General features: G+C 39.5%; 1 pseudogene; it reads left to right on the forward strand.

Annotated features, from left to right (window-relative positions):
* Positions 1-36,788: 36,788 nt before the first annotated feature.
* On the forward strand, positions 36,789-100,024 carry LOC128665667 (uncharacterized; annotated as a pseudogene).
* The last annotated feature ends 44,155 nt before the right edge of the window (positions 100,025-144,179 follow it).

A 144,179-nucleotide genomic window follows, 5' to 3' on the forward strand; every position in this document is an offset into this window, starting at 1 on the left:
AATATTTACCATATTATCTGCAGTAAATCAATTGTTATAAAATTATTATATGAATTGAGGTTTTATTAAACAATGTCAGCATTACAGTACAAAATGGTAGAAGCGTCAAAACTACTTTTATCTAGTTTGCTTATTTTAGTGGCAAAAAAGTTACATTTATCAGTTCTTGAGATGCAGTGACCTTTATTCTTTAGTCTCAAAATTAGACATTTTATAGTGTGGACTCTTTATAATTTAGGAATATATTGCCAGAATATTGTACATAAAAGAAAAAAATTACTGTAAATAGAAACACCATAATATAAGCAAACACACATCGGAGTTGATTTATCATATGTCGAGCAGACATGATTCGTTCTAGTGTATGTCTATTTTTGTGTCTTCTGCACACAACAACTATATAAAAAAAAAGATATAACATTATATCATATAATTATCTAGTATTAGAGTATTTAAGGGCTGTGGGACTTTGCTGAAAATCATGTAATTTGTTCAGGTACTAATAAGATATTTAGGAATAAAGCACTGACAGGAAGCTCAACCAAAAAAAGTTGTTTATACAAATATAGATAATAAAAAAAAACTGCAAAAATGTATCCCACAATATTGCAAGAGAGTAAGGGATCAGTAGCATTAATCCATAAAACAGGTAAGTAGGCTACTAAAAATATTATGTAGTAAAGGTATAAAATAATGTTTAGCATTAATTTCAATTAATGGTATGTAGCTTGATTATAAATAGTGATGTCGTGAATAGTTCGCCGGCGAATAGTTCCCGGCGAACATAGCATGTTCGCGTTCGCCACAGACGGCGAACATATGCAATGTTCGATCCGCCCCCTATTCGTCATCATTGAGCAAACTTTGACCCTATACCTCACAGTCAGAAGACACATTACAGCCAATCAGCAGCAGACCCTCCCTCCCAGACCCTCCCACCTCCTGGACAGCATCCATTTTAGATTCATTTGGAAGCTGCATTCTTAGTGAGAGGAGGGACAGTGTAGCTGCTGCTGATTTAATAAGGAAATTGATAGCTAGGCTAGTGTATTCAGTGTCCACTACAGTCCTGAAGGACTCATCTGATCTCTGCTGTAAGGACAGCACCCCAAAAAGCCCTTTTTAGGGCTAGAACATCAGTCTGCTTTTTTTTTTTTTCCTGTGTAATCTAATTGCAGTTACCTGCCTGCCAGCGTGTGTGTCAGGCTCACAGCGTATACTGTGCCCACTTGCCCAGTGCCACCACTCATATCTGGTGTAACAGTAGTGTACATTTAAAAAAACCAACACTTTTTTGACTGTGAAATAATAGCTGCCAGTACCCAAGATGACTGCCAATAAGGCAGATGGGGAGGGTTAGAGAGCTGTTTTGGGGGGGATCGGGGAGGTTGGGGGCTAAGGGGGGATGCTACACCACAGCATATGTAAATATGCTAAAAAAAAATTAAAAAAATGTCAAAACCTTTTATTTTAGTACTGGCAGACTTTCTGCCAGTACTTAAGATGGCGGGGACAATTGTGGGGTGGGGGAGGGAAGGGAGCTGTTTGGGAGGGATCAGGGGGTCTGATGTGTCAGGTGGGAGGCTGATCTCTACGCTAAAGCTAAAATTAACCCTGCAAGCTCCATACAAACTACCTAATTAACCCCTTCACTGCTAGCCATAATACACGTGTGATGCGCAGCAGCATTTAGCTGTCTTCTAATTACCAGAAAGCAACGCCAAAGTCATATATGTCTGCTATTTCTGAACAAAGGGGATCCCAGAGAAGCATTTACAACCATTTGTGCCATAATTGCACAAGCTGTTTGTAAATAATTTCAGTGAGAAACCTAAAGTTGCGAAAAAATTTAAGTTTTTTTTAAATTTGATAGCATTTGGCGGTGAAATGGTGGCATGAAATATACCAAAATGGGCCTAGATCAATACTTTGGGTTGTCTACTACACTACACTTAAGCTAAAATTAACTCTACAAGCTGCCTACATGCTCCCTAATTAACCCCTTCACTGCTGGGCATAAAACATGTGTGATGCGCAGTGGCATTTAGCAGCCTTCTAATTACCAAAAAGCAACGCCAAAGCCATATAAGTCTGCTATTTCTGAACAAAGGTGATCCCAGAGAAGCATTTACAACCATTTATGCCATAATTGTATAAGTTGTTTGTAAATAATTTCTGTGAGAAACCTAAAGTTTGTGAAAAAGTGAACAATTTTTTTAAATTTGATCGTATTTGGCGGTGAAATGGTGGCATGAAATATACCAAAATGGGCCTAGATCAATACTTTGGGTTGTCTACTACACTACACTTAACCTAAAATTAACTCTACAAGCTGCCTACATGCTCCCTAATTAACCCCTTCACTGCTGGGCATAAAACACGTGTGGTGCGCAGTAGCATTTAGCAGCCTTCTAATTACCAAAAAGCAACGCCAAAGCCATATAAGTCTGCTATTTCTGAACAAAGGGGATCCCAGAGAAGCATTTACAACCATTTATGCCATAATTGAATAAGTTGTTTGTAAATAATTTCTATGAGAAACCTAAAGTTTGTGAAAAAGTGAACAATTTTTTTTTATTTGATCGCATTTGGCGGTGCAATGATGGCATGAAATATACCAAAATGGGCCTAGATCAATACTTTGGGTTGTCTACTACACTACACTTAAGCTAAAATTAACTCTACAAGCTGCCTACATGCTCCCTAATTAACCCCTTCACTGCTGGGCATAAAACACGTGTGGTGCGCAGTGGCATTTAGCAGCCTTCTAATTACCAAAAAGCAACGCCAAAGCCATATAAGTCTGCTATAACGGCATGTCTGGCACACAGTGTTGGGGCAAGGGTCCATCTGACCACTGATACCTGGTCTGCAAAGCATGGTCAGGGCAGGTATATCACCTACACTGCGCACTGTGAAGCGGGTGTAACCCTTACACTACCTGATCGATACAACATCATACCTGATGTTTTAAAGCACGTTATTCCAAACAATTTAGGAATGTTAGGTGATTTATGCCCTTTATGGATTAAAACCAGACTCTGCATCAACTATGTAATTTTCCATGGGAGTTTTGCCATGGATCCCCCTCCGGCATGCCACAGTCCAGGTGTTAGTCCCCTTGAAACAACTTTTCCATCACTATTGTGGCCAGAAAGAGTCCCTGTGGGTTTTAAAATTCGCCTGCCTATTGAAGTCTATGGCGGTTCGCCCGGTTCGCGAACTTTTGCGCAAGTTCGCGAACCCAAATTTTTAGGTTCGCGACATCACTAATTATAAATCAAAGTATTTTTTAGAGTGTAAAGCCCTAATCTAAAGTATTACTATCTTTCGGCTAGATTACGAGTTTTGCGTTATGAGTGAAAAAGCAGCATTATGGGTTATAACGCTGCTTTTTCACTACCGCTGCTATTACGAGTCTTGTCAAAAAAGCTGTACCGCACAATTTTTTTGCCGTAACGCAAATTAACTTACGCAATTTTCGTAAAGTCTTTTTTCAATGGGACTTCCATAGCGCCGGTATTACAAGCTTTTTCTGGAAGGCCAAAAAGTGAGCGGTACAGCCTATACCGCAAGATTCGTAACACAATCTAAAGTCAGTAGTTATGAGTTTTACGCTACAAAGCTGTAGCATAAAACTCATAACTAAAGTGTTAAAAAGTACACTAACACCCATAAACTACCTATTAACCCCTAAACCGAGGGCCTCCCGCATCGCAAACACTAAAATAAATTATTAACCCCTAATCTGTTGCTCCCGACATCGCCGCCACTATAATAAACATATTAACCCCTAAACTGCCGCACTCCCTCCTCGCAAACACTAGTTAAATATTATTAACCCCTAATCTGCTGTCCCTAACATCGCCGCAACCTACATTACAGTTATTAACCCCTAATCTGCCGCCCCCAACGTCGTCAACCATTATACTAAAGTTATTAACCCCTAAACCTAAGTCTAACCCTAACACCCCCTAACAAATATAATTAAAATAAATATAAATAAAAATTGCTATCATTACCTAAATAATTCCTATTTAAAACTAAATACTTACCTGTAAAATAAACCCTAAGCTAGCTACAATATAACTAATAGTTACATTTATCTAGCTTAGGTTTTATTTTTATTTCACAGGCAAGTTTGTATTCATTTTAACTAGGTAGAATAGTTACTAAATAGTTTTTAACTATTTACTAACTACCTAGCTAAAATAAATACAAATTTACCTGTAAAATAAAACCTAACCTGAGTTACACTAACACCTAACCTTACACTACAATTACATAAATTACCTAAATTAAAAACAATTACCTAAATTACAAAAAAACACTAAATTACACAAAATAAAAAAGAAATTATCAGATATTTAAACTAATTACACCTAATCTAATAGCCCTATCAAAATAAAAAAGCCCCCCCAAAATAAAAAAACCCTAGCCTAAACTAAAATACCAATAGCCCTTAAAATGGCCTTTTGTGGGGCATTGCCCCAAAGAAATCAGCTCTTTTACCTGTAAAAAAAATACAAACACCCCCCCAACAGTAAAACCCACCACCCACACAACCAACCCCCCAAATAAAATCCTAACTAAAAAAACGTAAGCTCCCCATTGCCCTGAAAAGGGCATTTGGATGGGCATTGCCCTTAAAAGGGCATTTAGCTTTTTTCAATTGCCCAAACCCTAATCTAAAGATAAAACCCACCCAATAAACTCTTAAAAAAACCTAACAATAACCCCCGAAGATCCACTTACAGTTTTGAAGACCGGACATCCATCATCAACGAAGCCGGGAGAAGTCTTCATCAAAGCGGCAAGAAGTCCTCAACAAAGCCGGGAGAAGTCTTCATCCAAGCCGGCAGAAGTGGTCCTCCAGACGGGCAGAAGTCTTCATCCAGACGGCATCTTCTATCTTCATCCAGTGCAGAGCGGGTCCATTTTCAAGACATCCGGCGCAGAGCATCCTCTTCAATCGAAGTCTTCTTCCAGAATGAAGGTTCCTTTAAGTGACGTCATCCAAGATGGCATCCCCTGAATTCCGATTGGCTGATAGAATTCTATCAGCCAATCGTAAATAAAGGTGAAAAAATCCTATTGGCTGATGCAATCAGCCAATAGGATTGAGCTTTAATCCTATTGGCTGTTCCAATCAGCCAATTGAATGTGAGCTCAATCCTATTGGCTGATTGCATCAGCCAATAGGATTTTTTCACCTTTAATTCTGATTGGCTGATAGAATTCTATCAGCCAATCGGAATTCAAGGGATGCCGTCTGGATGAAGACTTCTGCCCGTCTGGAGGACCACTTCTGCCAGCTTGGATGAAGACTTCTCACGGCTTGGTTGAGGACTTCTTGCTGCTTGGTTGAAGACTTCTCCCGGCTTCATTGAGGATGGATGTCCGTCTTCAAAACTGTAAGTGGAAATTCGGGGGTTAGTGTTAGGTTTTTTTAAGGGTTTATTGGGTGGGTTTTATTTTTAGATTAGGGTTTGGGCAATTGAAAAAGAGCTAAATGCCCTTTTAAGGGCAATGCCCATCCAAATGCCCTTTTTAGGGCAATGGGGAGCTTACATTTTTTTAGTTAGGATTTTATTTGGGAGGTTGGTTGTGTGGGTGGTGGGTTTTACTGTTGGGGGGGTGTTTGTATTTTTTTTCACAGGTAAAAGAGCTGATTTCTTTGGGGCAATGCCCTGCAAAAGGCCCTTTTAAGGGCTATTGGTAGTTTACTTTAAGCTAGGGTTTTTTTATTTTGGGGGGGGGGGGGGGCTTTTTTATTTTGATAGGGCTATTAGATTAGGTGTAATTAGTTTAAATATCTGATAATTTCTTTTTTTATTTTGTGTAATTTAGTGTTTGTTTTTTTTGTAATTTAGGTAATTGTATTTAATTTAGGTAATTTATTTAATTGTAGTGTAAGGTTAGGTGTTAGTGTAACTCAGGTTAGGTTTTATTTTACAGGTACATTTGTATTTATTTTAGCTAGGTAGTTAGTAAATAGTTAATAACTATTTAGTAACTATTCTACCTAGTTAAAATAAATACAAACTTGCCTGTGAAATAAAAATAAAACCTAAGCTAGATACAATGGGGGGTAGTTATCAAGCCGTCTACTTTTCTGGCTTCGCCGGCCCAATACGCCCGCCTAAGCTCGCCTACCTTCGCTGCCACGGACCTGAAAAAATACGCCTAAGTTATCAAATAAAGCTGTCAAAAAGCCGCGGGGCGATGAGCAGCGAACTGTGACAGTTATCACTCATCCGATTTCGCTGCTCTTCGGCTTTTTCCCAGCTTTATTGCTAGCCTGTCACTAAGCACTCACACTAAACTGCACTGTTCTACCCCCTATACCGGCGCCCCCGGAGCCTCCCGCAACTCAATAAAGTTACTAACCCCTAAACTGACGCTACTAGACCCTGCCGCAACTCTTATAAATGTATTAACCCCTAAACCGCCGCTCCCGGAGCCCACCGCCACCTACATTATACCTAGTAACCCCTATCCTGCCCCCCCTATACCGTCGCCCTCTATAATAAAATTATTAACCCCTATCCTGCTGATCCCGCACCTCGCCGCAACTAAATAAATAGTTTAACCCCTAAACCGCCGTTCCCTGAACCCGCCGCAACCTATAATAAATTTATTAACCCCTATCCTGCCCCCCCTACACCGTCGCCACCTATAATAAATTTATTAACCCCTATCCTGCCCCCCACTACGACGCCGCCACTGTAATAAATTTATTAACCCCTAAACCTAAGTCTAACACTAACCCTAACGCCCCCCTAACTTAAATATTAATTAAATAAATCTAAATAATATTTATATTATGAATTAAATTAATCCTATTTAAAACTAAATGCTTAACTGTAAAATAAACCCTAATATAGCTACAATATAAATAATAATTATATTGTAGCTATCTTAGGATTTATTTTTATTTTACAGGCAACTTTCAATTTATTTTAACTAGGTACAATAGCTATTAAATAGTTATTAACTATTTAATAGCTTACCTAGCTAAAATAAAGAGAAATTTACCTGTAAAATAAATCCTAACCTAAGTTACAATTACACCTAACACTACACTATACTTTAATAAATTATTTCTATTTAAAACTAAATACTTACCTGTAAAATAAACCCTAAGATAGATACAATATAAATAATAATTATATTGTAGCTATCTTAGGATTTATATTTATTTTACAGGTAACTTTGTATTTATTTTAGCTAGTTAGAATAGTTATTAAATAGTTATTAACTATTTAATAACTACCTAGCTAAAAGAAATACAAAATTACCTGTAAAATAAATGCTAACCTAAGTTACAATTAAACCTAATACTACACTATCATTAAATTAATTAAATAAACTACCTACAAATAACTACAATTAAATACAATTACATAAACTAACTAAAGTACAAAAAATAAAAAAAGCTAAGTTATAGAAAATAAAAAAATAAGTTACAAACATTTTACAAATATTACAACAATTTTAAGCTACTTACACCTAATCTAAGCCCCCTAATAAAATAACAAACCCCCCCAAAATAAAAAAATGCCCTACCCTATTCTAAATTAAATAAAGTTCAACGCTCTTTTACCTTACCAGCCCTTAAAAGGGCCATTTGTGGGGGCATGCCCCAAAAAGTTCAGCTCTTTTGCCTGTAAATGAAAAATACAAACCCCCCCCAACATTAAAACCCACCACCCACATACCCCTAATCTAACCCAAACCCCCCTTACAAAAACCTAACACTAATCCCCTGAAGATCATCCTACCTTGAGTCGTCTTCACTCAGCCGAGCAGCGATGGAACCCAAGTGGACATCCGGACTGGCAGAAGTGATCATCCAAGGGGCGCTGAAGAAATCTTCCATCCGATGAAGTCATCATCCAGGCGGCGCTGAAGAAGTCTTCGATCCGGGCGATGTCGGATCGGAACAGCCAATAGAATGCGAGCTCAATCTGATCGGATTGAACTTGAATCTGATTGGCTGATTCCATCAGCCAATCAGATTTTTCCTACCTTAATTCCGATTGGCTGATAGAATCCTATCAGCCAATCGGAATTGAGGGGACGCCATCTTGGATGACGTCCCTTAAAGGAGCCTTCATTCGTCGTAGTCCGTCGGTGAAGAAGGAGGTTCCGCGGCGGCGGAAGGAAGATTCAAGACCCGGCTTGGAAGATGACATCGCCCGGATCAAAGACTTCTTCAGCGCCGCCTGGATGATGACTTCATCGGATGGAAGATTTCTTCAGCGCCCCTTGGATGATCACTTCTGCCGGTCCGGATGTCCACTTGGGTTCCATCGCTGCTCGGCTGAGTGAAGACGACTCAAGGTAGGATGATCTTCAGGGGATTAGTGTTAGGTTTTTGTAAGGGGGGTTTGGGTTAGATTAGGGGTATGTGGGTGGTGGGTTTTAATGTTGGGGGGGGGTTGTATTTTTTCATTTACAGGCAAAAGAGCTGAACTTTTGGGGGCATGCCCCCACAAATGGCCCTTTTAAGGGCTGGTAAGGTAAAAGAGCGTTGAACTTTATTTAATTTAGAATAGGGTAGGGCATTTTTTTATTTTGGGGGGTTTGTTATTTTATTAGGGGGCTTAGATTAGGTGTAAGTAGCTTAAAATTGTTGTAATATTTGTAAAATGTTTGTAACTTATTTTTTTATTTTCTGTAACTTAGCTTTTTTTATTTTTTGTACTTTAGTTAGTTTATGTAATTGTATTTAATTGTAGTTATTTGTAGGTAGTTTATTTAATTAATTTAATGATAGTGTAGTATTAGGTTTAATTGTAACTTAGGTTAGCATTTATTTTACAGGTAATTTTGTATTTCTTTTAGCTAGGTAGTTATTAAATAGTTAATAACTATTTAATAACTATTCTAACTAGCTAAAATAAATACAAAGTTACCTGTAAAATAAATATAAATCCTAAGATAGCTACAATATAATTATTATTTATATTGTATCTATCTTAGGGTTTATTTTACAGGTAAGTATTTAGTTTTAAATAGAAATAATTTATTAAAGTATAGTGTAGTGTTAGGTGTAATTGTAACTTAGGTTAGGATTTATTTTACAGGTAAATTTCTCTTTATTTTAGCTAGGTAAGCTATTAAATAGTTAATAACTATTTAATAGCTATTGTACCTAGTTAAAATAAATTGAAAGTTGCCTGTAAAATAAAAATAAATCCTAAGATAGCTACAATATAATTATTATTTATATTCTAGCTATATTAGGGTTTATTTTACAGTTAAGCATTTAGTTTTAAATAGGATTAATTTAGTTCATAATATAAATATTATTTAGATTTATTTAATTAATATTTAAGTTAGGGGGCGTTAGGGTTAGTGTTAGACTTAGGTTTAGGGGTTAATAACGTTATTATAGAGGGCGGCGGTATAGGGGGGCAGGATAGGGGTTAATAGGTATAATGTAGGTGGCGGTGGGCTCCGGGAGCGGCGGTTTAGGGGTTAATACATTTATTATAGTTGCGGTGGGCTCCGGGAGGCGGCGGTTTAGGGGTTAAACTATTTATTTAGTTGTGGCGAGGTGTGGGATCTGCAGGATAGGGGTTAATACATTTATTATAGAGGGCGGCGGTATAGGGGGGGCAGGATAGGGGTTAATAGGTATAATGTAGTTGGCGGTGGGCTCCGGGAGCGGCGGTTTAGGGGTTAATATGTATAGAGTAGCTTGCGGTGGGCTCCGGGAGCGGCGGTTTAGGGGGTATTAACTTTATTTAGTTGCGGCGGTGTAGGGGGGACAGATTAGTGGTGTTTAGACTCGGGGTACATGTTAGGGTGTTAGGTGCAGACGGATCCCATAGGAATCAATGGGATGTCTGGCAGCAGCGAACTTGTACTTTCGCTATGGTCAGACTCCCATTGATTCCTATGGGATCCGCCGCCTCCAGGCTGGCGCTTTGAAAACCAGGTACGCTGGGCCGTAAAAGTGCCGAGCGTACCTGCTAGTTTTTTGATAACTAGCAAAAGTAGTGAGATTGTGCCGAACATCTGGAGTGACGTAAGAATCGATCTGTGTCGGACTGAGTCCGGCGGATCGAAGTTTACGTCACAAAATTCTACTTTTGCCGGTCTCGAGCCTTTGAAAACTAAGGCGAATCAGCCTCGCCACAAATACGCTGCGGAATTCCAGCGTATTTGAGGTTGACGGCTTGATAACTAGGCCCCAATGTAACTATTAGTTATATTGTAGCTAGCTTAAGGTTTATTTTACAGGTAAGTATTTCGTTTTAAATAGGAATTATTTAGGTAATGATAGTAATTTTTATTTAGATTTATTTTAATTATATTTAAGTTAGGGGGTGTTAGGGTTAGTGTTAGACTTAGGTTTAGGGGTTAATAAATTTAGTATAGTGGCGGCAACGTTGGGGGAGGCAGATTAGGGGTTAATAAATGTAGGTAGGTGGCGGCGATGTTAGGGTTGGCAGATTAGGGGTTAATAATATTTAACTAGTGTTTGCAATGCGGGAGTGCGGCGGTTTAGGGGTTAATAAGATTATTATAGTGGCGGCGATGTTCGGAGCGGCAGATTAGGGGTTAATAAGTATAATGTAGGTGTTGGCGATGTCGGGGGTGGCAGATTAGGGGTTAATAAGTGTAAGATTAGGGGTGTTTAGACTCTGGGTTCATGTTAGGTATAAACATAAATTTTGTTTCCCCATAGGAATCAATTGGGCTGCGTTACGGAGCTTTATGCTGCTTTTTTGCAGGTGTTAGACTTTTTTTCAGCCGGCTCTCCCCATTGATGTCTATGGGGAAATCGTGCATGAGCACATAAAAGCAGCTCACCGCAATCCACTGAAGGGATTGAGACTAAGAAAGGTGCACTTTTATAGCACTTTTAATGCCCCTAATTAGTGAAGTTGCAGACTTGTAGATTAGACCAAAAGGATCAAATTAAAACATAACTTCTTTACTTCAAAAGTTTAATAAAATCACTGTGTGTGTGCAATTTTTTACTTTTTATTCAAGCTTTTATGTGTACAGGCAGTCCCCGGGTTACGTACAAGATAGGGACTTTAGGTTTGTTCTTAAGTTGAATTTGTATGTAAGTTGGAACAGGCACTTTTTTTAGGTGAAACTCTAGACAAACATTTTTTTTTTGTTTTGGATAGCATAGGATAAAGTTTGTTTTGCTATCTGTGCCCCTGTTCAGAAAATTTCACATCACTTTCTGTCCTTGTGACAATTGGATTTTCAGTATTTTGGATTATCCTGGAAAGAAGGATTGTCGATAAAGCTCTATTTTCTCTGTATGTAAGTACGAGTTGTACTTAAGTCGGATGTCTGTAACCTGAGGACTGCCTGTATATATGTCTGTAAGTACATATATACACATATAAATACATAAATACATATGTACACACATATGAACACACACACACACATATATATATATATAAGTGGGAGGTGGCACTCTCTGGATTTATTTTTCAAACAATGTTTTAATTAAAGTTTATGAAGTGGCCACAAAAAAAATAGCAAAAGCATTGAAAATGCCCATTTCCACCATCAGGGCAATAATTAAGAAGTTCTAGTCAACTGGAAATGTTATGCATTAACCTGGAAGAGGACGCGTGACTTTATTGTCTCAATGCACTGTGAAGAGGATGGTTTGAGTGGCCAAAATATCTCAAAGGATCACAGCTGGGGAATTGCAAAAGTTATTTGCATCTTGGGGTCAGAAAGTCTCCAAAACTACAATCCAATCACCACAAGTTGTTTGGGAGGGTTTTAATAATAAGTGCCAGACACTACTGGAACTTCAAATGGGTCGGGTTCTATGGTCAGATGAAACTAAATGGAGCCTTTTGGCGTTAAACACCACAGGTATGTTTGGCACACACCGAGAGGAAGCCATATGGAAAAGTACCCCATGCCAATGGTTAAATATGGTGGTGGCTCTTTAATGTTTTGGGGCTGTTTTTCTGCCAGAGGACCTGGACATTTTGTTAGGATACATGGCATCATGGACTCTATCAAATATCAACAGATATTAAATAAACACCTGACTGCTTCTGCCTGAAAGCCATGAGACCAGAGTATTTTTGTGTATTTTTTAACAAAATATCAAAAGGTTAAACAATAAAGAGAATTTACACAACCTTCTTTGCTCATATTTACCAAGGGTGCCAATATTAGTGGAGTGCAATATATACATGCAAAAGTTTAGGCACCCCTGACAATTTCCATGATTTTCTTTTATAACTAATTGGGTGTTTGGATCAGCAATTTCATTTTGATCTATCAAATAACTGAAGGACACAGTAATATTTCAGTAGTGAAATGAGGTTTATTGGATTAACAGAAAATGTGCAATATGCATCAAAACGAAATTAGACAGGTGCTTAAATTTGGGCACCATCGTCATTTTATTAATTTGAATACATGTAACTACCTAACACTGATTAATTGGAACACACAATTGGTTTGGTGAGCCCATTAAGCCTTGAACTTCATAGACAGCTGCATCCAATCATGAGAAAAGGTATTTAGGTTGCCATTTGCAAGTTGTTGTTCTCTTTGACTCTCCTCTGAAGAGTGGCAACATGGGGGCCTCAAAACAACTCTCAAATGACCTGAAAACAATGATTGTTCAACATTATGGTTTAGGGGAAGGCTACAAAAAGCTATAGCAGATATGTAAGTTGTCAGTGTCCACTGTGAGGAACATAGTGAGGAAATGGAAGACCACATGCACAGTTCTTGTTAAGGCCAGAAGTAAAGTAGAGAGGCAAAGGATGGTGATAACAGTCAAAAACTGCCCACAGACCACCTCCAAAGACCTACAACATCTTGCTTCAGATGGTGTCACTGTGCATCGTTCAACAATTCAGCTGTCAGGACATGGACATCTGTAGATGTCTGTGGACAATATATATATAAATATATATATATGTATATATATATATATATATATATATATATATATATATATATATATATATATATATATATATGTATATATAATAAGATGGAATAAGTATGAAATCTCTCAAATAGTAAATTTGAGCATGCTCATCTTATCACTGAATACATTGGCCTATATTTATCAAGGTCTGTCGGACCTGATCCGACAGTGCGGATCAGGTCCGTCAGACCTCGCTGAATACGGCGAGCAATACGCTCGCCGTATTCAGCATTGCACCAGCAGCTCACAAGAGCTGCTGGTGCAACACCGCCCCCTGCAGACTCGCGGCCAATAGGCCGCCAGCAGGGGGGTGTCAATCAACCCGATCGTACTCGATCGGGTTGATTTCCGGCGATGTCTGTCCGCCTGCTCAGAGCAGGTGGACAGGTTATGGAGCAGCGGTCTTTGTGACCGCTGCTTAATAACTGCTGTTTCTGGCGAGCATGCAGGCTCGCCAGAAACACGGGGCATCAAGCAACCTCTGTTATAGACGAAATTCTGAACTATTTTCAGATAAGCTAACAGAATTTCAAAGAGAAAGAAGTTGGATATTCCGACAGTGCTAACTTGAGATATGACCTAAAGCTCCCTTACGATTGGGTCCCTAGTTACCCAGTGAAAATCTAACAGAAACAATATATATGTAAGGAGTGCCTAATTGAAAGGCAAGGTCAACATGAGTGGGCCAGGATCAAATGCAAAATGGGTCGTAAATAAATGTTGAAAGAGGGATAAATAGCATATAAAATGTCAATTTAATCTCTGAGTTAAAATTGGTTTACATAAGCATATGGTACAAATACATTTAATAACATGGATCCATGGTACAATTAATAAAAACAAAAACAAATGACAAATATGAATAAAAACAGATGACAGATATGAATAAAAACAGATGTCGACAATATAATCAAAATTAAAAAATAATGGTGACCGCTCCGGGGTCTAAAATGATATGGGATAATAAGTACTCCTGTGTTAAATGCTCGTCTTAGGTGACTAAAAAAACTTGAATAATACCAAATCCAATAGTCCAAAAGTCCAAAAAGAATCCAATGATCCAACTGATCCAATTTGTGTATGTTATTCCAAATGTGATAAAAATAAAAAATATCTAAAAAACGTGTTCAATTGTGATGATAAAGTTGTGAAAAAATTGTGAAAAAATGCTCAAAATATATAAAAAAATATCAAAAAATATACGATGTTAAAAAAATTGTGTTCAAAATAATTCCTCAAATGTGATGTGGATTTCAAACCAAAATGTAAATGCAAAACAAAAAACACATCAGTGTTAGTGAGATTCTTGATAGTGCTCAGCTATAAGCAAAAAGAACCAAAAACTCCAAACCTGTGAAAAAAGAAATAGTACAACATAGAGCAGTAACATTTTAAATTAACTGTAATTGATTGAAATATAACTCACCATATAGGTCAACGCGTTTTGGCCCACCAATAGGGCCTTTTTCAATAGGGCCATATGTCCTGGATTCTCCTTCCATTTACTTCCTGATCCTGTGCAGCTGCTGCTGGGTATTGAAGATTTCCCAGAATTATTTTTATTTCTATTTTTGGCTATTTTTATTTTTCTTTTTATTTCTATTTTATTTTTCATATATATATGTTTTTCAGTTTTTCATCTTTTCACTTGGGACTACAACTTTTATATACAACTGTGTATACCCCTTTTTTTCACATCCAGAATCGTTTCAGATGCTAACCAATGACTTTTCTGTGATCACTCTCACTAGTTTGTGTACACACTAGTTGATTTAACTTTTGGATTTAACTTGTGGATTTTTTTGACTTATGTGTATCACCACTTTGGTTTGAACTTTCGAACACTTGGACTAATTAATTTTTAAATTTTTGAATTTCTTGAACCTTTTGGTTTTGTTTGTATCACCACATTGGATCACAACAAATTGGATTGTTTAACATATATTTTTATCATTTTTTTGGACTTATTAAGAGAATTGTCAATCACAATTTTTTATTTCTCACTTTTTGCAAGTGATACTTGGATATCACCTTATGTTAATTGTTATTATTATTTTTCTGTCTATGTATTTTAATTGTTCATGAGACAGTATATATATGTGCCACAACTCTCTATATATAATACTGCCGGCGTTTTAGCACTACCAACATCTAGTGCTCATCTTAGTATGAGGTTCACACTTTGACAACCCATTTTATGATATACCATTATCAACCTTTAGTGAATAAGCTACACATGTGTGTTTCTGTTTTATATGGTTTTATATAATATTTCCTGCCGTTCAGGTTAATAATACATTTGTTTTAATGATGCTCATGTTTTAATGTTCAATATTAAATATTTTTATGTACCCTTAGAATCTTGTGCCACACATATGTTTCAATCTATGTATATATATTGATACAGCACAATTACCATAATTGTAGCTGAATCTCAGTACTATAACGTTAGTTACATTATCCACACTCAACCTTATCGGACCTCGCCTTTATTGGCGCTCTTTTCTGACTAACATTCTGTATATCTTTCCAATTGTGGGTATTTGGGGACCCACTCCAGACAGGAGCTATAGGTCCACATTTTTTAGCGCTGTAAGACCAACACTATACCTGTTAAGATACTGGGTATGAACAGCTCCTGAAAGGTTACTTGAGAAGGTAGAAGCCCCAAGCAAGTGTTACATGTCTTCTTGCTGGATACTAGCCGGACAATTGATGCGCTTAAAAACTCGCAATTGAACATGCCACTTAACAGAAACTTTCTGGTATTATATTACTATGTAATGTGTTTTATATCAGGGTTCTCTGGGACATGTTTTCTGGGTGTTAATGTCTATGCAGTCTATGTGTTCCCAAGTTACGCTATTATATCTGTCTGCGACAGACTTAGATATTTGCCTATGTATGTATTAGAATAAGCAGACTAAGCGATCTCTTTCACCTTACAAATGGACATATATATGTGTGTGTTTATTTGTACATGAAGGAGTGATCATATATGTTGTTCTAATTGGCCTCCCCTAATGTTCACCCAAATGGTGTCTAGCTCTACCACAGAACTCAGCACTACTAGTGGGCAAGTCAATTATCATCTCACTTCCGGTGCACTGGTTGTTCAAATATGGGTCTAATGACAAAATTATATGTGCTTATGGTATAGGCTTGATATATGCTGTCTAGTATTGTCGGACATGAAGTGGTGTTTGACTCCCTGGAATCAGTCAGGACTATTCTTTAGTTATATATGTTCTCATATGCTATATTATTTATTTCTACTTCTTAGCCAATTACCTAGCTTGAAACCTGATCCTAAACGACTTCTATGTATATGACCACAAAGTTTAGATGAAGTACCCCTAATATATAATTGGTGTCCCTGACTCTAGGACATGTTGGTATTTATATTAATTTTCTTACTATATACACATATAGACCTTTACCTACAGACAGCATTTACTAGGTCCTCTTGGAGGACACGTATTGATGATCACTCTTAAGTTTCATGATATAATGTGTACATACACTGGTAGTTAATTACTCTGCAGACCTGCTATAATATACTCACTTATCTATACTATGTTAGTTCTCTGTTCCTGGCACGCCTGTCTCTGCTTAATGTCGCACATAGATAATATAAGTTGAAAAAGTCCCTCTGCACTTATATATACTGGAATTGCACCCAGTTTAGTGTTGTCGAATTGAGATATGTTAACAGCTTATATCGGTATAGAGAGACACTATTATACCTGACGTTAGACTTATCTCCCAGCTCAACATGTCAGTTGGGTAAACTGGAGATCCTTGTATATAACCTTCTGACTTAAAATGTTGCATGGTCCTTGTTTTCCTTTTGAGGGGGCCGCAGCTCTTTGTGAGCAATACCTAAGGTACTGATATGTAAGAGACAGTCTGATACATTTTCTCCCAACAGTTTTATATGTTCACTAGCTGTTTGGTATTAACATAATTTGCACCTTACACTGATGCTGCTACCTTATACAGCTTATCAGGCACACAGTTGACTTCGAAGTACTGCCACACTTCACCTACAGTGCTTACATGTAGGAGACGAATTACTTCCCTTCCTCCCAATAGTATTACATGATACCTACCTGTTTAAGTGTAATATAAGATATATCTTACAATGTTATAGGCTTCTACTTAGTTCTTCATGTCTACTGAGACTCCAGATATGCTGCCCCATCCTATTTATTTCAACCTACTATTAATTCAGTGGATAATATGATACTGACTGCAACATAATATAGGTATCCACACCTATCACATATTGTTATAATCCTATGGCCTACCCGCCACTTTGCCCCTCTCCAATCTTAAACATCAGGTCTTGGCATCGCTCTCTCTCTTGTCTATGTTGAGAAACTAATCCATTACAAATTATTTGATTCCCAATGGATCGTTTAACTTACATACATAATATTATAATATCCATATTTATACCCCTAATATGTTTATATATGGTTCATAACAAATAGGTAGGTAGCTCAGCCCCTTAGCTCATCTATATTACTTCACTGGCAAGACTAATAGTCTCCACCAAGCTTCCTATAATACTTACACATTTATAAGGCTACGCCCTCCACCATTTCCCTTATGCATATAGCGGTGCTTATCCCCTGAATATCCCCTTCCCCTCTTTTTCTATACACGGATTTACGCTCCTTTTGAAGCTCATAAAGAGCTGGACATCTGGCCAGCAGATATTTTTCATTTCCTATACGTTTGGCCCATGGGGCCTAATATTATGTTCTCAGCTGGTCAGCCATTCATAATATCTTATTGAAAAATAGAGGTTTCATTAGCTATTCACCAATGTATTATATGACTACCGAAATGTTCCGGTCAAGTTTGTTTGTATCTTTTTCTTTTTTTCTGTGTGACAAAAAGGTGTATTGTGTTTAATATTTGTTATGCAAAAACCTCAATAAAAAAATTATTTAAAAAAAAATTGCAGGCGACGGGTGAAATATACGCGCGTAACTTGTATGTTACGCTGTATATGTGATACCAAAACAGCGCAAAAACCGTCATTGCTGGCTTTTGCGGGTGATGCTGCATATTGGATTGAGCCCAATATGTTTTACGCAATCAGAAAGAGATATACATACAATAATTTGCTTAATTTATAGGAATTACTTTGTGATATGACTATAATACTCATGAGTAGTATCTAATACATGTTAAATGGGGTATATATGTTGACCAGATAAGTTTATTAATATCAAGAAATTATAGTAAACTATATAGTATGTGTTAAAAAAATGAAACTGTTTGTCTTGTCTGCTGCCCCCGATGGCCTAAATCCAGAATTACAACCAAAAGACATTTGACTGTTAAAATGGCAAATCCAGTGAAATGTTTCGACTCGAAGGGCCAATCCATGTTAAGCTTCCATTGTGCGTATCCAATTTCACGATGATTAGAATAAAAAGGGGTAGGACTATATTGCAAAATATAATCCCAAGCAAGAGAGAAAAAGAGGGGTCTGCTGCTGAATTTTTGACTGACCAAACTGCTGCCGTGCAATCCAGTCTATTATAAAGCAACCTGGGCTTATCTTTTTATCCATCTTGCAAAAATTACCTCTTTTATTTTATGAAGTGAAATTGGATTTATTGGAGAAACTCTAGAAGCTAAAACATTGATTTGTTTATTTGGTGATGTATGAGCGTTTTATGTTTAATTATTTAACTCAAAGGCATTCTAAGACTATATTCAAATTGCAGTTAGTAATTTTAAAAAGGACAATTTGTATTTTAGACTCATATTCACAGTCCTGTGTAGTCTTAACTAGTCATTATTACTCCAGATTTATATGTCAGTTATTATAGTGAACTATTTCAGAACTGTACATAAACTGGTTATTGTGATTATATCCCTGGTAGTTATTAATTAAGCATAGTAAGTGGGTAATCCATATTGAGCATTGAACTAGAGTTATTGGTTAATAACAGAAGATTCTGGTATTTCATTGTGGTATTTTAATGCAATTCAATTGTGAATAAGGTTAATTCTAAAGATAACTTTATGATCTTTGCATAGCATATTATAAAAGTTTAAACTTGTATAGTTTTGATTCATATCTGGTTCTCTATAAATATAATTCAGTGTGTCTATAAATTTTAACTAATATAAAGAATTTAGGAATTTACATTCATTTTATTGTTTGGTATATGCATTTTTATTAGGGGTTTATTTTAAAGAATAATTATTAAATATATTGTATTATAACCCGGCCAAATACTGACACAGCGTATGGGAGAGTGATGCGGAAGAAGCCTTTTCTGCACACACGCCACAAACAGAGTCACTTGAGGTATGCAAACGCACATTTGGACAAGCCAGCTTCATTTTGGAAGAAGGTGCAGTGGACTGATGAAACGAAGATTGAGTTATTTGGTCATAACAAGGGGCGTTATGCATGGCGGCAAAAGACACTTGCTACCCACAGTAAAATTTGGTGGATGTTCCATTATGTTGTGTGGCCAGTGCCGGTACTGGGAATCTTGTTAAAGTTGAGGGTCACATGGATTCCACTCAATATCAGCAGATACTCGAGAATAATATTGAGGAATCAGTAATAACGTTGAAGTTATGCCGAGGCTGGATATTTTAACAAGACAACAACTCAAAACACTGCTCAAAATCTATCTGGCATTTATGCAGAGGAATAGTACAATGTTCTGGAATGGCCATCCCAGTCCCCAGACCTGAATATCATTGAAAATCTGTGGGGTGATTTGAAGCGGGCTGTCCATGCTCGGCAACCATCAAACCTAACTGAACTGGAGACATTTTGCAAGAAGGAATGGTCCAAAATACCTTCATCCAGAATCCAGACACTCATTACAGGCTATAGGATGCGTCTAGAGGCTGTTATTTCTGCTAAAGGAGGCTCTACTAAATATTGATGCAATATTTCGGTTGGGGTGCCCAAATTTATACACCTGTCTAATCTCGTTTTGATGCATATTGCACATTTTCTGTTAATCCAATAAACCTCATTTCCCTACTGAAATATTACTGTGTCCTTCAGTTATTTGATAGATCAAAATGAAATTGCTGATCCAGAAACCCAATTATTTATAAATAAAAATCATGGAAATTGTCAGGGGTCCTAAACTTTTGCATATGACTGTATATATATATATATATATATATATATATATATATATATATATATATATATATATATATAATATAAATATATATATTTAGACATATATACAGTATGTATGTATTGTAAAAAGTTTACTTCTAGCCCATTTGGCACTCTAGTGGAAGCGCTAAATAGCACTCCACTTGTAATCTGGCCCTGTGTGTGTACATTTTACTGCATCTGAATAATAAAAGCTAAGCTCTATTCGTCCAAGCCCGGTGATCCTCATATTCATTAATACAATGTGGTTTGGGGCATGGAGTGGAGCACGGGCGAAAATTGTATTATATGAGCCTATGTACAGACCTACTTCAGTTCTACCTTTGGTAGCTGTGTGAGATCAAGGTGGTGATGTCATCCAGGAGGGCGGAGGACTGAAGAGAGGGGAGTCGAGCTGTGTCGACAATATGCTGGAAGCGGCACACTGGAAGCCAGTAACTGTGGATTTCTGGCTTCCCAAGGACAGGACTTCGACACACCTTCATTCTAGGATGAGCAACTTTCTTGGAGTTTTTGGTGTCTTTTTTTATCAACCATGAAACTCTCACTGTTTCTCATGTATTATACAGTATAAGGGGTTGAGGTCTAAATTGCATCTGTTTAATTACATTTATAATTTAAATTAAGGACTCTGGCAAGTGCCCAAGCATTTCATTTTATGTTGTATGGTATATAAATGCCGCAGTGTATTAAAGGGACAGTCAACGCTAAAATAGTTTTTGTTTAGAGTTAGATAACGCCTTTACTACCCATTCCCCAGCTTTGCACAACCATCATTGTTATATTAATATACTTTATAATATTCAAACCTCTAAATTTCTGCCTGTTTCTAAGCCACTATAGACAGCCTCTTAATCACATGCTTTTTTTTTGCTTTTCACAACAGGAGACTGCTAGTTCATGTGGGCCATATAGATAACATTGCGTTCATGCCCATGGGTTCTGCACAACACAGCTAAAATGCAAGTCAATAGATAATAAATAAAAAGTCATGTGGTCAGGGGGCTGTCAAATGAGGCTTAGATACAAGGTAATCACAGAGTTTAAAAGAATATTAATATAACCATGTTGGCTGTGCAAAACTAGGGAATGGGTAATAAAGGGATTATCTATCTTTTTAAACAATAAAAATGTTTGAGTTGACTGTCCCTTTAAATGATGGCTTGAGGCAAGAGTGCTGATATAGAGTCTCTTTTTCTTCTTTTGTATTCATTGTTTTTAGCACCGGTACCTACAGGCACCCTTTGCCTCCTTTATATCTTGAGCAAAAGTAAATTTTAGTAACTAATGATATACAGGTAGCCCTCAGTTTACGATGGGGTTAGGTTCGAGAAGGAATGGTTGTAAATCGAAACTGTTGTAAATTGAAACCTAGTTTATAATGTAAGTCGATGGAAAGTGAGGGAGTTAGATTCCAGGCCCCTCTCAAAATTGTCATAAGTAACACCTAATACATTATTTTTAAAGCTTTGAAATGAAGACTTTAAATGCTAAACAGCATTATAAACCTAATTAAATAATCACACAACAGACTGTATCATCAAACTAAGTTTAATGAACAAAAACGTTTTTTTTACTTGCATTTTTCTGCAAACAGTTTTCTGCATTGTTAGCATGTTAGATAATATTGGGTCTGCACCTATTCTTTGCATTTCAATATGGAGTGATTAATAGGCAATTAGGCACCCTCACCTCAAGCAGCTGGACAGGAAGATAATAGGGAAGTGGCTGCTAGATCTTGTTGCTTGAAAGCTGCTCGATAGGTAAGGTCTGTTCTGTGTACACAGATTAATTTCAGTCTGCTAAATTGCATAACTTTGCTGCAACACAAGCGGACAGCTCCACCTACTGGCTATTTTAATTAGTTCACTGCTTTTCAATGCTTTTCAATAGCAGTCACATGACTGAAAAAAAAAGGTTTTTATTCTGAAACGGCGCAAATTGAACCGGCGTAAACCGAAGATCACCTGTAGTCTTATTTCTGTTGAAGGGAGCTAAATAACCCCAGAGCAAGCCACACAGAAATGTAAGCACCATGTGTTACACACAATGCAGGGTGATCACACAGCAGGCTCGCTGACAAGCTTGCATTTAGTGTATTGTAGGAAGTGTTACTGTCCATTACTAGAGGATCTCACTATCCCTCTATCCAGACTGTGCTCCAGCTCCTCCCACCAGCAGCAGAAGTATTTACTGAAGTGTTTCTGTTCTCTGTCCAGAGGGAACTTAAGTGAAGGTTAAGTTACAGCCTTCAAATTTCGTTTATACACTTCTATGCATATGAAATTAGTAACCGCTATATTATTTTTTTATAATTATATTTTATTTTTATTATTTTATACTCTGTTATATCCTTACCGTTCCCTTCTATTCTCCTCCCATCAGTTACTTCCTGCTTTTTTACCCAGTGACGTATAGAGCGGTCCCTCACGCTCTATACTTGTATAGTAGGCTCGTGCACAGAGACTATCCAAAACTACGCATGCGCATCTATCTCTTACGCATGCGTTAATCGAGTCCATTACCCATTTCATCGCATGCGTCATTCTTCTGCAACATAGTATTGAATGAATAACAATATCCATTCAATACTATGTTTGAACAGACAGAGACTAGCTGTGTTTTTTAGCAATCCTACTGTTGCAGATTGTCGCGGAACTGCTGTTAGCTGCCTGAATAAATAATATTGGCAGAGCGCATGCGCGAAACGGGGCCGCGCTCGCTTTGCTGATTTAACCAGAAGACACTGACGCATGCGCATATTGTGACACTACCTGCTGACGTCAATTGACGGCCGCCTAACGGCCTAAAAGTCAATTGGCTTCTGACACAACGTGATCATCCTTTCAGCAGAAGAAAAAAAACAGGGTCGATTTTGTGATAGCGATATTGGAAAGAAATAATTAAGATATTAAATGAACGATGTAAAATTAAAAATAATGATGAATGAAACTGCCATTTATTTTGGGTGATAAATAAAATATTGCATTAGCAACTAACAAAGTTAACCTTCACTTTAGTTCCTCCTGCAAAAATAGTGCAGGAACTTTGTTCCCATGCATTCCCGCTCGTCTTGACCCCTGAACAGGACCCATATTTATTATTGATCCTAACCTTAAAAATACAGGCACTAGCAGTAAAATACCTGTTAGTATCCTTAAAGGGACAGGAAACGAAAGAGAGAAAAAAAAATCATGTTTCAGATAGAGCATACAATTTAAACAAATTTTCAATTTTCTTCTATTATCAAATTTGCCTTATGCTCTTGTTACCCTAAGTTGAAGGAGAAGCAATGCACTACTGGTAGCAAGCTGAACACATCAAGTGGCCAATGACAACAGTCATATACATGCAGCTGCTAATCAGCATCTAGCTCCCAGTAATGCATTGCTGCTCCTGAGCCTACCTAGGTATGATTTTTAACAAAGGATAAAAAAGAAGGAAGCTAATTAGATAATAAAAGTAAACTGGAAAGTTGTTTAAAACTGTATGCTCTATCTGAATCATAAAAGAATAAAATTGGGTTTCATATCCCTTTAATTAAAAAACAAAATACTAAAATAAAGTTATAAGGATTGTCAACCAGTTAAATACTAGAGAATTATTAAATGAGATTTTGTGGCAATAATATATAATAATATATAGCCATGGATCAATATCTTATCTTAAAAATGAAGACAAATATTTAAATCCGGGATGGCCAACTGGTGGCCCAAGGGCCTAATGCCGCCCTCTGCACTAGTTTTTGCAGCCCCAGGGGAAAAGCAGAACTAAAAATGTGTGCCATAGCTTTTCTTACCCCAGGAAAAGGCAGAAAAGAAAACAGGAGGGCCACCATTATATATAGAGCGTCGCCCGCAAAAGCCGGCAACGCCAGATTTTACGCGATTTTGGTATTACATATACGGTGTAGCATAAAAGTTACGCGTGTATATTTCACCCTTCGGCCGTATTTTTTTTAACCATAGACTAACATAGAACCGACGCACAATTTGGTATCCAATATACAACGTAATGACTTACGCGCGCAGAATTCAGAAAATCTACTCCATTCTCATCTCGCCACAAATTGCAGGCGCAGCAACCCTTGCACTGACTAAAAAAGCAACGTAACTCCCTGGAAGCCTTAACAAATACATACATTTAAGCAGCATCTCAAGTTTAAATGACAGTATACTATGATATATGTTTTTTAAGGTTTAGTTGTGTATGTGAAATAGTTTGAAGCCACAACATAATCAAATGGATTGAGCTTGTAGGTACTTTATCACATTGTGGACATATACTTGCTTATTTACTTTAAATTTGTTCTCAAAACAATCAACAATACTTGGAGGAGAGAACAATGGGAAATCACAATTGTATTACCTTCATCTCTTTATGTATGGGTTTATATATGAATTTTGAATAGCAGAATTACGTTTCGCATTTATTTGAAATTGCGGATCATTTTTACGAGTGTTAGCCTAATTTGCATAAAACTACTCTATATTGACACTTTCCATGGACAAAATACTGGCGTAAGTTACTTGCGACGACTAAAATGTGTATTTGCGCACATTTCAGAAGATTGCCAGTTTGTCCTACTTACGCCAGTTTAGCATCTGACGGCGCAGTATATGTAATACCCCGATGTGCGTGGTGAAATTACGGGCGGCGCGGGTTCCCTCACTTGCGCCGAAACCTGCGTCGTATATTTGATTGTGCCCTAGATGAGGGGACCCTGTAACCTTATCCTCTCCTCTCCCCTGTGCCACTGAACATTTTTAGGAAGCATATTATTATTTGTGTGTTTAATAATCATACATTTATATGCGGCCCTTATCCTTCTAAAATATTGACCTGCGCCTACTGGTGAGCTGACCTCAGGCTTAGTAGAGGGAAATTAGTGGCAGCAGCTCCAGGTGCTTCTCTATAGAGGGAGGTGTATTAAAGGAAGATGACTGTTATGTGTAAAAGTGTGAGTGTGTCCCACCTGCATTTTTGTGTCTGTGTATCTCATTCCCTGCGTTTGTGTGTGTGTGTGTGTGTGTTTGTCCTTGCATTTGTGTGTCCATTCTTACATTTGTGTTGCTGTCTATCTCTGCATTTGTGTGTCTGTGTATCTCTGCATTTTGTTTGTGTGTATTTGTCTGTCTATGTCTATCATTGCTTGTGAGGATTTATCCCTACCTGTATGTCTATTCCTGCAAGTGTGTATGCATCTTTTGTGTGTCTGTATCTGTGCTATCCCTGGCAATATGCATATGTGTCTGTTTATCCCTGCATGTGTGTGTCTGTCTATCTCTTCCTGCGTATTTCTGTCTAACCTCACCATTTTGTATGTGTGTCTATCTCTGCCTCTGTGTGTTGTGTGTCAATCGCTCCTTCTCTGTGTATCTTTTTCTGTGTGTGTTTTTCTGTATCTGTCTGTCAGTCTATCCCTGCCTATATATATATATGTATCTGTTTATCCCTGTCTGTGTGTATCTATTTATTATCACTTCCTGCGTATTTCTGTCTAACCTCACCATTTTGTATGTCTGTATCTATCCTTGCCTCGATGTGTGTGGCAATCCCTCCCTCTCTGTGTTTTTTTCTGTGTATGTCTGTATCTGTCTGTCAGTCTATCCCTGCCTATAAGTGTCTGTTTATCCCTGCCTGTGTATCTATCTATCTATCTATCTATCTATCTATCTATCTATCCCTTCCTGTGTTTTTCTGTCTAAACGCACCATTTTGTGTGTCTGTGTGTGGCAGGGCCTCTTTGTGTGGGTTGTGTGTCAATCCCTCCCTCTTTGTGTGTCTTTTTGTCTGTGTGTGTGTGTGTGTCAGTCTTTCCCTGCCTATATATATATATATATATATATATATATATATGTGTGTGTGTGTGTGTGTCTGTTTATCCCTGCATGTGTATCTATCTATCTATCCCTTCCTGTGTATTTCTGTCTAACCTCACCATTTTGTGTGTCTGTGTGTCTATCCTTGGCTCGGTGTGTGTGTCTTCGGCTGCCACTCTATGTGTGTGTGTGTTGATCCCTCTCTCTATGTGTATATCTCTGCCTATGTGAATGTCTGCAACTTTGCCTGTGTGTGTCTGTTTATCCTTACATATGTTTGAGTGTCTGTATATCCCAGCATTTGTGTGTTTGTGTTTGTGTGTGTGTGCGAGTGTATGTGTGTATGTGTTTGTATGTGTATGTGTGTGTATACGTGTGTGCTTGTGTATTAAAACAGGTCCAAAGTAGTGGCGGCCGTGTACAAAGCACCACATTAAGGGCTATATTACAAGCAGATCCTCTGCTAGGATTTTCATTTTTGCGCTAATCGGATTGTGCTGGTATTACAAGTTGAAAGTAAACAGTTTTTTCTCTAGCAGGAACCCAAATCGCGCACAAAGTCGAAATTCAAAAATCGTGTTTACTCATTCCCCCATAGAAGTCAATGGAGAAAAAAAGTTGAATTAAACCTAACACCCCACTCTCCAGCAAACACCAGGACATATTCTCATTAGCGCAAACCCGATATAAAAAATATGAACATATTCTGCTATATACAGATTAGTGGAATATGAAATATTTACAGGAAATACATAGTTAAAACTTTTATTAGATATGAATATTGCATATATATGTTTTACATGGTTTCATCTACTTAATGGCAAAAGGCTCTAAAGCACAGATATATGTCTATATGTGTGTACATATATATTTATGTGTTTAGATGTGTATATATATCTGTAAATACATATATACACATATAAATACATTAATATATATGAACACACACACATATACACATATTCATTTGTAGACATGTATATGTATGTATCTCAATGTTAAAGCCCTTCAGCAGCTTTTTTTTACCCGAGATCGCATATCTTTGAGCCCTTATAACTTTTGTGTGCAAAATTAGTTGTGAATCATTTTTCTTAGACAGTGTTATTATGAGTGTAAGTGGACTTTGTAATGTATTTTTGAAGTGTTTTGTGCAAACTTTTTAATTTTACAAAACAGTTAACGACAACGCTGAAATCGCGGTAAGGATTTTCCCGTTAATCAAGATTGCGTTAGCAAAATCGCGATTGAGCTCCACTTGTAATATCAGCGCAATTAAAAAGGGGCGCAAATTATTGTGAAAATGCTAGCGCAACCATTTGCGCACCACTTGTAATCTAGCCCTGAATGTATAATAACAACAGAATAAATAACTTGCCAAGCCTGATAGGTGCCATTTGATTAAAGGTACTCTGGGCAGCAACCTAAATAGACTAAGCACAAATACAAGTAGCACCGTTTCGCAATAGTACTTGTTCCTAGCAATCACGTGATTATTATTATTATCATTATTATCGGTTATTTGTAGAGAGCCAAAAGACTCTACTATTGAGGAGTCGTTCCACAGGCTCCTTAGCGGAAAACAATATATTTGCAGGAGAGGTTTTGCCACCTGCATTTATAGTACAGCACTGTAATACTGTGTGCAGCACTTGACAGTAGTTTGCCATATTTTTGCTTTCTTAGCAATACAGTGAACTGTAAAAAAAATGATCATGCATATAAATGGGCAGTAACATATTAAAACATTTTTTTAATGCTGTTCTTCTTTATATTGAAGCTAACAGGAAGTGTATGTCTCTGTGCTTGTTAAAACATGTACTTTTTATATACAGCAAAGAAAAAAAATGATTGCACAGAATCCCCCCTGCCTTATTAATAGATATTTCATGCCTCACAAGCATAAGAACAATTTTTATATTGCTATTTTTACATTTACAGCATTAATTTCAGGGCTTAAAATATAATATTATATAATAACACATTAATTGTGCGCTGGTATCTGAAATGGCCCGCATAGCTTTCTCATTTTACGGAATCAATAGAGCGCTCTTACATAGGCTCCAACGGGAGCCTCATTCTCATGGCTCGAGACATGGGCCTCTATTTATCAAGCCGTCAACCGCAAATACGCTGGAATTCCGCAGCGTATTTGTGGCGAGGCTGATTCGCCATAGCTAGCAAGCCCTACAGACTGGCAAAAGTAGAATCTAGTGACGTAACATACGATCCGCCGGACTCAGTCCGACACAGATCGATGGTTACGTCACTCCAGATGTTCCGAACGCAAGTTCGGCACAATCTGACTACTTTTGTTAGTTATCAAAGAACAACCAGGTACGCTCGCCACTATTCCGGCCCAGCGTACCTGGTTATCAATCCGCCGCCCTAGAGGCAGCGGATCCCTTAGGAATCAATGGGAGTCTGACATCAGCGAGAGCTCATGTTCGCTGCTGCCCGATATCCCATTGATTCCTATGGGAAGTGTCTGCACCTAACACCCTAACATGTACCCCGAGTCTATACACCCCTAATCTGCCCCCCCCTACACCGCCGCCACCTACATTATACGTATTAACCCCTAAACCGCCGCTCCCGGACTCTGCTGCAACGAAATAAAATGTTTAACCCCTAAACCGCCGCTCCCGGACCCCGCCGCAACTATAAATTTATTAACCCCTAAAACGCCGCTCCCGGACCCCGCCGCCACCTATATTATACCTATTAACCCCTAATCTGCTGCCCCCTATACCGCCGCAACCTACATAAAGTTATTAACCCCTATCCTGCCGATCCTGGACCCCGCCGCAAATAAATTAATTGTTTAACCCCTAAACCGCCGCTCCCGGAGCCCACCGCCACCTACATTACATTTATTAACCCCTAATCTGCCCCCCCTACAGCGCCGCCACCTACATTATATCTATTAACCCCTAAACCTAAGTCTAACCCTAACCCTAACACCCCCCTAACTTAAATATTATTTAAATTAATCTAAATAAATATTCCTATAATTAAATAAATTATTCCTATTTAAAACTAAATACTTAACTATAAAATAAACCCTAAGATAGCTACAATATAACTAATAATTACATTGTAGCTATTTTAGGGTTTATATTTATTTTACAGGCAACTTTGTATTTATTTTAACTAGGTACAATAGCTATTAAATAGTTATTAACTATTTAATAGCTACCTAGTTAAAATAACTACAAATTTACCTGTAAAATAAATCCTAACCTAAGTTACAATTACACCTAACACTATACTACAATTAAATAAATGAAATTAATTAAATACAATTACCTACAATTAAATAAAAATAACTAAAATTAACTAAAGTACAAAAAAACCTCTAAATTACAGGAAAAAAAAATTACAAGAAGTTTAAACTAATTACACCTAATCTAAGCCCCCTAATAAAATAAAAAATCCCCCCAAAATAATAAAATTCCGTACCCTATACTAAATTACAAATAGCCCTTAAAAGGGCCTTTTGCGGGGGAATTGCCCCAAAGTAATCAGCTCTTTTACCTGTAAAAAAAGAAATACACCCCCCAACATTAAAACCCACCACCCACACACCCAACCCTACTCTAAAACCCACCCAAACCCCCCTTAAAAAACCTAACACTAACCCCCTGAAGATCACCCTAACTTGAGCCGTCTTCACCCAGCCGGGCCTAAGTCCTCAACGAATCCGGGCGAAGTGGTCCTCCAGATGGGCAGAAGTCTTCATCCAATCCGGCCAGAAGAGGTCCTCCAGATGGGCAGAAGTCTTCATCCAAGCAGCATCTTCTATCTTCTTCCATACGACAAGGAGCGGCTCCATCTTGAAGACATCCGACGCGGAGCATCCATCGATCCCAACGACTAAACGACGAATGACGGTTCCTTTAAATGACGTCATCCAAGATGGCATCCCTTGAATTCCGATTGGCTGATAGAATTCTATCAGCCAATCGGAATTAAGGTAGGAAAAATCCGATTGGCTGATCCAATCAGCCAATAGGATTGACCTTGCATTCTATTGGCTGTTCCGATCAGCCAATAGAATGCGAGGTCAATCCTATTGGCTGATTGGATCAGCCAATCGGATTGAACTTCAATCCGATTGACTGATTGCATCAGCCAATAGGATTTTTCCTACCTTAATTGTGATTGGCTGATAGAATTCTATCAGCCAATCGGAATTAAAAGGACGCCATCTTGATGACATCATTTAAAGGAACCGTCATTCGTCGTTTAGTCGTCGGGATCGATGGATGCTCCATGTTGGATGTCTTCAAGATGGTGACGCTCCTCGTCGGATGGAAGAAGATAGAAGATGCCACTTGGATGAAGACTTCTGCCCATCTGGAGGACCTCTTCTGGCCGGATTGGATGAAGACTTCTGCCCATCTGGAGGACCAATTCGCCCGGATTCGCTGAGGACTTAGGCCCGGCTGGGTTTTTTAAGGGGGGTTTGGGTGGGTTTTAGAGTAGGGTTGGGTGTGTGGGTGGTGGGTTTTAATGTTGGGGGGGTGTATTTCTTTTTTTACAGGTAAAAGAGCTGATTACTTTGGGGCAATGCCCTGCATAAAGCCCTTTTAAGGGCTATTTGTAATTTAATATAGGGTACGGAATTTTATTATTTTGGGGGTATTTTTTATTTTATTAGGGGGATTAGATTAGGTGTAATTAGTTTAAAATTCTTGTAATTTTTTTTTTATTTTCTGTAATTTAGTGGGGGGGGGGTTTTGTACTTTAGTTAATTTTAGTTAATTCTATTTAATTGTAGGTAATTGTATTTAATTAATTTAATTGTAGTATAGTGTTAGGTGTAATTGTAATATAGGTTAGGATTTATTTTACAGGTAAATTTGTAGTTATTGTAACTATGTAGCTATTAAATAGTTAATAACTATTTAATAGCTATTGTACCTAGTTAAAATAAATAAAAAGTTGCCTGTAAAATAAAAATAACCCCTAAAATAGCTACAATGTAACTATTAGTTATATTGTAGCTATCTTAGGGTTTATTTTATAGGTAAGTATTTAGTTTTAAATAGGAATAATTTATTTAATTATAGGAATATTTATTTAGATTAATTTAAATAATATTTAAGTTAGGGGGTTGTTAGGGTTAGACTTAGGTTTAGGGGTTAATAGATATAATGTAGGTGGCGGCGGTGTAGGGGGGCAGATTAGGGGTTAATAAATGTAATGTAGGTGGCGGTGGGCTCCGGGAGCGGCGGTTTAGGGGTTAAACATTTTATTTATTTGCGGCGGGGTCCGGGATCGGCAGGATAGGGGTTAATAACTTTATGTAGGTGGCGGCAGTATAGGGGGTGGCAGATTAGGGGTTAATAGATATAATGTAGGTTGCGGCGTGGTCCGGGAGCGGCGGTTTAGGGGTTTATATATTTATTATAGTTGCGGCCGGGTCCGGGAGTGGCGGTTTAGGGGTTAATATATTTATTGTAGTTGTGGCGGGTCTGGGAGCGGCAGTTTAGGGGTTAATAAGTTTATTTAGTTGCAGGGGGCTCCGGGAGCGGCAATTTAGGGGGTATAACAGTATAGTATAGTGTGGGTGCTTAGTGACAGGCTAGCAAGAAAGCTGTGAATAAGCCGATGAGCAGCGAGATCGATGACTGTTAGTTAACAACAGTCCGCTGCTCATCGCACCAGCTTTTTGACAAATTTGGCGAACGTATTCAGGTCTGCAGCGGCGATGTTAGGCAAGCTTAGGCGAACGTATTGGGGTCGGCGAATGCTAGAAAGTAGACAGCTTGATGAATAGAGGCCATGGTATGAGAACTAGCACAGCGAACGGGGTAAGTTGCGCAGTGATGGGCAGCAATTTTAAATATATATGTATATGGATATACTGTATACATATATATTTATGTGTTAATATGCGAATATACACATATTAACACATAATTATATATGTATATAAGCATATACATATATATTTACAGGGAACACATAGTTCCCATAGACCGCCATGTAAAGGCACTTTTCAGTGCTGTTTTTTTTTTTCTAACACCCCACACCCATCACTTTCTAACCCCTAAAAACTGTCTAGTGCAGTAGTTTTTAGGGGGGTTCTACTTTTTTTCATAAAAAAACTAAAATACCCTTTATTTTGGCGGCATTTGGGGCAATTTTAGAAAATTAACCGGAGATCTGATCTCTGGGTTTTTTTCATAGTGCTAATTGCTACTGCAAGCTCGCTGTAGCAATAACCAGCCACTTATGATGGCTGGTTATTTATCGCACGCCCGTAAACGGGAAAATGTGAACATATGCGGGCTAACAACATGTCAGTCATGTGACCAAGTGTATATGAAACCCATTTACAGTACTCATTTTTATCAGCCATTAAATAGAAGAGTACTCTGATAGTAAAAGGTCACCGCTTACAATGCAAATCAATTATGCTTAATTCTACAACCTAAAATTTTCTATGAAACAACGGAATGTGACCATATCTTATCCAATGGCACCATCAAGTGGAGAATTAAAAATATTACACCTTCTAATAAGGTATAAAACATATACAAAACAAAGTGTAACCACATCTTATCTTATAGCACCATCTAGTGGAAAAAAATAATGTATTTATATTAAATCTCTAATGCAACATACAAACTATATATATATACTCTATCACCAATTATGTTACTAAATTACAATTATTCGTTCACAGAACTTATCCTACCTCAATAAGAACCCTGTTTTCTTAAACTACCCTCAAAGTGAAAGGAAGAAAAAATATATATGTATTAATCAATGCGGCCAAATCTATATTTTTATTAAGACCCTCTAGATTTAATTTTATATATACCTTTCTTTCCATTATGTTTACAGAAACTATGTTGTGAAACACTATGTTTCAGATTTTTTTTTAATATATATTTTGTAAATGTTTACCCCACCTAGTTCTGACAACTATACTCGTGCGGCCACAATATTGTTACCCACATACACAATTTATTGAATAAATGATATAACAGCTATTACAGCTCATCCTAGACGTAATAATAATAAAAACCCTAAAATAATGTGTACATACCTGAACACACTCTAATATCATGTCTGATGTACTTGGTCCATTCTTCTGCAGCAGGCTTCAAGTTGCTTAAAACGTTATTTTTTTTTTCTTATTCAGCAATCTAAAATGTCTGCCAGGCTCCGCCCACCACTTGGTATTTATTTGGTTATCTTATGCTTAGTCCAATCGGCATCGATTCGTAAATAACTTTTCTAAAGCCCACACAATATTTTACGCATGCGCAATGTAGACACCATGGGGTAGATTTATCATACCCCGGGCGGACATGATTCACCATGCATCACTTTCGCAACCAATCGGCCACTAGCAGGGGGTGTCAATCATCCCGATCGTATCTGATCGGGGTGATTGCAGTCCGCCACCTCAGAGGTGGCGTATGAGTTAAGGAGCAGCAGTCTTAAGACTGTTGTTTTTTAACTCCTGTTTCCGGTGAGCCAGAAGGCTCCCGTGGAATAAGCAGCATCCGCTGCTTAATAAAATTTGCCCCCATGAGTGTATCATTCCATTTATTTACCAGTAATTTTAGCTGTAAACTCACTTTACTTTTTATACTTTAAACTTGTCACTTACCCTCCTATTATAGGTGGTGAATTCTAATTTTTATTAGGATTTCACAAAAATATACATATTATATTGCAAAAAGAAAACATTTCTCTATATAAAGGATGAATACAAATAATCAATATGCATTTATCAGTAACAACAAATAATCAAAAGCTCCAAAAACAAATACTGAACATTTAAACGAGCACAGAAAAGGAAAAAAAACAAAAAAACACAACACCCCTCTCTACTCCCTCCACCCTCACCTAGATTTTACCATAAACCTAGAATTACTAGGTCACTAATTCTAAAAAGGATATATTAATTGGTCTTGTTCTCTCTCTGGCTTTGCCACAATTAGATTTGTTGTTTTAGCAATGGTATAATGACCATATATAATTATTTCTCAGTCTCTTTATTAGAATACAACCAGAAAATACAGGGTATTTGTATGCAGTATAAAAAAACAGAAAAACAATCAGAAAAAAACAGCTTCTATAGGCTAAAGTGGCAAGTATATACTATGGACCGCCCCCCCCTTACACATGAGCAATAGCAGGAACCTGGCTCTCTTAAACATAAATGGAATGGAACCCTTATTAATGTCATTGCTAACACCTGTACATGTCCTACTATTTCATGTCAAAATGACTGCTGTGAAAAAGGTCTATTACACCAGGTTTGTGCATTATATACTGTCAGGGTACCAGAAACATGACATGAAATGCCAAATTTATCACACCTTTATTAAACAAATATAAAAAATAATAAAAACAAGTCCAAAAGCCAAATGACAAGCCAGGAGTCTAAGCCAGAGCATGTAGTCAGACAAGCCAGGTCAGGAGCCAAAGCGGGTAATCAGATGAGCCGGGATCATTAAAGTCAGGTACAAGCCAGAGATCAGGAACCAGATGGGACATTAAACAAGCCAAATAATACAAGGATTCAGGAACTCACAGAGAAGTCAGAGACCACGCAAAGGCAAAGGCAAACTGGACAGAGGCAGTTAAATAGGAAGTGATGATATCATCATTCTGGAATTGCAACCTGTCGCTCTCTGTTGTAGTGAGCAGCATTACACACTCTGCTTCCGGCAAGGAGAACACACAGGTGAGACAAAAATGGCAGCCATGGCAGAAAGCTGCAAGTGAAGAGAGACAGGTGAGTCAAAATGGCAGCCAAGATAAAAAGCAAAAAAATAACAAACGGAGCCCTCCACCACAGGAGGACAAAAGGCTTATCGGGGTAATGGCATGGAAGGCACAGAGGAGGGTGGGAGCATGAACATCAGAGGAGGGAACCCAAGAACGCTCCTCTGGACTGTAACCCTTCCAGTGAACCAAATACTGTACGCGACATCTGGAGATACGAGAGTCAATAATGCTGCTGAACTCATATTCTTCATGGTTGCCAATAGGATGGGGATGAGGCAACACAGTGGTAAACCGATAGCAAACCAATGGTTTCAAATGGAAGACATGAAATAGACTGTAGATGCGCATGGTTGGAGGAAGGTCAAGGGCGTATGCAACCAAATTGACCTGTCTGAGTATTCGAAAGGCCCAAAATAATGGGGAGCCAGTTTATTGGAAGGCACATGAAGGTTAAAGTTGTGGGAGGACAGCCAAATCCTCTTTCCGATCTGGTAAGTAGGTGCGGGTAGACGCCTACGGTCAGCCTAAAACTTTTGGTGCTGCATCGACCAATGAAGGCAATACTGAACCTGCACCCAAGTGGAACGCAGTTGCCAGAGATGCTCATCCAAAGCTGGAATACCCTGTGGCAAGAACATATTGAGCAACATGGATAGCTGAAATCCATAGTTAACCATGAACGGGGACATCTGGTTGGAAGCATTGATAGCACTATTACAAGCGATCTCCACCCAAGGTAACAGGTCAGACCAGTTATTGTGGTGATCTTAAACATAGTAACTGAGAAACTGTTCCAGAGCTTGTTTAGACCGTTCTACAGCCCCATCAGATTGAGGGTGATAGGTCGAGGACAGGGAAAGCTGGATACCCATCTGGAAACAAAAGAACTGCCAGGATCTGGAGATGAACTGGCTACCCTGGTCCTAGACTATCCCCTTGGGGAACCCATATAAATGGAAGACCTCCTGAGCGGTAGGCAGCTTCTTCAATGGAATGCAATGTGAAATTTTGGAAAAATGGTCTATAAATATCAGGATAACAGAATTGCCATTGGAAACAGGAAGGTCGACAATGAAGTCAATGAATAGATGTGTCCATGGACGCTCACCATTGGCTAAAGTTTGGAGAAGGCCCACTGGAAGGTGTCGAAGGAGTCTTATGCTGCGCACAAACTGAGCAGGACACAACATACGTAGCAACATCAGAACGAAGACTTGGCCACCAAATAATTTGGTTCTTGCCTGGGTGACCTGTGGCTTTATGGTAATAGTAAGAGTGCAATAGTTTGGTGCAAAGATACTCAGGTACATTGCACTTGCCACTATGTTTCTCTGGAGGGACATTGGTTTGTGTGGCCAAGATCTCCTCCCCCAAGGGAAAAGTCAAATTGGTATGTATGGTGGCCAAAATATGGTCAGGAGGTATAACAGAAGTGGGAACAGACTCCTCTTTGGACAGAGGCAAAAATTGATGAGAGAGGGCATCAGCCGTAACATTCTTACTACTGGGCAGGTAGAAGACCACATAATTAAACTGAGACAAAAATAGCACCCATCTGGCCTGTTACCAATTTCATAGTTGCATAATGCTGGGGACAATTTCTTAGAGAAGAAACCGCATGGATGCAAGGCACCCTCAGGCATAGGATATTGAGACAAGAGAGCGCCTACTCCTGTCTCAGATACATCAACCTCTAGAATGAAAGGCAGAGCAGGGTTAGGATAAGCCAGAATCGAGCGGCAGCAAAGGCAGATTTAAGACTCTCAAAGGCCTTGCAGTAGGTAGGTGACCAATGTAGTGGATCATTCTCTTTACGGGTCATGTCCAAAACACAAATAAAATCCAGAAGATTAAGCCAGAGCATGTAGTCAGATGAACCCGGTCAGGAGCCAAAGCAGGTAATCAGATGAGCCAGGGTCAGGAACACATAGATCAGCAAAGTCAGGAACAAGCAAGAGATCAGGAACCAGAAGGGGATGTCAAACAAGCTACGTAATACAAGGAGTCAGGAACTTACAGAGAAGTCAGAGACCCCGCAATGGCAAAGACAGACTGGACTAAGGCAGTTAAATAGGAAGTGATGACATCATCATTTTGGGACTGCAACCTGTCTCTCTTTGATGATGTTTTCCAGTTTGGCCAAAAGAGGGACCCAGGGTGTAGTGAGCAGCGTTACACACTCTGCTTCAGGCGAGGAGAAAACACAGGTGAGTCAAAAATAGCAGCCATAGCAGAAAGCTGCAAAAAACTAGTGAAATCAGGGAGAAACCCTGACATATACACATGTGGTATGAGTTTAATTAATTGGGAGCTTGCTAATAAGACCAACTTTCAATCACATCATTCCATTCAAAATACCAAAGTTCACAGAATTTGACAGACATAAAATCATACTTTTGCATCAGCAAGGCCACTCTCAAAGGGAAATCAGCAAACAAATGGATACTCAAGATGTGGTATTCAAGCTGTTATAAAGAAATTTGACGAATCAGGAGAAGTCAAGGACCAAGGACAAAAAAGGACTGGAATGCCAAGAAAACTTTCAAAATCTGATAAGAAGTTTCTCAGAGTTTCTTCTTTGAAAGACCCGGAAGAAGTCAAGCAAGGACCTGGCTCAGCATCTGGCAGCTTCATCGGAATGCCAAGTTGATTTTTCTACAGTCCATAGAAGCTTGATGAACAATGGTCTCTCTGGAAGGGTAGCAGCCAAGAAACCACTTTTTCAAAAGGGAAACAGAGTGAAAAGACAAAGATATGCTAAAGCTCACAAAGATTGGAATGAAGATCAGTGGAAAAGAGTATTATGGCGTGACAAATCAAATTCTGAAATTTACGGGTCCAATCGTCGACACTATGTGAGAAGAAAAGTTGGAAAAAGATGGAAGCATGAGTGCTTGCGCCCTTCAGTGAAAGATGGTGGAGGATCTGTCCTGGTTAAGGGCTGCATTTCTGCCATTGGTGTTGGCGACATTGTCCTAATTGATGGGATCATGAATGCTGAAAGGTATTAATTCATCATGCCATTCCTTGTGGAAAGCGTCTGATTGGGAATTATATTTGGGGAGAAAAATAACTGATAAGAACACTGACAGTCATGGACTGGCCTCTACAGAGTCTAGACCTGAATATTAAAGAGGCAGTATGGGATCACCTGGACAGAGATATAAATAAAAGACAACCTAAATCTAAAGAAGAACTCTGGGAAATGCTGAGTAATACCAGAGCATTACTTCAGAACACTTCAGGACAGTCTCCCCAAAAGATTTCAAGATGTGCTTAGTGCCAAGGGAGGTTACACTAAATACTGAGTTTTGCCCATAGAAGCCATTTTTTCTAAAAATTTTGTTTTTTTTATATTTTGTGTACATATTTCTTGTATTTTCTGTTTGTAACTTAAAGGGCCATGATACCCAAATGTTGAAACACTTAAAAGTGTTGCAGCATAGCTGTAAAAAGCTGACTAGAAAATATCACCTGAACATCTCTATGTAATAAAGAAAGATATTTTACCTCAACTCATGTTATTTCCCTATTCAGTTTAAGGAAGTTTACTATAAAATCTCATGAGAGTTAAGTGAACTCTCATGAGATCACAGTAAAAGAGTTCATGACCTCAGCACTGCTGATGCTGATTGTTCATTTCTTCATTTTTTTTATTTATTTTTTACCTGCAGCTGGACAGCAGCTAAAGTATAACTTTTTACACAGAACTCTGGTGAGCTGAGGAAATTGTGAGGTAAAATATCTTCCTTTTTTACATAGAGATGCTCAGGTGATATTTTCCTGTCAACTTTTTACAGTTATACTGCATCAGTTTTAAGTGATTTAGCATATGAGTATTATGTTCGTTTATTAAAGAGACCAAAAAAAATAAAAATATGGATGATCATTAAAACTTTGCTAAAACAACAAATCTAATAGTGGCCTAAGACTTTTAAAGATTTATATGTATGTATTTTTAGGTTAAAGCCCTTTGCCTGTTTTTATTTTTTCTAACACTTGAGACCTCGTATGTTTGAGCCCTTATAACTTTTGTGTGCAATATTTTTTTTCAATAATTTTATTAGACAGCGTTATTATGAGTGTAACTATACTTTATAATGTATTTTTATGTGATATGTGACACTTTATGTTTCGTGAACAGTTAACCAGAGTTATGAAGTCACGATAATGATTCTAGCGTAAATCGTGATGGCACTCAAGTGATCCCGTTTACTTTCAACTAGTAATACTAGCAGTAATCCCAACATGCACAAACCCCCACAATAAACCCATTATCTCTCGGCCACTCGTAATTTGGCCCTATATTTATTATTTACCTGTAAAAAATATACATTTTTATGGTTTTGATATAAATGTATATTTTTTAACAGTTAACTAATAAATATAATGTCTTGACAAAAGCTTTAATGTGAAGCCAAAATGTTGACAAACAATCAGCTAGATTACAAGTTGTGGCGTTATGGCTGCTCGCTAATTTTGTGTACATTATTTTCATTGCGCACATAATAACGTAGGTATTACGAGTCTGAAAACAACCTCGTAACACGTTGCGGTAACACGAGTACTGCATTTATTTACCAAGCATAATCACGGCGCATAATGATTTCTCCCATAGAGATCAATGCAAAATGAACAAAACACAGATTTTTCTGCTAACTCTCGATCTCGCAAGAAATACACACTGCTCTGTCATATTACGGACATGGACAAGAAAAACTGTCAGATCAAATATACAAACAACAATCGCTCATGCAACATAGCACATACGCATTCAACAGTCATAATCGGAAACAACTAATACTACAAAACATTTAGACTAAACAAGGAATAGGAAAATATGTTGCGATCTGTAACAAGGAACAAAAAAAATAATAATACAGAATTGCACATTGATACACAAACAAAACATTCACATTGACGATTACGAAACATTATTACAAAGAAAAAAACATTTACAACAAAACAAATACGACACCATCACAAATCAACATTAAGATTTGGAGATAATACATTTGGAGAATTTTAAGCAAAACGATCACTATGGCATCATCGCAGTATACACATTCCACAAATACATATGTGCATTTACAAACTCCATATGAGCATGCGCAAATTAAAACAACTAATACACATTGCACACATACAAATCAAAAAGAAACCACACCTGGACCTTGTTTACTTTGCAAACCGGTACATCATTAAACATTTACATAGGGTATATAAGCACGCTAGAAACATGGCTTCCTTGACTGTATTGCTTTTTCGAGTTAGGTGCAGGTCTAGGCATTGGAGGGTTTGGTAAGGTTAGAGACAGAGATTAGAGAGAGAGAGAGATTAGAGAGAGAGTTAGTGTGAGTTAGTGTGAAAGTGTGAGAGTTAGTTTTCGAGAGAGTGAGTTAGTGAGAGAGATAGAGAGCATAAGTGAGCGAGTGCTGTTTCTTGGTACATTCCTTATATAAACACATTTACATGCAAACACATTTAATACATACATACACTTATCACTAACACTACATACACTCCACACCCCATTTCATTTCATCCCATACCCCATTCCCTTTAAGCCCATATCCCATTCCCTTTCATCCCATACCCATCCCATAGTTAGATTTTGTTTGATTTACAACAACTTATTGTTTACATATCCTCATTTCCCTCTTTTTTAGCATATACATTTGTCTGTTAAATACTCCTTACCCTCTTTTTTTTTATCCCATTCACACTTGAGCAATTTTTACTTTTAGTTCATTATTTTGACCCCCTTTCATTTGGGCACATTCACATTTTGATTGAGGATGGCGGGAGGGAGGGATAGGAGACAGATTAGTCCAGAGCTACTAGAGCTCCTTAGGCAGGAGTATAGGGAGGAGCTTAGGGAGGAGGTTATGCAGGAGTTTAGGCAGGAGAGAGGGAGGGGGAGAGGAACTACAGAGGAAGGGGAAGAGGAAGGGGTGGGTGGACCCAGCCACATTGTGGAAGATGAACAAGTGGCTGGGCCCAGTGGTGTGCAGCATAGACAGGGTGCTTTACAGTCCGGGGAACAGAGGCTCACATCACAGGGGAAGCCCAGGCAGAGGGAGGAGAGATATACCATGGAGGAGAAGGAGGCCTTTATAGAAGCTTATATGGAGAGGGCTATGAGGCTGCAGACACAAAGGGCCACCCCTTCGGATAAGAGGAAGTGGTGGAATGAGATCAGGGATGCCGTTAATGCAGTGAGGGACTATAAAAGGGATGTAAAGTCTATCCAGCACTGCTATCGGGACTGTAGAGCTGAACTGAAGAAGAAGCTCACAAGGGAATATCTTTCAGGGACCGGTGGCGGTCCGGAACAAACCTTTGTGTACTGCTGCTGGGAGGAAATGCTGCGTCCCAACATCTCCGAGGTGGCCATAGTCGGTATCAGAGGAGTTGATACTGGGAACCTGCGCCTCTCATCTGCCGGTAAGCTCATTTACTAATCTCTTTACATCCACCTCATAACCCATTCACACGCAAACAAAATACGGATAGGACTAGCGCAATAAACCATTTTTAAACATTATTACGTAAATGCATTCACAATTAACTTGAGAAAGTTGCATTTGAAGAAAAGCCATCACTAGTAGCTAGTCTACAGATTAGGTGTGCATTTCAACAGATTTAAGACAAATGCAAAAAGACATTCAGATTGACCATATAGATATCAGAAACAAGGGTTTGAAAATACGGAAATTGTATTGATTGCTTTGTCTTACAATTGAATTACGAAGGCAGTCTCATTAACATTTACATCTTTATGCAGAACTGTGCTAATATCTCAATTTATTTCTTTTTACAATATACAGAGTCTGAGGCCGGGGAGGAGGAAGCACAGCATCAACAGGCTCCTCCTTCACCCAGGCATGAGAGGGGTGCAGATGACTCGCCACCTCGGGGAGAAATGGAAGACATCCCTGAAGAAGCCCCCGCTGCAGAAGAGATCCCTGCAGCAGCCCCCCGTGCACCAGCAGCCCCCCTTGCACCAGCAGCCCGCCATGCACAAGCTAATTAAAATACAAGCGCATGTTTAGGAATTATATATGTAGAAAATTAAACACAACACAATAATTATTTGGTAAATTTAAATTATTGTTGACAAACATATTAAACAAGATGGAGTATATTCATCATTGAACATTCATGGATTAGCACTTGCCTCAAAATATATTCAGGATTAAAAACACATTGCCTTCATTCGTTTCTTCCAGGAGACAGCCAGCAATAGATATTTATTTGCTCTTTATCATCTCTGTTTTAACAATGGATATGATTGACACAATCCATAATCCAAGAAAATCATGGTTTCAAACTTGTGTTCTCATTTGCAAATGTGGAAAATCAAATATTGCGGGACGTCATCCAATCAAAGGATGGATTTACACCTTTGCTTGAGACATATTATGCAACATGGCGCATCCGAGATTGTGTAAAAGCCACATCCAATCAAAGGACGGATTCAACACCTTTGCATGAGACATCTTACGCAACATGGCGCATCCGAGATTGCGTAAAAAACGCATCCAATCAAAGGACGGATTCAACACCTTTGCATGAGACATCTTACGCAACATGGCGCATCTGAGATCACGTAAAAAATGCATCCAATCAAAGTACGGATTTAACACCTTTGCATGAGACGTCTTACGCAATATGGAGCATCTGAGATCACGTAAAAACCTCATCCAAGCAAAGGATGGATTTAACACCTTTGCATGTCAATAACAAACTTATTTATATTTATAACAATTGAGTGTGTGCTATATTGTTATCTATGAAGCGTGTTTGTTTCATGTAATGCACAGCTTCACATAATGTAACGCTAGATAACATAATACTTTGGTATTACTTTGTTGGTAATAAATATATATTTCTTTATAATAGGAAGATTAGGAAATATATTTGAAGCAGCAGGGTTTAACAAAAATAATGCTACTATATACTTTACGAAAATGTGGATTGTTTATACATATACCTATGTAGCAATATATCGTTGTATAATTAAATAATAATCAAAAATAAAAGAAAGAGATTAATCATCTAAAATGTGTGCATTACACACAGTGTTTTCTTTGGTTATACTACTACAATAAGATGTAAGGAAAATTGGAATATATGTGTTGTCAACATTCAGATAAGCCTGTGTTAAAGATATTATATGTGTATGTTGATGTCAAAAGAAATAATTATAAAAAAAAATATTATGATTGCATATCCATACATTAAGAATTGTGGTCAGCATCTTTTAAGGATTATCAACATAAAAGATCTTTTATTAGAAATGACATTAATAAATAAAGAAGAAACATAACAGTTTAATGACATTCTTTTTATTATGATAAAAATGATTTATGAATGTCATAAAACATAAAGAAAATAAGATAACTTTAAAAATAAGTCAGAATGATAAAACAGCCCCTTTGGAGCCATCTGACAAGGTGACATAGTGCATCACAGTCATTGGAGGGATATAACTAGGGCAAACAAAGGCCAATACAGCCCCTTTGGAGCCATCTGACAAGGTGACATAGTGCATCACAGTCCCTGGAGGGAGATGACAAGGGCAAACAAAGGCCAACACAGCCCCTTTGGAGCCATCTGACAAGGTGGCATAGTGAATCACAGTCCTTGGAGGGAGTTGACAAGGGCAAAGAAAGGCCAACACAGCCCCTTTTGAGCCATCTGACAAGGTAACAAAGTGCATCACAGTCCTTGGAGGGAGTTGACAAGGGCAAACAAAGGCCAACACAGCCCCTTTTGAGCCATCTGACAAGGTAACATAGTGCATCACAGTCCTTGGAGGGAGTTGACAAGGGCAAACAAAGGCCAACACAGCCCCTTTTGAGCCATCTGACAAGGTGACATAGTGCATCACAGTCCTTGGAGGGAGTTGACAAGGGCAAATAAAGGCCAACACAGCCCATTTTGAGCAATCTGACAAGGTAACATAGTGCATCACAGTCCTTGGAGGGAGTTGACAAGGGCAAACAAAGGCCAACACAGCCCCTTTTGAGCCATCTGACAAGGTGACATAGTGCATCACAGTCCTTGGAGGGAGTTCACAAGGGCAAACAAAGGCCAACACAGCCCCTTTGGAGCCATCTGACAAGGTGACATAGTGCATCACAGTCCTTGGAGGGAGTTGACAAGGGCAAACAAAGGCCAACACAGCCCCTTTGGAGCCATCTGACAAGGTGACATAGTGCATCACAGTCCTTGGAGGGAGTTGACAAGGGCAAACAAAGGCCAACACAGCCCCTTTTGAGCCATCTAACAAGGTAACATAGTGCATCACAGTCCTTGGAGGGAGTTGACAAGGACAAACAAAAGCCAACATGGCCCCTTAGTAAAAATCTGACAAGGTGAAATAGTGCAACAGGCACAACAATAAACACTAAATAGGCAAAATGGCAACAGAATAAAACAACAAAGAACAACATGTGGATGGAGGATTTATTAGTCCTCCCTCGGGCCATCTCCGGATCCTCCACTCATGGGGCATCAGCATCACCTTCATCGTCCTGTGCATCTCCAGCTGCGGCTTCATGCAATGCCTCTAAACGCATTATTCATTCTAGAGTCAAGCAATGAAGCCACAGCTGGATATGCATGGTCTCATGCATCCTTCCCAGCAACTGAGTCACAACATAAACAAAAATAAATAATACAAGTTAATAATAATTACAGAACATAATAAAAAGAGAGCAAAGAGACACTGTACTAATTCAAATACAAATCATTATTATGATAAAATATGCTATAGAGAAGAAGATTTACACATTAAATATGTTCTTCAGAGATAAACCATTACGATATTAAGAAAACGCAAAACACAATCAATCTTGAAAAAAACTTTCTTTGGTTTATGACACACTGTGAAAAGGTTGGTGATACCAAATCCAAAATATTGGCATATAAACATAATAGATATCCAACATATAGGCAATATCATTTAGATATTAGAAAATGTGGATGTTGATTTCCAAAACTGAAGATCGGAAACTTTGACATTAATCAAATAAAGAAAAGATTTAAAAAAACATTTTCAATTCAAAATTCATTTATGTATAATTAGATCAGTATAATGTCCCTTTAAGAATGAATGTTCTAAGGTTGATTTGTAATGATACTTACATCGGTGGCTGTGAATGACAATCCGACACCCAGGACAATGAAGGTGGGGATTAAGGGAAAGGTGTTGTTGGGGAGGAAAGGGGCGAGGGGGAGGGATGTGGCAAGGTGGGGGATTGGGGTCCTGCTCCGGTGGAGCCTGCACAGCTGGGGAGTCATGGGCTGGGATATTTGGTGGCTGTGCAGGTGACGTAGAAGCAGGATGGGCAAAATGGGGAGAGCGGCGAAGGAGGGCAGGGATTTCTTTTGGGGAAGGGGCGGGTAAAGGGTCAGGATGGGAAGGGACGGGAGAGGGGTCAGGATGGGTAGGGGAGGGAGAGGGGTCAGGATGGGAAGGGCCGGGAGAGGGGTCAGGACGGGAAGGGGCGGGAGGCTGATGCCCAGAAGTGGAAGGTCCATCTGAAATATATAATACAATTTTATAAATACATATATTATATGAAAATATGTTATTATCTTGAGAGAAATCAATATTCACCATCATTTAAAATCTGTATTGTTCTCATAAAATATTTATTAAAAGTCACAATAATGACTATGTTTAAAGGTAGAAAGGGATAGGTTGAATATATGAGTAAGAGCCTGGGTGAGGGTGGGAAACAGAGAAGGTATTAGATGTGAAGGAATAGGGTCAAGTGGGCAGGTAGTGGGGTATGAGGAAGACAATATGGAAGCCACTTCACTCTCAGTGGTTGGGAGGAGGGTGCAGAGAGTGGCAGAGGGGGTGACTGGGAGCAAAGTTGGGAGATTGCAGGTTTGTGTTGGGATTTTTCTTCGGATGGTAAGTATTTTATTGAAAAAGTAGTCAGCCAAGTCTTGGGCACTGAATGCAGATGAGGGTGGTGGTGCAGGTGGGTGGAGGAGGGATTTGAAAATGGAGAATAGTATTTTAGGTTTTGAGGAGTGAGTGGATATAAGAGAAGAGAAGTAGGTTTGCTTAGCTAGGTAAAGGGCAGAGGTGTAGGAGTGAAAAATTAACTTATAGTGCATGAAATCAAGTTCAGAGCAGGATTTCCTCCAGGCACATTCAGCAGTGCTTGATTCCCAAGCCTTGACATATTTATGTGGGTTGGGAAGCATAGCCTCTGTTAACATTTTGTATATCTGTCAAATAAATCCTCTTTGTGGAAATTCTGTGCAACACATTTTTTCAAAGTTAGTGAGAGATCTCAATATGTTTGGTCTCTCCCTATATGTGTTAATGAAGTGGTTGACTTGGTGGTATTTTAGCCAAGGACACAAAAAACACCATCCCAGATGTTTTATGTCTTTTTTAGGTATTATTTTTTGTGAGTTACATAATAAATTCATAGGAATATTTTTATTTATGCTCAAATCTTTGTCGGGTAAACAATTTTTACCTTCTGGGAATTCCAGATTCGACAGTAGAGGAGTTAAAGGGGAAATCTGATTCGAGATTCCTTTAGTGTTTCTGCAGATATAAGACCAATCAGCCAAAGTCTCTGTGACTATAGATGTCCCTTTGGGGCCTATCTATCAAGCTCAGGATAGAGCTTGAGGCCCCGTGTTTCTGGCGAGCCTGCAGGCTCGCCAGAAACACCAGTTATGTAGCAGCGGACTAAAGACTGCTGCTCCATAACCTGACCGCCTGCTCTGAGCAGGGGGACAGACATCGCCGCATTTCAACCTGATCGAGTACGATTGGGTTGATTGACACCCCCCCTGCTGGTGGCCAATTGGCCGCGATTCTGCAGGGGGCAGCGTTGCACCAGTAGCTCTTGTGAGCTGCTGGTGCAATGCTGAATACGGAGAGTGTATTGCTCTCCGTATTCAGTGAGGTCTGGCAGACCTGATCCGCACTGTCAGATCAGGTCCGCCAGACTTTTATAAATAGAGGCCTTAATCTCTAACAGTGGGCAATAATTTCAGGGACTAGCAAATACTTCCTAGTTGAGTGGTGCCAGTAATATCATGTTCTATTTGGATCCAATGTTTTGGGTTCATATTATTGTGTCTACTCCATTCTATAATTCTCTGCATTGAGATTGGCTTTGTATATAGTTTGAGATTTGGGACTTCCAAACCTCCCCTCTCCTTTGAAGCATACATAGTTGGCCTATTTATCCTTGATGGTTTATTTTTCCATATATATTTATTGATAATCTTTTGCAAACCATCCAAGTATATATCAGTATGTGGCAGTGGAAGGGTTTGCAGAATATACAAAACTCTGGGCAATATCATCATTTTTACGGTGTGTGTTCTACCTATCCATGATGTATATTTTGGGGACCATATAGAAGTTAATTGTGTGATTTCCGCAATAAGGTTTTTGTAATTTAGCTTGCATGTGCTATCAGTATCTGGAGTGATATGAAGTATTTAAGAGACTGGGTCTGTATTGCAAAATCACTCATTCCTAATTTCAGTAATGTATTGCTGTGTTAAATTTATAGGTAATATATCAGATTTAGTCATGTTTACTGAAAAATGTGATACTTTTCCATAATCTTGTAGCTCTTTAAGTACCACGGAGAGAGTTTGCAACGGATAGTCATAAGGATGCCATCTGCAAACAATGATAGTTTTTATGTATTTCGGTTTAAAGAAATACCTTTGATATTTTCATTTACTCTAATTTTGGTAGCTAATGTTTTAAGAGATATGATAAATAGTAAAGGGGACAATGGCCAACCCTGTCCTGTACCATTACGTATCTCGAATAATTCAGATAACGTACCATTAATTTGGATCTGTGCAGAGAGAAAAGTATATAAGGCCATAATTCTCTGTAAAAATGGTTGTGGAAAGTGGAATTTTTTTAGTATGGATTCTAGAAAGGTCCAATCTAACCAATTGAATGCTTTTTCAGCATCTGTCGATAATAGAATGGTTGGGGTATTAGATTCCTTAGTATATTCCAATAGGGCCAAATTTTTTACTGTGTTATCCCTTGCCTCTCTCAGCGGTACAAAGCCCACTTGGTCTGGTGAAATTATGGAAGGTTAGATCCTGGAAAGTCTATCAGCAAGAATTTTAGCATAAATCTTAATATCCAGATTTAAAAGGGATATGGGTCTATAATTGGCAGGGTTATCTCCTTTTTTCCCTTGTTTAGGGAGAACTGGGATATAAGCTTGTAAGATCGTATCTGGGAAACAACCTGTTTCATCTAGTTTGATGAAAGATTTAAGTAAATACGGTACGAGTACATGACTATACAATTTATAATACTGACCCGTAAAGCTGTCTGGGCCCCGTGCTTTGTCTATTTTCAATGTTTTAATAGCTTCTACTATTTCTATTTTTCTAATAGGCAATAGCAACATATTACTATCTTCTTCTGGTATGGGCTTTATGTTTATTTTGTCTAAATAATTATCACAATCTATAGAGTGCAAAACTTGGTTCCTAGCAGGAAACAAGTTGTATAACAAATGATAATAATTTTAAATACAACTGCTATTTGTCTGGTGTCTTCCACTTTTTGCATTTTTGGTTGATTATGTAATGTATAAAAGTTTTGGTTTGTTTGTTTTTGAGAGACCTAGCTAATACACGCCCTGGTTTATTTGCTTCTGAGTAATATTTCTGTTTTAGTCTAAGAGCCGTTGCCTGTACTTTAATATGTAAATTTTTTGTCATTTTATCTCTATAAAAGTTTAATTTCTGCAATAGTTGTTCATTTGACGGTTGTATTTTGTGAAAATAATCTAACTGTGAAAAAAAACATATTCCTCCAATCTATTGGCCACTGGATATTGCATTTCACCATCGAGTGATCCGACCATGCTGTGTGTGAGATGAGGGATTCTTTCACATATGATAATATTAAGTGATCCACAAGTATGTGATCTAATCGGGAATATGATTTATTATGGGCTGAGAAAAAAGTGAAATCCTTTTTCTCTGGATTGACTATTTTCCACGGATCATGTAGGCCAAATGTTTTAACAAAATGCCACACTGCTTTAAGGGTAGTTTGCGCGATGTGTATATTGGGATTAGAGCTATCTAGTTTGGGGTTTAATGGAATATTAAAATCTCCCAATACTATTAATTGTCCTTTTTGGATATCCTGGATTAGAGGAATGATTGATTTAAAAAAGGAGGCCTGTCTTTGATTTGCTGCATAAAGATGTATTATTGTGACAGGTTTATTGAATAAAAGCCCAGTAATTGCCAGGAATCTACTCTCTGTATCTTTTGTTTAATTTATGAGGCTAAAAGGTATTGATCTGTGTATCATGAAACAGACCCCATTCTTTTTTTGTTTGGGATTTGCACTGAAGTAGTGTTGTGTATAAGCATAATGTATATATTTTGGAATTAACCCTCTCCTAAAATGTGTTTCTTGTAGCCCTAATATTTCCCCTTTTTTATGATGTCTCTCATTGCTAATGAGAGGTTATGGGGAGTATTAACACTTTTCACATTTTGATATATAAATTGAATACAAGATTACATGATTTTAAAATATTATACACAATACAAAGTGAAATATGTACTAAGGACGACCTGTGTGACATGTTTGTCTGTGACAATAAGTGTCTAACCTTAACACTAAGAACATTAACAATGAGAACATATATAAACTGTACAAAAATTACCAATGGGGGCATGGTTCAAAAAGAATTTCTTAAGAGGAATTCAATTAGCCCAGACCCTGTGAAAATAAATAGCAATGCAACATAATAAGTAGTAACAATAGAATCTAAAGATTCTACAAAGGTGAAAACATAATTTACCAGACTCTGAGGAGGCAATACCTGTTAGACCTTGGTTATTCATAATGAATTATATGAAGTTGACCCAGTTATATCTATCTTTTCCATCTGATTGTATCTTGTTGACAGTCTGCTTGAGATGGTTTGAATCTTTTACTGTGGACTGTTTGCCATTACTTGTGTTAAAGGTAAAGGTTTGGTGGCTTGCTTCTTGTTGGATTCCACTTGTGAGATGTCATCTGGCATGTGATTTGGCTCAGCAATCTCTAGCTTATGGCAGAAATATGTTGGCCTAGATTTGGAGTTTGGCGGTAGCCGTGAAAACCAGCATTAGAGGCTCCTAACGCTGGTTTTAGGCTACCGCCGGTATTTGGAGTCATTAAAAAAAGGGTCTAACGCTCACTTTTCAGCCGCGACTTTTCCATACCGCAGATCCCCTTACGTTATTTGCGTATCCTATCTTTTCAATGGGATCTTTCTAACTCCGGTATTTAGGGTCATGTCTTAAGTGAGCGTTAGAAATCTAACGACAAAACTCCAGCCACAGAAAAAAAGTCAGTAGTTAAGAGCTTTCTGGGCTAACGCCGGTTCATAAAGCTCTTAACTACTGTGCTCTAAAGTACACTAACACCCATAAACTACCTATGTACCCCTAAACCGAGGTCCCCCCACATCGTCTCCACTCTATTCATTTTTTTAACCCCTAATCTGCCGACCGCCACCTACGTTATACTTATGTACCCCTAATCTGCTGCCCCTAACACCGCCGACCCCTGTATTATATTTATTAACCCCTAACCTACCCCCCACAACGTCGCCGCCAGCTACCTACAATAATTAACCCCTAATCTGCCGACCGCAAAGCGCCGCCACCTACATTATAGCTATGTACCCCTAATCTGCTGCCCCTAACATCGCCGACCCCTATATTATATTTATTAACCCCTAATCTGCCGCCCTCAACGTCGCCTCCACCTGCCTACACTTATTAACCCCTAATCTGCCGACCGCACCGCACCGCTATTATAATAAAGTTATTAACCCCTAATCCGCCTAACTAACCCTATAATAAATAGTATTAACCCCTAATCTGCCCTCCCTAACATCGCCGACACCTAACTTCAAACATTAACCCCTAATCTGTCGACCGGAGCTCACCGCTATTCTAATAAATGTATTAACCCCTAAAGCTAAGTCTAACCCTAACACTAACACCCCCCTAAGTTAAATATAATTTTTATCTAACGAAATAAATTAACTCTTATTAAATAAATTATTCCTATTTAAAGCTAAATACTTACCTGTAAAATAAATCCTAATATAGCTACAATATAAATTATAATTATATTATAGCTATTTTAGGATTAATATTTATTTTACAGGTAACTTTGTATTTATTTTAACCAGGTACAATAGCTATTAAATAGTTAAGAACTATTTAATAGCTACCTAGTTAAAATAATTACAAAATTACCTGTAAAATAAATCCTAACCTAAGTTACAATTAAACCTAACACTACACTATCAATAAATTAATTAAATAAAATACCTATAATTATCTACAATTAAACCTAACACTACACTATCAATAAATAAATTAAATACAATTCCTACAAATAAATACAATTAAATAAACTAACTAAAGTACAAAAAATAAAAAACAACTAAGTTACAAAAAATAAAAAAATATTTACAAACATTAGAAATATATTACAACAATTTTAAACTAATTACACCTACTTTAAGCCCCCTAATAAAATAACAAAGCCCCCCAAAATAAAAAAATGCCCTACCCTATTCTAAATTACTAAAGTTCAAAGCTCTTTTACCTTACCAGCCCTGAACAGGGCCCTTTGCGGAGCATGCCCCAAGAAGTTCAGCTCTTTTGCCTGTAAAAAAAAACATACAATACCCCCCCCCAACATTACAACCCACCACCCACATACCCCTAATCTAACCCAAACCCCCCTTAAATAAACCTAACACTAAGCCCCTGAAGATCTCCCTACCTTGAGTGGTCTTCACCCAGCCGAGCCAAATTCTTCATCCAAGCGGAGCAAGAAGAGGTCCTCCATCCGGTAGAAGTCTTCATCCAAGCGGGGCAGAAGAGGTCTTCCATCCGATTGAAGTCTTCATCCAAGAGGCATCTTCTAGCGTCATCATCCGGAGCGGCAGCATCCTGAAGACCTCCGACGCGGAACATCCATCCTGGCCGACGACTGAACGATGAATGACGGTTCCTTTAAATGACGTCATCCAAGATGGCGTCCCTCGAATTCCGATTGGCTGATAGGATTCTATCAGCCAATCGGAATTAAGGTAGGAATATTCTGATTGGCTGATGGAATCAGCCAATCAGAATCAAGTTCAATCTGATTGGCTGATCCAATCAGCCAATCAGATTGAGCTCGCATTCTATTGGCTGTTCCGATCAGCCAATAGAATGCGAGCTCAATCTGATTGGCTGATTGGATCAGCCAATCGGATTGAACTTGATTCTGATTGGCTGATTCCATCAGCCAATCAGAATATTCCTACCTTAATTCCGATTGGCTGATAGAATCCTATCAGCCAATCGGAATTCGAGGGACGCCATCTTGGATGACGTCATTTAAAGGAACCGTCATTCGTTGTTCAGTCGTCGGCCAGGATGGATGTTCCGCGTCGGAGGTCTTCAGGATGCTGCCGCTCCGGATGGATGACGATAGAAGATGCCTCTTGGATGAAGACTTCAATCGGATGGAAGACCTCTTCTGCCCCGCTTGGATGAAGACTTCTACCGGATGGAGGACCTCTTCTTGCTCCGCTTGGATGAAGAATTTGGCTCGGCTGGGTTAAGACGACTCAAGGTAGGGAGATCTTTAGGGGCTTAGTGTTAGGTTTATTTAAGGGGGGTTTGGGTTAGATTAGGGGTATGTGGGTGGTGGGTTGTAATGTTGGGGGGGGTATTGTATGTTTTTTTTTACAGGCAAAAGAGCTGAACTTCTTGGGGCATGCCCCGCAAAGGGCCCTGTTCAGGGCTGGTAAGGTAAAAGAGCTTTGAACTTTAGTAATTTAAAATAGGGTAGGGCATTTTTTTATTTTGGGGGGCTTTGTTATTTTATTAGGGGGCTTAGAGTAGGTGTAATTAGTTTAAAATTGTTGTAATATATTTCTAATGTTTGTAAATATTTTTTTATTTTTTGTAACTTAGTTCTTTTTTATTTTTTGTACTTTAGTTAGTTTATTTCATTGTATTTATTTGTAGGAATTGTATTTAATTTATTTATTGATAGTGTAGTGTTAGGTTTAATTGTAGATAATTATAGGTATTTTATTTAATTAATTTATTGATAGTGTAGTGTTAGGTTTAATTGTAACTTAGGTTAGGATTTATTTTACAGGTAAATTTTTAATTATTTTAACTATTTTAGCTATTAAATAGTTCTTAACTATTTAATAGCTATTGTACCTGGTTAAAATAATTACAAAGTTACCTGTAAAATAAATATTAATCCTAAAATAGCTATAATATAATTATAATTTATATTGTAGCTATATTAGGATTTATTTTACAGGTAAGTATTTAGCTTTAAATAGGAATAATTTATTTAATAAGAGTTAATTAATTTCGTTAGATTAAAATTATATTTAATTTAGGGGGTGTTAGTGTTAGGGTTAGACTTAGCTTTAGGGGTTAATACATTTATTAGAATAGCGGTGAGCTCCAGTCGGCAGATTAGGGGTTAATAATTGAAGTTAGGTGTCGGCGATGTTAGGGAGGGCAGATTAGGGGTTAATACTATTTATTATAGGGTTAGTGAGGCGGATTAGGGGTTAATAACTTTATTATAGTAGCGCTCAGGTCCGGTCGGCAGATTAGGGGTTAATAAGTGTAGGCAGGTGGAGGTGACGTTGTGGGGGGCAGATTAGCGGTTAATAAATATAATATAGGGGTCGGCGGTGTTAGGGGCAGCAGATTAGGGGTACATAGGGATAATGTAAGTAGCGGCGGTTTACGGAGTGGCAGATTAGGGGTTAATAAGTGTAGGCAGGTGGAGGCGATGTTGTGGGGGGCAGATTAGGGGTTAATAAATATAATATAGGGGTTGGCGGTGTTAGGGGCAGCAGATTAGGGGTACATAGGGATAATGTAAGTAGCGGCGGTTTACGGAGCGGCAGATTAGGGGTTAATAAGTGTAGGCAGGTGGAGGCGACATTGTGGGGGGCAGATTAGTGGTTAATAAATATAATATAGGGGTCGGCGGTGTTAGGGGCAGCAGATTAGGGGTACATAGGGATAATGTAAGTAGCGGCGGTTTACGGAGCGGCAGATTAGGGGTTAAAAATTATATACAGGGGTCATTGATAGCGGGGGCGGCAGATTAGGGGTTAATAAGTGTGTGGTTAGGGGTGTTTAGACTCGGGGTACATGTTAGGGTGTTAGGTGCAGACGTAGGAAGTGTTTCCCCATAGGAAACAATGGGGCTGCGTTAGGAGCTGAACGCGGCTTTTTTGCAGCTGTTAGGTTTTTTTTCAGCTCAAACAGCCCCATTGTTTCCTATGGGGGAATCGTGCACGAGCACGTTTTTGAGGCTGGCCGCGTCCGTAAGCAACTCTGGTATCGAGAGTTGCAGTTGCGTTAAATATGCTCTACGCTCCTTTTTTGGAGCCTAACGCAGCCATTCTGTGGACTCTCAATACCAGAGTTATTTTAAAGGTGCGGCCAGAAAAAAGCCAGCGTTAGCTACGCGGGTCATTACCGACAAAACTCTAAATCTAGCCGGTTATTTCCTCTGGAGATGTGTAAATTGCTTTTCTGTTCTTCCATATGGCAATCAACTGAAATGGATGGCCCCTTCTACAGGTGATGTTCAACGATTGTAGATTTTGTGTTAAAGGAGCAAGTTCTTTCCTTCTGATCAATGTCCGAGCTGACAAATCTGCGTAAAACTGTAATACAATACCATCTTTTCGGAAAGGGTTTTTCTCTCTTGCACCCTTCATTATTTCCTCTTTTAGCTGATAGTTATCTTAACGATAACATCCCTGGGAGGTGCTCCTTCTGATGGCGGAGGTCTCAGCGCCCCCTGTGAGCTCTGTCAATGATTATATGCTCATTGTCTTTAGATATTCTCATGGTAGAAAAAAGGGTTTGTAGATACGTAGGTAGTTCTGCCGACATCACCTGCCCAGGGATGCCTCTTATTCTAATATTGTATCTTCTTGATCTGTTTTCCAGATCTCCTATCTTATCTTCCAGTAGTTGTATAGATACATCATGTTCTTCTATTTGACTTTTCATTTTTGTAGATTCTGTGATGTGTGAATCCCAGTCCTCTTCCAGTTTATCGACTCTACAGTATTGCCAATTTCTTGTATGTCCTTTTTTAAATCAGCTATTTCCTCCTTTATACATTGTTTAACTTGTGTGATAAGTGAGGTGAAGTCTTGTTTTGATGGAATCAAGAACAATACAGATTTAGGCACAGTGATCAAGGATTTTTCTCCCTCAGAATCAGAGGATGATGGTGTTGTTCTTCTCTAAGGAGATAATGCTGGGACCTCTGTTTGTGTGTTTGTGGCTTTAAAATAACTATCCACTGAAGGATTTCCTGGATTTCAATTTTTATTTATTTTTTCGTTTTGAGGGTTTTTTCTTGGTAACATGATGTGTCTTTTGAAGGGTCTCAGAATTAAACTGATGTAGTTTTAGTCTTGCCCACAATAGGTTATCTGTACCCAGTATCAGGATTTGCTTTCAAGATTTATTAGGAAGATTAAATGAGAAACCTGCAACCTGCCCAGTATCTTATTTAGTTACAAGTTATTTTTCCCCTTTATTCTTAGGGCCAATATGATATATCCTGGACCGTTTACTCTGCAAAGTTGTTTTGTCCCTTTGGTAATGCTCCTTTCTACTTTCTCTGTTACTCTGCCTCAAAAAACAAGGATGTGCAACCTTAGCAATCTAGTTTAGTAGATGACACTTTTTTTGTTTGGTTTACTCGTTTTGTCACTTGCAAAGAATATATTTTTATTTCTGGCGTTTTGTTACCTTTCTCTCACGCTGCAAGATTTGGGCCGCAAGCAAAATGGCGACCTCCACGTGTTGTATTGCGTCACATCTTCCGTGAGATGCTCTAGTATCAGGTATGTATTAGTTTCTAGAAAACAAAGGAGTTGCTAATATAATAAATCCTAATAGGGTGCGCTATATGTGTACAAATATAATATATGTTGTACAAATTTGATTGCCAAAAACTAATCTACCAAAGATGGTATATCTTAACTTATTTGATAGTTTATAAGATACAGAGATATTGTCTGCGTATATTTCTATATATCCAGTACAACATACACCATATACAGATGGTAATCTTTCTACCACATTCTGTAACAACAAGATGTTTATATATAAACACACAACAGATATACGACAGGGTGTGAATAAAGTAACAGAGTACAGATAAGTCTCTATATAGATGTATCCCACTTGTGGCAGGTGGCTCATGAGAAATGGGTAGATGTATCTGTAGCTCAGATGTGTCAGCTGTAACAGGAACAGGCTGCACTCTCCTCACATCAAAATGTTGTGAAGTCTAAAACATGGAGAAAAAAAGGGAGAGGCGCTTGTGTGTACCAGTATAGAACAGGTAAATCAACCTAAAGTCCCCAAATCAGGGTACTCACATTTTCGTGGAGCACTCAGACAGTGCTATTAGGTGCAGGCTGGGTATTTTGCAGCAACCCAGCTTTCTGAGCTCCCCAAGACAGGAACCAAGGAACTGGACCAGGAACACTGGAACAGGATAGCTGGAACACTGGGTCTCAGGTATCATCAGGTGCTGTGAATTTAGGATGATCCACAGCTGGTTGCTCCCAGTGGGAGTGATTGGTAAGTGGTGAATGGTAGGCCAGCAGAAAAAAGTTCCAGTATACAATAATATTTATATAAAATCATAAAAGTATGAACGCAGGAACCATAAGGCAGGGTAAGCTAGCAGCCCTCTTTATATAAATGCAACACGTTTCTCATCGCTTCACAACGCCCAGTGGGAGTGATTGGTAAGTGGTGAATGGTAGGCCAGCAGAAAAAAGTTCCAGTATACAATAATATTTATATAAAATCATAAAAGTATGAACGCAGGAACCATAAGGCAGGGTAAGCTAGCAGCCCTCCTTATATAAATGCAACACGTTTCTCATCGCTTCACAACGCTGTTTCATCAGGCATACAATACAAACTGTTAAAGGCCTTTAAATACACTGACCTTACCAATCAATGATGTGAGAAAATACAGACACCTGGGAACCGCCCCTCAGAGGTAGGTTCCCAGCAAACTTAACCCTTCATTTGAAGTGTATATTTCATTACCCTAGTTACCTTCTTATTTTGAACTTAAGATTACACTTTACAGATTTTGTATATCAGACCAGGAGTATATAGATGATACAAAATATATATGAGATGTGTTTAAAAATTTTACAATTATCGTCAAAAAGTTATATATAATAGAAATACTCATTAGAGATGTTGTATATTCGTAATCAAAATGATACATGATCTTATGAAGTTTTTACTGATCTTAGCTGTTCATTTAATTTGTGTACATATATGTATATATTGTGAAAACAATTCATTCTTTGCTAATAATTTTCATCAATAGTGAGCATGAGAGTGGGGCGGGGATTGACATCACTGTATAAATTACCAATCCCCTCGCCCGTTAAGACAGTGATCTGGTCAAATCCCAGTAATAGCAAAAAAAATATATATATAAAATATGTGATAGGCGAGAGATGGGTCATGTGACTATGACGTAGTTGTGCAAACTATTGGAGAGATGAGGGAGAGCGTCACTGATAGTATAATAGAACGGAAAAACGTTCCAAAGGGACAACCATTACTCTACTCCCATAAACCCTCCTACCTACGTCACAGGGGGGGCATCGTATTTCACTATGTCTATAAACTTGGCATATTACTATTTGTCCTAAAAGTGGGCGTATTTATGATAAAAAGAGAATATTTCTCAAAGAATATAGTATGGTTATGTTAAGACTAATACAGGCTTATAAATAAATACAAGGATATATGATCTACATTAAAATTTTGTGGTAAAGTAATAATATTATGATAAAGGAATGTACGGTCTACAATAAAATTACCAATTGATATTAGACTGTACACTGTGTGCAGAATTATTAGGCAAATGAGTATTTTGACCACATCATCCTCTTTATGCATGTTGTCTTACTCCAAGCTGTATAGGCTCGAAAGCCTACTACCAATTAAGCATATTAGGTGATGTGCATCTCTGTAATGAGAAGGGGTGTGGTCTAATGACATCAACACCCTATATCAGGTGTGCATAATTATTAGGCAACTTCCTTTCCTTTGGCAAAATGGGTCAAAAGAAGGACTTGACAGGCTCAGAAAAGTAAAAAATAGTGAGATATCTTGCAGAGGGATGCAGCACTCTTAAAATTGCAAAGCTTCTGAAGCGTGATCATCGAACAATTAAGCATTTCATTCAAAATAGTCAACAGGGTCGCAAGAAGCGTGTGGAAAAACCAAGGCGCAAAATAACTGCCCATGAACTGAGAAAAGTCAAGCGTGCAGCTGCCAAGATGCCACTTGCCACCAGTTTGGCCATATTTCAGAGCTGCAACATCACTGGAGTGACCAAAAGCACAAGGTGTGCAATACTCAGAGACATGGCCAAGGTAAGAAAGGCTGAAAGACGACCACCACTGAACAAGACACACAAGCTGAAACGTCAAGACTGGGCCAAGAAATATCTCAAGACTGATTTTTCTAAGGTTTTATGGACTGATGAAATGAGAGTGAGTCTTGATGGGCCAGATGGATGGGCCCGTGGCTGGATTGGTAAAGGGCAGAAAGCTCCAGTCCGACTCCCGCCAGCAAGGTGGAGGTGGAGTACTGGTTTGGGCTGGTATCATCAAAGATGAGCTTGTGGGGCCTTTTCGGGTTGAGGATGGAGTCAAGCTCAACTCCCAGTCCTACTGCCAGTTTCTGGAAGACACCTTCTTCAAGCAGTGGTACAGGAAGAAGCCTGCATCCTTCAAGAAAAACATGATTTTCATGCAGGACAATGCTCCATCACACGCGTCCAAGTACTCCACAGCGTGGCTGGCAAGAAAGGGTATAAAAGAAGAAAATCTAATGACATGGCCTCCTTGTTCACCTGATCTGAACCCCATTGAGAACCTGTGGTCCATCATCAAATGTGAGATTTACAAGGAGGGAAAACAGTACACCTCTCTGAACAGTGTCTGGGAGGCTGTGGTTGCTGCTGCACGCAATGTTGATGGTGAACAGATCAAAACACTGACAGAATCCATGGATGGCAGGCTTTTGAGTGTCCTTGCAAAGAAAGGTGGCTATATTGGTCACTGATTTGTTTTTGTTTTGTTTTTGAATGTCAGATATGTATATTTGTGAATGTTGAGATGTTATATTGGTTTCACTAGTAAAAATAAATAATTGAAATGGGTATATATTTGTTTTTTGTTAAGTTGCCTAATAATTATGCACAGTAATAGTCACCTGCACACACAGATATCCCCCTAAAATAGCTATAACTAAAAACAAACTAAAAACTACCTCCAAAACTATTCAGCTTTGATATTAATGAGTTTTTTGGGTTCATTGAGAACATGGTTGTTGTTCAATAATAAAATTAATCCTCAAAAATACAACTTGCCTAATAATTCTGCACTCCCTGTATAAGTCCTTAAATATACCCAATGTATACGTTAACTTACTCGTATGTCAAACAGTCTATATCAGATAAATGAACATAACATGGTCAGTATAAAAACTAACAAGAGTTAATGGTAATTGTTAGTTATTATGTGGGGAATATTCAAGAAACTAAATATTCCTAGTGATGACGAGAAGAGATGAATGAGTACAGCGATGAGCAATTTATAGTAAACTTTTGTGAAAGTATTGCGGTCTACAATAAATCGATAACCAATTGATATGAGACTGTGTCAATCCTAATAAATAACCCCACTAATGGAGTCCAGTAGATTGTGAATATGTGCATAAAAACTCTGCTATAAAGCTGGAGAAACCTAGGTGCCAGCATATATAAATACCATAAAGGATGATCATAATTATGATTTAAAGTAATATAAAATTGATAGCTATCTCATGAAAGATATGGTTAAGTGTGTGTCATATGGAGTGATATTAATCTATAACAAAAATATATATATAATGTGAATAAATAATAATAAAGTCCTAATGTGAATAGATGATATTGGTGAATGATAAGCTATCATTTTGGTGACATAAAAAAATGTATATAACTATTAAAGAACTATTCTGGCACTAAATCACCCTAGATGAAGCTAAATGACATATAAAAGAACCGTGTAATATTGGGAGGTGATTCTATATAGTATGGTGAAATGTTAGGTGTAACATCGGTGTAGTGTTATTGGTTTAAAGTATATAAATACAAAAGTGACTAAAATATGTGTGGCATAATAGGATGTATGGGAATGTTACAAACAAGTGGAAGGGAAAATAAAGTGGACATATGTATATGTAATAAATAAAATTAACATATATGTCTGGGGAAATGTTATTACTATACCAAGACTATGTCTGTGTAGGATAAGTATGGACTATAGATATATACGGTTTAAAAACAGCCAGGGGCTAATGATAGTATTATAACAATAATAACATGTACCCATAGGTAGTTAAGCTTCCTATAGCAAATATATTCACAAGAATGACATATAAGGAATGAAATATACACAAACAAACTCCAGTGTACAATACAGAATAATTAGATTCAGCACAAATATATATAAAACCCATATCAATTAAAAGCAGCCGAGTCTATCACCTCATTAAAACCTTTTGGAAATAGATTTGGAACTTATATATCCAAATTAGTATAGTTTCTGATTGCCTTTCCTTTGAACCGTTCAGGGTATCAAGTTAAATTTGCTACAGTCTCAACTCATACAAACAGTCGTACTATCACCTATTGATCTGCATCCCAGCCACCTGATAGGCCCCGGTCTATATCCGGTAGTAAAATGCCACCACAGCAGGATTAGTGCTTAGATCCTTGCTTCACCAGGTCATTCTAGTATTAGGTCTGGTTTTCTGCAGGTGATCACTTCATTGCTGTGTGTTTGTGCCACTAGGGTTTGAGATGAAATTATGGAGCTCACTTAATGTGCGGCCATCTCCCTTGTGTGCTGGCTCCGCCCCCTCGGACTTTTACAATTTTTATTCCCTTAGTGGGGGCAGTAATATCTTTGAAATACAGAATTTGGAAAAGGAAGCTTTAGTTTTTGGCTTTTTCCTTCCAAAGGCGGCGGAGCCTCTGTTTACATTTATTTGAGGCATGGCATGCTGTGAGCTCTGTAATGTAGTATTTAGATCTCTAGCATCCAGTGTTAGTTTCTGGTAACGAAGGTACTGGCCACGGCTCTATTTCTAAGAAGCGTGTCTCATGGTCTAGGGATTGTGCATACTGCAAGATAAGACTGAAGCAGCCTTGTAACTAGAGAGGTGAAATGCTGGTTTCCAGTCCAAAAGCTATGGGACTGTGTTTTTGTACTTATGATAGGCAGTCCCTCTTATGTGGCGCTAATCGTTTCCAATGGTGTCTAGTGTGCACCGATTTCAGAACGGATTTCTATACACCTCATTTGTATTTACGTCAGTATAGTCGGTGCAATTTTGAGGTTTATGTCTTTTTTGTTGCGTCTCTTCCCGCCATTGGCGGGGGTTTTGGCACTCTTTCATTGCGGGTCTACTCAGCATAAATAGTTATATGCCTTATATTTATAGGGGATTATTTTATGATGGTAGTCTTATCTGGGACTTAAGATCCTGTCCACAGAGATATCAGGTCCTATATACATTGCTGGCAGGCATTTTATCTCAGAAGAGATTTGAGTAGGGGCAGACATTTCTAGGTAGATATGTAAGAGTGTATAACTTTTATTTCCCTATATATATTGTGTTCTGAGATATATGAAGGTAGACTATCGTTTTTTATTTTAGATTAAAAAAAAACTGGTCTATACTAATGCTGATTTTTCTTTTTGTCTGCTGCCATCTAGTGGCTGCTGTTTGTTACTGCACCTTATGAACATTCAGTTTTATCTGTACTCAGTAACTGATGATGGTTCGATGTGTATATATATTTTCACTCTAGCTGTTAAAGTTCAACAGCACAGGTGGGTTTTTTTTCTTTTGACTGTCTTATATAACGTCACTCTTATATCTATGCAGGAGTGTTTTTATATAGGATTTCCACCCTGTCTATGACCTTTCATTAGATCTGAGCCTGAGATATAAATTCGTTTAAGGGATTATCTTCTGTTTTTTGAGTTATCCCTATCTTTTGAGTCGAATATCTCTTATTTTCATTATAAGCAGAATGTCTGCTTATCCCTTCTCTTGTCTTCCAGATGGTTTAAGTTATTTTTTAAATAACTTTTCATAATCCTAAATTGCTGCAGTAGATTATATGATATACCTTATCATATACATATCATTGTTTGCCTGCTGTGCATATTTAAGGATGTTCTTAGAGATATAGGTTTTATCTCTGTTTTTCTGCAGTAATAATGTACACAGGAGATTGGTTGTTGGTCATGGTTGGGGAGCAGTTGGGTTCCATTAGGAACTCTGGAGATTTTGACTCTGTCGCAGTCTCTGTCAAATTTTTATAGGGGGTCCCCTTTGTGGCTCAGTGATTGCCACATCCATCTAGCAACCAGAAGGTTGAGGGTTCTAATCTAGCTGCTTTTTAAGATGAGCTCTCTATGCTGAGAGCTGGAGTCCAGGCTCTGGTAGTCTGGTACCTTCTGGGTTTGATCCTGTTTATCTGTGTCAATATGGAATCTGTTTTAAAGGGTTTATTTCAACCATCAGGACGGAACATTGAGTTCCTTAGTTATGTTGGGGGTGATTTGCATGTTTTGTGGGAAGAGTCTTCTTTCTACCACTTGTATGCTTTCCCTTTCCAGGTGTGGTCTACTGGAAAGAAGATCCCTGAGCAGGTAATTGTTCTCTGCCTAATTTTTGGATAGCTTTTGTTTAAGCTCCTTGCTTTCCAGTTCGGTTCCAGATAAAGAGATCCGCGAACAGTTCTGGTGGGCTTTCTAGCAATTTTAGAAATTTCAGTCTGAATTTCTCTTTTCCTTACTTTGTCCTCCTTCCTCGGATGTTTGATTGTATCAGGTAGTGATTGGGTAATTCTTCACCCATATTCTGAGACTGTCTACATATAGGGGGTTATAGTGGTGTTTCGCAAGTGTACCATGTATATTGTCCTCTTCGAGTAGATCGGGCGGGGGTTTTTTTGTAGGAAAGTGATTCTCAGGTCAGGTTTCTGCCCTTTTTTTGTTCTATCCTTTGTTCAGGCCTAGTTAGTTTCAGGTCTGTGTTTAAGCCTGTTGCTTCTCCATGGAGACTTTTATTGTTACTAAGCTCTGCAGCAGGCTCAGTTTGAGCTTATGCACTCTGTTGATATTAAGTTATCTTAGCAAGTTTTTGTTTTCCTAGTTTTTCTTGGTTTATAGTGAATTTCACTGTTAAGTTGGCTGCACTTAACATTTATTGATTCTATTGCTTACAGCTATTATGTTATTGTGTAGCCTTACCATTATATCACCTACAAGGGCCTAGAGCTAATATATACAGTATATATACACATGTATATATATTTATATTTAGTGTCTGGTGGGAAAACCATTAAACATTAACTATGCTTGAGATAAGTTGCTTATTATTTGCCTGTTGAAGGATTAAACTGTTATATGCCTAATATATTATCCTCTTCATATATATGTATATATCTGTATTCCAACATTAGATTATTGCTTTATAGTCAGTGGCCGAGACAGTGGAGCATATTTAGTTTATGGCTATCTACAAATAATGGCTATGACTAGTAAGAAAATGTTGAAAGCCGCTCTAACTTTAGTACCTCAGCCTACAGGTTTAACTTCTAGTATGACTGCAGACAGTTTGCCCTAATAACTGCATGGCTAATTTAGTAAATTTTGCAGAGCCGTTATGTCATGAATACCTCAGCTAAGGTGTTAATATTCTTTAGTGTTAAAAAGTACAATAATCACTTAGGCCTAGATTTAGAGTTTGGCGGTAGCCGTGAAAACCAGCGTTAGAGGCTCCTAACGCTGGTTTTGGGCTACCGCCGGTATTTAGAGTCAGTCATTTAAGGGTCTAACGCTTACTTTCCAGCCGCGACTTTTCCATACCGCAGATCCCCTTACGTCAATTGCGTATCCTATCTTTTCAATGGGATCTTTCTAACTCCGGTATTTAGAGTCGTGGCTGAAGTGAGCGTTAGAAATCTAACGACCAAACTCCAGCCGCAGAAAAAAGTCAGTAGTTAAGAGCTTTCTGGGCTAACGCCGGTTCATAAATCTCTTAACTACTGTGCTCTAAAGTACACTAACACCCATAAACTACCTATGTACCCCTAAACCGAGGTCCCCCCACATCGCTGCCACTCAATTAAATTTTTTTAACCCCTAATCTGCCGACCGCCACCTACGTTATACTTATGTACCCCTAATCTGCTGCCCCTAACACCGCCGACCCCTATATTATATTTATTAACCCCTAAACTGCCCCCCACAACGTCGCCACCAGCTACCTACAATAATTAACCCCTAATCTGCCGACCGCAAAGCGCCGCCACCTACATTATAGCTATGTACCCCTAATCTGCTGCCCCTAACCCCGCCGACCCCTATATTATATTTATTAACCCCTAATCTGCCCCCCACAACGTCGCCGCCAGCTACCTACAATAATTAACCGCTAATCTGCCGACCGCAAAGCCCCGCCACCTACATTATAGCTATGTACCCCTAATCTGCTGCCCCTAACCCCGCCAACCCCTATATTATATTTATTAACCCCTAATCTGCCCCCCTCAATGTCGCCTCCACCTGCCTACACTTATTAAACCCTAATCTGCCGAGCGGATCTCACCGCTACTATAATAAAGTTATTAACCCCTAATCCGCCTCACTTCCACCTCAATAACCCTATAATAAATAGTATTAACACCTAATCTGCCCTCCCTAACATCGCCGACACCTAACTTCAATTATTAACCCCTAATCTGCCGACCTAATCTCGCCTCTACTGTAATAAATGTATTAACCCCTAAAGCTAAGTCTAACCCTAACACTAACACCCCCCCTAACTTAAATATAATTTAAATCTAACGAAATAAATTAACTCTTATTAAATAAATTATTCCTATTTAAAGCTAAATACTTACCTGTAAAATAAAATATAGCTACAATATAAATTATAATTATATTATAGCTATTTTAGGATTTATATTTATTTTACAGGCAACTTTGTATTTATTTTAACTAGGTACAATAGCTATTAAATAGTTAAGAACTATTTAATAGCTAAAATAGTTAAAATAATTACAAAATCACCTGTAAAATAAATCCTAACCTAAGTTACAATTAAACCTAACACTACACTATCAATAAATTAATTAAATAAAATACCTACAATTATCTACAATTAAACCTAACACTACACTATCAATAAATTAATTAAATACAATATCTACAAATAAATACAATGAAATAAACTAACTAAAGTACAAAAAATAAAAAAATATTTACAAACATTAGAAAAATATTACAACAATTTTAAACTAATTACACCTACTCTAAGCCCCCTAATAAAATAACAAAGCCCCCCAAAATAAAAAAAATGCCCTACCCTATTCTAAATTAAAAAAGTTCAAAGCTCTTTTACCTTACCAGCCCTGAACATGCCCCAAAGAATTCAGCTCTTTTGCCTGTAAAAAAAACATATAATACCCCCCCCAACATTACAACCCACCACCCACATACCCCTAATCTAACCCAAACCCCCCTTAAATAAACCTAACACTAAGCCCCTGAAGATCTTCCTACCTTGTCTTCACCATGCCAGGTTCACCGATCGGTCCAGAGTCTTGATCCAAGCCCAAGCGGGGGGCTGAAGAGTGACGTCCATCCTCGGGCTGAAGTCTGGATCCAAGCGGCGGCTGAAGAAATCCATCATCGGGCTGAAGTCGGAAGTCCATCATCGGGATGAAGTCTTCTATCAAGCCGCATCTTCAATCTTCTTTCTTCTGGAGCAGAGCGGAGCGGAGCCATCTTCTTTCCAACCGACACGGATCCAACCTCTTCAACCGACACCTACTCGCCGAATGAAGGTTCCTTTAAGGGACGTCATACAAGATGGCGTTCCTCGAATTCCGATTGGCTGATAGGATTCTATCAGCCAATCGGAATTAAGGTAGGAAAATTCTGATTGGCTGATGGAATCAGCCAATCAGAATCAAGTTCAATCCGATTGGCTGATCCGATCAGCCAATCAGATTGAGCTTGCATTCTATTGGCTGATCGGAACAGCCAATAGAATGCGAGCTCACTCTGATTGGCTGATTGGATCAGCCAATCGGATTGAACTTGATTCTGATTGGCTGATTCCATCAGCCAATCAGAATTTTCCTACCTTAATTCCGATTGGCTGATAGAATCCTATCAGCCAATCGGAATTCGAGGGACGCCATCTTGGATGACGTCCCTTAAAGGAACCTTCATTCGGCGAGTAGGCGTCGGTTGAAGAGGTTGGATCCGCGTCGGTTGGAAAGAAGAAGGCTCCGCTCCAGAAGAAAGAAGATTGAAGATATGGCTTGATAGAAGACTTCATCCCGATGATGGACTTCCGACTTCAGCCCGATGATGGATTTCTTCAGCCGCTGCTTGGATCCAGACTTCAGCCCGAGGATGGACGTCACTCTTCAGCCCGCCGCTTGGGCTTGGATCAAGACTCTTGACCGATCAGTGAACCTGGCATGGTGAAGACAAGGTAGGAAGATCTTCAGGGGCTTAGTGTTAGGTTTATTTAAGGGGGGTTTGGGTTAGATTAGGGGTATGTGGTTGGTGGGTTGTAATGTTGGGGGGGTATTGTATGTTTTTTTTTACAGGCAAAAGAGCTGAATTCTTTGGGGCATGCCCCGCAAAGGGCCCTCTTCAGGGCTGGTAAGGTAAAAGAGCTTTGAACTTTTTTAATTTAGAATAGGGTAGGGCATTTTTTTATTTTGGGGGGCTTTGTTATTTTATTAGGGGGCTTAGAGTAGGTGTAATTAGTTTAAAATTGTTGTAATATTTTTCTAATGTTTGTAAATATTTTTTTATTTTTTGTAACTTAGTTCTTTTTTATTTTTTGTACTTTAGTTAGTTTATTTCATTGTATTTATTTGTAGATATTGTATTTAATTAATTTATTGATAGTGTAGTGTTAGGTTTAATTGTAGATAATTGTAGGTATTTTATTTAATTAATTTATTGATAGTGTAGTGTTAGGTTTAATTGTAACTTAGGTTAGGATTTATTTTACAGGTGATTTTGTAATTATTTTAACTATTTTAGCTATTAAATAGTTCTTAACTTTTTAATAGCTATTGTACCTAGTTAAAATAAATACAAAGTTGCCTGTAAAATAAATATAAATCCTAAAATAGCTATAATATAATTATAATTTATATTGTAGCTATATTAGGGTTTATTTTACAGGTAAGTATTTAGCTTTAAATAGGAATAATTTATTTAATAAGAGTTAATTTATTTCGTTAGATTTAAATTATATTTAACTTAAGGGGGTGTTAGTGTTAGGGTTAGACTTAGCTTTAGGGGTTAATCCATTTATTACAGTAGCGGCAAGATTCGGTCGGCAGATTAGGGGTTAATAATTGAAGTTAGGTGTAGGCGATGTTAGGGAGGGCAGATTAGGGGTTAATACTATTTATTATAGGGTTATTGAGGCGGGAGTGAGGCGGATTAGGGGTTAATAACTTTATTATAATAGCGGCGCGGTCCGGTCGGCAGATTAGGGGTTAATAAGTGTAGGCAGGTGGAGGCGACGTTGTGGGGGGCAGATTAGGGGTTAATAAATATAATATAGGGGTCGGCGGTGTTAGGGGCAGCAGATTAGGGGTACATAGGGATAATGTAAGTAGCGGCGGTTTACGGAGCGGCAGATTAGGGGTTAAAAATAATATGCAGGGGTCAGCGATAGCGGGGGCGACAGAATAGGGGTTAATAAGTGTAAGGTTAGGGGTGTTTAGACTCGGGGTACATGTTAGGGTGTTAGGTGCAGACGTAGGAAGTGTTTCCCCATAGCAAACAATGGGGCTGCGTTAGGAGCTGAACGCGGCTTTTTTGCAGGTGTTAGGTTTTTTTTCAGCTCAAACAGCCCCATTGTTTTCTATGCGGGAATCGTGCACGAGCACGTTTTTGAAGCTGGCCGCGTCCGTAAGCACCGCTGGTATCGAGAGTTGAAGTTGCGGTAAATATGCTCTACGCTCCTTTTTTGGAGCCTAACGCAGCCATTCTGTGAACTCTCAATACCAGCGGTATTTAAAAGGTGCGGCCAGAAAAAAGCACGCGTACCTAACGCACCCCTTCTAACGCAAAACTCCAAATCTAGGCCTTAGTGAATAAATATGTGACAATAAAAAGTGATAAACGTAATAACACACAAATAAAAATTGCAATAGTAATATATAAGGATATAGGTGGTCAATAGGAGTCCTTCTCTATTCCAGTATTTGAAGTGATTCAAGTGGTTTCTTGCCTCAAAAACAAAATAAGAAAAATATGGTGCAATACAATTTGGTTAAAAAGAGATATTATCTTCATGTCAGCCGTATTTAGTCAGTTCAGGATTTAACCCAACTGTTAGCGTGGATATTAAAACACACGCTAGCACACTGAGAAATATCCAGGACGTGACCCACTCAGGAAACAAAATAAGCAGGGTATCAGAACTTCCCAAAAGAATAGTAATTCAAAATATCTTCTTGAGGATAGAATTGATTTACAGGAGATAGCGTTCCTTTCTCAGGAAAATAGAAACAAACAAAGCTTATGTCCCTTTAAGCAGGTTGATAGTGGATAAATGAATATGCTTCTTTCTTGCAGGTTTGCAACAAACTAAGAATGTCCCTTTAAGCAGGTTGTTAGCAAACAAAATAATAATGTCCTTTTAGCAGAAATAAAGCAAACAAAAATAAAGTCCCTTTAAGCAGGTGTCCGCAAACAAATGTTAATGTCCTTTTAAGCAGGATTGTCAGCAAAGAAATGATAATGTCCTTATTAGCAGGATTAAAGCAAACAAAGATAAAGTCCCTTTAAGCAAGTGTCCGCAAACAAATGATAATGTCCTTTTAAGCAAGATTGTAAGCAAACAAATGATAATGTCCTTTCAAGCAAGATTGTAAGCAAGCAAATGATAATGTCCTTATTAGCAGGATTAAAGCAAACAAAGATAATGTCCCTTTAAGCAGGTGTCAGCAAACAAATGATAATGTCCTTTTAAGCAAGATTGTAAGCAAACAAATGATAATGTCCTTTTAAGCAAGATTGTAAGCAAACAAATGATAATGTCCTTATTAGCAGGATTAAAGCAAACAAAGATAATGTCCCTTTAAGCAGGTTAGCAGGCAAACAAGATTTGGAAGCAAGAGGCATTGGCAAAACAATGTCAAGGAGGATAGGGTCAGATTTCATAAGATTGTACTCACTCAGACAGGGACCGGCAGAAGAGAGAACAAACGGGCACCGAGTAAATCTCCCGCCGAGATTTAAAGGCAGAGAGAGGCCGCCACGTCATAGGGGTTGTCAGAGAATGCGTCACGTTGCCTAGCAACGTGACGTAGGAACCCAGAAGAGATCCGGGAGCCGCGGCGAGACGGCGATGAACGGTGAATTCATGACATCACCCCCCCCTCAAGGACCCCTCCGGGGGACAGGACCAGGCCTAGTAGGGTGGAACTTGTGAAAGGCCTTAATTAAGGCAGGGGCACGCACCTGCCGGGCAGGTTCCCAGGATCGTTCTGTAACAGGATAACCTTTCCAATTAATGAGATAATACAGTTTCTTACCACGAAGTTTGGAATCCAGGATGTGACTGACCTCAAATTCAGGTTGGCCATGAATCAAAAGAGGTGGAGGTTTGAGCAGAGGTTTAGAAATTAGATAATACAGGTTTCAAAAGAGATACATGAAATACCGGATGGGCTTTGAGGGTCTTGGGCAGAGCAATTCGGTAAGCAGTAGGACATACTTGACCCAGTATTCGGAAAGGACCCACATATCGTGGTCCCAATTTGGTGGAAGGCTGTTTGAGGCGAAGATGACGTGAAGAAACCCAAACCTTATCGCCAGGCCGATATTTGGGAGCCCTCCGTCGCCGAAGATCAGAATAGAACTTATAACGTTCAGAAGCCTTGGAAAGAAGAAGGCGTATCTTCTTCCAATGACGAGTTAACCTCCTGGCGGATAGATCAGAAGCAGGATTTTCAGTGGAAGAGGTGTGTAGAGGAAACGTTCTGGGTTGAAATCCATAGGCTGCATGAAAAGGAGAGGTCCGAAGAGAGGAGTTGTAACGTGTGTTATGAGCCAATTCTGCTAGTGGAAGGTAACCAGTCCAATTAGAATGATGATGATCCACATAATGCCTCAAATAAGTTTCAAGGCACTGGTTAACCCTTTCGGTTTGGCCATTAGACTCCGGATGATGTGAAGTAGACAAAGAGATAGTTGTTCCAAAGTGTTTGCAGAGTGATCTCCAAAACCGAGAAACAAATTGTACTCCTCTATCCGAAACAATGTTCAGAGGGAAGCCATGTAATCTCACAATGTGTAAGAGAAAAAGTTCGGAAAGTCTTTTGGCAGATGGTAAACCAGGTAAAGGAATGAAGTGAGCTGTCTTAGTGAACCTGTCAACAACCACCCAGATAGTGTTGTTTCCAGCTGAAAGAGGAAGATCGGTAATAAAATCCATGGATAAATGGGTCCAAGGCTGATGAGGAATGGGTAACGGTTGAAGCAAACCGGAGGGAAGTTGACGAGGAGTCTTATTGCTGGCACACTGTGTACATACTGAGACATAATCTGTAACATCTTGAGACAGAGTAGGCCACCAGACATGTTGCTTGAGCCTTCGAGCGGTGTTACTGATGCCAGGATGTCCAGAGAGAGGACTGTCGTGAGCCCAATATAGAATCTTGGAACGAAGACGTTTAGGAACAAAGAGTAGGCCATCAGGAGGTTTGCAAGACAAAGGAAGATCCTTTTGAGCAGATTGTAAGTCATGTAACCACGAGGTTGATAACTGGGCTAAGACTTTATGAGGTTGAAGTATGGTACCAGATTCAGGAGTTGAAGTATCTTGAAATTGTCTGGAAAGGGCGTCAGCCTTGATGTTCTTAGAACCGGGAATATAAGACAGATTGTAATGAAAACGTGAGAAGAACAAAGACCAACGTGCTTGTCTGGAGTTCAGTCGTTTGGCCGTTTGAAGATAGAGAAGGTTTTTATGATCTGTGAGTATAGTAAACGGCAAAGAAGTGCCTTCCAACCAATGCCTCCATTCATCCAGTGCCATTTTAATAGCAAGTAACTCCTTATTACCTACATCATAATTTAATTCAGAAGGAGAAAATTTCTTGGAGAAGAATCCCACAGGGTGGATCTTTCCTGTGTCAGGTATACGTTGGGAAAGAACAGCCCCAGCAGCAACTGAAGAAGCATCCACTTCAAGAATAAATTGAAAATCCGGATTTGGGTGACGCAGGATAGGTGCAGAAGAGAAAGCTTTTTTGAGAGAATCAAAAGCTTCAACAGCTTCAGGAGGCCAATCTTTACAGTTTTGTCCTTTCCTGGTGAGAGACGAAAGAGGTGACGTTATAGTAGCAAAACCTTTGATGAATTTCCTGTAATAACTGGCAAATCCCAGGAAACGTTGCAGAGCTTTAAGAGAATCAGGTTTAGGCCACTCCAAAATGGCAGAGAGTTTAGTTGGATCCATTTCAAATCCTGATTCAGAGATTACATATCCCAAAAAGGGAATGGACCTTTGATGAAAAGAACATTTCTCCAGTTTGGCAAATAGATGGTTATCTCTTAAACGTTGAAGTACTTTCCTGACGTGATGTATATGATCTTGGTAGTTTTGAGAAAAAATTAATATATCGTCAAGGTAAATGATAACAAAAATATTCAAGAAATCCCGAAAAATCTCATTCACGAAGTGTTGAAAAACAGCAGGGGCATTACACAGCCCAAACGGCATGACAAGATACTCATAATGCCCAAATCGAGTGTTAAAGGCTGTCTTCCACTCATCACCCTTGCGCATACGGATAAGATTGTATGCTCCACGGAGATCGAGCTTGGTAAAAATGGTGGAACCTTGAAGATATGTGAATAATTCAGGTATTAGGGGTAAAGGATAACTGTTCTTGATGGTAATTTGATTTAACCCTCTGTAATCGATACAAGGTCGCAGTCCGCCATCCTTCTTTCCCACAAAGAAGAACCCAGCCCCTACAGGAGAAGAGGAGGGTCGAATGAATCCTCTGGCCAAATTATCTTTGATATATTCTTCCAAGGCTACATTTTCAGGCCTAGAAAGTGGGTAAGTTTTGCCTCGAGGATAAGGAGCTCCAGGGAGAAGATCAATAGGGCAATCAAATGAACGATGAGGAGGAAGACGTTCTGCTTCTTTTTTAGAAAAGACATCGACAAAATCTTGATACTGAGTAGGTAGAGGACCAGAAGTGTCGGTAGTAAGAGCAATAGTGAGTGGTATTTTAGTAAGTGGTTGAAGACAGTTAGTATGGCAAGATAATCCCCAGGAGGTGAGTTCACCATGGGTCCAAGAAAAGGTAGGATTATGTAACTGAAGCCAAGGAAGACCCAGGATTATGGGAAATTGAGGAGTAGTAATCACATCAAAACATATCCTCTCACAATGAAGTACTCCGACAGAAAAAAGTATGGGTATAGTAGTAAATTCGATGAGTCCGGAACCCAAAGGATCTCCACTAACAGTAGAGACGGAAACTGAAAACTTCTTTCTTAGTAAGGGAATAGTGTGAGTAGACACAAAAGTGGAGTCAATGAACACTCCTCCAGCACCAGAATCAATAAGAGCTTGGGTATGAATCTTGTTATCAACCAATTGAAGGGTTACAGGAACAAAGAGTTTATTATAGAGGGAATGAACTTGTTTTTGGCTTAACTTAGTTCCCTGGACAGAAGTTAAGCCCTGGCTTTTACTGGCCTGGTAGGACAATCCCTTAATAAATGCCCTTTAAGGCCACAGTATAGACACAGGCCAAGAGAACGTCTTCTCAAACGCTCAGTTTCGGTTAATTTTATGGTTCCTACTTCCATAGGTTCAGCTTGATCAGGAGAAGGAGAGGCAGTTGTTACCGGGTTAGAAAAACGAGGAGCCAGACGAAAAGGAGTTCGAGTTGAGGACCTCTGATTTCTTTCTCTTTCTTGTTGGCGTTCACGATATCTAGAATCAAGACTGATGCAAAGATTTATTAAGGCTTCTAGGGAGTCTGGAAGTTCCCGATACACCAATTCATCTTTGAGACGTTCTGAAAGTCCTTTGCGAAAAGCTGCTCTAAGAGCTCCCTGATTCCAATTAGTTTCAGATGCAAGAGTGCGGAACTCAATGGCATATTGAGACACTGATTGACCACCCTGACGTAGGTCTAATAGAGAATCTTCAGCAGCGGAAGTCCTTCCAGGTTTGTCAAACACGTTAGAAAAAACAGAAAGAAAAGCATCCACATCCTGAAGTATAAGATCATCTTTTTCTAACAGAGGTGATACCCAGGCCAAAGCTCCTCCTTTCATTAAGGAAATAAGGAATGTAATCCGAGATGAGGGAGTAGCAAAAAGGGTAGGACTGTTACGAAAGTGAAGTCGATATTGATTCAAAAAACCCCTACAATCTTCAGGATTCCCATCATATTTATCTGGAAGAGGAATCCTAGGACTCAAATGTCCTTGTGATTGGTTGTTGGGAATAGGAGGAGGAGATGCCTCAATGTTAGGATTGGGAGGGATAGGAGCAACCAAGCTCTGTAATAATGTAGTGATTTGATCCAGCTTAGTATCCAAGGATTGCAAGTGGGTAGCATGAGATCCCAGTAACTGTCCCTGGTGAGTCACGGCCATGGATAATTCAGTGGGGTCCATTTATGGCCCGTTTGTAATGTCAGCCGTATTTAGTCAGTTCAGGATTTAACCCAACTGTTAGCGTGGATATTAAAACACACGCTAGCACACTGAGAAATATCCAGGACGTGACCCACTCAGGAAACAAAATAAGCAGGGTATCAGAACTTCCCAAAAGAATAGTAATTCAAAATATCTTCTTGAGGATAGAATTGATTTACAGGAGATAGCGTTCCTTTCTCAGGAAAATAGAAACAAACAAAGCTTATGTCCCTTTAAGCAGGTTGATAGTGGATAAATGAATATGCTTCTTTCTTGCAGGTTTGCAACAAACTAAGAATGTCCCTTTAAGCAGGTTGTTAGCAAACAAAATAATAATGTGCTTTTAGCAGAAATAAAGCAAACAAAAATAAAGTCCCTTTAAGCAGGTGTCCGCAAACAAATGTTAATGTCCTTTTAAGCAGGATTGTCAGCAAAGAAATGATAATGTCCTTATTAGCAGGATTAAAGCAAACAAAGATAAAGTCCCTTTAAGCAAGTGTCCGCAAACAAATGATAATGTCCTTTTAAGCAAGATTGTAAGCAAGCAAATGATAATGTCCTTTCAAGCAAGATTGTAAGCAAGCAAATGATAATGTCCTTATTAGCAGGATTAAAGCAAACAAAGATAATGTCCCTTTAAGCAGGTGTCAGCAAACAAATGATAATGTCCTTTTAAGCAAGATTGTAAGCAAACAAATGATAATGTCCTTTTAAGCAAGATTGTAAGCAAACAAATGATAATGTCCTTATTAGCAGGATTAAAGCAAACAAAGATAATGTCCCTTTAAGCAGGTTAGCAGGCAAACAAGATTTGGAAGCAAGAGGCATTGGCAAAACAATGTCAAGGAGGATAGGGTCAGATTTCATAAGATTGTACTCACTCAGACAGGGACCGGCAGAAGAGAGAACAAACGGGCACCGAGTAAATCTCCCGCTGAGATTTAAAGCCAGAGAGAGGCCGCCACGTCATAGGGGTTGTCAGAGAATGCGTCACGTTGCCTAGCAACGTGACGTAGGAACCCAGAAGAGATCCGGGAGCCGCGGCGACACGGCGATGAACGGTGAATTCATGACACTTCACATTAGTAGTCCCACCAAGGGGTTACTCACACTTTCTTGAGCCCACCAGGCTCTAGGTACAGGCGCACCCCTGGTTTTATACTGCCAGATACCAGTATATACCAATCACAAACAGCTGCTTCAGATAAAGAATAATTTATTAAAATACATAAAATCGTTTAAAAGCCACAAATATATACTTCAAAGTGTACAGTCACTCAGGTATCAAACCACTAGCAGAGCTTTAAGTGGGAGAGATAACTTATCCTTTGCTTGGGTGAAATGAAATAGCATGCCGCACCGGCTTAGTTAGCTCCCCCTGGGTAAGTAGCAATCTCTCAATACCTGTCCTGGCGACCTTGCTTGTAAACAGTGTATAGTGGCGTTCAGTTAATGTTCCTGATGTACATTTCACCGTAAGCGTACGGCTTTTTCAAAGAAAAGTTGGATAGTGTGCGTCTGATTCCCTGGAGTTGAAATAGGAAGAATCCTCCTATTGATCCTGATTGCTGATGTCATACTTTTGGGATTGGTTATCACTTCACTGATCCGGAGTTGCGTCCTCCATCTTTAAAAAGGGCAAAACCCCAATTGGTTCAGTCCCCATATGTAAATAGTTCATTTCGGCAAACAAAATTATAATTGCTTCTTTCTATGATGTGATATCTGCACTTACAGTATATATAGTTAGAAAAAACTTGAAAAAACTTTAGAATACTTTCATTTTTCACCAGCTTTTGGTAATTTACATTTCAACATATTCTAAACAAATTTAGATGTTTTATCTTAACATAAAACCTTAACATGAAACCTATATGGAAAAATTTCCAATAAAATATACATGAAACCTATATGGAAACATTTACAATGAGTTATACTCAAAGAATATTACTTTACATTGTGTACACCAGGTATAGAAACAGCGTGATATATTTTCTATTATACATATACAATGTGAAATGTTACAAGTTCGTGTACTGTATTAATGAGTGTAAATCTTTACCAAATGAATACAAGAAGTTTACACTATATATTTATTTGATTAGTATCCAGTACTTTCGCAACCGCTTCAGGTAGAATACTTTCTGTTCTATTCCCATGATGGTTACTATGTTTCATTTAAGGTGCAATTTTTTTAATTTTTTTTATAAGGTGGAATTTTTCTAATTCCCCTAGTCTACCATCAACCTAGTTGTAATCTTTTGGAAAATGGTTTATCTAGGTGTTCATATATTTAAATTAACAGAGTGTAATATATAAATTCTCCATACTAACCTGGTATTAAACAAATAGAGTTATAACATATTTATGTCTTATTATCACAGTCTCTATAGTGTAACAAATTGTTTAAATTACTATCCAAAAATAGATAAAAAAGAGGGGAAACAAAAAAAACTATTCTGAATGACTCTATGACGTGGAATTAATTTATCTAACTTAAGGTAGAACCTCTCTAGATAGTCTAATATTTTTAATCTATTAAAAAGAGAGTCTATCTAGATTATCATATATTTAAATAGACAAAGGGCAATAATTTAATTCCCCATAAGACATTAATATTAAGCGTAAAGGTGGCAACACATCTTATACTAATCTTTATAACAATCTTCATATTCAAATATTGAATAGTATTATACAATTGCCTTATTTGGAAGGAGGGAAATAAAATAATATAACAAATTTGGTTCACTATATAATGATACATTAATTTAAAAAGTGATATAGTTCAAAGTCTTTGTTCAAACCTTGGGTACTAAAGTATCCAAAATATAAATCCATTTTATCTCTAATTGTCCTAGGCTTTGTAGTTTATCTCCTCCCCTCCAATTCTTGGCAGTTCTCCTAATACCAATAAATTCCAATACCAATAAATAAATAAGTGTTTTGGATCCCTATTGTGAATTTTATCAAAGTGTGCTGATACTGTATGTTTTTTGAAACCTGTTTTTATGTTGTATACATGTTCATTGATTCGGGTTTTTACTTTAGTAATCAAGTAGTTCTCCCTATGTAGAATAAATTACATGAACAACGTAACATGTATACAACATATTTACTATTGCATGAGATAGTTTCTCTTATATCAAACTTCTTCCCTTCTCTAGAAAAAAATTATTTTGTGACTCTTTTAGTTGTCTTTGTGTTTTCACATGCATTACATGATTGGCATTTTACAAATCCCATTTGTGCTGCATGTAGCCAATTTAAATCTTTATCTCTAATAAAGCTTTTAGTTAACTGTTCCTTTATGTTAGGCACTTTTTATGTATACAATATTAGGTCTTCATCCAAAATGGTTTCTAATATGGGGTCTCTGAATAGTATCTTCCAATGGTTGTCAATAATATCCCTAATTTGATTATACTGTGAACTATGTCTTAATACTAGTGGGCCCATTGGTATTTTTGGAATCCCATCTGTTCTGTCTTTATATTTTAAAAGATCCTTGCATTCCATTTTTTCCACTTTTATAGTCTTAATAATTGATGTTTCTTTATAAAAAAAAAATTCTACGAATCTTTCTTTTAGAGTCTCTGCTTGATTTATAAATACCTGATTTTCTTTACAATTTCTTTTAAGCCTGATGATCTGGCTTTTGGGGATATTTGAAAGCCATTTATATTGGTGGCAACTAGTAGTATTAATAAAGTTGTTTATATCCACTTTTTTTTAAAATTGCTTTTTATTCTGTTTTCTTCTACATACATTTATAAATCTAAGTACTCTACTATATGTTGACTATAATTCCATGTGAATCCTATATTAAATTGGTTACTTTCTAAATAGGAAAGAAATTCCTTGAGTAGGTCTTTAGATCCTGACCAAATAAAGAAAATATTGTCTACGTAACGGCGATAGGAAACCAGGTACTGCGCCCAGTCATTTTGGCAATACACATAAAGATCTTCCCATTGAGCCATAAACAAATTGGCATAACTGGGCACAAACCTGGTTCCCATTGCCTTTGATACGCAGCTAGAGCGGCTGGTGTGCCACATCCCTTTGCGTCCCTTATTTGGGGGAGGTGTCATGAAAACCTCATGATTTAGAAGGGGTTAATATTCTTCAGCCTGTGAGCTAAAAACATTTGTTTTTCAAGAAGAAATGTGTTGCTGTATTTATGTGCTGTGTGTGTGTTTTTCCTTTGATAAACCAGACCCTCCTAATAAATAGTTTCTACGGTCCACTTCACCAAATGTTATTGTGTATGCATTGATGCATAAAGCCAGTAAACTTGTCAGTTCCAGAGACACAAAGCAGTGCCTCTCTCCAAAGCAGATATGGTCAATAAGAGGACACTAGTACAATTTAAGATATGCTTTTAAACATGTTATGACACTAGATGAGGGAAATATCACAACCATGTCATATTTGGTACCAAACTAATTCTAAGAATGTCCCTGGGAAGTTATTATTATTATTATTATTATCAGGTATTTGTAGAGCGCCAACAGGTTCTGCAGCGCTATGAACATAGGTGGTATATAAAAAACAATTACAGGGATCAAATGGGGAGAGAGGGTACTGCCGAGAGTTGCACTGTTGTAGTCGGCTCTTATGAAGGTGAACTACAAACAGCTGGGCTCATAGGCTTACATGCTATGGGGTTTTAGGGGATAGCAGTGGAGATAGGAAGGTTAGTGTAGGTTGTAAGCGTCCCTGAATAATAGGGTCTACAGGGAGCACTTGAAGCTTTTAAAACTAGGGAAGATTCTTGAGGAGCGAGGCAGTAAGTTCCATAAGATGGGAGCCAGTATTGAGAAATCTTGTAGACAGGAATGTGAGGAGGTAACAAGAGAGGAGAGTAGGAGATCATGAGCGGAGCGAAGGGGACGGGAGGGAGAGTATCTGGAGACAAGGTCTGAGATGTAGGGGGGAGCAATGCAATTGAGGGCTTTGTGTGTCAGAGTGAGAATTTTGTGTTTAATCCTGGAGGCAAGAGGAAGCCAGTGAACGGATTGGCAGAGCGGTGCCGCAGATGAAGATCGATGTGCAAAGAGATGAGCCTGGCACTGGCATTCATAATGGATTGTAAAGGAGCTAGGCGGCAGCTAGGGAGACCAGAGAGGATAGAGGTGCAGTAGTCAAGGAGGGAAAGGATGAGAGAGTGGATTAAAATCTTTGTTGTGTCTTGTGTAGGGAAATGTCTAATTTTAGTAATGTTTTTAAGGTGAAAGCGGCAGGCTTTAGCCAAGGACTGTAAGGAGTGAAAGAAAGATCTGAGTCAATTGTGACCCCAAGATATCGGGCATGTGAGTTTGGGGTAATGATGGAGTTGTCAACAGTTATAGAGACATGGGGGGTGGAGATTTTGGAAGAAGGGGGGGGGATAAGGAGCTCAGTTTTGGAGAGATTTAGCTTGAGGTAGTGAGAGGACATACAAGATGAGATATGAGAGAGACAGTTAGTGACACGGGTTAGCAAGGAAGGAGATAGTTCTGGTGCAGAGAGGTAGATTTGGGTATCATCGGCATACAAATAATAATGAAACCCGTGGGACTTTATTAAGGAACCTAGTGAGGACGTGTAGATTGAGAAGACAAGGGGACCAAGGACAGAGCCTTGTGGTACCCCAACAGAAAGAGGTAACGGGGCAGAGGATACCCCACAGAAGGCTACACTAAAGGTACGGTTAGACAGATAGAAAGAGAACCAAGAAAGAGCTGTGTCACAGATGCTAAAGGATTGGAGGGTATGGAGCAAAAGAGGGTGGTCGACAGTATCAACGGCTGCAGACGGATCAAGGAGGATAAGTAGAGAGAAGTGGCCTTTTGATTTTGCTGTAAGTAGGTCGTTGGTAACCTTAACAATTGCTGTCTCTGTTGAGTGAAGGGGGCGAAATCCAGATTGCAGTGGGTCAAGGAGGGAGTTTAATGTAAGGAAATGGGATAGACGTGCATATACTAGCTTTTCAAGAAACTTTGAGGCAAGAGGTAGTAGGGAAATAGGGCTGTAGTTGGATGGGAAGGTTGGATCGAGAGAAGTTTTTTTGAGGAAAGGTGTGATTTATGCATGTTTAAGAGATGTGGGAACAATACCAGTGCTGAGGGAGAGGTTGAAGATGTGTGTGAGTATAGGGGTAAGGGTAGAAGAGAGGGAGGGGAGTAGTTGTGAGGGGATGGGGTCAAGGCAACAGGTAGTGAGGTGAGAGGATAGTATAAGGGCAGAAACGTCATCCTCAAAAGAACAAAATTTATGGCTATGTGGGTTTTGGATGATTGTGAGCTTTTGAGGGGATGGGAGACCGGTAGTATGTTGAGAGCTGATTTCAGTTCTTATGGAGTCGATTTTGTTGTTGAAGTAGCTGGCAAAATCTTGGGCTGAGAGAAAAGCTGTGGAGGGAGGTGGGGGTGGGCGGAGAAGAGTATTAAATGTGGAGAACAGACGTTTTGGGTTTGAAGAAAGAGTAGAGATAAGAGTAGAGAAGTAATGTTGCTTATATAGATTAAGGGCAGAATTGTAAGAGTACAAGATGAACTTATAGTGAAGAAAGTCAGCAGAACTCCGAGATTTCCTCCAGTGTCGCTCAGCAGTACGGGAAGATCTGCGTAGGTATCGTGTCAGAGGAGTATGCCAGGGCTGAGTTGAGTGTATGTTTTCCGAGCTATGGTAGGTGGGGCCAGGTTATCAAGGACCGATGTAAGGGTGGAATTATAGTGGCAGATGGGTTCATCAGGACAGGAAAAGGAGGGGATGAAAGAGAGACGAGGTTCGAGAGGGCTAGCGAGCTGTAGCAGATCTAATTACTTGATTCTTCTGTGAAGTTTAGTGTGAGGGGTAGAAGGAGGGTGGTGATGGTACAAGTGAGGAGGTGGTGATCAGAAAGAGGAAAAGGTGAGTTTGTGAAGTTTGAGATAGTGCATCGATAACTGAAAATCAGATCAAGGGAGTGACCATCTTTGTGAGTGGGAGAATCAGTCCATTGTGACAGGCCGAAAGAGGAAGTGAGTTGCAGAAGTTGTTTTGCAGAGGTGGCAGTGGGATTATCAACAGGGAGGTTGAAGTCACCGAGAATGAGGGCAGGGGTATCTGAGGAAAGGAAGTAAGGTAGCCAGGCGGCAAAGTGATCTAGGAATAGAGTTGTGAAGCTAGGGGGGCGGTATATGACTGCAACGCGTATAGAGAGGGGAGAGAATAAGCGAATCATGTGTGTTTCAAATGAAGAAAACGTGAGGGAAGAGAAGGGATGTATTTGTTGAAAGGTGCAACGAGAGGAAAGTAAAATACCAACACCACCTCCTTGTCTATTGTCAGACCTAGGAGTGTGGCTGAAGTAGAGACCCCCATGTGACAGTGCAGCAGTGGAAGCAGTGTCTGAAGGAGAGAGCCAAGTTTCTGTGAGAGCCAGAAGATTGAGAGAGTGGGAGATAAAGAGGTCATGGATAGAAGTGAGTTTGTTACAAACAGAGCAAGAGTTCCATAGTGCACAAGTGAAGTTGCTTATATAGCTGAACGCACTGAATATGCCTATCAGAAGTGTTTTATGATTTCAGTCAAAGGTACTGAACTTTATGACCAGTCGTAAAAGAGAGGGGTGGATATTTCCCTAGTCCCCCTGCAAGAAGGTTGGCTCAAGCAATTTGATATCATGGAAAGAGGTATAAAATGTTATGCTTTAACATTTAAAGTTATTCACTCTTCATGGGAGGCTGTATACTACAGAGTGAGTGGCTATCTTTCTGACCCATCTCCCTGGGGCATATACCAAAGCTAGTAAAGTGTAAGGTTTCTGTTATTTTTTATTTTAAAACTATTTGCTTGTGTATAATTATACTTGTTAACATCTTTTTATTAATAATGCACTGTGCATATTTTTTTTTGCATAATAAATCATTCCTTTATAAAGATTTTGCCTTTGTCTAATATTTGAACCATGTTACTGAAAGAGATTTTAGGACATTTTTTGCTAAATTTTAATCTGAGAGTTAATGTGTAAGTCTGGGTTTTTCCTTAGGATTTCCCCATCAATAAATAGTAAGTGGTGGCAGTTTAGATATAGTTTTAGTTCAGTTTGGGTAGCAGTAAAAGGGGAATTTGGGCATTTTTCTAAGTCTAGGACAGACTACAGTGTTATTAACCCTTGCATCCACTGAACTAAGTCACAGGCTTGCCTGGAGTGGCTGGACTGTGACAGATTAGTGAAAGTGGAAAGGGTCTGTTAACCCTTTCCGTGTAAAACAAGTGACTGGCGCAGGGTTGGTTAACCCTGGTCGTCACAAATTAGTGGGCAGTGGTATAGATATTTTTTTTATTAGATTTTAGTGCTTTATGGATTTGGTAGTGTGAAAATCCCAGTATAAAAAGAAATTGTGACTCTCACAATTTCCAAAGGCTAAAACTCAGTGCATTATATAGTTACACATTGCAAATAGTGATGTCGCGAACTTAAAAATTTCGGTTCGCGAACGGCGGACTCGAACTTCCGGTATTGTTCGCGAACCAGCGAACCGCCATTGACTTTAATAGGCAGGCGAACTTTAAAACCTACAAGGACTCTTTCTGGCCACAATAGTGATGGAAAAGTTGTTTCAAGGGGACTAACACCTGGACTGTGGCATGCCGGATGGGGATCCATGGCAAAACTCCCACGGAAAATTACATAGTTGATGCAGAGTCTGATTTTAAGCCATAAAGTGCCTTAATCACCTAACATTCCTAAAAAAAATTTGAATAACGTACTTTAAAACATCAGGTATGATGTAGTATCGATCAGGTAGTGTAAGGGTTATGGCCGTTTCAAAGTGACAGAGCAAACTCCAAGTGTAACGCACCGCAATCAACCGCAAACAGTCCATTTCCACAACCACGAGATAGATAGATTTGATAGATAGATAGATACATAGATTACATAGCTCAATCGATGCAATATACATATGATCGATACAATTTACATAGATCAATAGATGCAATATACATTTGATAGATACGAATTACATCGATCAATAGATGCAATATACATTTGATAGATACGAATGTTATTGAATCAAAGATGCAATATACATTTTATAGATACGAATTACATCAACCAAAATATGTAATATACATTTTATAGATATGAATTACATCGATCAATAGATGCAATCTACATTTGATAGATACGTTTGATAGTTCGATTGATTTGATAGATAAATAAATAGATTTGAAATATATATAATTTCCCTGACAGAGTATAACAATAAGACATGCGGTCTGTGACCCGTGGTGTGTTAAGTAGTACTATTCTTAGCAGTTTACTACAACCTGTTACTACCCCTATCGGGGGAGGTCTATATGGCCTTCATTTTTGGAACCGGGAGATGGAAGAAGATGATTGGTCTGTCCTCCTACTTCAAATTTGTCAAAAACACAAGTGGCTGTCTCAAAACAGTCCGGACAGAAGATAGATAGATAGATAGATAGATAGATGGGATAGATAGATATACATAGATTGATAGTTAAATAGAATTGATAGAAGAGAAATAGATAGATTTGTTAGATATATAATTACCCTGACAAAGTATAATAATTAAACATGCGGTCTTGGACCCATGGTAACTAGGTTGTGTTAAGTAGTACTATTCTTAGCACTTTCAGCCCTGTAACTCCCCCTATTGGTGGAGGTCTATATGGCGTGTATGATTACCCTGACAAAGTATAACAACAAGACACGCGGTCTGGGACCCATGGTAATTTTGTTGTGTTAAGTAAAACTTTTCTTATCACTTTAATCCCTCTTACCCCCCTTTCGTTGGAGTTCTATATGGCCTGCATGATTAGCCTGACAAAGTATAACAAGAAAACATCTGGTCTGGGACCCATGGTAACTAGGTTGTGTTTAAGTAGTACTATTCTTAGAACTGTAATCCCTGTTACTCCCCCTATCAAGGGAGGTCTATATGGCCTGCATGATTACCCTGACAAAGTATAACAACAAGTGTTGGACCCATGGTAACTAGCTTGTGTTAATTAGTACTTTTCTTAGCACTTTAATCCCTGTTACCTCCCCTATCGGGGGAGGTCTATATGGCCTGCCTGATTACCCTGACAAAATATAATAATAAGACATGCGGTCTGGGACCCATGTTAACTAGGTTGTGTTTTAAGTAGTACTATTCTTAGCACTTTAATCTCTGTAACTCCCCCTATCTGGGGAGGTCTATACGGCCTGCATGATTACCCATACAAAATAATAATAAGACATCTGCTCTGGGTCTGGGAACCATGGTAACTAGGTTGTGTTAAGTAGTACTGTTCTTAGCATTTTAATACCTGTTACTCACCCTGTCGGGGGAGGTCTATATGGCCTGCATGATTACCCTAACAAAATATAATAACAACACATGCGTTCTGGGACCCATGGTAACTATGTTGTGTTAAGTAGTACTGTTCTTAGCATTTTAATACCTGTTACTCACCCTATCGGGGGAGGTCTATATGGCCTGCATGATTAACCGAACAAAATATAATAATAAGACATATGTTCTGGGACCCATGGTAACTTTGTGTTAAGTAGTACTGTTCTTAGCATTTCAATACCTGTTACTCACCCTATTGGGGGAGGTCTATATGGCCTGCATGATTACCCTTACAAAATATAATAATAAAACATATGCTCTGGGACCCATGGTAACTAGGTTGTGTTAAGTAGTACTGTTCTTTGCAGTTTAATACCTGTTACAACACCGAATGGTGGCAGGTCTATCTGGCCTTCATGATTAGCCGCACCCAAACCCAAAAAAAAGCCAAGCGGTCTTGGACTAACACCCATGGCTAACTCAGTTTTTTCAAGTAGTACTATTCTTAGCACTTTCATCCCTGTTACTTCCAGGCCTCTCGGTGGTGGTCTACATGGCCATCATGATTAGCCTAACAAAATACTACAATCCAACCTTGGCTCAGTCTTGCTAGGCCGTTAATTGGCTGTATTTTGGTAGTACTGTTCTTATTAGTTTAATACCTGATACAACACCAAATGGTGGCAGCTCTATATGGCCTGCATGATTAGCCGCACCCAAACCAAAAAAAAGCCAAGCGGTCTTGGACTAACACCCATGGCTAACTCGGTTGTTTCAAGTAGTACTATTCTTAGCACTTTCATCTCATCCCTGTTACTTCCAGGCCTCTCGGTGGTGGTCTACATGGCCATTATGATTAGCTTAACAAAATACTTCAATCCAACCTTGGCTCAGTCTTTATAGGCCCTTAATTGGCTGTATTTTGGTAGTACTGTTCTTATTAGTTTAATACCTGATACAACACTGAATGGTGGCAGCTCTATATGGCCTGCATGATTAGCCACACCCAAACCAAAAAAAAGCCAAGCGGTCTTGGACTAACACCCATGGCTAACTCGGTTGTTTCAAGTTGTACTATTCTTAGCACTTTCATCTCATCCCTGTTACTTCCAGGCCTCTCGGTGGTGGTCTACATGGCCATCATGATTAGCCTAACAAAATACTTCAATCCAACCTTGGCTCAGTCTTCACAGGCCCTTAATTGGCTGTATTTTGGTAGTACTGTTCTTATTAGTTTAATACCTGATACAACACCGAATGGTGGCAGCTCTATATGGCCTGCATGATTAGCCGCACCCAAACCAAAAAAAAGCAAAGCGGTCTTGGACTAACACCCATGGCTAACTCGGTTGTTTCAAGTTGTACTATTCTTAGCACTTTCATCTCATCCCTTACTTCCAGGCCTCTCGGGGGTGGTCTACATGGCCATCATGATTACCCTCACCAAAATATAACAAGACATGCGGGCAGGGAACCATGGTAAGGTTACTTCCTTTCGCAAAATCGAGTATAACAGTTGCAGGCAGAGGTTCTGACCCTGCATTATGGCTGCACCTCTCCCTAAAAGAGGCATGCGTTACAGAGTCTGTGGGCATGTATGCAAAGAGCTGGCCTGCCTAAAAGGAGCAGCAAGGCAGTACAGGTCGTTCTCCTTCAGCCGTTTTATACGATGGTCCACGGCCACGACCCTCAACAGCCACAACAGAATGAAACACCCCATATGCCATCCTTTTGAACAATAGAGTACAGGTATGGCATTGATTTTAGTTACACAGAGATATTTTTTAGGAACCGTGAAATTGAAAAAAAAAACATGATTGGACACCCAGTACAGTACAGGTCGTTCTCCTTCGGCCTTTTTAGAAGAGGGTCCCGGACCCTCAACAAAAAGAACAGCAGGAAAGAGGACATATGGCATCCTTTTTAACAATAGAGTACAGGTACAGCATTGATTTTAGAAACCCAGAGATAATTTTTAGGAAACGTGAAATAGAAAAAAACATTGATTGGTCAGGACACCAAGTACACTTTTACGTTTCAACAGAAACAACAGCAGGAAAGAGGACAGATGGCATCCTTTTGAACAATAGATTACAGGTAAGGCATTGATTTTAGAAACCCAGAGATAATTTTTTGCAACTGGGAAATAGAAAAAAACATTGATTGGACACCCAGTACACTTCTTTATCCTTAGGCCTTTTTAGAAGAGGGTCCAGGACCCTCAAACAAAACACCAGCAGGAAAGAGGACATATGGCATCCTTTTGAACAATAGATTACAGGTAAGGCATTGATTTTAGAAACCCAGAGATAATTTTTTGCAACTGGGAAATCGAAAAAAACATTGATTGGACACCCAGTACACTTCTTTATCCTTAGGCCTTTTTAGAAGAGGGTCCAGGACCCTCAAACAAAACAACAGCAGGAAAGAGGACATATGCCATCCTTTGGAACAATAGATTACAGGTAAGACATTGATTTTAGAAACCCTGAGATAATTTGTTGCAACCGGGAAATAGAAAAAAACATTGATTGGACACCCAGTACACTTCTTTATCCTTAGGCCTTTTTATAAGAGGCTCCAGGACCCTCAACAAAAACAGCAGCAGGAAAAAGGACATATGGCATCCTTTTGAACAATAGATTACAGGTAAGGCATTGATTTTAGAAATCCAGAGATAATTTTTTGCAACTGTGAAATCGAAAAAAACATTGATTGGACACCCAGTACACTTCTTTATCCTTAGTCCTTTTAAGAAGAGGGTCCAAGACCCTCAACAAAAACAGCAGCAGGAAAGAGGACATATGGCATCCTTTTGAACAATAGAGTACAGGTAAAGCATTGATTTTAGAAACCCGGAGATAATTTTTAAGAAACGTGAAATAGAAAAAATCAATGATTGGACAGGACACCCAGTACACTTCTTTCTCCTTCGGCCTTTTTATAAGAGGGTCCAGGACCCTCAACAGAAACAACAGCAGGAAAGAGGACATATGGCATCTTTTTGAACAATAGATTACAGGGAAGGCATTGATTATCGAATCCCTGAGATAATTTTTATGAACAGGGAAATTAAAAAAAACATTGATTGGACACCCAGTACACTGCTTTATGCTTAGGCCTTTTTAGAAGAGGGTCCAGGACCCTTAACTGAAACAACAGCATGAAAGAGGACATATGGCATCCTTTTGAACAATAGATTACAGGTAAGGCATTGATTTTAGAAACCCGGAGATAATTGTTAGGAAACGTGAAATAGAAAAAAAACATTGATTGGACAGGACACCCAGTACACTTCTTTCTCCTTCGACCTTTTTATAAGAGGGTCCAGGACCCTCAACAGAAACAACAGCAGGAAAGAGGACAGATGGTATCCTTTTGAACAAGAGAGTACAGGTACAGCATTGATTTTAGAAAACCGGAGATAATTGCTTGCAACCGGGAAATTTAACCAAAAAACATGAAATGACACCCAGTACACTTCTTTCTACTTCAGCCTTTTTATAAGAGGGTCCCGGACCCTCAACAGAAACACCAGCAGGAAAGAGGACATATGGCATCCTTTTGAACAATAGATTACAGGTAAGGCATTGATTATCGAATCCCTGAGATAATTTTTATGAACAGGGAAATAAAAAATTACATTGATTGGACACCCAGTACACTGCTTTATCCTTAGGCCTTTTTAGAAGAGGGTCCAGGACCCTTAACCGAAACAACAGCATGAAAGAGGACATATGGCATCCTTTTGAACAATAGATTACAGGTAAGGCATTGATTTTAGAAACCCGGAGATAATTGTTAGGAAACGTGAAATAGAAAAAAACATTGATTGGACAGGACACCCAGTACACTTCTTTCTCCTTCGGCCTTTTTATAAGAGGGTCCAGGACCCTCAACAGAAACAACAGCAGGAAAGAGGACAGATGGCATCCTTTTGAACAAGAGAGTACAGGTACAGCATTGATTTTAGAAACCCGGAAATAATTGCTTGTAACCAGGAAATTGAACCAAAAAACATGATTGGACACCCAGTACACTTCTTTCTACTTCAGCCTTTTTATAAGAGGGTCCCGGACCCTCAACAGAAACACCAGCAGGAAAGAGGACATATGGCATCCTTTTGAACAATAGATTACAGGGAAGGCATTAATTTTAGAAACCATGAGATAATTTGTTGCAACCGTGAAATTGAACCAAAAAAATGATTGGACACCCAGTACAATTCTTTCTACTTCAGCCTTTTTATAAGAGGGTCCCGGACCCTCAACAGAAACAACAGCAGGAAAGAGGACATATGGCATCCTTTTGAACAATAGATTACAGGTACAGCATTGATTTTATAAACCCGGAGATAATTTGTTGCAACCAGGAAATTGAACCAAAAAATGATTGGACACCCAGGACACTTCTTTCTACTTCAGCCTTTTTAAAAGAGGGTCCAGGACCCTCAACAAAAACAACAGCAGGAAAGAGGACATATGGCCTCCTTTTGAACAATAGATTACAGGGAAGGCATTGATTTTAGAAACCATGAGATAATTTGTTGCAACCATGAAATTGAACCAAAAAAATGATTGGACACCCAGTACAATTCTTTCTACTTCAGTCTTTTTATAAGAGGCTCCAGGACCCTCATATGAAACAACAGCAGGAAAGAGTACATATGGCATCCTTTTGAACAATAGAGTACAGGTACAGCATTGATTTTAGAAACCCAGAGATAATTTTTATGAAACGGGAAATAGAAAAAATCATTGATTGGACAGCCAGTACACTTCTTACAACTTCGGCCTTTTTATAAGAGGGTCCAGGACCCTCAACAGAAACAACAGCAGGAAAGAGGACATATGGCATCCTTTTGAACAATAGATTACAGGTACAGCATTGATTTTATAAACCCGGAGATAATTTGTTGCAATTGGGAAATTGAACCAAAAAAATTATTGGACACCCAGGACACCCAGAGATAATTTTTTGGAAACGTGAAATTGGCCAAAAAACCATGCTTGGACACCCAGTACAGGTCGTTCTCCTTCAGCCTTTTTATAAGAGGCTCCAGCACCCTCAACAGAAACAACTGCAGGAAACACCACATATGCCATCCTTTTGCACAATCGAGTACAGGTATGGCATTGATTTTAGGAACCCGGAGATAATTGAGAGGAACCGGGAACATTTTTCAAAAAATGTGCTTGGACACCCATTACAGGTTGTTCTCCTTCAGCCTTTTTATACCATAGGCCACGACCCGCAACAGGCACAACAGCATGAAACACCACATATGCCACCCTTTTGCACAATAGAGTACAGGTATGGCATAGATGGAACCCGAAGATAATTTAGAGCAACCAAGAGACGGATAAAGATGCTTGGCCGGTCCTCCTCCTTCACATTTGGGGCACTGCGCGTGCAATTTAATGGTCCACCAGATATGAGTGGTGTGTTAAGTTGTACTATTCTTAGCAGTTTAATCACTGTTATGTGCCTTATTTTTTTATTTGAGTTTTGTACCCACAGAGCAGCAGCAGAGGCCAGAAAAATTAGGCATGTACAAATGACTGAAAAATTGTGTATTGTTGTAGCCACTGCTGTAGCAGCGGCCAGAAAAATTGATGTTTGTAAAACATTTAGAAAGTGCCCTAAAAGCTTGTGGCTTGAACACAAGTTGTTGGCGGATAAGTCAAGCAAGTCATCCTGCATTATAAGAAAAAAAAAGCCAGCGTGTGTACCAGTTGTAGCCCAAGCCAGTTCATCTCATCATCAGGCCTTTTTTACTCAAATGTATCGCCCAATGTCAGCCCCTTCGGGATCCATCCCTCATTCATTTTAATAAAAGTGAGATAGTCAAGGCTTTTTTGACCTAGGTGACTTCTCTTCTCAGTGACAAAACCTCCTGCTGCACTGAAGGTCCTTTCGGACAGGACACTTGAAGTGGGGCAGGCCAGAAGTTCCATTGCAAATTGGGATAGCTCAGGCCACAAGTCAAGCCTGCACACCCAGTAGTCAAGGGGTCCATCGCTCCTGAGAGTGTCGAGATCCGCAGTTAATGCTAGGTAGTCTGCTACCTGTCGGTTGAGTCTTTCTCTGAGGCTGGATCCCGAAAGGCTCTGGGGATGCATGGGAGTTAAAAAGGTACGCATGTCCTCCATCAACAAGACGTCAGGAAAGCGTCCTGTCCTTGCCGCCGTGGTCGTGGGAGGAGGAGGATTACTTTCATCTCTTCCCCTGTTACATTCCCGTTGTGCTGTGACATCACCCTTATACGCTGTGTAAAGCATATTTTTTAATTTATTATTTAAATGCTCCATCCTTTCCGACTTGCGGAAATTTGGTAACATTTCAGGCACTTTATGCTTATACCGGGGGTCGAGGAGCGTGGACACCCATGAGCCTACAGGCATTGCGCATGAGTGTCCAGTAATTTGGCAAAAAAATCCCCAACTCCCCAGAGGCTGGCCTAGCACCCCGGTCATACAAATACTCATTAACAGGTTTTTCTTGTTGGAGCAGGCGGTCAAACATTAGGAGTGTTGAATTCCACCGTGTCGGGCTGTCGCAAATCAAGCGCCTCACTGGCAAGTTGTTTTGATGCTGGATATCGGACAAGTGCGCCTTGGCCATGTAGGAATGCCTGAAATGGCCACACACCTTCCTGGCCTGCTTCAGGACGTCCTGTAAGCCTGGGTACTTATGGACAAATCGTTGTACAATCAGATTACACACATGTGCCATGCACGGCACATGTGTCAACTTGCCCAATTTCAATGCCGCCACCAAATTACTTCCATTGTCAGAAACAACCTTGCCAATCTCCAGTTGGTGCGGAGTCAGCCACTGATCCACCTGTGCGTTCAGGGCGGTCAGGAGTGCTGGTGCGGTGTGACTCTCCGCTTTCAGGCAAGTCAACCCCAAGACGGCGTGACACTGCCGTACACGGGATGTAGCATAGTACCTGGGGAGCTGGGGGGGTGCCATAGATGTGGAGCAAGACGCAGAAGGAGAAGAGGACTCAGCCGAGGATGAGGTTATGGAAGAGGTTATGGAAGAGGATGGAGTAGGAGGAGTAGAGGAGGTAGCAGCAGGCCTGCCTGCAAGTCGTGGTGGTGTCACCAACTCTTCTGCAGAGCCACGCATTCCATACTTGTCAGATGTCAGCAGGTTTACCCAATGTGCAGTGTAGGTGATATACCTGCCCTGACCATGCTTTGCAGACCAGCTATCCGTGGTCATATGGACCCTTGCCCCAACGCTGTGTGCCAGACATGCCATAACTTCCTTTCGAACAACAGAGTACAGGTTTGGGATTGCCTTTTGTGGAAAGAAATTTCTGCCAGGTACCTTCCACTGCGGTGTCCCAATAGATAAAAGATTTTTGAAAGCATCAGACTCCACCAGCTTGTATGGTAAAAGCTGGCGGGCTAAGAGTTCAGACAAGCCAGCTGTCAGACACCGGGCAAGGGGGTGACTTTGAGAAATTGACTTCTTACGCTCAAGCATGTCCTTGACAGACAGCTGACTGTGGGCAGATGACCAGGAACTGCTACGTAAGAGAGACTCAGTGGAGGATGGTTGAGAAGGGGCAAGGAGGACAGCAGTGGTTGACGTGGCTGAAGATGCTGGAGCAGGAGGAGGAGGGCGGCTTTCAGTTTGTGTGCTGCTTCTACTCATGTGTTCTTCCCATCGGCGTTTGTGATGGGAGACCATGTGCCTTCGCAAAGCAGTTGTACCTAGGTGGGTATTGCACTTCCCACGACTCAGTTTCTTTTGGCACAGGTTGCAAATGGCATCGCTGTTGTCAGAGGCAGACACACACAAAAAATGCCACACTGCTGAGCTCTGCGATGACGGCATTCTGGTGGTGGCAACAGCATGCGTTGATGGGCGTCAGCATGCTGTCTGGCTGACCCCGGGTGCCAATACATGCTGTCTGACTGTGCCACTATCTCCTTGCGACGACCTCCCCCTGCTTCCAACTCATCTCCTCCTCCTCTCTGTCTCCCCATCTGAACTTTCCCCCTCTTCTTCTTCTCTTCTAGCAGGCACCCATGTGACATCCACCGACACATCATCATCATCAACCGCTTCACTTGTATCTGACACATCAAGAAAGGAAGCAGCAGCGGGTACAACATCATCATCATCACACCGTACCTCCATGTCTGTAATGCTGCCTGACTGAAACATATCACTGTTATCTACATCCTCTGTCAATGATGGTTGCGCATCACTCATTTCTTCCAACTGATGTGTCAATAACTCCTGTGACAGATCAAGTGAAGCGGCTGTGGTGCTAGTGTTGGTGGTGGCGACAGGCGGGCGGATGGCACTGGTCACTTGAGACCTGCCCAAAGCACAGCTGGACGTAGATGGTGCGTCAAGGTTAGGAGGACTAGGAGCGGAAGCTGTAGAAGATTGGGTGTCCTGTGTTAGCCATTCAACTAGGTCCTCCTCAGAACTTTTCGCGTCCCCCCTGGCACCCGGCGTCTGAACAATGTGCATATTTGTAGGGTCTAAAGGAATCACAGCACCACGACCATGACCACGGAACCTGCAGGGTGGCCTGCCTCTGCCTGTCATTTTTTTAAAAATGGACACTGACAATACTATTACACAAATTATGAGTGGTGGCACTGGGCAAGTGGGCACAGTATACGCTGCAAGACTGACAACAACAAAAAATTTTTTAAATATTAGAAGTACTGTGACAACAAATATGATTGTTGGCAATAGTTGGCAAATGGGCCTGTCTGGCACACACGCTGGTAGAAAGGCAACTTCAATTAGATTAAACTAGCTGAGTAATGCTTCTTAGTCCAAAAATTTATTTTGAAAAAAATTTGACAATACTGTTAGAACAAATATGATTGGTGGCACTAGTTGGAAACGGCAAGTGGGCCTGGCACACACGCTGGCAGGCAGGCAATTGCAATTCAATGGCACTAGGAGACTGAAGATTCACAGTCAAAACAGTTATGATTTAAATTTTTATCAATACTGTTACAAGAAATATGATTGGTGGCACTAATTGGCTAGTTGGGCCTGGCACACAGGCTGGCAGGCAGGAGGAAAATGCAATTCAAGGGCACTAGTAGACTGCAGATTCACAGTCCAAAAAGTGATGATTTACAATTTTTTATATACTGTTACAAGAAATATGATTGGTGGCACTAATTGGCTAGTTGGGCCTGGCACACAAGCTGGCAGGCAGGAGGAAAGTGCAATTCAATGGCACGAGCAAACTGATGATTCAAAATCACAATCGAACAATTTTTAATTTAAAATATTAACAATACTGTTAGAACAAATATGATTGGTGTAACTAGTTGGCAAGTTGGCCTGGCACACAGGCTGGCAGGCAGGAGGAAAGTGCAATTCAATGGCACGAGCAAACTAATGATTATGAATCACAATCAAACAATTTTTAATTTTAAATATTAACAATACTGTGACAACAAATATGATTGGTGTAACTAGTTGGCAAGTCGGCCTGGCACACAGGCTGGCAGGCAGGAGGGAACTGCAATTCAATGGCACTACTAGACTACAGATTCACAGTCAAAAAAGTGATGATTTACAATTTTTCAATACTGTTATAACAACTAAGATTGGTGGCACTAATTGGCTAGTTGGGCCTGGAACACAGGCTGGCAGGCAGAAACTGCAATTCAATGGCACTAGGAGAATGAAGATTTGCAGTAAAAAACCTTATGATTTTAAATTTTTTCTATAGTGTTACAAGAAATATGATTGGTGGCACTAATTGGCTAGTTGGGCCTGGCACACAGGCTGGCAGGCAGGAGGAAAGTGCAATTCAATGGCACGAGCAAACTGATGATTCACAAGCGAACAATTTGTAATTTTAAAGATTAACAATACTGTTACAACAACTAGGATTGGTGTAACTAGTTGGCAAGTCGGCCCGGCACACAGGCTGGCAGGCAGGAGGGAACTGCAATTCAATGGCACTACTAGACTGCAGATTCACAGTCAAAACAGTGATGATTTACAATTTTTTCTATACTGTTATAACAACTATGATTGGTGGCACTAATTGGCTAGTTGGGCCTGGCACACAGGCTGGCAGGCAGGAGGGAACTGCAATTCAATGGCACTACTAGACTGCAGATTCACAGTCAAAAAAGTGATGATTTACAATTTTTTCAATACTGTTAAAACAACTATGATTGGTGGCACTAATTGGCTAGTTGGGCCTGGCACACAGGCTGGCAGGCAGGAGGGAACTGCAATTCAATGGCACAATCAAACTGATGATTCACAATCGAACAATGTTTAATTTAAAATATTAACAATACTGTTACAACAACTATGAATGGTGGCACTAATTGGCTAGTTGGGCCTGGCACACAGGCTGGCAGGCAGGAGGAAACTGCAATTCAATGGCAATAGGAGACTGAAGATTTGCAGTCAAAAACCTTATGATTTTAAATTTTTTCTATACTGTTACAAGAAATATGATTGGTGGCAGTAATTGGCTAGTTGGGCCTGGCACACAGGCTGGCAGGCAGGAGGAAAGTGCAATTCAATGGCACGAGCAAACTGATGATTCACAATCGAACACTTTGTAATTTTAAAGATTACCAATACTGTTACAACAACTAGGATTGGTGTAACTAGTTGGCAAGTCGGCCTGGCACACAGGCTGGCAGGCAGGAGGGAACTGCAATTCAATGGCACTACTAGACTGCAGATTCACAGTCAAAAAAGTGATGATTTACAATATTTTCTATACTGTTATAACAACTATGATTGGTGGCACTAATTGGCTAGTTGGGCCTGGCACACAGGCTGGCAGGCAGGAGGGAACTGCAATTCAATGGCACTACTAGACTGCAGATTCACAGTCAAAAAAGTGATGATTTACAATTTTTTCAATACTGTTAAAACAACTATGATTGGTGGCACTAATTGGCTAGTTGGGCCTGGCACACAGGCTGGCAGGCAGGAGGGAACTGCAATTCAATGGCACTACTAGACTGCAGATTCACAGTCAAAAAAGTGATGATTTACAATTTTTTCAATACTGTTAAAACAACTATGATTGGTGGCACTAATTGGCTAGTTGGGCCTGGCACAAAGGCTGGCAGGCAGGAGGGAACTGCAATTCTAGGAGACTGAAGATTTGCAGTAAAAAAACTTATGATTTTAAATTTTTTCTATACTGTTACAAGAAATATGATTGGTGGCACTAATTGGCTAGTTGGGCCTGGCACACAGGCTGGCAGGCAGGAGGAAAGTGCAATTCAATGGAACGAGCAAACTGATGATTCACAAGCGAACAATTTGTAATTTTAAAGATTAACAATACTGTTACAACAACTAGGATTGGTGTAACTAGTTGGCAAGTCGGCCTGGCACACAGGCTGGCAGGCAGGAGGGAACTGCAATTCAATGGCACTACTAGACTGCAGATTCACAGTCAAAAAAGTGATAATTTATAATTTTTTCTATACAATTATAACAACTATGATTGGTGGCACTAATTGGCTAGTTGGACCTGGCACACAGGCTGGCAGGCAGGAGGGAACTGCAATTCAATGGCACTACTAGACTGCAGATTCACAGTCAAAAAAGTGATGATTTACAATTTTTTCAATACTGTTAAAACAACTATGATTGGTGGCACTAATTGGCTAGTTGGGCCTGGCACACAGGCTGGCAGGCAGGAGGGAACTGCAATTCAATGGCACTACTAGACTGCAGATTCACAGTCAAAAAAGTGATGATTTACAATTTTTTCAATACTGTTAAAACAACTATGATTGGTGGCACTAATTGGCTAGTTGGGCCTGGCACACAGGCTGGCAGGCAGGAGGGAACTGCAATTCAATGGCACTACTAGACTGCAGATTCACAGTCAAAAAAGTGATTATTTACAATTTTTTCAATACTGTTAAAACAACTATGATTGGTGGCACTAATTGGCTAGTTGGGCCTGGCACAAAGGCTGGCAGGCAGGAGGGAACTGCAATTCTAGGAGACTGAAGATTTGCAGTAAAAAAACTTATGATTTTAAATTTTTTCTATACTGTTACAAGAAATATGATTGGTGGCACTAATTGGCTAGTTGGGCCTGGCACACAGGCTGGCAGGCAGGAGGAAAGTGCAATTCAATGGAACGAGCAAACTGATGATTCACAAGCGAACAATTTGTAATTTTAAAGATTAACAATACTGTTACAACAACTAGGATTGGTGTAACTAGTTGGCAAGTCGGCCTGGCACACAGGCTGGCAGGCAGGAGGGAACTGCAATTCAATGGCACTACTAGACTGCAGATTCACAGTCAAAAAAGTGATAATTTATAATTTTTTCTATACAATTATAACAACTATGATTGGTGGCACTAATTGGCTAGTTGGACCTGGCACACAGGCTGGCAGGCAGGAGGGAACTGCAATTCAATGGCACTACTAGACTGCAGATTCACAGTCAAAAAAGTGATGATTTACAATTTTTTCAATACTGTTAAAACAACTATGATTGGTGGCACTAATTGGCTAGTTGGGCCTGGCACACAGGCTGGCAGGCAGGAGGGAACTGCAATTCAATGGCACTACTAGACTGCAGATTCACAGTCAAAAAAGTGATGATTTACAATTTTTTCAATACTGTTAAAACAACTATGATTGGTGGCACTAATTGGCTAGTTGGGCCTGGCACACAGGCTGGCAGATATGAGTCGTGGCTGGTAGGTAGGGCAGCAATTTAACACAGTATGCTGTGTAAGTGAGAAAAACACAGGCCTGATAGAAAATTAAGCTAGATTACACTAGCAAAATAATTTAAAAGTTTATATTTTAATATTAAAATAATGTTAAGCAGTGCACATATGAGTGGTGGCACTGGCTGGCTGCTACGTAGGGCAGCAATTAACAACAGTATGCTCTGTAAGTCAGATAGACAGTTAGACACAGGCCTGATAGAAAATAAAATTAGATTACACCAGCATAATGATTTAAAGATTTTTTTTGGGAATTTAAAGAAAAAGGTTAAGCACATATGAGTCGTGGCTGATAGCCTTGGAAGGGCAGCAATTAAACACAGTATGCTCTGTAAGTCAGCAAAACGCACAGGCCTGATAGAAAATGATATTAGATTACACTAACAAAAAAATTTAAAAGTTTTTTTTTATAATTTAAAATAAGGAGAAGCAGATATGAGTGGTGGCTGCCTGGCACAGAGCAATTAACCAAAAGTTTGCTGTGTGTGCTGTGTGAGCCTGACAGACACAGGCCTGATAGAAAATTAAATTAGATTACACTAGCAAAATGATTTAAAGTTTTTTTTTTGTTGGGGAATTTAAAAAAAGGTTAAACACATATGAGTCGTGGCTCATAGACTAGGGAGGGCAGCAATTAAACACAGTATGCTCTGTAAGTCAGCAAAACGCACAGGCCTGATAGAAAATGATATTAGATTACACTAACAAAAAAATTAAAAAGTTTTTTTTTATAATTTAAAATAAGGAGAAGCAGATATGAGTGGTGGCTGCCTGGCACAGAGCAATTAACCAAAAGTTTGCTGTGTGTGCTGTGTGAGCCTGACAGACACAGGCCTGATAGAAAATGAAATTAGATTACACTAGCAAAATGATTTAAAAGTTTTTTTTTAAATTTAAAATAATGTTATAAGCGGATATGACCACTGGTGGCTGGCACAGAGCAATGAACCAGAGTATATGCTGTGTGACACAGGCCTGAATAAAAAAAATAATTTCAAATTTTTGTTGGTTAAATTTAAACTAATGTTGTTAGGCAGATATCAGTGGTGGCAGTAATCACAGCATATGCTGTGAGCCTTACACACAGGCTGAAAGCCAGGCAAATGCTAATAAAATGCTAATAAAAATATGAAGAAAAAAAAAAAACGTCTCGAATTATAGCCCTAAAAAGGGCTTTTTGGGGTGCTGTCCTTGCAGCAGAGATGAGATGAGTCCTTCAGGACTGTATTGGACACTAAATACACTAGCCTAGCTATCTATTTCCCGATAATGTCAGCAGCAGCAACACAAAATGTCCTCTCACTAACAAAGCAAGGTCGTTATGAGTCTAAAATGGCTGCTGCCAAGAAGAGGGGAGGGTCTGTGAGGGAGTGTCTGATGCTGATTGGCTCTAATGTGTCAGAAGGCTGTGACATACAGGGTCAAAGTTTCCTCAATGATGACACATAGGGGGCGGATCGAACATCGCATGTGTTCGCCCGCAGCTGTGAACGCGAACAACCGAAGTTCGCCATGAACCGTTCGCGGTCGAACAGTTCGGGACATCACTAATTGCAAACAGTCCCCTTCCCTATTCTGTTTTCTTTTCTATTTTTACTATGGAGGCATACCAGCAGCAGACCAAGGAAATGATGGCACTGTTATGCCAGGAGAGAGATATTCCCTCCCGTGGGAATACAAAAGATGGATTAATACAAGCTCTTGGACTATGACGGCACCCAGGCCCCACAATATGAAGCCTCAGGAGAGGTGTCTGCAGCTGTGGGCAGTGATTCATTAAGCTCTGGAGATCCCTTGGACTGTTATTTGCAAACCGTTCCAAAACATATGGGCTCAGCGGATACAACTTTGCACATGAAGCTCATTCTCAAATTCCAAGAACAGCAGGCTGCTGAGCATGGTTCTGAGAGAGACAGAGAGGCTGCGAGGGAAGCAGCGGAGAGGGAGGCTCTGATCGTAGGGAGACAGGCTGAGAGACAGACAGGCTGCCAGGGAAGCAGATGAGCACCAGGCTGAGAGAGAGAGATGCTCTGGCCACAGGAGACAGGCTGAGAGACAGACAGGCTGCCAGGGAAGCAGATGAACGACAGCCTGAGAGAGAGTATCAGTTAAAGCTTGCATGGTTGGAGAGAGAAACTGTCTCATCTATTGTTAGTGAACCTAGAGACTCCTCTTTAATAAAAACCTAGAGAAAGATGGAGACTTGGATATATTCCTGCGCAGCTTTGAAAAAGTTTGCAGACAGTTCCAGCTACCAAGGGAGCAGTGGGCCAAGTATCTTACCCCTGGTCTGAAAGGTCCTGCACTGGAGGCTTTTGCAGAACTTGCTCCAGAATGTGATCAGGACTATGATGCAATTAAAGCTGCACTGCAGAGGAGGTATAATCTGACTCCTGAGGTGTACAGAAAGACATTCCATACTCTGCAGAGGAGTACATCAGAGAGCTATACTGCAGTTGTTGGAAGCCTGACCACAGCATTTAAACAGTGGACCAAAGGGCTAAAGATTGCCACTATGGAGGAGCTGGGAGATCTAATAGTGAAGGAGCAATTCCTACAGCTGTGCCCAGCAGAAGTACAGGAATGGGTGCTGGATCGAAAACCCAAAACAGCATTTGAGGTGGGTGAGCTGACAGATGTTTACATAGCCAACAGGTCACCAGTGAATGGGAGAAAATCCTTTGTTAAGGGGGCATCCATCTGGAAAGGAGCTGCTTTGCAACCCCCCTTCACCAAGCCTGTTGTGCCTTTGTTTAATGTGTCTGTACCCTCTGAAAAAGGAGGGGTGAGTGCTGCACCTGGGCAGGGGGTATACCCGCAGGTGTTTTTCTTGCAACAACGTGGGCCACATCAGCTCCACTTGCCCAGAGAAGATTAAATTGGTGCATTCAGATGGAGGGAGTAATCCCTCAGAAGTACCAGCATCTGTTTTGTTTGTTACACGGCCAGAAGAAAGAAACAATGAAAACTTACAACATGTGACTGTCGGAGCTAAAGTAACATTGGGGCTTCGGGGGAAATAGGTGCAGCAGTGACTCTCGTGCATCCAGGGCTGGTGAGCACTAAGGACATTATTCCTGGCAGGACTGTAGCAGTTAAAGGGATTGGGGGAATGCAATTGGCAGTGTCTATTGCACGTGTATACCTTGATTGTGGGGCGGGGAGAGGTTTTATTCCTAATGATGTTTTACTGGGTACTGATCTGGGCAGGTTGTTATCCTTGTATGTGCCTGACAATGATACATGTGACATTAGCTGTGGGCCCTTATAAGCAGAGGGCTGTGTGTAAAAAAGCTCAGAGACATGCTGACCAGGAGGGAGGACAGGGTACATATGTGCAAGCTGCTGTGCCTGAACTAGGGGGTGTCTGTGCTGAGATATGAAAATGTAAGAGGAGAGACTGACTGGAGAGAAGGACAGATAGATGGTGTGAGTCTGTCTGTGCTTAGCCCAGTAGGATATGGAGAACCGAATTTAACTGTACAGTGTGAGACTGACTGGGGAGAAAGGCAAATAGAATGTGTGGGTCTGTCTGTGCCTGAACTGGAAGTATTTCTAGAACATAGTTTAAATGTACAGGAAGAAAATAACTCTGAAAGGAGGCAGATGGGTGATGTGTGTCTGTCTGTGCTTGAAACAGTGGAGTATAAAGAAAGGAGTGAGCATATGGGGGGAGAGAATGACTGGATGACTGGGCTGCAGGATGATGTGTGCCAGTCTGTGCCAGAAAAAGTGGAATCCCCTGTGGAAAGAAAGAGACAGGATATATGGGATAACTGGCAGAAGGAAGATATGTGCTTGTCTGTACCAGTGTCAGAAGGATCCCAAATTATGTGTGAGGAGGTGAAGTGGCAGACTGACTGTGAGAAAGAGCATAGGGAAAATGTAGCCCACTCTGTGCCAGAAGCAGCAGCGCCCCAGAATCCAGAGTGTGTGGGGGAGGAGGGTACAGGATACTCTTTGAGGGACACCCAGAGTAAGTGTGAAAGATTGTGGGTAACAGAGACCCCAATAACCTCAGCTGTGACCTACAAGCAGACTGCACAGACTAGGGGACAGAGACTGACACAGACTGCAGATGCAGGGGGGAGGAGTACAGAGAAGTGTATTTACACAGCCCCACAGTGCCATTCAGCAGATACACTGATAGGTTTGCAGAGTCAGAGTCCCCAGCAGGCTCAGCAGATAGGCCCCACAGTGGAGAGAAGGGGGGCAGTTAGGCAACCCCCTACCAACAGGCATTCTAATCAGGTGGAGGGGCAAGATCCCTGTGTAGTTAATCAAAAGTTGACAAAACACAATACATTCAGAGGGTGTGAAAATAAACTAGGCTTCTCAGACACCTCTGTAACAGGGTATGATGTACATTTCAGGGACATGATGCAAGTGTTATTGGGGGAGGTACCTGAAAAACTCAACGCTGCCAATGCCATAGTCATGAAAGAACAATTGCAGGATTCTACTGCCAGAGATGGAGTGTATGAGATGGGGCAAAAAGGTTCTTCTACTAACACCCATGAGGCAGAACAAGCTACAAGCTGCATGGGAGGGTGCCTGCAATATATTACATCAGCTGGGTAGAGCAAATTGTATGTCATTTACAAAAGGTGGGCATCATGATGGCAAAACTGCTATGTGCAATTTGTCTGGGAATGGCGTTATCACCTCAAAGGGATGCTCCCTTTGATACACAGCTAGAGTGTTGCGTGTTTGCCACATCCCTTTGCGTCTCTTATTTGGGGGAGGTGTCATGAATACCTCATGATTTAGATGCTAAGAGGTTAATATTCTTTAGCCTGTCAGTATATGGCCGGGTTATAACACAATATATTTAATAATTATCCTTTAAAATAAACCCTCAATCAATATGCATATACTAAAACCATAAAATTAATATAAATTCCTGAATTATTTTTATTAGTTAATATTTATAGACACACTGAAGTGCATTTGTAGGAACAAGAATATGAATCAATACTATGCACGTTTAAAACTAATAAAATATGCTATGCAAAGTTCATAAACGTTTACCTTTAGAGCTAGCCTTATTCACAATTGAATTTCATTCAATTGACACAATGAGATTCCAAGATATTAGCTACTAGCATTCAGACTGGTACAATCAACTATATAGTCACAATTGATTCTAACACAATTCTAATTTATAACATCAAAATAGTATCTATTATCTATGCAAAAACCAATTGTCCTTTGCTAATTTATCTAAGTTGAAATAAATTCTTAGTTACTTACAATTTAAAACCAATTCTGAGTTATAAATCTATATTTGCAAAGATAAACTACTTAACACTAAAGACTATCGCCTAAATTACGAGTCTTGCGTTAGGGTTAAAAAGCAGCGTTGAGAGGTCCCAACGCTGCTTTTTAACGCCCGCTGGTATTACGAGTCTGGCAGGTACAGGTGTACCGCTCACTTTTTTCCCGCGACTCGAGCATACCGCAAATCCCCTTATGTCAATTGCGTATCCTATCTTTTCAATGGGATTTTCCTAACGCCGGTATTACGAGTCTTGGAAAAAGTGAGCGGTAGACCCTCTCCTGTCAAGACTACTACCGCATTTAAAAGTCAGTAGTTAAGAGTTTTATGGGCTAACGCTGTAACATAAAACTCTTAACTAAAGTGATAAAAAGTACACTAACACCCATAAACTACCTATTAACCCCTAAACCGAGGCCCCCCCGCACATCGCAAACACAAATACATTTTTTAACCCCTAATCTGCCGACCAGACATCGGCGCCACTGTAATAAATATATTAACCCCTAAACCGCCGTACTCCCGCATCGCAAACACTAGTTAAATTTTATTAACCCCTAATCTTCCGTCACTAACATCGCTGACACCTACCTACATTTATTAACCCCTAATCTGCCACCCCCAACGTCGCAGCCATTATATTAAATGTATTAACCCCTAAACCTAAGTCTAACCCTAACACCCCCCTAACTTAAATATAATTTAAAATAATCGGAAAAAAATTACTACAATTAAATAAATTATTCCTATTAAAAACTAAATACTTACCTATAAAATGAACCCTAAGATAGCTACAATATAACTAATAATTACATTGTAGCTATTTCAGGGTTTATTTTTATTTTACAGGCAAGTTTGTATTTATTTTAACTAAGTAGAATAGTTATTAACTATTTAATAACTACCTAGATAAAATAAATACAAATTTACCTGCAAAATAAAACCTAACCTAATTTACAATTACACCTAACACTACACTAAAATTAAATAAATTACCTAAATTAACTACAATTAGTTACAATTAAATTAAATAAACTAAAGTACGGAAAAAAAAAACTAAATTACAGAAAATAATAAAATAATTACAAGAATTTTAAACTAATTACACCTAATCTAATCCCCCTAATAAAATAAAAAGCCCCCCAAAATAATAAAAAGATACTAAATTACAAAAAGCCCTTAAAAGGGCCATTTGTGGGGCATTGCCCCAAAGTAATCAGCTCTTTTACCTGTAAAAAAAAATACAATACCCCCCCAACATTAAAACCCACCACCCACACACCCAACCCTACACTAAAACCCACCCAATCCCCCTTAATAAAACCTAACACTAACCCCTTGAAGATCACCCTACCTTGAGATGTCTTCACCCAACTGGGCAGAAGTGGTCCTCCAGACGGGCAGAAGTCTTCATCCAGGTGGCATCTTCTATCTTCATCCATCCGGAGCGGAGCAGGTCCATCTTCAAGCCATCCGACGCGGAGCATCCTCTTCCAACCGCCGACTAACACTAAATGACGGTACCTTTAAGTGACGTCATCCAAGATGGCGTCCCTTCAATTCCGATTGGCTGATAGAATTCTATCAGCCAATCGGAATTAAGATAGGAAAAATCCTATTGGCTAATGCAATCAGCCAATAGGATTGAAGTTCAATCCTATTGGCTGATCCAATCAGCCAATAGGATTGAGCTTGCATTCTATTGGCTGATTGGAACAGCCAATAGAATGCAATCTCAATCCTATTGGCTGGTTGGATCAGCCAATAGGATTTTTTCTACCTTAATTCCGATTGGCTGGAATTGAAGGGACGCCATCTTGGATGACGTCACTTAAAGGTACCTTCATTTAGTGTTAGTCGTCGGATGGAAGAGGATGCTCCGCGTCGGATGGCTTGAAGATGGACCCCCGGATGGATGAAGATAGAAGATGCCGTCTGGGTGAAGACTTCTGCCTGTCTGGAGGTCCTCTTCTGCCCGGTTGGGTGAAGACGTCTCAAGGTAGGGTGATCTTCAAGTGTTAGGTTTTATTAAGGGGGGATTGGGCGGGTTTTAGAGTAGCGTTGGGTGTGTGGGTGGTGGGTTTTAATGTTGGGGGGTATTGTATTTTTTTTACAGGTAAAAGAGCTTATTACTTTTGGGTAATGCCCTGAAAAAGGCCCTTTTAAGGGCTATTTGTAATTTAGTATAGGGTAGGGATTTTTATTATTTTGGAGGGCTTTTTTATTTTCTTAGGGGGATTAGATTAGGTGAAATTAGTTTAAAATTCTTGTAATTATTTTATTATTTTCTGTAATTTAGTGTTTGTTTTTTTTCGTACTTTCGTTTATTTAATTTAATTATAATTAATTGTAGTTAGTTTAGGTAATTAATTTAATTATAGTGTAGTGTTAGGTGTAATTGTAACAAGTATATTTTGCAATCAATGAGAAAAGGTAGCTAGCCTTGCTTGAAATACTTGTATTTCAAACGCCCAGTAACCAGTTATAAGTTAGCTCAGCAGCATGTCTTTTCCTTCTCTTGCATTACTTATATATTTTTTCAATCATTTATGAAACCATATGGGCGGTCCTATGGAAACTGATCATCCCATTAGCCACCTGGGAAGCATCTCTCTGATTGGCCCTAGGCTTGCCCCATTTCATTGGATCATTTCGGAAATGTATTTTTTTTTTCTTTTGGCTGTAATACCGGATTTCAGGGGGAACATGACAAAAAAACAGCAATACATTTAATCATTTCTAACATTTATCCCACACTGCCAGTTCAAAAATCTTCCCATACAATGATTATATTAGACATACTATAATTTATTGCATTAATAAATTACAATATTAATTATAGATGGGGTAGTATCATATCATTTTTCTGATTACCCCAATACCAAACACATTATGTTTTTAACATCAAAGTAATTTATACTGCTAACTGATTAGCTTAAAATCCATTTAAAATGTCACCAGGTCATTTCCCCACATTTATATACAAACACAGCATATTTCGCATTCAGTGTACTTCTTTATGGGACAACTACGTGTGTATTTGTTAACCATGCCTGAAAAATAAAAGTTTAGGTTATTTATATTTTTCATTTAGCAGACAATCATATTTAATATTATAAGAACAGACAATTTTATATCCATTAATGTTCTTCCTTTCATTTTGAATTAGCTTCCTGGAATAAAGAGAATTGTGAATAATTTAAACATTTTATATCTACTAATGCAGTTATTCATTTAATTTATTTGAATCTGAATTGCATTATAGACATGTAATACAGTCTAAGGTATATATATTAAATATTTTGTCTGAATATATGTACATGTATATATATATATATATGTATTCATTTATATGCTGTCTTTTAACAATGGTTTTAAGAGTATAATTTAAAACGTGTTTTTGCTGGTCAAACTTTCATTGCTTCAATACGCAGGCAGAGGTAATAAACAAGTCTATGCTAATCACTATGCAGTCAGAATTTTATTTGCTTAACTAGCTTTATGCTCAGAATGTCGTCTCCATACATTCCCTGTTTGCTACCCCCTGCAAGGCTGTGAGCTTAAAAAACTATGTTATCTTTTAATTAGAATAAATGTGTCTTCACCCAGCCAAAACCATTTGGCAGAAGGGCTGTGATTTACAGTGAAATAGAACTGTTGTAAATAGCCTCAAATTTAATTAATCCTGTGGTCTTACCAACTATATATGGAAAAAAAAAAAAATATATATATATATATATATATATATAATTTTCATTTATAATATTCATATACCCCGACAAGCCTGTTTTTCAAGAAGAAATATGTTACTGTGTTTATGTGCTGTGTGTGTGTTTTTCCTTTGATAAACCAGACCCTCCTAATAAATAGTTTCTAAGGTTCACTTTACCAAATGTTATTGCGTATGCATTGATGCATAAAGCCAGTAAACTTGTCAGCTCCAGAGACACAAAGCAGTGCCTCTCCTCAGAACATGTTATGACACTAAATGAGGGGGGGCATGTCATATTTGGTACCAAACTAATTCTCAGGATGTCCCTGGGAAGTTGCTTATATAGGTGAACACGCTGAATATGCCTATCAGAAGATGTAATGTGTTCTATCATTTCAGCCAAAGGTGCTGAGCTTTATAACGGTCGTAAAAGAGAGGGGTGGATATTTCCCTAGCCCCTCAGCAAGAAGGTTAGCCTAAGCACTATGATATCATGGAAAGAGGTATAAAAGTTTGTGTTTTAACATTTAAAGTTGTTCATTCTTCATAGGAGTGAGTGACCATCTTTCTGACCCATCTCCCTGGGGCAGATACCAAAGCTAGTGAAGTGTAAGGTTTCTGTTATTTCTCCTTTTTATTTTAAAACTGTTTGCCTGTGTATAATTTTTTCGCATAATAAATATTTCCTTTATTAAGATTTTGCATTTGTCTAATATTTGAACCTTGTTACTGAAAGAGACTGGTAGTATTAGTACTGTGATTTTAAGATATTTTTTGCTAAATTGTATTCTGAGAGTTAATGTGTAAGTCTGGGTTTTTCCTTAGGATTTCCCCATCAATAAATTGTAAGTGGTGGCAGCTTAGATATAGTTTTAGTTCAGTTAGCAGTACAAGGGGAATTTGGGCATTTTTCTAAGTCTAGGACAGACTACAGTGTTGTTAACCCTTGCACCCACTGAACTAAGTCACAGGCTTGCATGGAGTGGCTGGACTGTGACAGATTAGTGAAAGTGAGTTAGTTAACCCTGGTCATCACCCGTTATATTTGTTATTTTTCTGTCAAACACCACTTTATATGTTTATTTCATGATATTGTCAATTTATATAGGTACGGTCATAATCCAGTGTATAACCATTCAGGAGATGGATCCTCCATGCAGTGGTAGGGAGTTGGAGACACCGACACTTGACCCGGGAATCAGGATCCTGGACGTGGATAGTTGAGCGCTGTCTGCATTTAACATTGCACAAGCATTTTTTTGTCAAATGCTTGTGCAATGCCCCTTCTGCACATTCGTGGCCAATCGGCCACTAGCAGGGTTTGTCAATCATCCCGATCGGATTGGATAGGGATTATTGCAGTGGTGGCAGAGAAATTAAGGAGCAGTGATCTTATGTGTAACACTGTAAATCCCAATAGCTGAGGCGTAAGACTGTAAATCCCAATAAGAGTTAACTGGTAATTGTGATGTTATAGGATTCAGAATGTATTATATAACTACAAATGACTGAATAATAACAGAAATAAAGTAGTAGCTGCAGAATTTAGAGTACACATAGTAGCTGAAGAAAATGACTGGATAATAATAGCAAACAGATTGGTAACTGAAATATATTGCAGTTCAGAGCATAATACAGTTGTAGCAGATGACTGAATGAGCACAGCAATGCAGACTTGTAACTGAGATTTGTTTGCAGAGTTCAAAGTATACAAAATAGTTGTTTCCAGGAAACAAAGCAGAATATCTGGCTACTTGTGGTTAGTAGAAAACTGGCATCGGTCATCAGGCAGGACAGTAAACTTGAAATCACAAATAAAGGGTGATCTGCTTTCAGAAACAACATCAAAGCTGGTGCATTGAACCTAGGCTTGAGGATTTCCAAAATAGAGGCTGTAGGAATCAGGTGGAGGATGATTAATTAGGATGGGAAGTTTCAGCAGAGAATGAATAAAAGCTATGGCCAAAACAGCCTGATTGTCAGAAGCAGAGAAGCAGTTTTAAAGTGGCTGCAACAGCATTTATGCAGGCATGACAGTGCCCTCCACACACCCTTAAGGGTGACCTCCGGGCACCCAACATAATCCAAAGGGAGGGAGAGAGAAGAACAACAACATTAGCATAGTGATCCAATGGTAAATGTATGGTAGTAGAGAATCCAATCGTACAATCAAGAGGAGGATGGGAGATGTCTTGGAAAAGCAAGAGGACAATGCCAAGGCTTTCAGGAAGCAAATGAGCTTGAAAACTACAGCAGTAAAATTTGAAGTTATCTTCCTTAGGAAACTTGTAGTGATTACAAAAACATTTGATTGTAACATACAAAGAACTTCCAACAAAGGCATTATCTTCAGAGTCGATAGGTGAATGCACTTCATGACAGATGACCACATACACACCCAAAGAAAAGGCCATGTCCAATCTTAGACAGATGGCCAGCTTTTCCTCAACTTCCAAGAATTATCAATGCACCATTCTGGACTGCAAAAAAAAAAAGATTATCCTCTTCTAAATTAGAGTTTTGAGTGTCCTCCAGATATACCTCTTCACTGAGGACCAAGTATACTCCAAATGATGCCCACTCCTAGGCAGATAGCTTGGCTTTCTTCAGAGACAGGCGTGTATAATACAAAGCTAGACAAGGTTTTGCCATATTCTTTTCCATATTCAAGTGTGTCCTCACTGGTTTCAGGTACAGAGGGTCCTCTTGGAAATCAGGTTAAGGAGTGCCCACAAAAGGGCTAGGCTCAAAGACATGAGTGCCCATACTAGGGCCAGGGACAACTACAGGAAAAGAAAAGGGACCAAATTTGGAGCCAAGAACCATGCTCACTTTAGATCAGAGGGCAAGGCTTTCTTCAGGGTCAGGTATATTTATGCCCATTTCAGGGCTAAACATAGGAATTCCTACACTAGAGCCAAAATCAGGAATACCCGCTTCAGGGTCAAAAACACGAAAGCACACCTTGGGGCCAGGTTCAGGAGTGTCTTCACAGAAATCAGGGACAGGAATGTCCACTGGGGAACAGGTTCAGAGACATCAGCACATGATTGGGGGCCAGGTTCAGAAATATCCTCACATGGTTCAGGATAAGGAATGCTCACTATGGAGCCAGGTTCAGAGACATCTGCACATGATTCAGGGTCGAGAATCCCCATTTGGGCCAGGTTCAGAATTGCCCAAATAGAGAGCAGAAATAGTAGAATGTTTAGGCAGGTACCAGGTTGCTGCCAAAGAAAACCTTTTATTGGATGCAGTAACAGAAGAACTTGAAGAAGGTTGATTGTACTCAAATATTCTATTTATGGGATTTTGGCACAGGATTCTGACTGAGAAGTTTTCTGAGGGTCAGCAGACATACATATCACTTAGGTTTGAATCTCAGCACTGGTTTTTCTAGAAAACACCTCTTTAACATTATTATCTGAAAAGCAGGAAGGTTTTGCATCTGGAACAAAGTAATCCTTTGCGTCTAGCACAGGGTTGACAGAAAGGGAGACAGCATCAGATCCATCAGGAATTGAAAACAGTTTGGGAAGAGGTACCTTTGAGTACTTCAATAAGGGACTGAAAGTGGCCAGACAAAACATTCAGCTTGGTGTGGGGGGTATCATGCTGCAGCAAAGGATCTGGCACTGGCAAAACAGAAGGTATTACAGGAGATTCAAGGCAAAGTTTCCTCTTTATACGTCTGATTTTCTGAGGGCAGAGAGTTTTTATTTTTAGAACATTCTTTAGAAGGGAGCTTAGAGGGCTGAAATATTTTTCTAGTGTGATGTTTCTTAAAGTGACGCAGAGGTGCTACATATCAGTTTGGGAACATTCTGAGATAACAATTCAGCATATCTCTGGTAGGGGCAATTTCTCCAAACAGCAGTTTGTAAATCAGATGTTTCTTCTTCCACATCAGTCCTATCTTCAGAGGCACTAGAAATAACATTAACAGGAAAATCAGTATTCCAAGTAGAGACTTCATGATGGGAGCTCTCTGCTGTCTGATGTTGTTAAAGCTGATAGATTGGAGTCCTGTTTGATTTTGTGACTTTTTAAAATTGCGCTCATACCAGTTCAGCTGGATCTATGAATTCATCCTCCTCATTGACATAGTCAGAATCAGTTTCACCAAAATAAATATCACACATAGTAGGAGTGTCCCTGTCTCTTTAGGGCTAGCTTCTGGTCTCCCTTTAGGGCTATCTTGGGTCTGAGATAGCTTGTATTCCTTTTGTACTCTACTACCACTGTGGGGTCCTTTGTTTGGCACCAGCTTACTGTCACGATCCAGTGTATAACAGTTCAGGAGACAGACCCTCAGGGAATTGGTAGTGAGTTGGAGACACTGACCCTTGACCTAGGAATCAGGATCCTGGACATGGATAGTTGAGATTCTGTGATTCATAATTGCAGGGATTTATTGCAGGGTTCAGTGCTCTGTGAAGCAGCCTGACACAGCTATTCGAGGCTAGGGTACCTTGTAGTGCCGTCACGTCCCCCACCCAGGAAGACACATGGTTATCCTCTGCACTAAAAGCATTGTGCTGATGACAAACACTTGTCATCATCGGCAGTTAAGGGGTTAAAGAAAATCTTGTTTGCTGCAGTTGTTTTCATTATCTTAAATCCACCCACGTTGTTTGGAGGAGCCAATCCAGGCTTGGCTAACCACTGTCATTTTGTTAGTATAAAGTGAATTGTTTTGCAGTAGTTATCTTCTAAAGCCAACTAGGGAAATATATATAGCAGGGTATGTCACCTACTAATTATAGGGTTATGAGTCCACACATTGGAAATAGGAAAGTCCCCTCTTTCCAAGTTAGGGTCTCACACCTCTATCTGTTTTATGGGAGGTTCAGGGGTTCTAAAATTTCCCCTTCCCCTTGTCAAATACTGTTCAGATGTGTACATGGGGTAGCTGTGACACTTCTTTCACATGAGGGGTGCATACCTCTATAAGATGCATGTGATTGTCAATAAAACAGCAATAACATGCATCACTTAAAGTTCCTTTTACCCTGAGTAGACGGTGGTCTCTTTTCCCTGTAAAAAGATTGTGGGCTGCGATATTGGCTTTCAAACCCTACTCCACAGCCACAGACTGCCTGTACAGTAGTTCCTAATTCCTGTGATGTTATCATGCTTCCAATGGCGCTCACTGGATGATCTGCCTTTAGCCAAATGTAGTCTGCTTCACTGCTGCGGTGAGTGGAGGGGGGACTAGATCAGAAGGGTTGCCCCCAAGATAACAAGTGGTTGCCATCCACACTGAAGAGGTGTGTATGATGAAATCAGGTCATCTTGTGCACCTAAGAGGATAATATATTCCTTACATTCTGCTATTTTACCTTCACATCTGTGCCAAACATCTTTGTAAAATGTTTTTATGTTTTATCTCCAGGCCACTTTCAATTTTTACACCCAGTAAAGCCAATGAGGATTCTATTTTCTCATTCATCCTTGTCATTTGACTGAACAGTTATAATTCCAATTAATCTCACTCCTAAAGCCTGCTACTGTACTTGGGGAGCACCTGTGCCAAACTTATTTCTGATATGTTCTGTTCTCTTATTCACCCTTGTCACTCGATAGAACACAATTATAATTCTACTTAATCTTACTCTTAGAACAGCTACTGTACTTGGGGAGCACCTGTACCAAACATTTATGTGATGTGTCTCAAAGTTTTATCTCAATGTCACTTTTAATCTTCACTCTATAGGAATCCAATTCTCTTAAACACTATTGTCCTCCCATAGGACACAGCTATAACCCTTAATGTCACTTTCGGAACCCAATACTGAACTTGGGGAGCACCTATGTCTTCATGCTTTTTTTTATTTATTTATTTTATTTCCCATTAAAGTCTACAGATATTGCATTGTCATTTACCCTTATCCTTCCTTAGAACACTGATCATTTTACTTAAAGGGACAGTATAGTCAAAATTAAACTTTCATGATTCAGATAGAGCATGGGATTTTAAACCACTTTCCAATATACTTTTATCATCAACTTTGCTTTTTTCTCTTAGTATTCTTTCTTAAAAGCAAAACCTAGGTAGGCTCATATGCAAATTTTTAAGTCCTTGAAGGCCGCTTCTTATCTCAGTGCATTTTGTCAGTTTTTACAGCTGGACAGTACTAGTTCATGTGTCATATAGATAAAATTGTGCTCACTCCCGTTTATGAGTCAGCACTGATTGGCTAAAATGAAAGTCTGTCAAAAGAACTGAAATAAGGGGGCAGTCTGCAGAGGCTTAGATACAATGTAATCAGAGGTAAAAAGTAAATTTAGAAAACCACTACAGAATAACCCCAAGACATTACTATATCTATCACTGCCCAAACTTGAAAGTAAGCAAAGCATTGAGGCTGATTATGTTAAACAGCGCCAAGATGTTAATCCCGAAACATTGGAAGTCAAAGAACGTCCCAACGGCTGGAGAATGGCAGCATCAGGTAGACACCCTAATACACTTTGAAAGATATCACCACATACAGCAGGGTACAACAGATATGCATGAACTCATGCTAGCACAATGGGCTGAATGCAAATCACACTTAGGACAGGTAACACAGGGGGGACCAGTCAGACCAATAGGGTAAAAGACTAGGTACTATATATTTCTTTGTGATGCGCGCAACAGGTTGAGAGGGCAATACCATCTCAAATTGTATTAAGGATCGTTTTTGAATTTGTAATTTTCTTTATATTTCCTTGCATTTGTATTATTGTTATTTAATTAAAGTGTCGCTTGGATCAGATTACTTTTATGGACACTACCTTCAGATATTTTCTGAAATGACCAAGCCCGGACAATTTGCAATTTCACAGGAATGTTTATTGTAGAGGGCACTGGGCGCCAACAATTTGACAATCACATGTATCCTTTAAATGTTGAAAGAGTTTGTAACATTTATCTGACCTTCAATAAAGCTTCTTTGAAAACTTAAAAAAAAAAAAAAAAAAGTATATTTAGTGCTGGCTATGCAAAACTGAGGAATGTGTAACAAAGGGATTATCTATTTTTTTAAACAATAAAAATTCTGGAGTAGACTTCCCTTTAATATCACTTTTACATCATGATAATGTACTGTGGGAGCACCTGTGCTAAACGTCTTTATGATATGCTTTGAAGTTTTATCTCCATGCCATAAATTTTCCCTCTCATTAAGTCTAGGGCAGTGAATTCTCTATTTTGATAGACAGTTATAATTCTGATAAAGTTTACTCTTAGAACCTGCTACTGTATTTGGAAGCACCTGTTTTAAACATCTATGTGGCATGTCTCAAAGTCTGTCTCCATGTTACTTTTAATTTTCCCTCTCCTTAAAATTTATTGGCATTCTATTCTCTGTTACACCCTTGTCATTCCAAAGAACACAGGTATTATACCACCTAATCTCACTTTTAGTAATAGAGAAGATAACCTGTGCTAAACATATATCACCTAGATTACGAGTTGTGCGTTCGTGTTTTAACGCTGAAAAAATTGTAATTTCAGCGTTAAAACAGCACCGCAGCCATTACGAGTCTTGTCGGTATAGCTGTACCGCAAGCCTTTTAGCCTGTACTGCAACGTCAGTCCCACACACGTAAAAATTAACGGCTAGATTTAGAGTTTTGTCGGTAAAAAGCCGCGTAGCTAACGCTGCTTTTTTTGCCAACGCACCCTTCCAATAATGCTGGTATTTAGAGTTGTCTGAGGGGCTGCGTTAGGCTCAAAAAAGGAGCGTTGAGCCTAAAGTAGCTCCACTTCAACCCTCAATACCAGAGTTGCTTACGGTAGCGGTAAGCTGGCAAAACGTGCTTGTGCACGATATCCCCATAGGAAACAATGGGGCATTTTGGGCTGAAAAAAAACCTAACACCTGCAAAAAAGCCGCATTCAGCTCCTAACGCAGCCCCATTGTTTCCTATCTAAACACCCCTAACCTTACACTTATTAACCTCTAATCTGCCGCCCCCGCTATCGCTGACACCTGCATTATACTATTAACCCCTAATCTGCTGCTCCGTACACTGCCGCAACCTACATTATACTTATGAACCCCTAATCTGCTGCCCCTAACACCGCCGACCCCTATATTATATTTATTAACCCCTAATCTGCCCCCCAACTTTGCTGCTACTTAACTACACTTATTAACCCCTAATCTGCCGACCGGACCTCACCACCACTATAATAAATGTATTAACCCCTAAACCGCCGCACTCCCGCCTCGCAAACCCTAGAATAAATAGTATTAACCCCTAATCTGCCCTCCCTAACATCGCCGCCACCTACCTATAATTATTAACCCCTAATCTCCCGCCCGCACCATCGCCGTTACTATAATAAAGTTATTAACCCCTAAACCTAACTCTAACCCTAACCCTAACACCCCCTAACATAAATATAATTTATATTAAACGAAATAATATTCCTAAAATTAACTAAATTATTCCTATTTAAAACTAAATACTTACCTATGAAATAAACCCTAATATAGCTACAGTATAATTAATAATTACATTGTATCTATTTTAGGATTTATATTTATTTTACAGGCAACTTTGTATTTATTTTAACTAGGTACAATAACTATTAAATAGTTAATAACTATTTAATAGCTACCTAGTTAAAATAAATACAAAATTACCTGTAAAACAAATCCTAACCTAAGTTACAATTAAACCTAACACTACACTATCATTAAATTAATTAAATAAGATACCTACAATTACCTAAAATAAAATACAATAAAATAAACTATTCTATAATACAAAAAACAAACAAACACTAAATTACAAAAAATAAAAAAGAATTACAAGCAGTTTAAAACTAATTACACCTAATCTAAAACCCCTAATCTAAAACCCCTAATAAAATAAAGAAGCCCCCCAAAATAAAAATTTCCCTACCATATTCTAAAATACAAAAGTAATCAGCTCTTTTACCAGCCCTTAAAAGGGCTTTTTGCAGGGCCTTGCCCCAAAGTAATCAGCTCTTTTGCATGAAAATAAAAATACAATACCCCCCCAACAAGAAGATGTCCTCCATCCGGTAGAAGTCTTGATCCAAGCGGCAAAGAAGAGGTCCTCCATCCGGGCGAAGTCTTGATCCAAGCGGCAAAGAAGAGGTCTTCCATCCGGGCGATGTCTTCTTCCAAGCGTATTGAACTCGCATTCTACTGGCTGATCGGAACAGCCAATAGAATGCAAGTTCAATACGATTGGCTGATTGGATCAGCCAATCGGATTGAACTTTAATCTGATTGGCTGATTGCATCAGCCAATCAGATTTTTTCTACCTAATTCCGATTGGCTGATAGAATTCTATCAGCCAATCGGAATTGAAGGGACGACAATCTTGGATGACATCCCTAAAGGAACCTTCATTCGTTGTTTGTCCGTCAGGGAAGGAGGATGTTCCGCGTCGGCGGGATGAAGATGGATCCGGAAGAAAGAAGATAGAAGATGCTGCTTGGAAGAAGACATCGCCGGATGGAGGACATCTTCTTGCTCCGCTTGGATGAAGAATTCGGCTCGGCTGGGTGAAGACGACTCAAGGTAGGGAGATCTTCAGGGGGTTAGTGATAGTTTTTTTTAAGGGGGGTTTGGGTGGATTAGAGTAGGGGTATGTGGGTGGTGGGTTGTAATGTTGGGGGGGGTATTGTATTTTTATTTTCATGGAAAAGAGCTGATTACTTTGGGGCAAGGCCCTGCAAAAACATAATTTATGTAAGAACTTACCTGATAAATTCATTTCTTTCATATTAGCAAGAGTCCATGAGCTAGTGACGTATGGGATATACATTCCTACCAGGAGGGGCAAAGTTTCCCAAACCTCAAAATGCCTATAAATACACCCCTCACCACACCCACAATTCAGTTTAACGAATAGCCAAGAAGTGGGGTGATAAGAAAGGAGCGAAAGCATCAAAAATAAGGAATTGGAATAATTGTGCTTTATACAAAAAATTCATAACCACCACAAAAAGGGTGGGTCTCATGGACTCTTGCTAATATGAAAGAAATAAATTTATCAGGTAAGTTCTTACCTAAATTATGTTTTCTTTCATGTAATTAGCAAGAGTCCATGAGCTAGTGATGTATGGGATAGCAGATACCCAAGATGTGGAACTTCCACGCAAGAGTCACTAGAGAGGGAGGGATAAAATAAAGACAGCCAATTCCGCTGAAAAAATAATCCACAACCCAAATCAAAAATTTTAATCTGAATAATGAAAAAAACTGAAATTATAAGCAGAAGAATCAAACTGAAACAGCTGCCTGAAGTACTTTTCTACCAAAAACTGCTTCAGAAGAAGAGAAAACATCAAAATGGTAGAATTTAGTAAAAGTATGCAAAGAAGACCAAGTTGCTGCTTTGCAAATCTGATCAACAGAAGCTTCATTCCTAAAAACCCAGGAAGTAGAAACTGACCTAGTAGAATGAGCCGTAATCCTTTGAGGTGGGGACTTACCCGACTACACATAAGCATGATGAATCAAAGACTTTAATCAAGACGCCAAAGAAATGGCAGAAGCTTTCTGACCTTTCCTGGAACCAGAAAAGATAGCAAATAGACTAGAAGTCTTTCTAAAATCTTTAGTAGCTTCAACATAATATTTTAAAGTGCTTACTACATCCAAAGAATGTAAAGATCTCTCCAGAGAATTCTTAGGATTAGGACACAATGAAGGGACAATAATTTCTCTACTAATGTTGTTAGAATTCACAACCTTAGGAAAAAATTGAAATGAAGTCCGCAACACCGCCTTATTCTGATGAAAAATCAGAAAAGGAGATTCACAAGAAAGAGCAGATAACTCAGAAACTCTTCTAGCAGAAGAGATGGCCAAAAGGAACAAAACTTTCCAAGAAAGTAATTTAATATCCAGAGAATGCATAGGTTCAAATGGAGAAGCCTGTAAAGCCCTCAGAACCAAATTAAGACTCCAAGGAGGAGAGATTGACTTAATGACAGGCTTGATACGAACCAAAGCCTGTACAAAACAATGAATATCAGGAAGATTAGCAATCTTTCTGTGAAAAAGAACAGAAAGAGCAGAGATTTGTCCTTTCAAAGAACTTGCAGACAAACCTTTATCCAAACCATCCTGAAGAAACTGTAAAATTCTAGGAATTCTAAAAGAATGCCAGGAGAATTTATGAGAAGAACACCAAGAAATGTAAGTCTTCCAGACTCGATAATAAATCTTCCTAGACACAGATTTACGAGCCTGTAACATAGTATTAATTACTGAGTCAGAGAAACCTCTATGACTAAGAATCAAGCGTTCAATTTCCATACCTTCAAATTTAATGATTTGAGATCCTGATGGAAAAAACATAATTTATGCTTACCTGATAAATTCCTTTCTCCTGTAGTGTAGTCAGTCCACGGGTCATCATTACTTCTGGGATATTAACTCCTCCCCAACAGGAAGTGCAAGAGGATCACCCAAGCAGAGCTGCTATATAGCTCCTCCCCTCTACGTCACACCCAGTCATTCGACCGAGAACCAAACGAGAAAGGAGAAAACTATAGGGTGCAGTGGTGACTGGAGTATAATTTAAAAATTTAGACCTGCCATAAAAAACAGGGCGGGCCGTGGACTGACTACACTACAGGAGAAAGGAATTTATCAGGTAAGCATAAATTATGTTTTCTCCTGTTAAGTGTAGTCAGTCCACGGGTCATCATTACTTCTGGGATACCAATACCAAAGCTAAAGTACACGGATGACGGGAGGGACAGGCAGGATTTTTATACGGAAGGAACCACTGCCTGAAGAACCTTTCTCCCAAAAACAGCCTCCGAAGAAGCAAAAGTGTCAAATTTGTAAAATTTGGAAAAAGTATGAAGAGAAGACCAAGTTGCAGCCTTGCAAATCTGTTCAACAGAGGCCTCATTCTTAAAGGCCCAAGTGGAAGCCACAGCTCTAGTAGAATGAGCTGTAATTCTTTCAGGAGGCTGCTGTCCAGCAGTCTCATAGGCTAAACGTATTATGCTACGAAGCCAAAAAGAGAGAGAGGTAGCAGAAGCTTTTTGACCTCTCCTCTGTCCAGAATAAACGACAAACAGGGAAGAAGTTTGGCGAAAATCTTTAGTTGCCTGTAAATAAAATTTCAGAGCACGAACTACATCCAGATTGTGTAGAAGTCGTTCCTTCTTTGAAGAAGGGTTAGGACACAATGATGGAACAACAATCTCTTGATTGATATTCCTATTAGTGACTACCTTAGGTAAGAACCCAGGTTTAGTACGCAGAACTACCTTGTCTGAATGAAAAATCAGATAAGGAGAATCACAATGTAAGGCCGATAACTCAGAGACTCTTCGAGCAGAGGAAATAGCCATTAAAAACAGAACCTTCCAAGATAACAATTTGATATCAATGGAATGAAGGGGTTCAAACGGAACACCCTGTAAAACGTTAAGAACTAAATTTAAGCTCCATGGTGGAGCAACAGTTTTAAACACAGGCTTAATCCTGGCCAAAGCCTGACAAAAAGCCTGAACGTCTGGGACTTCTGACAGACGTTTGTGTAAAAGAATGGACAGAGCTGAGATCTGTCCCTTTAAGGAACTAGCAGATAAACCCTTTTCTAAACCTTCTTGTAGAAAAGACAATATCCTAGGAATCCTAACCTTACTCCATGAGTAACTCTTGGATTCGCACCAATGTAAGTATTTACGCCATATTTTATGGTAAATCTTTCTGGTAACAGGTTTCCTAGCCTGTATTAAGGTATCAATTACTGACTCCGAAAATCCACGCTTTGATAAAATCAAGCGTTCAATTTCCAAGCAGTCAGCTTCAGAGAAATTAGATTTTGATGTTTGAAAGGACCCTGAATCAGAAGGTCCTGTCTCAGCGGCAGAGACCAAGGTGGACAGGATGACATGCCCACTAGATCTGCATACCAGGTCCTGCGTGGCCACGCAGGCGCTATTAGAATCACTGATGCTCTCTCCTGTTTGATCCTGGCAATCAATCGAGGAAGCATCGGGAAGGGTGGAAACACATAAGCCATCCCGAAGGTCCAAGGTGCTGTCAAAGCATCTACCAGAACCGCTCCCGGGTCCCTGGACCTGGACCCGTAACAAGGAAGCTTGGCGTTCTTGCGAGACGCCATGAGATCTATCTCTGGTTTGCCCCAACGTCGAAGTATTTGGGCAAAGACCTCCGGATGAAGTTCCCACTCCCCCGGATGAAAAGTCTGACGACTTAGGAAATCCGCTTCCCAGTTCTCCACGCCCGGATTGTGGATCGCTGACAGGTGGCAAGAGTGAGACTCTGCCCAGCGAATTATCTTTGATACTTCCATCATCGCTAGGGAGCTTCTTGTCCCTCCTTGATGGTTGATGTAAGCTACAGTCGTGATGTTGTCCGACTGAAACCTGATGAACCTCTGAGTTGTTAACTGAGGCCAAGCTAGAAGGGCATTGATAACTGCTCTCAATTCCAGAATGTTTATTGGAAGGAGACTCTCCTCCTGAGTCCATGATCCCTGAGCCTTCAGGGAATTCCAGACAGCGCCCCAACCTAGAAGGCTGGCGTCTGTTGTTACAATTGTCCAGTCTGGCCTGCTGAAGGGCATCCCCCTGGACAGATGTGGCCGAGAAAGCCACCATAGAAGAGAATTTCTGGTCTCTTGATCCAGATTCAGAGTAGGGGACAAATCTGAGTAATCCCCATTCCACTGACTTAGCATGCACAATTGCAGCGGTCTGAGATGCAGGCGTGCAAAGGGAACTATGTCCATTGCCGCTACCATTAAGCCGATTACCTCCATGCATTGAGCCACTGACGGGTGTTGAATGGAATGAAGGACACGGCAAGCATTTTGAATCTTTGTTAACCTGTCTTCTGTCAGGTAAATCTTCATTTCTACAGAATCTATAAGAGTCCCCAAGAAGGGAACTCTTGTGAGTGGAAAGAGAGAACTCTTCTCTTCGTTCACCTTCCACCCATGCGACCTTAGAAATGCCAGTACTAACTCTGTATGAGACTTGGCAGTTTGAAAGCTTGACGCTTGTATCAAAATGTCGTCTAGGTACGGAGCCACCGAAATTCCTCGTGGTCTTAGTACCGCTAGAAGAGAGCCCAGAACCTTTGTGAAGATTCTTGGAGCCGTAGCCAATCCGAATGGAAGAGCTACAAACTGGTAATGCCTGTCTAGGAAGGCAAACCTTAGATACCGGTAATGATCTTTGTGAATCGGTATGTGAAGGTAGGCATCCTTTAAATCCACTGTGGTCATGTACTGACCCTTTTGGATCATGGGTAAGATTGTCCGAATAGTTTCCATTTTGAACGATGGAACTCTTAGGAATTTGTTTAGGATCTTTAAATCCAAGATTGGTCTGAAGGTTCCTTCTTTCTTGGGAACCACAAACAGATTTGAGTAAAACCCCAGTCCGTGCTCTGACCGCGGAACCGGATGGATCACTCCCATTAGTAAAAGATCTTGTACACAGCGTAGAAACACCTCTTTCTTTATTTGGTTTGTTGACAACCTTGAAAGATGAAATCTCCCTTTTGGGGGAGAGGATTTGAAGTCCAGAAGATATCCCTGAGATATGATCTCTAACGCCCAGGGATCCTGGACATCTCTTGCCCAAGCCTGGGCGAAGAGAGAAAGTCTGCCCCCCACTAGACCCGTTCCCGGATCGGGGGCCCTCAATTCATGCTGTCTTAGGGGCAGCAGCAGGTTTTCTGGCCTGCTTGCCCTTATTCCAGGACTGGTTAGGCTTCCAGCCTTGTCTGTAGCGAGCAACAGCTCCTTCCTGTTTTGGTGCAGAGGAGGTTGATGCTGCTCCTGCCTTGAAGTTACGAAAGGCACGAAAATTAGACTGTCTAGCCCTAGGTTTGGCTCTGTCTTGAGGCAGGGCATGACCTTTACCTCCTGTAATGTCAGCGATAATCTCTTTCAAACCGGGCCCGAATAAGGTCTGCCCCTTGAAAGGTATGTTAAGTAATTTAGATTTAGAAGTAAGATCAGCTGACCAGGATTTTAGCCACAGTGCTCTACGTGCCTGAATGGCGAATCCGGAATTCTTAGCCGTAAGTTTAGTTAAATGTACTACGGCATCTGAAATAAATGAATTAGCTAGCTTAATGGTTTTAAGCTTATTTGAAATCTCATCTATAGTTACTGAGTCGAGAGTCTCTTCCAGAGACTCGGACCAAAATGCGGCCGCAGCCGTGACAGACGCAATACATGCAAGGGGTTGCAATATAAAACCTTGTTGAACAAACATTTTCTTAAGGTAACCCTCTAATTTTTTATCCATTGGATCTGAAAAGGCACAGCTATCCTCCACCGGGATAGTGGTACGCTTAGCCAGAGTAGAAACCGCTCCCTCCACCTTAGGGACCGTCTGCCATAAGTCCCGTGTGGTGGCGTCTATTGGAAACATTTTTCTAAATACAGGAGGGGGGGAAAAGGGTACACCGGGCCTATCCCACTCCTTAGTAATTATCTCTGTAAGCCTCTTAGGTATAGGAAATACGCCAGTACTCGCCGGTACCGCATAGTATCTATCCAGCCTACATAATTTCTCTGGGATTGCAACGGTGTTACAATCATTCAGAGCCGCTAATACCTCCCCTAGCAGTACACAGAGGTTTTCTAGTTTAAACTTAAAATTTGAAATATCTGAATCCACTCTATTTGGATCAGAACCGTCACCTGCATAATGAAGCTCTCCGTCCTCATGTTCTGCAAGTTGTGACGCAGTATCTGACATGGCCCTATTATTATCAGCGCACTCTGTTCTCACCCCAGAGTGATCTCGCTTACCTCTAAGTTCTGGTAATTTAGACAAAACTTCAGTCATAACATTAGCCATGTCCTGTAGGGTGATTTGTAATGGCCGCCCTGAAGTACTCGGCGTTACAATATCACGCACCTCCCGAGCGGGAGATGCAGGTACTGACACGTGAGGCAAGTTAGTCGGCATCAATGCAATTAGTACATAAATTTCTATTGGGCTCCACCTTGGCTTTTGCACATATAGCACAGAGATATTCCTCTGAGTCAGACATGTTTAACAAACTAGCAATTAAACTAGCAAGCTTGGAAATACTTTTCAACTCAATTTACAAGTAATATGTAAAACGTACTGTGCCTTTAAGAAGCACAGAAAAGAACTATGACAGTTGAATAACAATGAACCGGAGAAATTATAAAACCCAAATTTTTCCCGGTAAAGGCATAAATTTAGCAAAGGATTGCCCCCATTAGCAATGGATAACTAACCCTTGATAGCAGAAAAAAAATGTACAAAATATAAACGTTTTTTTATCACAGTCAAAGCACAATCTCACAGGTCTGCTGTGAGTGATTACCTCCCTCAAAATAATTTTTGAAGACCCCTGAGCTCTGTAGAGACGATCCGGATCATGCAGGGAGAAAAACAGACTTGTGACTGAATTTCTGATGCGTAGCAAAAGCGCCAAAATAGGCCCCTCCCCCTCACACACAACAGTGAGGGAAGTTCAGTAAACTGTCTTAAATTAAAATAAATGACAGCCAAGTGGAAAACAGTGCCCAAAACAATTTTTCACCCAGTACCTCAGAAAATTAAACGATTTAACATGCCAGCAAACGTTTAAAATCTAATAATATAAATGTCATTAAAAAGCCTGCTGCTAGTCGTTCCCACTGCAAGTTAGGCTAAAAGTTATATGCATACAGTATTGTCCCAGTGAAGTGCCATTCCCCAGAATACTGAAGTGTAAACATATATACATAACAGCCTGATACCAGTTGCTACTACTGCATCTAAGGCTGAACTTACATTATATCGGTATTGGCAGTATTTTCTCAGTCAATTCCATTCCTCAGAAATAATATACTGCAACATACCTCTTTGCAGGTGAATCTGCCCGCTGTCCCCTGATCTGAAGTTTACCTCACTCCTCAGAATGGCCGAGAACAGCAAGATGAATCTTAGTTACGCCGACTAAGATCATATAAAAACTCTGGTAGATTCTTCCACAAATTCTACCTGAGAAGGAACAACACACTCCGGTGCTGTTTTAAAATAACAAACTTTTGATTGAAGATATAAAAACTAAGTATAATCACCACAGTCCTCTCACACATCCTATCTATTAGTTGGGTGCAAGAGAATGACTGGGTGTGACGTAGAGGGGAGGAGCTATATAGCAGCTCTGCTTGGGTGATCCTCTTGCACTTCCTGTTGGGGAGGAGTTAATATCCCAGAAGTAATGATGACCCGTGGACTGACTACACTTAACAGGAGAAATGGGCCTTGAGATAGAAGGTCTGGTCTTAACGGAAGTGTCCAAGGTTGGCAACTGGCCATCCGAATGAGATCCGCATACCAAAACCTGTGAGGCCATGCTGGAGCCACCAGCAGTACAAACGAACGTTCTATTAGAATTTTGGAAATCACTTTTGGAAGAAGAACTAGAGGCAGAAAGATATAGGCAGGATGATAATTCCAAGGAAGCGACAATGCGTCCACTGCTTCCGCCTGAGGATCCCTGGATCTGGACAGATATCTGGGAAGTTTCTTGTTTAGATGAGAGGCCATCAGATCTATTTCTGGAAGTCCCCAGATTTGAACAATCTGAAAAAATACCTCTGGGTGAAGAGACCATTCGCCCGGATGTAACGTCTGGCGACTGAGATAATCCGCTTCCCAATTGTCTACACCTGGGATGTGAACCGCAGAAATTAGACAGGAGCTGGATTCCACCCATACAAGTATCCGAGATACTTCTTTCATAGCTTGAGGACTGTGAGTCCCACCTTGATGATTGACATACGCCACGGTTGTGACATTGTCTGTCTGAAAACAAATAAACAATTCTTTCTTCAGAAGAGGCCAGAACTGAAGAGCTCTGAAAATCGCACGGAGTTCCAAAATGTTGATTGGTAATCTCGCCTCCTGAGATTCCCAAACCCCCTGCGCTGTCAGAGATCCCCATACAGCTCCCCAACCTGAAAGACTCGCATCTGTTGAGATTTCAGTCCAGGTTGGATGAACAAAAGAGGCCCCTTGAATTAGACAATGGTGATTCAACCACCAAGTCAGAGAAGATCGAACATTGGGATTTAAGGATATTATTTGTGATATCTTTGTATAATCCCTGCACCACTGGTTCAGCATACAAAGCTGAAGAGGTCTCATGTGAAAACGAGCAAAGGGGATCGCGTCCGATGCAGCAGTCATGAGACCTAGAATTGCCATGCACAAAGCTACCGAAGGGAATGATTGAGACTGAAGGTTTCGACAAGCTGAAACCAACTTCAGACGTCTCTTTTCTGTTAGAGACAAAGTCATGGACACTGAATCTATTTGAAAGCCCAAAAAGGTTACCTTTGTCTGAGGAATCAAAGAACTCTTTGGTAAATTGATCCTCCAACCATGTCTTTGAAGAAACGACACAAGTTGATTCGTATGAGATTCTGCAGAATGTAAAGACTGAGCAAGTACCAAGATATTGTCAAAATAAGGAAATACCGCAATACCCTGTTCTCTGATTATAGAGAGAAGGGCACTGAGAACCTTTGAAAAGATCCTTGGAGCTGTTGCTAGGCCAAAAGGAAGGGCAACAAACTGGTAATGCGTGTCTAGAAAAGAGAATCTCAGAAACTGATAGTGATCTGGATGAATTGGAATATGAAGATATGCATCCTGTAAATCTATTGTGGACATATAATGCCCTTGCTGAACAAAAGGCAGAATAGTCCTTATAGTCACCATTTTGAATGTTGGTATCCTTACATAACGATTCAATATTTTTAGATCCAGAACTGGTCTGAAGGAATTCTCCTTCTTTGGTACAATGAATAGATTTGAGTAAAACCCCAGACCCCGTTCCAGAACTGGAACTGGCACAATTACCCCAGCCAACTCTAGATCTGAAACACATTTCAGAAATGCCTGAGCCTTCACTGGGTTTACTGGAATGCGAGAGAGAAAAAATCTTCTCACAGGTGGTCTTACCTTGAAACCTATTCTGTACCCTTGAGAAACAATGTTCTGAATCCAAAGACTGTGAATCGAACTGATCCAAATATCTTTGAAAAATCGTAACCTGCCCCCTACCAGCTGTGCTGGAATGAGGGCCGCACCTTCATGCGGATTTGGGAGCTGGTTTTGACTTTCTAAAAGGCTTGGATTTATTCCAGACTGGAGAAGGTTTCCAAACGGAAACCGTTCCTTTAGGGGAAGGGTCAGGCTTCTGTTCCTTATTCTGACGAAAGGAACGAAAACTATTAGCAGCCCTGTATTTACCTTTAGATTTTTTGTCCTGAGGCAAAAAGGTTCCTTTCCCCCCCAGTAACAGTTGAAATAATAGAATCCAACTGTGAACCAAATAATTTATTACCTTGGAAAGAAAGAGAAAGCAAAGTTGACTTAGAAGTCATATCTGCATTCCAAGATTTAAGCCATAAAGCTCTTCTAGCTAAAATAGCTAAAGACATATACCTGACATCAATTCTAATGATATAAAAAATGGCATCACAAATAAAGTTATTAGCATGTTGAAGAAGTTTAACAATGCTATAAGCATTATGGTGTGACACTTGTTGCGCTAAAGCCTCCAACCCCAGAAAGTGGAAACTGCAGCAACATCAGCCAAAGAAATAGCAGGTCTAAGAAGATTACCTGAACATAAATAAGCTCTCCTTAGAAAGGATTCAAGCTTCCTATCTAAAGGATCCTTAAAGGAAGTACTATCCGCTGTAGGAATAGTAGTACGTTTAGCAAGAGTAGAGATAGCCCCATCAACTTTAGGGATTTTGTCCCAAAACTCTAATCTATCAGATGGCACAGGGTACAATTTCTTAAACCTTTGAGAAGGAGTAAATGAAGTACCCAGACTATTCCATTCCCTAGAAATTACTTCTGAAATAGTACCAGGAACTGGAAAAACTTCTGGAATAACTACATGAGGTTTGAAAACCGAATTTAAACGCTTAGTAGATTTAGTATCAAGAGGACTACACTCCTCCATATCTAATGCAATTAACACTTCTTTAAGTAAAGAACAAATAAACTCCATCTTAAATAAATATGAAGATTTATCAGTGTCAATATCTGAGGCAGAATCTTCTGAACCAGATAGATCCTCATCAGAAACAGATAAGTCAGAATGACGGTCACTTAAAAATTCATCTGAAATATGAGAAGTTTTAAAAGACCTTTTACGTTTACTGGAAGGAGGAATAACAGACAGAGCCTTCCTAATAGATTTAGAAACAAATTCTTTTACATTAACAGGGACATCCTGAACATTAGATGTTGAAGGAACAACAACAGGTAATGGATTATTACTAATGGAAACACAATCTGCATTAGAAAGTTTATCATGACAGTTATCACAAACTACAGCCGGAGGAATAGTTACCAAAAGTTTACAACAGATGCACTTAACTTTGGTAGAACCAGCATCAGGCAGCGTCTTTCCAGAAGTAGATTCTGATCCAGGGTCAGGTTGAGACATCTTGCAATATGTAATAGAAAAAACAACATATAAAGCAAAATTATCAAATTCCTTAAATGAAAATTTCAGGAATGGGAAAAAATGCCAAATGAACAAGCCTCTAGCAACCAGAAGCAATGAAAAATGAGACTGAAATAATGTGAAAAAAAGGTGGAGCCAAGAATGACGCCCACATTTTTGGTGCCAAGTACAACGCCCATATTTTTTGGCGCCAAGTATGACGCCACATCCTATGATGCCGAAAAAACGACGCCCACATTTTTGGCGCAAAAAACGTCTGAACACATATACGTCAAAAAATGACGCAACCACGAACAAACTTCCGGCGTCAATTAGGGCGCCGGAAATGACAAAATTTTTGCGCCAAAAAAGTCTGCGCCAAGAACGACGCAATAAATTGTAGCATTTTCAGCCCCCGTGAGCCTAACAGCCCACAGGTAAAAAGGTAAATTGAAAATTTTTTAAGGTAAGAAAAAAATATTTAATCATATGCATTATCCCAAATAATGAAACTGACTGTCTGAAATAAGGAATACTGATTATCCTGAATCATGGCAAATATAAGTTTAAACACATATATTTAGAACTTTACAAATAAAGTGCCCAACCATAGCTTTAGAGTGTCATAATAAAATAAGACTTACTTACCCTAAGACACTCATCTACATATAGTAGATAGCCAAACCAGTACTGAAACGAGAATCAGTAGAGGTAATGGTATATAAGAGTATATCGTCGATCTGAAAAGGGAGGTAGGAGAATAAATCTCTACGACCGATAACAGAGAACCTATGAAATAGATCCCCTAGAGGAAGACCATTGTATTCAAATAGGCAATACTCTCTTCACATCCCTCTGACATTCACTGCATTCTGAGAGGAAAACCGGGCTCCAGCCTGCTGCGAAGCGCATATCAACGTAGAATCTAGCACAAACTTACTTCACCACCTCCATGGGAGGCAAAGTTTGTAAAACTGAATTGTGGGTGTGGTGAGGGGTGTATTTATAGGCATTTTGAGGTTTGGGAAACTTTGCCCCTCCTGGTAGGAATGTATATCCCATACGTCACTAGCTCATGGACTCTTGCTAATTACATGAAAGAAAAGCCCTTTTAAGGGCTGGTAAAAGAGCTGATTACTTTTGTATTTTAGAATAGGGTAGGGAAATTTTTATTTTGGGGGGCTTTTTTATTTTATTAGGGGGTTTAGATTAGGTGTAATAAGTTTAAACTGCTTTTAATTCTTTTTTATTTTTTGTAATTTAGTGTTTGTTTGTTTTTTGTATTATAGAATTGTTTATTTTATTGTATTTTATTTTAGGTAATTGTAGGTAATTTATTTAATTAATTTAATGATCGTGTAGTGTTAGGTTTAATTGTAACTTAGGTTAGGATTTATTTTACAGGTAAATTTGTAGGTAGCTATTAAATAGTTATTAACTATTTAATAGCTATTGTACCTAGTTAAAATAAATACAAAGTTGCCTGTAAAATAAATATAAATCCTAAAATAGATACAATGTAATTATTAATTATACTGTAGCTATATTAGGGTTTATTTGATAGGTAAGTATTTAGTTTTAAATAGGAATAATTTAGTTAATTATAGGAATATTATTTTGTTTAATATAAATTATATTTATGTTAGGGGGGTGTTAGGGTTAGAGTTAGGTTTAGGGGTTAATAACTTTATTATAGTAGCGGCAACGGTGCGGGCGGGAGATTAGGGGTTAATAATTGTAGGTAGGTGGCGGCGATGTTAGGGAGGGCAGATTAGGGGTTAATACTATTTATTCTAGTGTTTGCGAGGCGGGAGTGCGGCGGTTTAGGGGTTAATACATTTATTATAGTGGCTGCGAGGTCCAGTCGGCAGATTAGGGGTTAATAAGTGTAGTTAGGTAGCGGAGACATTGAGGGGGGGCAGATTAGGGGTTAATAAATATAATATAGGGGTTGGCGATGTTAGGGGCAACAGATTAGGGGTTCATAGGGATAATGTAGGTGGCGGCGGTGTCCGGTCGGCAGATTAGGGGTTAAAAAATTTTATTAGAGTGGCGGCGATTTGGGGGGGCCTCGGTTTAGGGGTACATAGGTAGTTTATGGGTGTTAGTGTACTTTAGAGCACAGTAGTTAAGAGCTTTATATTCCGGCGTTAGCCCATAAAGCTCTTAACTACTGACTTTTTTTGGCGTTAGGAGTCTTGTCGGTAGAGGGTCTACCACACACTTCTCCCAAGACTCCAAATACCAGCGTTAGGCAAATCCCATTGAAAAGATAGGATACGCAATTGGCGTAAGGGGATCTGCGGTAGCCTGGAATCGCGGTAGGGAAGTGAGCGGTAGACCCTTTCCTGCCTTACACTAAATACCAGCGGGCGATAAAAAGCAGCGTTAGGACCCCTTAACGCTGCTTTTGACAGCTAACGCAGAACTCTAAATCTAGGTGTAAGTTTTTTCATGGGACTTCCATAGCGCTGCCATTATGAATTTTGCGGTGAGGCTAAAAAACCTGCGTTCCAGCCTATACCAACAAGATCCGTTCTGCAATCTAAAAGCAGCAGTTATGAGTTTTACGCTACAAATCTGTTACATAAAACTCATAACTAAACTGCTACAAAGTACACTAAACACCCATAAACTATCTATTAATCCCTAAACCGAGGCCCTCCCGCATCGCAAACACTCCCGGACATCGTCACCACTATAATAAAGTTATTAACCACTAAACTGCTGCTCTCCCGCATCGCAAATACTATTTAAATATTATTAACCCCTAATCTGCTGTCCGCCCACATCGCCCCCACTATACTTAAGTTATTAAGCCCTACACCGCCGCCACTATAATAAACCTATTAACCCCTAAACTGCAAGCCCCACACAACGAAATATACTAAAGTAAACTATTAATCCCTAAACCGAAAGACTCCACATTGCAATAAACTAAATTAAACTAGTAACCCCTAAACCTAATGCCCCCTAACTTTATATTAAAATTACAATTTCCCTATCTTAAAGGGCCACTAAACCCAAAATCTTTCAATCATGATTCAGATAGAGAATATAAATTTAAACAACATTACAATTTACTTCTATTATTTATTTTGCTTATTTTTTAGATATCCTTAGTTGAAGAAAAAGCAATGCACATGGTGAGCCAATCACACAAGGCTTCTATGTGCAGCAACCAATCAGCAGCTACTGAGCATATCTAGATATGCTTTTCAGCAAATAATATCAAGATAATAAAACAAATTAGATAATATAAGTAAATTAGAAAGATGTTTAAAACTGCATTCTCTTTCTAAATCATGAAAGAAAAAATGTGGGTTTCATGTCCCTTTAAATTAAATTAAAACTCACCTGCCAAATTAAAAAACTAACGCCTAGATTTAGTTTGGCGTTAGCCGTCAAAAGCAGCGTTAAGGGGTCCTAACGCTGCTTTTTACCGCCCGCTGGTATTTAGAGTCAGATCCCCTTACGCCAATTGCGTATCCTATCTTTTCAATGGGATCTGCCTAACGCTGGTATTTGGAGTCTTGGGAGAAGTGAGCGGTAGACCCTCTACTGACAAGACTCCTAATGCCAAAAAAAGTCAGTAGTTAAGAGCTTTATGGGCTAACGCCGGAATATAAAGCTCTTAACTACTGTGCTCTAAAGTACACTAACACCCATAAACTACCTATGTACCCCTAAACCGAGCCCCCCCCCCACATCGCCGCCACTCTAATAAAAAAATTTTAACCCCTAATTTGCCGACCGGACACCGCCGCCACCTACATTATCCCTATGAACCCCTAATCTGCTGCCCCTAACATCGCCGACCCCTATATTATATTTATTAACCCCTAATCTGCCCCCCCCAACATCGCCGCTACCTAACTACACTTATTAACCCCTAATCTGCCGACCGGACCTCGCCGCCACTATAATAAATGTATTAACCCCTAAACCGCCGCACTCCCGCCTCGCAAACCCTAGAATAAATAGTATTAACCCCTAATCTGCCCTCCCTAACATCGCCGCCACCTACCTACAATTATTAACCACTAATCTCCCGCCCGCACCGTCGCCGCTACTATAATAAAGTTATTAACCCCAAACCTAACTCTAACCCTAACACCCCCCTAACATAAATATAATTTATATTAAACAAAATAATATTCCTATAATTAACTAAATTATTCCTATTTAAAACTAAATACTTACCTATCAAATAAACCCTAATATAGCTACAATATAATTAATTAATTTTACAGGCAACTTTGTATTTATTTTAACTAGGTACAATAGCTATTAAATAGTTAATAACTATTTAATAGCTACCTAGTTAAAATAAATACAAAATTACCTTTAAAATAAATCCTAACCTAAGTTACAATTAAACCTAACACTACACTATCATTAAATTAATTAAATAAATTACCTAAAATAAAATACAATAAAATAAACTATTCTATAATACAAAAAAAACTAATTACACCTAATATAAACCCCCTAATAAAATAAAAAAGCTCCCCAAAATAAAAAAATCTCTACCCTATTCTAAAATACAAAAGTAATCAGCTCTTTTACCAGCCCTTAAAAGGGCTTTTTGCGGGGCCTTGCCCCAAAGTAATCAGCTCTTTTGCATGAAAATAAAAATACAATACCCCCCCCAACATTACAACCCACCACCCACATACCCCTACTCTAACCCACCCAAACCCCCCTTAAAAAAACCTATCACTAACCCCCTGAAGATCTCCCTACCTTGAGTCGTCTTCACCCAGCCGAGCCGAATTCTTCATCCAAGCGGAGCAAGAAGATGTCCTCCATCCGATAGAAGTCTTGATCCAAGCGGCAAAGAAGAGGTCCTCCATCTGGGTGAAGTCTTGATCCAAGCGGCAAAGAAGAGGTCTTCCATCTGGGCGATCTCTTCTTCCAAGCGGCATCTTCTATCTTCTTTCTTCCGGATCCATCTTCATCCCGCCGACGCGGAACATCTTCCTTCCCTGACGGACTAACGATGAATGGTGTCCCTTCAATTCCGATTGGCTGATAGAATTCTATCAGCCAATCGGAATTAAGGTAGAAAAAATCTGATTGGCTGATGCTTACCTATCTATTTGATAGGTAAGTATTTAGTTTTAAATAGGAATAATTTAGTTAATTTTAGGAATATTATTTCGTTTAATATAAATTATATTTAAATTAGGGGGGTGTTAGGGTTAGAGTTAGGTTTAGGGGTTAATAACTTTATTATAGTAGCGGCGACGGTGCGGGCAGGAGATTAGGGGTTAATAATTGTGGGTAGGTGGCAGCGATGTTAGGGAGGGCAGATTAGGGGTTAATAAGTGTAGGTAGGTAGCAGCAACATTAGGGGGCAGATTAGGGGTTAATAAATATAATATAGGGGTCGGCGGTGTTAGGGGCAGCAGATTAGGGGTTCATAAGTATAATGTAGGTTGCGGCGGTGTACGGAGCGGCAGATTAGGGGTTAATAGTATAATGCTGGTGTCAGCGATAGCGGGGGCGGCAGATTAGAGGTTAATAAGTGTAAGGTTAGGGGTGTTTAGACTCAGGGTACATGTTAGGGTGTTAGGTGCAGACTCAGAAGGTGTTTCCCCATAGGAAACAATGGGACTGCGTTGGGAGCTGAACGCTGCTTTTTTGCAGGGGGTTTTTTCAGCCCAAAATGTCCCATTGTTTCCTATGATGATAACGTGCACAAGCACGTTTTGCTAGCTTACCGCTACCGTAAGCAACGCTGGCATTGAGGGTTGAAGTCGAGCTAAGTTAGGCTCAACGCTCCCTTTTTTGAGCCTAACGCAGCCCCTCAGACAACTCGAAATACCAGCGTTGTTGGAAGGGTGCGTTGGCAAAAAAAGCAGCGTTAGCTATGTAGCGTTTTACCGACAAAACTCTAAATCTAGCTGTAAGTTGAACTAACAATTAAAATAATATAATTATTAAACTAAAATTAAACTAACTACCAATTAAATAAAACTAAACTACACATTAAAAAAATTCTAACACTACTCTAAAAATTAGAAACTATCTAATTACAAAAAATAAAAAAGAATAAATTACAAAAAATAACAAACACTAAATTACGAAAAATAACAAACGAAATTATCCAAAATAAAAAAGAATCACACCTAATCTAATAGCCCTATCAAAATAAAAAAGCCCACCCAAAATAAAAAAAAAACTAGCCTACAATAAACTACCAATAGCCCTTAAAAGGGCCTTTTGTGGGGCATTGCCCCAAAGATATCAGCTCTTTTCCCTGCAAAAAAAAATACAAAGACCCCTCAACAGTAAAACCCACCACCCAACCAACCCCCCAAAATAAAAAATTTAATTCTAAAAAAAAATTAATCTATACATTGCCCTGAAAAGGCCATTTGTATGGGTATTGCTCTTAAAAGGGCATTTAGCTCTTTTTCTACCCAAACCCTAATCTAAAAAAAACCACACCCAAAAAACCCTTAACCACACACGTCGTACAGGGTACGTCATACCCAAACTGGTCGTTAAAGACCAGCGATGTACCATGTACGTTGTTAGGGGTTTAAAGCCGCTGGAAGCGATCCTGATCTATAAGGGATCTTAATTTAAAGTTATGGGTTTTTTAGGTTTAGGGGTTAATAGCTTAATTTAGTTTTTGGTGATATGGGGGGCTGACGGTTTAGGGGTTAATAGGTTTAGTTAGTGGTGGTGATGTGGGAGGCCAGAGGTTTAGAGGTTAATAAGTTTATCTAGGTTACGGCGGTGTCGGGGAGCGGCGGTATAGGGGTTTAAAACTTTATTTAGGTTGCGGCAGTGGCGGGTTCACTATAAATAGGTTCACTATACCACATTTGGTGGTCATGCCCTAAAATTCAACAATGTTTGGAATCTATAATTAATCTCATTCTGAACTGCAACCTCCCACTTGCTCCCTTGACTTTCTTATTTCATGATACCTCACAACTTCAAACCAAAATGCATTTAACCCTGCTACATCTAGCTATCAAACGTCCAAAACAACTGGTGCAAAGGTTATGGAAACAGAAACACATGTCTACAACAGCAGACTGGGCAACACAGTTCTCCCAAAACTTAACGCTGGAAAGGTATTTCTATTTTTCTATCAACTGACTGGACTTTTACTACGACATGCTGTATATATGGGAAACAAGCACACAGAACTCAGCTAATACTCCACCCCCTCAACTTTAAAATCCCTATACCCGAATGATACTCCAACCTACAGACATTCCACTCCCAATTCAGAAAACGCTTAAGCCCTAAACTGACCAGACCATAGCCAATTATTGCTTCTTATAAGCCTTATTATTTGTGACAGGAGTCACAATGTAACTGAAAAATTCTAAATATATTTTCCAATTGCACATATATGTTAATTATTTCCTCTTGATGTTTTTCTTCTTTACCTAATTCTTCTTTTTATATTCCTCATTGGTAATGTACAACATTCATTGATACTTATACGCTAACGTTAGATCATGTCTTTTGTAACATACTACTGTCGATGTAGCAAAATTACTGTTGTACAATTAACTAAAATTTCAATAAAAAAAAAATGGTCTGGTCCTACCTCAGTCGTCCCTGGCAGAGTCTGCTTTTCAATCTTAAGCTCGGCTGAAGGCTCAGCAACTAGACGTCACTATGTTCCTACACCGGAGGCTAGCCATGCCAACAGGTATCTCCCACCAAAGCCCAAATCAAGTCTCTCACGGGGACCGCGGTACTGCTCACTCATTGATTCTTGGTTGATGCAGATCAAACTCTGAGGTTTGCCTCTCTGTGAGCAGGCTAAGGAGGTGAAATCTCTTTGACGGGGGATACTGCCTTAAACTGGTCGTAAAATGCACAGAACTGTGTGCTGTGTAATTCACAGCTTCACCTGTATGGGGCTTCCACGCTGGTTACTCCAACCATCACCCAGCAATATACTTTTTCATTCCTGGCGTGTAATCTTTCATCCAGGGACAAATCTTCGGGTGATAGGTGAACTTTGGTGCCAAACACAGCATTCCACAGCTGCTTTTGCACTGCCCACCGGAAGCCACAGTGCTGTTATGTGATGGATGCGCGGGGAAGCCGAGAGGATGCCTATCGCTGGATCCAGTGACCCCCGGGTAGAAGAACCTCTCTTGGTCCCATTACAGCTCCATAACAGAAATGCACTACTGGGTGCTAGTTGAACACATTTTGTGAGCCAATAACAAAAGTTATTTGTACATAGCCCAGTAGTGCATTTCTTCTCCTGAGCATATCTATGTATACTTTTCAAAGGATAACAAAAGAACAAAGTAAATTTGCTACTAGAAGTTGAAAAATCTTTCAGAATTGCATGCACTCTCTGAATCATGAAAGTTTAATTTCACTCTTAGACCCTGTTGCTTTATGTAACTGGGGAGAGGAGGATATGCAAAAAACATATGTAATATAGAAAAAAAGAAAAATAGGGGGCACCCTTAACAAGCAGTGAATGATTTCCTAGATAGGAACAAAAACAATTAAATGTTAGATATTTGAATCAAGAGTCTAGTCCAATATGGGTGAAATCCCAATGTATGATAGCAAATGTATCAATATCCAAAATGATGCCCCAGGCCACTCCTTGGACAAGATGTTGCTCCACCTCCTTCATAGATATCTAAAATTCAAAGAAAACAAGCAAGATAGTGTAAAACAAGTGTAAAACCACTCACAAATAGTGCACACTTCCAGGTACTGTAAGAGCAGACAGATTGGGACCTCAGACTACCAGCTAAATAAACCAACAATTCTGCATGAATGTCTAGCTTTCCTCCCTTAAGTTGAAGATGTGTATCAAAGGAGATTTTGCAAGGAGGTAGAAATGATACAATCTGAACTTTAGGAAAGACAATTAAAAACAAGTTAAAGATACTTCCGGTGGGCAGGACTACTAGACGGCAGCAAGACGCATGGGCTCCCACTTTATCACCATAAAATTAATTTGTTGCTGCAATCCAGCAAACCCCACAACTCTGTCTTGCTGGGTGACTCTCTAAGGGGCCTCGTCAGCCAACCGAATAAGTGTGTAGGGCTTGTCAACTGCCCTAGGTCCTGGTCGCATCTCTGCAACATTTCGATACACAAGACCCAATCTTGCCTTGTGGCCTACACGCCCATGATCCCATATCTCTGGCGCAACATGCCTCACTACCTGCACTAAATCAAGCCACGCGAGTTGCAATGAACAACACAAACAACAGGGAATATCGGTGAGCGGTGGCGTACCTTTATTACTTTTATTAACAGGGACTCTGTAACAGACTGGGACAAACTGTTTACACATAGACCCAGGCCGTTAGGCTCCATATAGTCAAGTCAAAACTCTTCTCTTATGAATGAGGGGGGGTTGCTCCCTAAGTGTTTCCTTTCTTTTGGACTTGCACTGCAAATTACAGTTGCACCATTTAGATACTTAGGGACCACTATATAAATAATCATTCACGAAGCAGTGAATACTGGGATTGAAGAGCTTATTGTTTATATTTTGCCGACCCATCTCCCTATCCAAATCTAATTCAGCCACAGATTGGGGATCTCGACACCTATCAGGTTCCCTCAGGGGTCCTTTTCTATTAGACCTCTTTGCATCTCGACTCAATTTCCATATTCTTCCTTACTTCAGTTGGCGTCAGGACCCGGAAAAGCAGCGATAGATGCTTTCCTTCATCCTTGGACACTTCAGGGAATGTACACCTTTCCCCCCTTCTCTATGATTCAGAGGATAATTTTAATTGTTTGCAGGGATCTTTTATCTCTAACAATAGTAACCTCTCTTTGGCCAGCCCAGACTTGGTACCCCCTCCCTCCTGGAAATGTCCACCAAAACTCCAATTCTCTTACATCATCTTTCTCACCTTCTCACAGACCCGGAGGACAATTTTCACAATCTAGATCTCCAAGGGTCTCTCAGACTAGTGGCATGGGCGATATCAGGAAACCCTGGACTCTCCAAGGAATTTCTGAGAGAGCTAGATTGTTCATGGGAGAGTCCTGGGACCCAGGTACCTGTAAATGCTACTTTTCCCCATGGTCCATATGGTCTAGCTGGTGCTCATGGAGAGACCTGGATCCCTTTTCTTCAGATTTAAGCAATATTATCTTCTTTTCCATCTCTTCAACTCAGGTCTAGCTTATAGATCAATTAACCTTTCACGTTCTGCTATATCAGCCCAGTCCCGAAGCATGACTTCTTTTGGGATGTTGATTTAAATTTCTCCCTTCTCAAATCTTGGCCTGATTCTCTATCCCACAAACAGATTTCTAACAAACTAGCGACTCTTCTTTGCTTAAACTCTTTTTGTAGAGTTTAAGATGTTAAAGCCTTAGACTGGAATGCTTAAGGAGTTAACTTTTTTCTTTCTCACAGAAGTAAGACTCTATCTACTTCAATTTTCTATCCTTACCTTCCTTCTCTTCTGAACCTTCCCTTTGCGTAGTCTAATGTTTAAAAGTTTATGAATCCAGAAAACTTTCTTACAGAAAACCTTCTGATAGCCAACTCCTAATATTTCTTCTCATGCTCCTATCCCTTCTACGTCTATTCCTAGGTGGGTTAAATGTTTCATGAAAGAAGCTGGAATTGATCTTTGGTTTTCAGCACATTTATTCAGAGGTTCTGCGGCTTCAAAAGCCTTTTTAAAATTGTCTCCTCTTCAACAAATTTAAAATGCTGCTGATTGGTCCTCAGATTTTATCTTTAAACAATATTACTTCACATCCATTCAACATGCCTCTCTTAAAGGGCCATGATACCAAAATGTTGAAACACTTGAAAGTGATGCAACATAGCTGTAAAAAGCTGACTAGAAAATATCACCTGAACATCTCTATGTAAAAAAGAAAGATATTTTACCTCATAAATTCCACAGTAGCCACATCCCATTTTAAAGGACTTCTAAGCAGCAAATCAGTATGTCTGTCCTGGGACAGCTAAGGGAGTGAGCTTACGTGCACACTCATCTTGTTTCCCTATTCAGTTTAAGGAAGTTTACTATGAAATCTCATGAGATCACAGTAAAAGAGTTCATGACCTCAGCACTGCTGATGCTGATTGGCTGCTGTTTATTTCTTCATTTTTTTTTTTTTTACCTGCAGCTGAGCAACAGCTGAAGTATATTTTTTTACACAGAACTTACTCTGCTGAGCTGAGGGAATTGTGAGGTAAAATATCTTCTTTTTTTACATAGAGATGCTCAGGCGATATTTTCCTGTCAGCTTTTTACAGTTATACTGCATCAGTTTCAAGTGATTTAACATATGAGTATTATCTCCCTTTAACTTATTTTCTTGTGAAGCTTGTGAAGGTATAATCTAGATCTTATTAAAGACACAGAGACAAGTATTTTCCCACTTCAGTTCCCCCCCCCCCTTCTGATAATTTATTTATTGTCCATTTTTTGACAATTTTTTGTTTCCAACAGAACAGAATTCTTTCCTACTCACCGGATTCATACCTACATCACAAGCAAATCGATCTTCCTCATCTCGACCATGGGCCAACTTCTTTTCTGCAAGCAGATATTCTCAAGCAAGATGACTTCCGGACAACTCGCCAGTTTTTGTTTCAAATGTTTACTGTCTGTTGGGACTTTTTGCTTTTTCTCTACAATTCCTACAAAGCAGTGTACTATATGGATCGATACTTCCCTTAAGAAATTAGAACCACAGCCGTCCCACAGTCTCTCCTAGATTCTGTGCAGATAGATAGGGTGTGCCAGGTGGAGGCGCAGGTTCACTCTGTCAATCGATTTAATCACTGTGTATTAATCTTCCTCAGTTTTCATCTGTAGACACGTACTCCTGTTTCAGAGTAGAAGGATTGTGCTATGATACCAAATTAAGACACCATATAAGGCGTGTATATACTCACAGCATATATTTTCAATATCCGGCTCGTTCTTTGTGTAAAAAAAGGATTTCACAGGATTTCACAGCCAATTTCACAGATTGGCTGATTGCATCAGCCAATCAGATTTTTTCTACCTTATTTCCGATTGGCTGATAGAATTCTATCAGCCAATCGGAATTGAAGGGACGCCATCGGGAAGTCGTCGGTTGAAGAGGATGGCTCCGCGTCGGCTCCTTTGAAGATGGCTCCGCTTCGGATGGATGAAGATTGAAGACGCCGCCTGGATGAACACTTCTACCGGATGGAGGACCTCTTCTTGCCCCGCTTGGATGAAGACTTCTACTGGATGAAGGTCCTCCTCTGCGCACCTTGGATGAAGAATTCGGCTCAGCTGGGTGAAGATGACTCAAGGTAGGATGATCTTCAGGGGGTTAGCGATAGGTTTTTTTAAGGGGGGTTTGGGTGGGTTAGAGTAGGGGTATGTGGGTGGTGGGTTGTAATGTTGGGGGGGTATTGTATTTTTATATTCAGGTAAAAGAGCTGATTACTTTGGGGCAATGCCCCACAAAAAGCCCTTTTAAGGGCTGGTAATATAGCTGATTACTTTGGTAGTTTAGAATAGGGTAGGGCATTTTTTTATTTTGGGGGGATTTTTTATTTTATTAGGGGGCTTAGATTAGGTGTAATTAGTTTAAACTTCTTCTAATTCTTTTTTATTTTTTGTAATTTAGTGGGGGGGGGTTTGTATTATAGAATAGTTTATTTTATTGTATTTTAATTTAGCTAATCATAGGTAATTTATTTAATTAATTTAATGATAGTGTAGTGTTAGGTGTATTTGTAACTTAGGTTAGGATTTATTTTACAGGTAATTTTGTACTTGTTTTTACTAGGTAGCTATTAAATAGTTATTAACTATTTAATAGCTATTGTACCTAGTTAAAATAAATACAAAGTTGCCTGTAAAATAATTCCTAACCTGTAGCTATATTAGGGTTTATTTTATAGGTAAGTATTTAGTTTTAAATAGGATTAATTTAGTTAATTTTAGGAATATTATTTCGTTTCATTTAAATTATATTTATGTTAGGGGGGTGTTAGGGTTAGGTTTAGGGGTTATTAACTTTATTATTGTAGCGGCGACGTTGCGGGCGGGAGATTAGGGGTTAATAATTGTAGGTAGGTGGCGGCGATGTTAGGGAGGGCAGATTAAGGGTTAATAAAATGTATTATAGTGTTTGCAAGGCGGGAGTGCGGCGGTTTAGGGGTTAATACATTTATTATAGTGGCGGCGAGGTCCGGTCAGCAGATTAGGGGTTAATAAGTGTAGTTAGGTAGCGGCAACGTTGGGGGGGGGCAGATTAGGGGGTAATAAATATAATATAGGTGTCGGCGATGTTAGGGGCAGCAGATTAGGGGTTCATAGGTATAATGTAGGTGGCGGCGGTGTCCGGTCGGCAGATTAGGGGTTAAAAAAAATTATTATAGTGGTGGCGAAGTGGGGGGGGCTCGGTTTAGGGGTACATAGGTAGTTTATGGGTGTTAGTGTACTTTGTAGCACAGTAGTTAAGAGCTTTATATTCACGCTTTAGCCCATAAAGCTCTTAACTACTGACTTTTTTTGTCGGTAGGAGTCTTGTCGGTAGAGGCTCTACCGCTCACTTCTCCCAAGACTCCAAATACCGGCGTTAGGCAGATCCCATTGAAAAGTAAAAGCAAAGAGTGTGTTAGCTGGAGATAGGTAAATATCAGATTAGCCAACCTCCTGATTGCACTTTTCACCACATATGCAATCACTACGGGATGTCCAAAAGTACACAGTGGGTGGAAGTGGCGCCAACTCAAGGCTATCTGGTTAATAGAAAAATGTGTGCCAAAATATGGAAGGATAAATAAAGCAGATTGCTACAGCTATGAGTTAAAAAAATGTATAAAACAATTTATTGACAAATTTAAATAATGATCAATTAAATTAGAATTAAAAATGTAATCAATTAATATATTAAAGACACCGGTGTCTACTCTAAAATCATACTAACAATATAAGACTAATCTACTGTCTAAATCAATCCTCAATGGGGCGGAGCTTGGAGCCGCACTAAGATGGAGCTGTAACCCAGGAGCTCCGTAGCACACTGCTCAAAACTACCACTAAACTGAGCAATTGAAGTTTTCAAAACTGAAGGGAGAGCGGCTAAAGGAGAGGAGACTCTAAAAGCATGAAGGCTGACACCTGATTTCAACATTTGGGACGCACACAGTACCTAACAGTAACCGGAGCGGCGAGGTGCACGCTGCCATCTTACCCACGTGGCGCAACTCCCGATACACAGGAGACACTTACGGACAAGCCGTTTGCGCTGCTAATGGCACAAGAGACTCAAACGCACCGGACACATGGATATGACCCGGCATTCAAAGACCCGACATTCAAGTAAGGCCTTCCTAGACATGAATATGCTTAAAATGTTGTGGGGAAAATGAGGCAATAAGCAAGTAAATAACAGGGGTGTGTATTACTACATAGTATTTCAGGCCAGTAAAGAACCGCATGTGATTTGATCACTATGAAGTTGGTGCATACAGAGACAGCTATCTGTGGCTAAAACTAGAACATTCACCCAATACACGCATAAGTTTAACCCTCACCTCTCTCTTTTCTTCAAAAATGGAGCTGCTGGTTCTTTTTTTTGTTTGTGTTTCTCTTTCCCCTGCAAACGACTTACGAAGGCAAATTCTGTAGTACAATGATAAATGATCTCAACAAAAGCATACTTCAGAACCGTAATAAACTACTGAAGGGAAATTGAGTCGCAACAGTATATGTATACACAAAGGAGAGAGAAGGGAACATAAAGGTGGGAACACTTAAGGAAACACAGAATAGCTGAATGCAGAAAGAAATTCAAAGCTAAAAGTAAAACACCAAATAACCTGCTTGATTGAAGGGCAACAAAAAGGTGAATAAGAATATAAATCTGCATGCCACATCTGTACGATAACATGGATATGAGTATCAGGATTTTTGCTGAAATCTAAGTTACTTATACACAGAGGGACAAAACTTTCAGCAACCACGCTGACTAGATAGTGAATATATAATTAAGGAAATAGTTGTTCAGCAACCCAACCACAATATAGCTGCACAGACACATCTAAATACCAACGCGGTATACTAAATATACACACCCCTTGCAGCAGGATTGATTATAACCGCAAGCTAAGCACTAACACATCCCTCAAATCTAAACTGAGAGGACTACATTAAGCTAGTTTATAATTCGCACCCAAGATGTCGGCCAGGAAACAAAACAAATCCTCTCAAGGGCCCAAAACCCCGGCAGCTACTTTATTCTTCAAACCGGTGAGAGGAGAAAAAATTCTAGAAAACACTGGCAGCATCACAGAAGAAGATGCAGACTCTGAGACAGACTCCCAGATTGCTGAAGATGAAACTGCACCTGTCACGAGGGCTGATCTTAAGACCCTGGTATCCAAACAAGACATCAGCAAGAACTTCGACAAGCTCTGGGATAAATTTGACTCATTTCAGAATATGGTCACCAACAGCTTAGCAGAAATTAAGCAAGACATCACAGAATTAGGCTCTAGGGTGGCCGCACTAGAGGAATCAGAATCTTCCATAACTGAAGATTTAACTACACTCAACCAAAGTATATCTACACATCAGCAAGAGATGCAGGACATCCAAGATAAATTGGAGGATCTAGAAAACAGAAGCAGAAGGTGTAATTTGAGGCTGAAAGGAATCCCTGAAACGGTAACTGCAGATGAATTGCCCAACTACTTGCACCAGCTCTTTCAGGCGATCACAGGTGATGTGGATGATGGCAAATATCAGCTAGAAAGAGCTCACAGGGCCTTACGAGCCAAACCGAAAGAAGATGTCCCACCGAGAGATGTAGTGATTAAATTTTTCAGATTCCCAGAAAAAGAAGCAATTCTTGTAGCTGCAAGGAAAAATCCTACATTTAAATTTCAAGGGACAGTTATTCAATTTTTTCAAGACTTGTGTGTCAAAACACTTCAAAGACGAAGCTACCTGAGACCACTTACCACCCTTCTGAGGAAACACCAAATAATATATAGGTGGGGATTCCCTTTTAATCTATATATACTACACAAAGGCAAAACGCTTAGTCTGAAGGACCCAACAGAGATTCCAGCAATCTGCAACAGTCTGCAACTGGAAACCCCAGAATTGCCGCAGCTAAACAATACGGCAGAGATGCCACAACAACCCTCAGGTTCAGGACAATCACAAAGACAAAAGTGGGTGAAGGTGTCCAAAAAGAAAGCCAAGACATAGTGACCAACATGAAACAGATTACTATAAGGCGTTTAACTTTTGGTTTAAAAGGGACAAGAATAACCGAATGAGATGCCACGGTACTTGCTCTTTTCTGTCTGGATCTAAGTGACCAACATGCAATAACACGTTGCTATGTTGCTCTCAACTTCATCTACAAGAAATTAAGATAAAAGAATGCCTTTGAAGGGCTACAGAACATAGGAAGGATGTTCTGGTTACAAAGACTTAGACATCAATCGGTGAAAGATAAGGCAACTTAAGTCTAGATAGTAGTTATTCTATGTAGTGCAACAAGTTAAAAATTATCTTTTGCTCTAAATATTCTAACATGCAGTGGGGATAATGAGTACTCACAGGTTGTTTGTATGGGAAGGGGGGAGGGAGGGGGGGACTCTCTTTGTTGTTACTCAACATCATTTGTTGAAAATGTTATTGTTTACTGACAAATTTGTTTTTGTTTTTCATGCCTATTCTCTCATGTCGTTTCACCTACTCGTGCAAGAAGTTCAGATAAAGAAATGTCTATGTGCAATGTCTGGGGCCCACTGTAGGGGACCTGCTGGCGGAACCGGGGGGGGAGCCCCCACCTCAAGATGTAAGTGATGACGGGGGACATCAGACTGATTACACACAATGTAAGGGGCCTCAACACAGACCTTAAACGTAGGATGGCTTTGACTCAATACTCTAAACTGAAGGCTAACATTATATATCTACAAGAGACACATTTTACAAAGGAAGTAATTCCAAAATATTGGTCCAAAAATTATACCCAACACTATCACTCTACCACCGATACAAAAAAGAGGGGGGTATCAATCCTCTTACACCACTCTTTAGGTTTTTCAGTAGAGCAGACTATTGGGGACCCAGAGGGAAGGTTTTTGATTCTGAGAGGAAGACTAAGGGACAAACAAATAATCCTATGCAACATATATGCCCCCAATGAGACTCAAATCTCTTTTTTTTCCCATATCGCTTATTTATTGACTCAATGGTCACAAGTTCGGATCCTACTAGGAGGAGATTTCAATATCTCAATGCATGCCTTTCAAGACACGAATAACCCAAAGCTAACTCAGAAACAGATAAGGCACAATTCATTGATTAAAAAGATTAAGGAAACCCTCTCCTCACATAACTTAATAGATTCTTGGGACACGCTATATGGCAAAACCACAGACTACACCTATTACTCCCATGCACACAAGTCTTACTCCAAATTAGACTATATCTACTTGAGTCAGGTATGGATTCCAGATTTGTTATCCTCCAAAATACACGCATGCGCTTGGTCGGATCATTCCATAGTCCAAATAACTATCAAAGAGACATTCTATGTTAGTACTGCACGCTCTTGGACTTATGACCCTTATGTCTTACAAAACCCAAATGTATGCAAATCCATTACCCAGGCGCTATCTGAATTCTGGGAAATGAATAAGGGATCCACCTCCAATCCAATTAACCCCTGGGCAGCCCACAAACCCTTTATCCGTGGCTTACTCATTAAAGAAAAAGCAATCCTCTCCAAGACGAACAGACAACAGATTGACTCTCTCCAGACTCAGATAGACACGCTCACTAAACTACATCAACAGAACCTAGAGACTTATGTCTTTCAGAAGCTACAGACTAAAAGAACAGAATTGGCAACTATTATGAACAAAGCGGCTGTTAGAGCAGCACTCAGACTGAAAGCACAATACTTCCTCTATGCTAACAAACCCGACAGATACTTAGCACA

This window comes from Bombina bombina, chromosome 1 (genome assembly GCF_027579735.1).
Source record: "Bombina bombina isolate aBomBom1 chromosome 1, aBomBom1.pri, whole genome shotgun sequence".
Classification (NCBI taxonomy): Eukaryota; Metazoa; Chordata; class Amphibia; order Anura; family Bombinatoridae; genus Bombina; species Bombina bombina.